The sequence below is a fragment of the Elephas maximus genome, chromosome 10 (genome assembly GCF_024166365.1).
Source record: "Elephas maximus indicus isolate mEleMax1 chromosome 10, mEleMax1 primary haplotype, whole genome shotgun sequence".
Classification (NCBI taxonomy): domain Eukaryota; kingdom Metazoa; phylum Chordata; class Mammalia; order Proboscidea; family Elephantidae; genus Elephas; species Elephas maximus.
Window position 1 is genome coordinate 28,861,633 of NC_064828.1, and position 144,179 is coordinate 29,005,811.

The following is a 144,179-nucleotide window of genomic DNA, read 5'->3' on the forward strand; positions in this document are numbered from 1 at the left end:
ACAAGATCTTCTCAATTGATGCAGGAAAGGCATTTGACAAAGTCCAACACCCATTTATGATAAAAACTCTCACCAAAATAGGAATTGAAGGAAAATTCCTCAACATAATAAAGGGCATCTATGCAAAGCCAACAGCCAACATCACTCTAAATGGAGAGAACCTGAAAGGATTTCCCTTGAGAACGGGAACCAGACAAGGATGCCCTTTATCACCGCTCTGATTCAACATCGTGCTAGAAGTGCTAGCCAGGGCAATTAGGCTAGACAAAGAAATAAAGGGCATCCGGTTTGGCAAAGAGGAAGTAAAATTCTCTCTATTTGCAGATGACATGATCTTATATGCACAAAACCCTAAGGAATCCTCCAGAAAACTATTGAAACTAAAAGAAGGGTTTGGCAGAGTCTCAGGTTGTAAGATAAACATACAAAAATCACTTGGATTCTTCTACATCAAGAAAAAGAACATCAAAGAGGAGATAACCAAATCAATACCATTCACAGTAGCCCCCAAGAAGATAAAATACTTAGGAATAAATCTTACCAAGGATGTAAAAGACCTACACAAAGAAAACTGCAAAGCTCTACTACAAGAAATTAAAAAGGATATACTTAAGTGGAAAACGTACCTTGCTCATGGATAGGAAGACTTAACATAGTAAAAATGTCTATTCTAACAAAAGCCATCTATACATACAATGCACTTCCGATCCAAATTCCAATGTCATTTTTTAAGGTGATAGAGAAACAAATCACCAACTTCATGTGGAAGGGAAAGAAGCCTCGGATAAGCAAAGCGTTACTGAAAAAGAAGAAGAAAGTGGGAGGCCTCACTCTACCTGATTTCAGAACCTATTATACAGCCACAGTAGTCAAAACAACCTGGTACTGGTACAACAACAGGCACATAGACCAGTGGAACAGAATTGAGAACCCAGATATAAATCCATCCACATATGAGCAGCTGATATTTGACAAAGGCCCAGTGTCAGTTAATTGGGGAAAAGATAGTCTTTTTAACAAATGGTGCTGGCATAACTGGATATCCATTTGCAAAAAAATGAAACAGGACCCATAGCTCACACCAAGCACAAAAACTAACTTGAAGTGGATCAAAGACCTAAACATAAAGACCAAAACGATAAAGATCATGGAAGAAAAAATAGGGACAACCCTAGAAGCCCTAATACAAGGCATAAACAGAATATAAAACATTACCAAAAATGGTGAAGAGAAACCAGATAACTGGGAGCTCCTAAAAATCAAACACCTATGCTCATCTAAAGACTTCACCAAAAGAGTAAAAAGACCACCTACAGACTGGGAAAGAATTTTCAGCTATGACATCTCCGACCAGCGCCTGATCTCTAAAATCTACATGATTGTGTCAAAACTCAGCCACAAAAAGACAAACAACCCCATCAAGAAGTGGGCAAAGGATATGAACACACACTTCACTAAAGAAGATTTTCAGTCAGCTAACAGATACATGAGAAAATGCTCTCGATCATTAGCCATTAGAGAAATGCAAATTAAAACTACGATGAGATTCCATCTCACTCCAACAAGGCTGGCATTAAACGAAAAAACACAAAATAATAAATGTTGGAGAGGCTGCGGAGAGATTGGAACTCTTATACACTCCTGGTGGGAATGTAAAATGGTACAACCACTTTGGAAATCTATCTGGCGTTATCTTAAACAGTTAGAAATAGAACTACCATACAACCCAGAAATCCCACTCCTCGGAATATACCCTAGAGATACAAGAGCCTTCACACAAACAGATATATGCACACCCATGTTTATTGCAGCTCTGTTTACAATAGCAAAAAGCTGGAAGCAACCAAGGTGTCCATCAATGGATGAATGGGTAAATAAATTGTGGTGTATTCACACAATGGAATACTATGCATCGATAAAGAACAGTGACGAATCTGAAACATTTCATAACATGGAGGAACCTGGAAGTCATTATGCTGAGCGAAATGAGTCAGAGGCAAAAGGACAAATATTGGATAAGGCCACTATTATAAGATCTTGAGAAATAGTATAAAGTGAGAAGAGCACATACTTTTGTGGTTACAAAGGGGGGAGGGAGGGAGGGTGGGAGAGGGTTTTTTACTGATTAATTAGTAGATAAGAACTGCTTTAGGTGAAGGGAAAGACAACACTCAATACATGGAAGGTCAGCTCAATTGGACTGGACCAAAAGCAAAGAAGTTTCCGGGATAAAATGAATGCTTCAAAGGTCAGCGAAGCAAGGGCGGGGGTTTGGGAACCATGGTTTAAGGGGACTTCTAAGTCAATTGGCAAAATAATTCTATTATGAAAACATTCCGCATCCCACTTTGAAATGTGGCGTCTGGGGTCTTAAATGCTAACAAGCGGCCATCTAAGATGCAGCAATTGGTCTCAACCCACCTGGAGCAAAGGAAAATGAAGAACACCAAGGCCACACGACAACTAAGAGCCCAAGAGACAGAAAGGGCCACATGAACCAGAGACCTACATCATCCTGAGACCAGAAGAACTAGTTGATGCTCAGCCACAATGATGACTGCCCTGACAGGGAGCACAACAGAGAACCCCTGAGGGAGCAGGAGATCAGTGGGATGCAGACCCCAAATTCTCATAAAAAGACCATAATTAATGGTCTGACTGTGACTAGAGGAATCCCAGCAGTCATGGTCCCCAAACCTTCTGTTGGCACAGGACAGGAACCATCCCCGAAGACAACTCATCAGACATGAAAGGGACTGGACAGTGGGTAGGAGAGAGATGCTGATGAAGAGTGAGCCAATTATATCAGGTGGACACTTGAGACTGTGTTGACAAGTCCTGTCTGGAGAGGGGATGGGAGGATAGAGAGAGTTGGAAGCTGGCAAAATTGTCACGAAAGGAGAGACTGGAAGGGCTGACTAATTAGGGGGAGAGCAAGTGGGAGTGTGGAGTAAGATGTATATAAACTTATATGTGACAGACTGACTTGATTTGTAAATGTTCATTTGAAGCCCAATAAAAGTTAATAAAATGAAATAAAGCCAACAGTAAAAACAAAACAAAGGAAAACAAAACAAAACACACTCATTGTCATCAAGTCGATTTTGACTCATAGTGACCCAATGGGAGAGACTAGAACCACTGAAATTTCAGTTAGCAGCTGAGCCTTTAATCACTCTGTCATGAGGGCTCAGTACATAGACTTCAATGCTTGTTCCATGCAATATTTGAACTTAGTCCCAAGGAAAACAAAGGGAGATGCTGACAATGATGTTGTATTTATAATTTAATGTCTAGCTAAGGGAAACTACTCAAGGCAAAGAGCATTGTAACTTTAATTAGATGTGAGACATTAAGTACAGTAGAGACACATTTTATGTTTTTATTTTAGAAAAAAATCACTATTTTTATTTCTGCAATAAACTTAGTTCCATACACATTTCAAAGTAATATAATGATATCAAATTTTTTTTCTGTTCATTTTCTATCTCTTTGCAGACCATCCATCTCTTTAAAGTCTTTCCGTTTCTGTTCATTACTCCTAGGATAAAGAAAAGAGAAAACCTTTTTTTTTTAAGACTCTGCATGATAAGGCCACCTACTTCTATCTGTACCCTAATCTCATATATTTCTCCCTGACTAAACTGTACACTGCATGAGAACAGGGACTTTGTCTGTGGAAGATGAGCATATTCCTAAAGTGTTCTTGATAACTTGAATATTCTAAAAAGTAAGAAGAGATGGTACCAAAAGCCAGGGCAGACTTGTTTTCTCAGCTCTCAGACTCTGAGTTAACTCTGCAATGTTTATGAGCTAAGTGAATGAGCAGCACCTTCAGACAAGGAACAGAAACTTAATGCATATCTAAGAGGTTATTTAAAGAAGTTGATGTGGGATGAAAGCAAAAGCTAAGAAGTTTCCTGAACACATCCAAACAGTTTGAGGGGCAGAGTAGCTGGGGTTGGGGCCTGGGGATCACAGTTTCAGGGGACATCTAGGTCAAATGGCATAACAAATTTCATTAAGAAAATGTTTTGCATCCCACTCTGATGAGTGACGTCTGGGGCCTTAAAGAAAAAAAAAAAAAAGAAGTTGATGTGATGTATCAGAATCAAGACAAAGAGAGTGACATGACTAGTGAAGACTGTACCTCAAAATGCTGGATTAGGACAAAAGATGAAGAAGCTTTAGATCTACTGAGTAAGTCTAAAGAACTAGCAATAACATGATTCAAGTTAGCCAGATGGCAAAGAGAGAAGTATTAGGGATATAATTTCCCAGAACGCCAAGTAACAGCATACTCCAAAGAAATGAGATGGGTGATTGCAAAGATACTTCAGAATGTTTCTTTAGAAACAGAAAGGAAAAAAAAAAAAAGGACAGCAAAGTGAAGGTCCCATAATTCACTATGGTGTTCTACTTTTTTGAAATGTATGGATCCAATGGTGGTATATGAATTATGAAGTTGAATGGCTTTTTTAAGTGCAGTAGAAGTTCAGAAAAAAGAGAAGGACAAGCTCATAGCAACCACCTCTCAATTCAGCACGTAGTATGAAAACCAGAAGACTTCCATAGTGTTTTAAAAGAATTTCTCATCTTCTGTAGCTGGATGGCTGACTGTGAAGGCAGTAAAGCCTATACATTATTCCTAAGAGTGGCCAAGAGGCAACAGGGAAAAAAAAAAGCTCCAACCTGGCAGTTGTCCTTTGCCAAGGTCAGGAACCTAATAGAGAAGAGTGGGGCCTTGAGATTTAAGATGGAGACATTAAGTGGACACATCGAGGAACCCATATACCAGGGGCTCCTCTGAACTCTCAAAACTAGCAGAAATTGCTTTTCCTTCTGGCTGGAAGAGAGCAGCTCCTCTTGCTTGAAGATCTTAAAGACCTTCCCCGAAGCATAAGAGCTCAAAGACCTTTCCTGAGGCATATGCCTCACAAAATGATGCTGTACTCCTCCCTTCTGCTGCTCCTTCTCCCTTCATTCCCTTTGACTGATAACTGAATTGAGAACTCTGCCTTGCCCAGACTGCAGAATAACATTCCTGCCCTTGAAGAAATAGCTTACTCATTGAAAGAGTTACAAAACTAACTTAAATGTCTTGTCAGGAACTGGGGGATGAAAAATAGTACAAATTACAATTTTGTCTATTTTTATGTTTATTCTGCTCTTCATTGTCTTGACAATCTATAGGATTTTTCAGGGATCTGCCAAATCACCCAGATTTTAAGAGGTTGAATACTCTGGGACATGCTAGGTTATCCCCTATAACTAAAATACATGTTATTTTACCCTGTGTCCCTCATTGAATTTTGGAGGCTGTATAAATCTGTCCTGTGAATACCACTTTGACCTAATTTTAAGGTGACTCAGATAGTAGCTGTTTTGAGTAGGTTCTTGGACTAAGTCCAGTCTTGAGTGCAAACTGCCTTGCCACTCAGGCTGTATGAACCAGGAAATCCAATGAAAAGTAGCTATCCATTATAAGAAAGGGCATTGCATTGATTCTTTGGCAAGAGCTTAGAGTGGCAATGCTAGGTCTTAAGATTCTGGAGGAAAGCCCTGCATTCTGCATCATACAACTACTCTTTGTCTGAAAAGCAACACCTAGCATGCTCCTGGCCCTCAGTAGGAACTCGGCTCCTGGCCTTGTGTTATTATCAAATGACTTTGTCTCAGTTACAAGCCATCCTAAGTTAGAAGTGGTACACCTGGGATCATGCTGAAGCAGTCCAAAGGCACAAATAATCAACTTGAAAAAGTAATACAGGCCTCTATGTCACCTACTTGTTTTGTATCCTCACCTTCACTTTTCCTCAATTTTGTGGCATCATGGGAAGGTTGCTATGGGTTGCGTAAGTCTACAGACAGGTATGAGTCAAAAAAATGGACTACTGCTGCATTACAACCCACTCTGATGACCCTAATGGGCTCTGGTGAGAGAAAATTATCTAACTGGGCAGAAACACAAACATTCACTCAGCTCTCAAATTTCAATGGAGAAATGGTTAGAATTCCTCAACAGTGGCAAATTGATTTTGGTTGTTTGTTAGGGAACTTGGAGGAACAAAATTGGAAAATCAGAGAAATGTGATCTGGGGAAGAATGAGAACGACCATTTAAATCTTGCATCAGAATTTCTAGGGACAGTAAGATATGTGGCACTGAGAAAAGTTATTGCATAAAGTATAGGAGATGAAGCTGTTGATGTGTCTGAGGAGAAGTAGAACATTTCAAGTGGAAGAGAATAAGAACACCTTCAAATATTTAAAGAATCATTGTGTTTATAAGAAAATAGATTTGTTCCATGAAATTACAGTTGGTAGAACAACTTGAAAAAGCTAACAATTGATTAAATTGTCCTATGAAGTGGTGGGCTCTTGTGATTGGAGGAAACTACTCTTGAGCATAGAAATTCACTTGCAAGATTGTGTGATTGTTATATTAACAGTTACAAAATTATAGAGTCAAGTTTGCTAACCAGGAGTCTACACATATCAAATAATTTTTTACTTTCAGACGTATCAAAGAGTTGGTAAAAGTTTTTCTCCCCCCCCCACCTTTTCTGTCTCTGGGAAAATATTTCGTAAACCATAATTACTCCCACTGCAGGATGACTTCAGCTGATCTCTAAAGACTGATTTCTCACTTCTCCAATGAGATAAGTTCCTTGGCATCAGGATAGAAGGCTTTATATTGTCTCACCTTAGGATATTGCAATTGTGTGGTTGAGGACAAGAGTAGAGCCTTTGCTACCTTAGGGCAGGACCTGGGGATACTACTTTAGCACAGTTTAGTGCCTGGAACCAGGTTAAAGTGCATCAAGTCAGGAGTATATTGCAAATATCGTCAGTATGAAGACTTATAACTGAAAGGAGTTAAGAAACAATCTGAAGGACACCAAATTTAGCAAAAATAAGGAGAGTGGAAGGACTAGGCTAAGTTATTAAAAGTACAAGTAATACATGCACTTTTACCATACATATTTTTAGGACTAGACAAATAAGTAAACTGTCTTCTATATGCAAAATAAGCAACAAGAATTAGCAAAAGGGAGGTGATTGTTGCCTCAGTCAAATTGGAAATGCTGCCTGGAAGTTGTACAATCCTGTCCTCTTCCCTGTCTACATGACTCCCTGATGCCCAGGTTTAAGGGCTGCCCTGCTAAGAATAAAATCATAGTCCGAAGAGCACAGGGAAGGTATGTTACAACTAATATGTCACTTCTCTGTCTCCTTTTTGCTTTCTATTTAGAGATTATTTAGCCTTTCTTTAAATAAATATTTATTCCCTATTAAAATTTCCCTGGTATGAGGAAAGGCGTTGCTACCTGAAGCAGAGTGACGATCTGCGTTGTCTTGTTAGTTGCCACTGAGTCGGCTCCTACTCGTGGCTCCCTTACATGTAACAGACCAAATTGTTGCCAAGTGCTGCACCGTCCTCATGATGGCTGGTATGTTTGAGTCCATTGAGGAATAATAGAAACCCACAATGATCAATAGGGTGTCCTTTCCTACTTTTTGTTTCTAGTCTTATAGCAAAGTCTTATATATTTTTAAATGATAAACTAAGGACAAGAAAAATTAAGCTTATGGTTTCAGAGTTTTATGGATACATTTCAGAGGTGGATATTAATGTAAGATTAATTTCCTATGTATCAAATGTGGTCTTAAATCAGGAGGGAGAAATTCTCTCGCAGTGTACTTTGAGATCTGAAAATACTTTTATCTCTGAGGTACACTGGCAATAAGGGGATGAGTGTTTTGTTAATGAAGACATTGGATGCCCTGAGCACAGTTTAAGGAATCCTGAGTGATTTTTCCAAACTCCTCATGTTCCCATTACACATCTGCCTCTACACCTAGAATTTTAGGGACAGTGTTGGGGATAATCTAGTTCCATCTTCTAAGGTTGGTCACACAGCTAGTCAGTGGAAATATAGCATTGAGTCTGATCTGTTTTACTTGCAGTAAGAAATTGTGAAAAGTTAGTGTGAAGGGATAGTCTAGTTATTTTATTTTCAGAAGTGAGGACTGACAAACCTTACTAGTTGTTAGATATTGGAATGATGGAATCTGTAGAAAGTTTGGGTATCTTCAGAAAAATCTTTTTTTTCAAAGATAGTCTGACCACGCCCAGTCCACTGTTGAAGACATTACTAGAAGTATACAATTTACTAGTTGTGTAAACTCTAGCAATTTACTTTGTCTTAGCTTTGGAGGCGGGGTGGCTAAGAGTTATGCTGCTAACCAAAAGGTCAGCAGTTCAAATCTACCAGCTGCTCCTGGGAAACGTATTGGGGCAGTTCTACACTGTTCTCTAGGCTGGCTGGGAGTCAGAATCGACTCGATGGCAATGAAGTTTCTCTGCTTTATCTGTACAGAGGACATGTGAATGGCAGCTACCTTGCACGCTCTTTGTGAGGATTAAATGAGTTAATTTATGTAATGTTCTTAGGAGAGTGCTTATAACATGGTGGTATAACAGTTATTGTTATTACTATTAGTATTATGTAAAGCATATATATATTTTTTTAGTACAAGATGCATGATTCATTTAAGTGGCAAATCCTATTACAAAATAACAGTAAAACTTCTGTTTTGGAGTCTTTCTTACTGTGATTATAATCGATTAATATTAAAGCAAAAAAAAAACCAAACCCATTGCCATCGAGTCGATTCTGACTCATAGTGACCCTATAGGACAGAGTGGAACTGCCCCATAGAGTTTCCAAGGAGTGCCTGGTGGATTTGAGCTGCCAACCTCTTGGTTAGCAGCCATAGCACTTAACCACTACGCCACCAGGGTTTTCTGGATTAATATTAGTGTAGTTGTATTCCAAAAGTATCTATATACTCTGTATGAAGAATATTTTGCTCACTAGCCCCAGATGAGGTGAGTTTTCTTCCTCAAAATATCAGTTCATGAAATTACCATAATGTTTAGCAGACTTTACACAATGGATTGGATTCTAGAGGTTCCTTGTGATGTCAGCTTTTATTGTTTTTAAATTCATAACTGTAGCTCTTCAGGACCTTTTTCTTAGTCTTATAGGTGGGAATCTACTTCTCTCCTAAAGTTTGTTTGCCTCCTTATCTCTCAGGCCCATGTAAACACATGATCAGACATGCCAGCATTTCCTCAGTACTTCCACATTGAGATGAAAATTCCACAGTGGTATCTTGTACTTAGGTCAGTTCTGGCTTCACTGAACTAAGTTTCTGAATTTTTTCTTAAAATTAGATATTATAACTCAAATGTAAAGATGCAAGCACTTAAACGTTAGAATTTACACTTCAACAATCAAGGTAAAATTATATAATGAAATTAAGGTTACCTAATGTTTTAATGTTTTTTTTTTTACACCAGTTGCTCCTTAGAAACCCCTATGAAGCAGCTCTACTCTGTGCTATAGGGTCACTTAAGAGTCGGAATCGACTTGACGGCAACAGGTCAAGGTCAAGATCAGTTTTTACTTTTAAAAGTTTTAATTTTGATTGTTTTAGTTATATATAGATAACTTGGTCTTAACAAACCACTGAAGAATATGGGGTACAGAACTTCAATATAAGGACAAATATCTATTGTGTATTGGTGGGTACATGGCTAAAGCCAAACATGTTTCTTCAAAAACTGGAGATGGTGCATAATTTTCTTTTTGCGCTAAGTGCTCACATTGTGCCCAGTGTGTTAAGCAAAATGTCAAAAAAAAAAAAAAAATCCAATGGCAATTTACATACTACTTAAATACTTCCTTTTGAGAATCTATTGTGTGTTCAAAATTTACCACGTATATTTAAGTTACATGCGGCATTTCCAAAAGGACCATTCCTGAAAGAAGTTTTAGATTTTGATAAACCCAAGTGTGCCAAGGAGTGTCTAAGAAGAGATAAAAGGCAAGGTAAGAACTAAGAGACTGAGAAAGCAAAAATGGTTCACTCATGATTGATTGATCTTTATGTGACAGAAGGTGAATTTGATTAAAATTGGATAAAAAGAAACATTCTTGACCTTCACAGAAACTTTCAGAGTATCACCATTGTCTCTAGAATTTTTCTCTTTTTTTCAATAACATGGTAAATTGCTTCTTTAAACTTCTTAAAACACTTCAAATATAGTATTCTCAATTTCAAGGCTATTAATCAAAACTACTTAGCCTTGCTTTCAAGATAAATTACAACTACGAATTACATCCTGATCTACCATTCCCAACTTACTGTTTCTTAGCACGCACAATGCCCTCCAGGTAGGACTCTCCATTCATGCGTCTTTGAAAATGTCTTCTGCGTTTTTACTTTTGTATCTTTCTTCCTATTATTTCCTCTGCCTAAAATAGCTTTCTCTTTCATTTTTGTCTAGTAAATTCCAAACTTTTAAAAAGTTTTAACTCAAATAATTCCTACCCCATAATACCTTATCTTTTACTTTGGAATAATCTCTTTCATCTTGCTAATATGTATGGTATTAATGTATCACTCATATTCGCCTATTCCTGATTTCATATTATTTATTTCTAAAATGTATCTTATCTTTTTAATTATGATAGGAGCCTTACCTGTTCCTTTTTTCCCCACACTTCTCCCATTTTCCATCATCTTCATAGGTGTTTAAATAGCAGGCAATTGATAATCCATATTTCATTAAGTTGTTTGACTTAATTGAAAGCCCATATTTATTTTATATATAAACTAATTATATTCTATTGTGAATCATTGTGATATGCTGATTTTCTTTCACTTAGGTGACTGTGCTTTGGATATATGGCTCACACAAATGAATCAGTGGTCTCTGAGTTTGTGTTGCTCGGACTCTCTGGTTCTTGGGAACTTCAGCTTTTCTTTTTTGCAGTATTCTCAATTGTGTATGTGGCATCTGTGCTAGGCAACATCATGATTATTGTTATCATTTCTTCTGACTCCCATCTGAACTCTCCTATGTACTTCCTGCTTAGTAATCTTTTTTTCATTGATACCTGCCAGTCTAATTTTGCCACCCCCAAGATGCTTGCAGACTTTCTTGCTGAGCACAAGACTATCTCTTTTGAGGGTTGCATGGCCCAGATATTCTTTCTTCAGAGTTTTGTTGGGAGTGAGATGATGTTGCTTGTAGCTATGGCATATGATCGATTCATAGCCATATGTAAGCCTCTGCACTATACTACAATCATGAATTGGAGATTATGTATAATTTTTGTATCAATTTCCTGGGCTCTGGGTATTCTTCATTCTGTAAGCCACTTGGCTTTTACAGTGGATTTGCCATTCTGTGGCCCGAATGAGGTAGATAGCTTCTTTTGTGACCTTCCCCTGGTGACAGAGCTGGCTTGCATGGATACTTATAAAATGGAAATTATGACCCTAACTAACAGTGGCCTTATATCACTGAGCTGTTTTTTGGCTTTAATTATTTCCTACACCATCATTTTGATCACTGTCCAATGCCGATCCTCCAGTGGGTCTTCCAAGGCTCTTTCCACATTAACTGCCCACATCACTGTGGTGATTCTTTTCTTCGGACCTTGCATTTATTTCTACATATGGCCCTTTAGCAGACTTTCTGTGGATAAGTTCCTTTCTGTGTTCTATACTGTTTGTACACCCCTGTTGAATCCCATCATCTACTCTCTGAGGAATGAAGATGTTAAATCTGCCATACAGAAATTGAGAAACCATCATGTGGACTCCTGGAAAAACTAGGGAACTACCAAGAGGGAGGATAATCTTGAATGTGAATGAAAAAACTCCAATGGATCACAGCACTGTGTAGCCATCTCTGCTAATGAAACGGTTTATTTAGTTATGGAATTGTTATTTTGCCCTAAATGCAAGGAAATTGCATAACATTCTAAATTGTCCTGAAAATATTTAGTAATACTTTAAAATATTTTATAAAGACAATAAATTCGAATGGGAAAAAAAATGCTATTCATGTTTCTAAACTTGTAATAGGAGCCTTGGTAGTGCAATGGTTAAGTGCTTGGCTGCTAATTGAAAGGTCAACAGTTTTAACCCACATAATGGCTCTGCAGGGAAAAGACCTAGTGACCTGCTTCCATAAAGATTACAGCCTAGTAAACGGTACAGAGCAGCTTTACCTTCTCATATAAGGTCGCTGTGAGTCAGAATTCACTTGACGGCACACGACAATAAACTTATAATTCTCCTTAATTGAACATACGATACTTTCATACACTGCAGTCAATATGTAGGAGCCAATTTTGTTTCTGATATCTACACTCAAATTATTCATAGCATTACTCCACATGTTGACATAGTGGAAAAATTATTGTATTTTATGACATGAATTTCACTTCATTGATATACATATGTTAGTTTATCTTTTTCTTCAGTGTTGACTATGGTTTCTTTTGGTTACTTAAAATTTGTTTTCTACTTATTACTAGTAACATACAAATACTCCTATAAATTTTTTCTGTTTTCTTTTAGATTATATTTCTTATGTATTTCTACTCAAAGACCTAGATTTTTTCTAAATATTTGGTGCTATCAGCAACATATATATCTGTTTTCCAAGGCTACTTCTTCTGAAACATGGATAAAGTGATTACAATGATTTAGATATTATTCACAGAAAATTGCAAATACCTTTGAAATTGCTTGCAAATATGTAAGGTGTTGAATATTAGATGCAAAGCAAATGTTAATTCCATCTGTTTTTGAAACTAACAAATGCACAAAGTGACAAAAATTGGTATGACTTAGAACTGAATCTGGAATCTATTCTTTCACATTTCTTGAAAGTGTAAAAGGACAGGTACAGTTCACATATAGACCTAATATTAAAGATCAAAAGCATCTATTAAATATTGTTTCATTTGCTATTCAAAATTTTTCATATGTACTTCTTACCTGAGCTTTGCATTATGGAAAAGGCCTTGTAACAGAAAAACTAAATGTATTCTAACAATGAAAAAATAATTGCTTAACATGAAATTGAAAGTCTTCAATTGTTATCACTCTGAATTCAGTATTTTAATTGCACAATAAGACACAAATTAGTTGTTATGTGCAAATATAATAACTCTACGTGCTAAACCCTGTGCAAGCTAAATTTTAGTAATAAACATACACGCTATGTAGCTAAAGTTTCTAGGAACTTCAAATAGATAGTCAATCTCAGTTGTACAACGTTGAACATGGGTAATAATCTTTCAAACTTGACTATGTGTTGTATATTTTCTACAGTGCCAAAACCATTTTAGATATACAATAAACATTAAATCAATTGTGATATTTTTGGTGGTATTTTCTTTCTTTAACTCTGTTCTCCTAGATGGAATACACAGAATTGCTGTACCAAAAAGAATTGGCTGACATTCAGCCATTTCAGGAGGTAGCATATGATCAAGAACCAGTGGGATTAAAGGAAAAAGTTCCAGAGCCACTGAAGACATTGGCAAAAAACAAGGATCCAGGAATTGATGGAATACAAATAGAGACAAATATGCACAAATCTGGAAGAGTTCACTCATCTATGACAAGAAATTTGAAAGACAGCTACCTAATCAACTAACTGGAAAAGATCCATATTTGTGCCCATGTCAAAGGAAGGTGATCCAACAGAGTGTGGAAATTATCAAATAATATCATATGCAAGTAAAATTTGCTGAGGGCTGAAGATAATTCAAAAAACAGTTGTGGCAATTCATTCACAGGGAATTGCCAGAAATTCAAGCCTGATTCAGAAGAGGACATGGAATGAGGGATATCATTTCTGATATAAGATAAATGTTGGCTGAAAGCAGAGAATACTAGAATGATGTTTACCTGTGTTTTATTGACTATGCAAAAGCATTTGGCTGTGTAGATCATAACAAATTATAGATAACATTGCGAAGAATAAGAATGCCAGAGCACTGAATTGTGTTCATGTCGAAACAACATAGACCAAGAGGCAGTTGTTCATACAGAACAAGGGGATACTGCATGGTTTAAAATCAGGAAAGGTGTGCGTCAGTGTTATATTCTTTCATCATACTTATTCAATCAGTGGGCTGACCAAATAATCCGAGAAGCTGGACTATACGAAGAAGAATATGACATAAGGATTGGAGGAAGACTCATTAAGAACCTGTGATATTCAGATGACGACTTTGCTTGCTGAAAGTGAAGAGGACTGATGAAGATCAAAGACTATAGCCCCCAGTATGGATTACACCTCAATATAAAAAAAAACAAATATCCTCACGACTGGACCAATAAGGAACATCATGCTAAACTGATAAAATATTGGAATTGTAAAGGATTTCATTTTATTTGGATTCAAAATCAAGGCCCATGGAAGCAACAGTCAAGAAATCAAATGATGTATTGCAGAGGCCAAAACCTGCTGAAAAGATATCTTTAAAGTGTTAAAAAGCAAAGATGTCACCTTGAAGACTAAGGTGTACCTTACTGAGCTCATGGTATTTTCAGTCACATCATATTCATTAGAAAGCTGGGCAATAAATAAGAGGGAAGAAGAATTGATGCATTTGAATTATGGTGTTGGTGAAGAATATTGAATATATCATGGACTGCCAGAAAAATGAACAAATCCGGTCCCTCTTGAAGGAATCATGCTTGGTAAAGTAGAGGGTTAGTGAAAACTAAGAAGATCCTTAAAGAGATGGACCGACACAGTGACTAAAATAATAGACTCAAGCTTGACAATGGTTGTGAGGATGGCACAGGACTAGGCAGTATTTTCTTCTGTTGTACATTGAGTCTCTATGAGTTGGAACCAACTCAACAGCACCTAACAACAACGAGTGGTGAAAATTTAGAGATTTTGATCATATCCTTGAAAAACCAAGTCACTGGACTACTCTGATTCTCAGTATTCTCATATGTAAAATGAGGTTGTTAATACTAACTATGTCACAGGAATCCTGTGAGACAAGAGGATGTAATGGAAACAAAAGCACTATGAATAGTAAAACATTGTATAAGCAAATAGTTTTTTTGGAACAGGTAATTCTGTCAACTTATGGATAGGTATGGATCCTGTGAAGGCTTTTTCTACTCCTGCCTCTGCAAGTAGGCTAAATTGATGATGTACATGCACACACTCACTCTTCCCTTTCTCTTTTTTTGTCTTAGTGAAATGCACATCTCTAAATTTGGAACTAGGCAGTGCTCATTTATTAGCAAAACTTAGAAGTCAAATAAAATTTATCCAATATCAAGTAAAACTATAATGTGAACAACGTACTCTCTCCAAGTTATACAAAGATAAATCAATCTTTTTGTCAAAGATGTAGAATCATGTATGGCAGAAATAACATAAACACAAAGAATTAAAATATAAGATGGACTTTGATGAAGGTCATAGTGGAGCAACATACTACAGAAATAAGAAAGAAAACTGTACCTCTTCTGGATTTTGATGTTTGCGTGATATTTCCATGGATTCAGATGGTGGAAAGAACACATTGGAAGAGAAAACAGCCCATCTTCATTTTTTCAAACAAAACCACATTGCTAGTTCTTCTCCTGTTTGTTCTCACATCTATTCCTTATCCTTCTCCTGCTCTGCATCATATTAGGCTGATCCTGAAGTCTGCATTCTCCAGGCTGCAATTTTAGCTTGCTTCCAGCTGCATTTGGTCATTTAGAGACACAATGAATACTGGACAGCAAGAAGAGAATAGAAGCCAAGGAATTTACTCTTTGCTCTGTTCATTGGATGCTTCTCTGTTCATTGGATGATTCATTATAGTGACTATGATTTCTGGGGTTGTTTTAGCTCCTGGAAGACAGGCCATCACATTTTCTGCTTATGCTAGGTGACCCGAGGCATCCAAAAGCACTTTCTCTATTTTTCCACCTTGAGTTGGGGAAGAAGTATGGCTGGCATCTCCTAGATGGCTTATTAGCTCATCGATCACATGTGTAAATGATTAACTGTACTGTACTGGCTCTGTAATGTAGAAGGGTTTCTGTTTCCCAGTTTGTACCTTGACTAACACAGGCACAGATTTGGGAGAGTAGAGTTCAGGAATGACTAATAATAGATTTTATCTCATAAACTGAGCTCATGAAAATTAGTAGCAGAGCACAAAGCTCAAGAAGAAAATGAGGACAAAACAGATTATTAGTGGCTTTTAAGAAAGACAAACACAAAATAAAATTTATTTGACACCTACTCTGTGCTAGTGATTGTACTTTTCATTTTTACCAACTACATAGCAACCCTTCAAGTTGAATACTATTTTCATTAAATAAAAGAAGAAATGAAAGAGAAAGAGAAGAAGAGGAGACAAAGAAGAATGAGGAAGATGAGGAAAAGGAAAGGGTGGAAAAGATGAGGATGGTGAGGAGCAGAAGAATGAGGAGGAAGAAGAGAAGAGGGATTTTAATTTCTGAGTGGCTATTTGATTTGGTCAATTCTCTGTACTGCCAGAGATACATTCTTCCACTTTCTAATTCTTACTTCACCATTGAGTCTATTTGGGTTTTCGGTGATCAGTAAGGGCCATAAACTATCGCATTAAATGTGACAAAAAATTCAAAAGTCATAAAATAAAAAAAAAAGATTGATAAAATTGACTATATAATTTTCCATGGAGGTAAAAAAAAAATCCATCACAAAAAAGTCAAAAGAAAAACTAGATGAAAAACAGCAATAACTAGTAGACAAAGAACTAAGATCTTTAATAGGTAAATAACTCTTACAAGTATTAAGTAAAATCCTCATGAACCAAAGGAAAACTTGACAAAGTATATGAATAAACAAAAAAAATCCAAACCCTTTGCCGTCGAGTGGATTTCGACTCATAGTGACCCTATAGGACAGACTAGAACTGCTCCATAGGGTTTCCAAGGGCTACCTGGTGGATTTGAACTGCTGAGCTTTTGGTTAGCATCCATAGCACTTAACTACTATGCCACCATGGTTTCCAAATATATGAATAGGTTGTTATTAATATAATGAAAATGATTCTTGGACATATCAAAATAAATGTATAAATTATCATGTATATATATTTGTTTATATATATGCAAATTATCTTGGGAAATGTTAAAGAGTCTGGTGACAGATGCTGCCTTTAAGAAAAGGGATAGGGTTCTTTGGATGAGAGGTAAAAGTTGGAAGGATATTTATTTTTTAATTTTATTTAAAAATCACCATTAAAAATCTTAATTGACTCTGCTTTTGGCCACCATGGATTAACAGAGATCATATTTACCCTCCTAACTTAAATAAACTGTAAACTGAACAAAATATATTAAAGAATGGTTTTCAGACATTGGACAACAGACAGTGAAGGACAGTAATACCCAAGAAGACGAACAATCAAGGTGTGCTCTATTAATTCAATACCTTATAGTCTGGTGAGAGTTTCCAGGCTACCATAGAGGGAATGCAAACCTAAATAGAAGCTGCTAGTTTCTCTGAATTAAGAAGACAAAATTTGAAGTCTGAGGAGGTCAATATGACTAGAATTTTCAGGGAAAAATACTGGAGAAGAAGGAGCTGAGCAGAGAAATAGTCCTAGATAGTTTCAGGTGGCTCTCCTCAAGTATTTGTTTAAATACTACTCTGTGCATATGTGTGAAAAAGTTATCTGAAACCTTGGAAAGAACCATTGGACAATAGGTGGGCAGAACAATTCTGAAGCTCACACATGGTAGAAATATGTCATGTTACTTGCAACCAGATCAGTGTAGATTTCTAGGAAGATATTCCCTCAGTGAATCCCTGGGTGGGTGGCTAACCTAAAGGTTGGTGGTTCAAATCCACTGAGTGGCAACATGGAAGAAAGGCATGATAATCTTCCATTAAGATTATAGCCAAGAGAGCCTTATGGAACTGTTCTATTCTGTAATACATGGAATCACCATAAATTGGAATTGACTCAATGGCAATGACATTGTTTCATTGGTATTGCTTCAGTACTGCTGAAAAATTAGCCCTAAAGAGTGATCTACACTTGCACTAACAAAGCTTAAAAAGAAGTCCCAAAGGGGGCAAAATAATTCCAAGAATCTTAATTGTGTCATCAAGCCAAATAGAACAATATTTAAAGGAATAAGAAAAAGAAAGAAAATAAATATTTCAAAATTCAAAATGGCTAGATTATAATTAAAAATTTCCAGACATGCAACAAAGCAGGAAAATATGAATTATAAGCAGGAGGAAAAAACAGCCAACAGAAAGAGACTGAGAAATGACATAAATGATAAAATAATCAGGCAAGACTCTTGCAACAGTCATTAAAGATATACTCCATATGCTCAACCAGGTAGAGGAAAACATGAACATGATGTGGAGAGAAATGGACAAGATAAGAAAAAATAAAATAAATCAAATTTCAAGAGATAAAAATTAAAATATCTGAGATGCAAAATACATAAGATAAGATTAAGAGCAATTTGGAGTTTTATTTTCCTTCCCTTGTCTGCTTTTATCATTATTTCAGTTCGCTGGTTTTCAGGAATTTGATTGTGATGTGCCTTGGTGAGGTTCTCTTAACTATTTTCTGGAAGAGTTAGCTGAGTTTCTTAAATCTCTGAGTTTATAATTTCATCATACCTGGAAAAAAATCTGACCATTTTTTCTTCCAGTACTTTTCTTCCTCCTTCTTTCTGTGATTCTAATTATACATATATTACACCACTTGATAGTTTTCCACAGCTCAATTTTTCAAACTTTTTCTCTGAGTGTTTCATATTATGAGGTTTATAACATATACAGAAGTAAATGTATGAAAACAAATATACAAAAAACAGGAGAGGAAAGTAAAGAAATACAAACAAATGAAAACTGTGATGTGTTATGAAGAGAACAAATACAGTCTTGAGATTAAAAAAAAAATTACAAATCAGGTGACCCTCTGTATAATAGTATTTCAGCTAATATCTGAAAGATGAAAAAGATATAGCATTTGAAGAACCAGGGGGAAAAAATACTCAGGTAGAGGAAATAGAATGTGAAATTTCCTAAAGTGGAAAGGTACGGTGCATACCAGGAGATGAAGCAGAGTTTAGCGAGAGAAAAGAGTGACCAGAAATGAGGTTGAAGGGTAATATATAAAATCTAAAATGGAAAGGAATCACTAAGGAGATTGAGTTTTATTCCAACATCGATGAGAAGATATTTATCATTTTAAAGTTAGGTAACTTACTACGATTTAATTTTTAAAAAGATTACTCTCAGAAGAATTGATTGGAAAGAGTCAATGGTAGAAAATGAGAAATCATTCGAAGGCCTTTGAAAATTTTAAGGAGAAGGATAATGAAGGTTTGGATAGGGCTGATTGAGGCAGAAATGGAAACAAGTTGATATGTTGGGACTATTTTGAAGGAAGGCACAGCAGGTCTTGTTAATGGATTGGATATATGGAGGGAAGGAACGGAAGGAATCAAGTTTCTATCTGAAACCAAGGGGCCTGTGGAAATGCTGGAGCAGACTAAGGAAGGAATAGGTTTGTAAACAGAATTGAAATGTCCATGAAACTTTAAAAAGAAAATGTCAAGAAAGATCTTGGCGTATCAGTCTGGAGCTCAGAGAAGCTGAGCTCCCAGATTATGTTCACTACATTTTCTTGGTGCTTACTCTGTCTCAACATTAAACATTTTCTCGTTGTCATCTGCTTTTCTCTGGAGACGTTCTTAGTTCTTCTACACCTCTCAAGAGATTTCTTTAACAACAGCCAAAAGCAAGCTGTATGTATATTTGAGCAGCTCCACCCATATATTCCCAACTAACCTTTCTTTCTGATTTTATTGTATGGTCAAGTACTGAGCAGACACAATTAAAATATCGAATTTGGTTAACAGAATATTATGTAGTATGGTGTTTGAAGCACTTTATCATAAATACTGCCATGAAAAGGAAGACACAAAAGATTAAAGAAAAATATTTCTAAATTTCTTAGGTCCCTGCCAGATGCACATTTCTTCTGATCTGATTTTCTTCAGGCTCTGAACATGCAGGCTAGTGCTTACTGGAACGGTCACCCTGGGTAAGGGAAAAGAGGCACATGGAGGGAGACAAATTATTAAGTGAGGTTAAATGTAACTCTTTCAAGCTTCTGGGTCACTATATTTTCCTTGAAGATAAATGCCCTCACTTGCAATTACAGGCCAATAATTTAAAAGTTATCATCATCATGGCTTTGGGAAAGGCAACAAAAATGATGCTAATAACTCCCACAGCAAGATGACTTCGCTTCACAAAGCAAGTTCTTTAATTGGTTATTGTAATGGGATTGGTTATCTGAGATTTTGGGGTGTGTGGTATGGTATTTAAATATTTGTTTTATGCCCTTATGGTTCACTTTTTAAAAAAACAATAGGTTTTGGAAGCTTTTCTTCCTCAAGCTGTTGCTACTCCCTTGGGGTTACTATCAGAACTGGTATGTGGAATTTAATCACATCAAGCAAAAGATTAAACATAGATATTACCATTCAGAGAGTTAAAGGTATTCTAACTTAAATTTATTGATAGGGTTAAGATGACCTGAGTTCTTAAGAAGAACTTAAAATATCAAATTACAACTCTCTGTAAGCTGGAAAGAAAATGGCTCTGCCACTCATAATTACAATAGTGTTAGTCTATTTTCAAGTTTTTTCTCATTGAGGGACTTTTTTTTATTGTACTTCATTAACTTGAAGTTTGCGTGTGAGATTTTAAAATCTGAAACAAAACGTCAAAGCATGTCTGATTATTGTCACTGCCAACACTGGTGATTAATAGAGGGATTCAGGTAAATGTGAGCATGTTGGTATTTAAACCAGAAAAAAAGAACAGAAATGATGTCAGAGCATAGAATGGGACATAAAAGTGTCATTTTAATGACCAGGAGGACTTCTTCAGATATAGGCTCCCAGTGATCAGGTCCTTCTTAATTAGGAACAATATATGATTAAGTATGTGTTCTTGGACTATGCAAACCTTTGTTTACTAGCAGTGTGCTCTTGTGACACTGACTTTCCTGCTTAGCTAAGCTTCTTCTACTGTAATGTTAGGATTGTGATAGTATATACATCATAGCTCTGTTGTAAGAATTAATGAGATAATGCATGAAGTGTTTAGCACAATGCTTTGTAAAAGTTGACTTGAAAATAGACTAACACTATTGTAATTATGAGTGGCAGAGCCATTTTCTTCCCAGCTTTACAGAGAGTTGTAATTTGATATTTTGATGTTTTTTCTCATTGAGGGACTTTTTTTTATTGTACTTCATTAAACAGTTAGTACACATATTGTTTTTTTATTGTACTTCATTAAACAGTTAGTACACATATTGTTTTGTGACATTGGTTAACAACCTCATCACATGTCAACACTCTCCCCTTCTAGACCTTGGGTTTCCTATTACCAACTTTTCTTTCCCCTTCTGCCTTCTAGTCCTTGACCCTGGGCTGGTGTGCCCCTTTAGTCTCATTTTATGAGACTGTCTATCTTTGGCTGAAGGGTGACCCTCAGGAGTGACCTCATTACTGAGCTAAATGGGTGTCTGGGGTTCATATTCTTGGAGTTTCTCCAGCCTTTGTCAGGCCAGTAAATCTGGTTGTTTCGTGAGTTAGAATTTTGTTCAACATTTTTCCATAGCTTTGCCCGGGATGCTTTATTGTGATCCTTGTCAGAACAGTCAGTGGTGATAGTCGGGCACCATCTAGTTGTGCTGGACTCAATCTGATGATGTCCGTGGTAGATGTGATCCATTAGTCCTTCGGACTAATCTTTCCCTAGTGTCTTTGGTTTTCTTCATTCTCCCTTGCTCCAGATGGGGTGAGACCAGTGAAGCATCTTAGATGGTCACTCACAAGCTTTTAAGGCTCCAGAGGCTAATGTTGAAGGACTTTTCTAAGTTCTATTATTTTGCACTTTCTTACATCAGAATTATATATCTCTTTATGCGGTGATTAGTCACATCTCAATGAAATGCAACTAAAGCAAGTCCTTTGTAACAAAATCCTTTACTTAATTTGATTATCTGCACAAAGAAGCCAATTTCCTCATGTAAAGATGGTTATCTTCATTGCCAAACTATTTGCCTTCACTTTGATGTCTTTGATTGACTCTTTTGTCTCACATTGCTATCATTAACACCAAATGGTTTTGTTTGTTAATCTGAGCTGAGAAACCTAGAGTTTAACCAAAGAAAAAGCTGTTACAATTTGCCTTATGAATTTTGCTTCCCTCTTTATGCTTGACTAGAATGCTTTTAGTTGAACTTTTTGGCTAAATCATATCAATTCCCATGTCCAGGAAGTACCACCTACGAATTCCACATTTCTTCTTTAAATGAAAGGCTAGTTTCACATTCACTTTAGCTTAGACAGAGGCCTGTAGCAGCTTTCCAAAGTCATGGTATTATCCTAAGGATGCTCTCATGTCCAAGTCAGGGATGTATTTAACTCTGTATTTGAATTCTAAAGTAGATTTCCTGATAAAACATCAAAGAAGGCTTCCCTTTCTTTCACAATGGTAACTATTTGGAATATAACTGTACCTCTGATTTATCCCACTCTTTCTTTTACAGGTTAGACTTTGAGAACTCTGAAGATTGAAAGTGACTACAGGTGAATACAGGGAACACTCTGAGGAACCCTACCTGGCTCCTCTTTGCAGATTTTCATCTTATTGTTTCAACAATTGTATGCTTATTACAGAAAAATGTTTTCATTCTAATATTGGTTCATTAATCTTATTTTTTGCTTTTAAAAAAACCTCATAGCTTGTGAATCTGCTCAGAGGCAGATATTTTTCCATTCTGATTGTATGGTGCTAAAACGTAATGTGATTTTCAATTATAATAGCATGGTAACACAACTAATATTTATATGTCACTTTATAGTTTTCATACCTCTTTCAAATGTATGCTATCACAGATAAGGGATCAAAACTTCAGAGAGTTGTGGTCAATTGCATGAGAACATGAATCTTATATATTTTGTTCACTGTTATATTCCCATGCCTACAGAGTGCTTGTCATATAATCATAGAAGGTGTTTAATAAGTTGAATAAATAAATGAACGAACAATATCACAAAATAAGTAGTAAAGCCAGGAATTAAACCCACATCTGTTCTCAAATTGTATGCTATTTATATAATGGTTTCCTACAGAAATTTCAGTCTTTTCCTTTCCCTGAAGGCTGGCTTATCCACAACGTTGTAAATAAGGATTCTGCTTGGCCCTTAATACAGAAAAAAATGCTTCTAGAATTTTAGAAAAATTCTGCCTACACTTGTAAAACTAAGCTAAGTCAATTCAATTAAAATTGGATACAAAATAAAATGGTTTTAGGTAAGAAAACTTTTGGTTTAATGCATTTACCACTATTTGAATCCTTTACCAGACCTTGTATACACAGAGCTATAGTTCAGGAAGACACATCAGAAGGATCAAGATACTGTGAGGCGTTACCGTAAAAAGCAATGACCAATTTTTATGTTTTTGTTGATGGCCTCGATATTTGAAAGTCATGCCATGAATAAATAATATATCTGAACTCATTGTCATTGAGTGTCACTACAGACACAGAGGAAGTGCCTCCCAGCTTGTGAGATTTGGCCCTGAGTCTTTCATTTCAAAGGGCCCTTCCTGGAAGCCTTAGATAGTTCTCACTTTATTTTGAATGATAAAAATTACACCATGTATTTACATGGAAATACAGAATTTGCAAAACAATTTTATATGCATATTTTATTGCAGAAAATTCAAAGGCAAGTTACTTGCGTGTCTTCATTCTTAAGGCTGAATTTATAGTTTCCTAAGTTGGAAATATTTTTAAACTTTCCCCCCCGGCTGACAAGATTTTTTGTTGGGTCTTGATCTTTGCCTGCATATAGGGTTTATCTGCTGTGTTTGTCTATATTGCTGGTGTAGTCTGTGCCTCCAATTACAACAATGCTGTCTGTTCTTAAATGCAGAGATGTAACACCTCCTCTCCCAGCCCTCAGGGACCTTGCCGATGAGGAGGAACATGCCAGATTGTAAGAGCCAACATCAAGGAGTGCCCTGAAGAGAAACATGCTTTACAAGGCCAAACAAGACCGCCCTCATGCTTTCCACTAGTTTGCTGCCATTTGCTAAATTATTCTTATGTGATTCTTATCAAGGCAGCCTTAGGTAAGCCTAAGGCATCCGTGGTATGTAGGCACTATATTCACCACCACTATAAAACCTCTGCCCTCCCACTGTGGGGCAAAGAGATATGCTTGGTCCTGCTGTAAGTTGTCCTAATAAACTCCTTTGCTGCCACCCTGGCGTTGCCCTCCTCTTTCTTTGGTCTCTTGGTGCCCTCCAATTTTAGAGGCAGGTTTCATATTACAAGTCCATGCAGGGACAGTTACAGTAATCGCAACCACACATGGGAGTTTTCATTGACATCTCTCTCCACCTGAGCAGTACTTCTCAATCAATTGATTCAGAATTGGTGGTGGGACCTAGGCACAGCTTTTTTTTAAAAGTTCCTCAGGAGATTCTAATACACAGAGAGAATTGGAAATCACTGCATTCACATTTAGGAATTTCCAACCTCTACATTAACACACGATGAGACCACACCCACATTCCTTTTCTTTTCAAAAGCCACCTGGGTAGAAATTAACTAAAATTGATTAGATATTATATTGCAACAGGACATATTATATTCCATTTATGCCATAGTATTCTGTGGATTTAATGAGATAATAAACACAAAGCACATACTAAGTGTTAAATAAATTGTTGGTGTTTCATCACCACTAATCTGAACTCAAAGAAATTACAACAATGGCATTTTGGACATCATGCCTATTGGACATACGGCAGGTATTTGGGGGATTTGAACTTTCCAAGAGTCTCTGGATTCAGTCATGGAAGAAAAAATACTTTTATCACTAAAAAGTCATACTCTGTTTAAAGAGAAGTTTGTTTTTTTGCATTTTTATTCCAGGTAGCTTAGAATTAACCTAACAGGATTTGCTCCACTGATAGAAGTAATCACAGGAAACATGCTGTCGGCTCCACAATATCACTGCCAAAGCAGAATAGCTACTAAGCAGCAGTGACAAGAGGATTATGAATTAGCACATTTTCTTGAGGGAGCCATGTAATTTGCAACACGATTATAATTGTTCCCATCCTATCCCCATTTCCCTTACAGTTTAAATCATGACATTGCTGAGGACAGAGCTATCCTTTCTCTTTACTCCTGCTTCAGTTCTGTTGCCTAGTACTTACTATCAGTATCATACTAGAAGCGCAGAGCTGACCTGGAAGAGAAAGCCTTTCACCAAAGTCAAGGAAGTAGCCCTCCCCAAGCTGTTGAGTGAGTCAATAGGAAAGAAAATTATAACTAATGTCAACTCTGATATTAAGAAATAAGAGAATCCAAAACTTACAAACTCAAAAAATGAATAAAATTGAATGTGAGGGAATAGGAAGAACAACATAAGCCTAGTGTTCTAAATAAGCTAGTGTGGCTGGTGTTTGCACCATCAAAACAGCAATTTTTCAACAGAACCAAAATAAACATCTGCTCTAAAATAACATGATTGATGTGATCGTCAATGGAAAAACTGAGTCCCAAGAGCCAATTAATGGGCTCCAGAGGGAAGAAAACCTTTGGGGTATGACTGACAATCTTCTCGCATAGTCCCACTTTTAGAATTCATAGGAGACTATATCCCTTACGATGCATAAGACACGGCTTTCAGACCAACATTGGTAAGTCCCTGTTGTATAGCAAATATGTCACTTTTCCCACAAACAAATACTGAGTGTCCAGCAATCTAAGTCTCCTCTCTTGCTGCTGGCTTTCAAGGATGCTATGTCTCCCATCCTGCCTGCCATTCGTTGCAGTAAAAACAGAAGATTACAAGTCAGACCTGCCAGTTCTATGTGGAGATGGGTTCAGAAGAGATACAAGTATACAACAGCTCTTAGGCTTGCTGTTTAGCTATGTCTTCTAATGTGCAGCTGTAAAAAAAACAGCACATCAAGTTGCATGAATGAATGTAAGGCGACTCATGCTTAAAACTAAGAGGGCAGGGGAAACTCAGGAGAGGTGAAGGTGAGGAAGAAACCTCAGTAGTATGTAAATGCTGCTTTTATTAACCAATCAGAACCAATTCTTTAAGGGAACAGAGACGTTGGCAAAGTGTCATCTGGAAAGGTTTGGGAAAGGGTTGATGAGGAGCAGGGCTGAAATAAACTTCAGTTCTCCTCGTCTGCGTGTATGGCTCTGCCTAAGATCAGATGATAGCCACTGAAAGATGGGAGAGCAATGAGCTGACTGAGCATTCCAAATTGGTAAAATACATTTCCACTTGGTTTGTGAAGCCATCGAAATTCTTACACACATTAGTTACCAAATATCTCTTCTTGCTTTTCTTATTCTTTCCTCATGGTTTTTTTAGTGTCCTGGGTACTTCAGTTTCCTGCTACAGAGGACACACTCACAGCTTTGCCACGTCAGAAACAATCTAACAATAGACTGAAGGGGAGCCTTACAGTGAAGTTTGACCTGAAAAGTTCTGAACCTCTCCCATCCCATTGTGTCTCCAATTGTGAGAATCAAGATCATCCTTAAAGGTATGGCATTATGTGATGTGGAAAGTAACACATTTATAACTAATACATTAATAAATATTCTTAGCTAGAATATAAAAAACAAGTAAAAGTGTAGCTGTATTTTGGGCTTATATTTTCCTAAATAAATATCATCACTCAATCATGTCACTTAGGAATCATTTAGGCCCACTTAAAGACTGTCCGTCATTAACTGAGGGGATCCAGAAAGTAAATTAAGACCAAATTATTGGCTACAGACTCTCAGGGAATTTTATTGACCTTGTTTTGCCTCTCTCACAACGAAAGTCAGACAATGTTCTAGATAAAGTCTAAGTCTGAGAAGGAAGCTTTTGTGAAGTTTTTTTATACTCCAAAATTACAATGACTTCCCAGCTTTCCCTCCACTTCTCAAAACCAGTCCACCTTCCCACACCCATACTGCGATGAGAGCAACAGAGGGAATCCTTATCTGGAGAGAGATTTTACGGCCCTGCCATTTGTCCCAGGGGTCTCTGTTTGTGTATGCTTGAGACTTGTAATCTTTTGCATCCATCTGAAAACGAGACGAGTAGGAGCCATAGAGAAATTTTGATACCTTAGGCAAAAATTTTAAAATTAGATACCACAGCCATTCCTCATTTTTTATTTTTGTACCTGTAAGGAGAATTGTAACTTACATCAAGGTTTAACAGTAGTATTTTAATTTAGCTGGTGAAATATGAAATCAATCAGAAAGCCATCATGTAGATGCCCAGATGTTCAAGAAGTGTCCCTGGGTGGTGCAAATTGTTAAGCTCTCACCTACTAATTGAAAGGTGGCTGTCTTGGAAGAAAGTCCTGGTGATCTGCTTCCAAAAGATCACAGCTGTGAAAACCCTGTGGAGCTGTACTACTCTGCAACACATGGGACTGCCAGCTGTCAGAACCAACTCAACTGGTTTTTGGATGTTCAGAGATTTCCTGCATTAACAGGCTTGATGAACACTAAAGAAAGGACAGCACATTTGACATTGTTTTGAAAGGGATGTAAGATTGCCTTAAAACTAATAATAGTATAACTCTAACTCTGATGCAGAATGAAAATGAATATCATAAAGACTTTGTTCATTACCATTCTCCCTCTTCTCCTTCTCTGATGCATAGTGTTTATGTTTCTGATTCCAAACATCCAAGTAATTGAAATTATGTGTCCAATATTAAAGGTGTTTCATATCTTATTCTATACATGATTTTCATATTTCCTTCCATATGTTTATAAGTAGTGTTATTAATCTCCTCCAAGATGTTTACTGCACAGGGTCCTGTCCCCTACTTTGAGAAAATTCTGAAAGGGGAACAAGAGTTTAAGGACTCAAAGTGTCAAATTATATCAAGCACTCTCAAAGTTCAACAGTCTTCAGCAGGAGGTTAAGATTATTATCTATGTCATAACATAACATGTCATAACATAACATTCATAACTTACAAATTTCTAAAAAAAAAGACAGAAGGAAATACCCCTGAGAATTAAGTAGTAAGGTTGTCTGAGTCATCGTTACTCTTTTCTTCTTTACCCCTTAGGAAGCCATGAATATGTCAGGAGTGAACACAGTGACTGAATTCATACTCCTGAATTTCCCCTGCTCCAGAAAGATGCAGGTCCTCCTCTTCATGCTGTTCTCCGTGACCTACATCCTGACACTGATGGGCAATGGGGCCATCATCTGTGCAGTGATGCTGGATCGAAGGCTCCACACCCCCATGTACATTCTGCTGGCCAACTTCTCCTTCCTGGAGATCTGTTACATCAATACTACTGTTCCCAATATGTTAGGTAACTTCCTATCTGAAGCTAAAACCCTCTCTTTCACTGCCTGCTTCCTCCAGTTCTACTTCTTCTTCTCCATGGGCATCACTGAAACCCTCTTACTGCCCCTCATGGCTTTTGATCGGTACTTAGCCATCTGCAGGCCTCTCCACTATCAGACTATCATGACCAATCATCTCTGCATGAACTTGGTGGCCATCTGCTGGGTGACAGCCTTCCTCTGCTACCCAGTCCCTATCTATTTTATCACACAACTCCCTTTTTGTGGCCCCAATACCATTGACCACTTTGTTTGTGACCCAGGTCCCCTTCTGGCCCTGTCCTGCATCCCTGCCCCTGGAATTGAGCTTTCTTGTTCTGTATTGAATTCTCTTATTATCTTTATCACTTTCTTCTTCATCATTGGGTCATACACCCTGGTTCTGAGAGCAGTGTTACGGGTCCCTTCAGCAGCTGGCAGGCTTAAGGCTTTTTCTACCTGTGGCTCCCACGTAGTGGTGGTGTCTCTGTTCTACGGGACCGTAATGATGATGTACGTGAGCCCAAACTCTGGAAATAAAGCTGGGGTACAGAAGATTGTAACCTTGATCTACTCATCAGTGACCCCACTGGTAAACCCTCTGATCTACAGTCTCCGGAACAAGGACATGAAGGCTGGCTTGAGAAAAATTCAAATGTTTGTGAAAATTGGTCAAAGTGAATGGAACAAATGAGTTTACCAGGGTCAGGCTATTTTTCCTCCATTTCTATTCCCAAGTAAAAGGTAAGCTTCTGTTCATTTGCACCTATACACCCAGACCCACACTCATTAATTTCTGCCTAGTCAAGGAATGAATAAGAGCATCTCAATTAAACCAGATCTTGCCTGCAAATTAGGACTTGGTAGCTGGTAATTTGAATTAAATGACCTGGATATCTGGATGTTAGACCTTTCTCCAATAATTTCTTCCCCTTTTTTGTTGTTACGTGCCATCAAGTCAGTTCCAACTCATAGCAACCCTATAGGACAGAATAGAACTGCCCCATAGGGTTCCCAAGGAGCAGCTGGGGGATTTGAGCTGCTAACTTTTTGATTAGCAGCCTAGCTCATAAAGACTGTGCCACCAGGGCTCCCCTTCTCTGTGTGATTATTTACCTAGTCCCTGACCTCATGTTTTTGTTCTGTTTTGTTTTAACTCTGATAAGTGTATATTCCATTCTTAGGCTTGTTTTTTTCCAGCCTAGTGTCTCTACTGTACTCCTAGCAGGGGAATAAAGCATTCACATCATTTTGGCTAAGATAAAAGGAAATTAGTGCAGCTCAATAAATCATAACTGAGCTAAAATATTTATTTAATTGGCATCCAAGTTATTAAGAATGATCTAAAGCACTGCCTCCCAAGCCTGTTTCATAATTACTTGGGAAACTTTTTAAAAGAACAGATATCCAGGCCTTTCTTCAAATCTCCTAAAGCAGAATCTTTAGGGGAACCCTGAAAATCTTCATTTTAATTCAATCAGGTGATTCCAATGCATCTGGACCAGCACCAATCCACAGATTGGTCTTTTAGAGACATTAAGTAAGTATGTGATACAGGCAGAGATATAAAAATCTTACATTAGTTCTGCTTTTAGCAGGGAAAAGGAAAGAAGGTACAGTGAATAAAAAAAAAAATTGTTTTTTATACAGTGAATACTATGGTTAAAATACTTCTGACAGTAGAAGCTCTTTTTTTTCCTCCCAATTCAACTTTCAAGAACTCCCCTAAAATAAGCACTAAATTATGCTTCCTTTACCTTCCCCTACCTGTGAAAGACAGTTAAAATATCTGGAATAGGATTATCTTTTTAAAGATTAGCTTGCAGTGGTATTACACTTTGGGGGTAGTTTCAAAAGAAGGAAGCTTAAATTGAACACACAGCCCAGAATTGGTAAAAACGGGGGAAAAAACCCAGAGTGATTCTAAGATATGGAGGGAGGAAAAGAGCAGATGCAGAAGAATTTGATAGCAGTTCCAGGTGATATGGTCTGTTTGGTCAAAAACAATTTGGTCTGTTAGCATCTGGGATTGATGCATTTCATTAATTCAATAAACATTTATTGACATGACCAAGTCCCTGCCTTTGTGAAGCTTACATTCTAGTAAAGAAGATATGCAAAAAAGCAGTTAAACACATAATCTATAATTTAGTAGTCTTAAGTGTTATGAAAAAAAAAGAGAGTAGGAATTTAAAAATATTGAGGTAGGATGAGGGGTAATTTAGATAGCATGGTCAGGGAATGGCTTTCTGAGAAGGTGCTATTTCAAAGAGACGGATCAAGTAAGGCAAAGATCTAGAGGAAGCTCGTTCCAAGTAAGTGTAGGTATATGTTTGGGGTTTTTAAAGAACAGGAAAAGTTAATATTGGCTACACAGGAGGAAAATTGTATATGAGGCTGGAGAAGTAGGCAGGGTCAGATCACCTAGAACCCCTTGGTGACAGTAAAGAGTTAGAATTTCATCTGAACTTTTGAGGGAGCCTGTTCACCACCAACCAAAAAAAAAAAAAATTTTTTTTTTCTTATTGGTGGGTTCAATACTATATATAAAAGCAAAGTCTTAATAAAAATATCACCACCTTCATAAACTATTCTTCACTTGAAACTACTTATTTACTTATATGTTTATTTATATATACCTTTGTTTATTTTTTTGTTTATTTTACTATATTCCACTTTGTTTTATAAAAGACTAGATATAACCGACAAAAAATGCAAAGAGAGAGAAGGAAAAATATGAATCTAGAAGGAAAAAATAGAATGAAGGTTTCTGAACTGTAAGATTTTGTATTGTTATTAAAGTCTAGTCCTTAAATTTACTCTGAACTCCCTTTTAAGCAAAATGAGGAAAGGGGGGAGCATTATGCATATATGATTTTCATTATCTGTGAGAAGAAAACAAATGGATTCCTCAGAGAAAGTAAAATTCTTATGGCTCCTTGTTATTGTTGTTAGCTGCCATTGAGTCAACCCCCCTACTCACAGTGATCCCATGCACAAAGGAAGCAAATGCTGCCCGGTCCCACACCATTCCCATGATTGGCTGCAGATTGGACTGTTAAGATCCATAGTGTTTTCATTGGCTGATTTTTGGAAGTAGATCACTAGGCCTTTCTTCTAACCTTTCTTAGTCTGGAAGCTTAGATGGAACCTATTCAACATCACAATAAGCCTGCATTGAAGACGGGTAGTGGCTATAATTGAGGAACATCGGTCAGAGTCAATCCTGGGCCTCTTGCATGGTAAATGGTCAAAATATTAGAATAGACGTTTCACCTGAAAATAAACAGATGAAAAATTATCAAACTAAAACATATTCACTATGCATTGGTAAAGAACAATGATGAATCCATGACACATCTCACAATATGGCTGGATCTGAAGGGGTTGAGTGAAATAAGTCTATCATAAAATGACAAATATTGTATGAGATCACTATTATCAGAATTCAAGAAAATGTTTACACAGAGAAAAAATACATTATTTGATGGTTATGAGGGTGAGGAAGGATGGCGAGCAGAAATCACTAATTAGTAGACAAGTGTCAACTTTGGTGAAGGGAAAGACAACATACAGTATAGGGGAAATCAGCATAACTTGACCAAGGCAAAGCCATAGAGGGTTCCTAGGCACATCCAAACACTCTGAGGGACTGAGTTAATGGGGCTGAGAGCTGGGGGCAATGGCAAATGGCGTAACACAGTTCACAAAGAAAATGTTCTACATGCCACTTTGGTGAGTAGCGTCTGGGGTCTTAAAAGCTTGTGAGTGGCCATCTAAGATACATTCCGTGGTCCCATTTCATCCAAAGTAAAGGAGAATGAAGAAAACCAAAGGTGAAAGGAAAAAGTCCAAAGAACTAACGGACCACTTGAACTAGGGCCTCTACCAGCCTGAGCCCAGAAGGACTAGATGGTGCCTGGCTACCACCACCAACTGCTCTAACAGGATCACAATAGAGAGTTCCAGACGGAGAGGGAGAACAATGTTGAAAAAAATTCAAATTCACAAAAAACGGTTAGACTTACTGGTCTGACTATGGCCCAAAGACATTATGCTGACTAGGAACTGAAGCTCTCTGCAAGCACACTTTTAAGACAAAGATTAGATGGGCCTATAAAACAAATAATACCACACATGAGGAACAAGCTTCTTATTTCAATCAAATATATGAGATCAAATGGGCAACTCTTGCCCAAAAGCAAGGAGAGATGGCAGGAAGGGATATGAAAATTGGACAAACTGACATGGGGAACCCGGGGTGGAAAGGGGAAGAATGCTGTCACATTGTGGGAATTTCAACCAATGTTGCAAACAATATGTGTTTAAATTTTTGAATGAGAAACTAACTAGAGCTGTAAACTTTCACCTAAAGCACAATAAAAAGAAAATATTCAACATTGTTAACCAATAATCAAAGACTGGAAACAACTTAAATATCCAATAACAAGTGGTATATCCATACAGTTGAATATTAAGACTCAATACTCATAAAATATTCACAAAAGGAATAAATTATTGATATATGCAACAACATGTATGAATCTCTAAATAACTATGCTAAGTGAAAGAAGCCAGACAAAGACAAGTATATACTGTATGATTTCATTTATATAACACTCCGAAAATGAGATCAGTGGTTTCCTGGGGAGCGGAACAAAGAGGGGGAGGAAGAGGGAGGCATAAACATGGAGCACAAGGAAACTTTTGGGTGTCATGGTTATGTTCACTATCTTGATCATGGTGATGATCTCACAGGTACGTACGTATGTGAAAATTTACCAAAATGCACACTTGAAGTGCATACAGCTTATTGTATGTCAATTATACCTCCTTGAATGTGTTTTAAAAATAAAGTGCATTCTTGGGTTACTCTCAGAGATGGAGAAGGGGTACAAATGGACGGAAAAAAAGGCAAAGAGTAGCACAGATACTCCAGAACACTGTTAACCTATTTCAACCCTCGATACCTGCTTTTGCAGGTAACTTTCTCCACGTGGATTGACTTTCTCATTGCACACCACTCACACTGGGTGCTCTTTTACTTTTCCAAAGAATTAAATTACTCCTTCAACATATATTTTTTGAGTTCCAACTGTGTACCCAAGTGGTTCGGTGTTACTAAGACATGGAGAAATCTGCAAAAAACTCTTGACAAGTGGGGCAGTAAAGAGACTGAGTCTGCACTGCACAGTGCCTCATTTGTCAGTCCTAGGACTTTGAATTTTATGCCATAGACAGAAATATTAACAGTGCCTGTCTTAGTTATCTAGTGCTGCTATAACAGAAACACCACAAGCTGATGGCTTTAACAAAGAGAAATTTATTCTCACAGTTTAGGAGGCTAGCTAGAAGCCCAAATTCAGGGTGGCAGCTCCAGGGGAATGTTTTCTCTCCGTGTTGGCTCTGGGAGGAAGTCCTTGTTATCAATCTTTCCCTGGTCTAGGAGCTTTTCATCGGAGGGACCCCAGGCCCTGAGGACCCGCTATCCTCCTGGCTCTACTTGCTTGGTGGTAATGAGGTCCCCATGTCTCTCTGCTTGCTTGTCTCTTTTATATCTCAAAAGTGATTGACTTAAAATACAACCTAATCCTATAGATTTGAGCCCTGCCTAATTAACATAATTATCTCTAATTCTGCCTCATTAGCATCATAGAGGTAGGATTTACAACACATAGGAAAATTGCATCAGATGACAAAATGACGGACAATCACACAATACTAGGAATCATGGCCTAGCCAAATTGATACACATTTTTGGGGGACACAATTCAATCCATAATAGTGCCCAAACAGGGAAGTGAACTGAACTAACTAGCATTTTAGATGAAAATATCTCCCACAGCAGGGAGGGTAGAGGGATAGGAAATCAGATGTGTCAAAAGACCTGTCCTTCTGCTGAGGATGGGTAAACCTTGGAGCCCAACTCCCAATTGAAACTGGCCAGAGAGCAGCAGCAGAATGACCCTGCTCTGACTGACCTTGTTGCCGAACCTGGGAAGGTGAGTTCTGTCTGGCGTGCTCAGACTTGCCAATAATCTGGACACTGGTCTTTGAAAAAGTAACCTTATTGCAATGCGCAGAGCAAGGAACTGGGAGGAAGCTGCTCAGATCTGGCTCCCTGAGCTACGGTGAAGCAGGACTTATATGTGATTTGGGCAGCAACATGGTGGCTACTTGGGAGGGAAAATTCTAGAAAGTGGCAAGGAAACGGGAGGTGACATAGTTCTTGTTGGACTTCTTGCTTCTGAATAGGGTCCGGTGATGATTTTCCTTCTGGTTCGTTCCACCTGTTGCTTCATCCTCACTTGAGGTCAGTTAATTGTCACAGCTGACCCTTCTGTGCATGTGGAGTGGGACAAACCAGGCTCAAGGACTAATGGAAATTTACTGGCATTCCTGGGGTCAGGTTATAACCTTAACGAGGAACATCTTTGGGCCTGGAACGTGTTCCCCAGAGGCCACTATTTTCTTGGAGATGGATAAGTGAAGTCTTATTGAAAAACTGCAGAGGTCCCAGCCACCATAGTCTGCGTTAGGTTTGTTAATGCCCTTTAGCCAAAGACCACACAAATGCCTATAGAGAAGCAAGTTGGGTTTATTACTCATTGTAATGAGGAAGAGCACATACCAGGGGGGGAGCTATGGAAAGAACCTATTATAGGATTTGAGCTTTGGTTAAGTGATTTGGGGAGGGATCTAAGGAAGCACTGGGTCTCTGGGTGGCACGAATGGTTAACTACTCAACTACTAGCTGAAAGGTTGGCAGTTCGAACTCACCCAGAGGTGCCTGAGAAGACAGGTCTAGCAATCTGCTTCTAAAAGGTCTCAACCTTGAAAACCCTTGGAATCTGATAGATGGCAACTAACAACTAAGGAAGCAGAGGTTTGCTCCTGATTGGGTATTGTCAGAAAAGGGGGCAATTCTATGATTGGGTATCTCGACAAATCTTGTCTATATACTAGAATGAGAACAAAGCTGTAATTTGTTTAAAAAAAAAGGTCACTCATTTTAGCCATGAGAAAATGGTGTTTGGTTTTTTATGGGTAGCGAAGTGAAATTGTTTTTTTCTGTGTTTAGCCAAAATTATGAAGCGCCTTGTTTTGTTTGATTTTATCATGGTCTCAGAGTAATGTTGACTGAGGTGGATACTCTGTGAGATTGTTTATATCCAGTAGGAGAATAACATGGCCCAGCTGTGAGCACACCAGCTTGTGATAACATTAAGGTCTAGCTGTGAATGTCAGATCAGTTCTGGATGCCAGTGGCTGCTCTTGTTTTTTTTTCCTCTTTCAGGCCTGTAAGATTTTTCGTTGGCCATGTGGTAGGCACTATGAGGGAATTTAGAGATTTAATCACTAGTTGATAAATTAATCAAATAATTAATAAATTGATTTTTAATATTTCATGCCACCTATAAGATGTTTAAAGCCAAGAAAATATGTTGTTTCAACTTGAAAAAAAAAAAAAAATGAAGGCAGACCCCAAGGGAAGTGGATAGTAAGCACAGAGCTGTCTTTTGATACTGTTCTCCTTTTAGAAGCAGTAAATGGATCCTCAAGGATCAGAAAAAACAAGGCTTACTGCCTAGTAGCCTTTGCTTATAACTCCTCCATGGTCCAGCAAACACAATCAAGGATCTTTATCACAACTGTTTCTACCTCTTTGTTCCTCTGTGTTTATTGCCAAGAAGATGAAAAGGAAAATTATCTGAGAAACTTCAGTTTGGGATTCCATTTCCTGATTCAGGTAATAAGGTGGTGTAGTGTTTAGAAGATAAATTATTAACAGATTTTTGCAAATAGGGTACTTGTGGCCTACTAAGGGGATTGGTCAGTTTTCCCTTCCCAATGGGCTTGAAATGAGCCATCACAGAGATGGGAAGGACAAGATCTCACCACCACCAAGGAAGAAGGGCCAGAGTGTAGCATGTCCTTTGGACCCAGAATTCCTGCACTTAGAAGCTCCTGGAACCAGGAGACAGGGAGAGAGAGACAGATACAGCGAGACAGAGACAGAGAGAAAGAGAGCTGTAACACTGAAGATGGCACGAAGTGGTGGCAGAGAAATGGCAACAGGAGAGACTGGCAGGAGATTGTGCTGTAGACTTTCTGGCTCTCGGAGCTAGCTGAGTGCCTTCGGGTAGGAGGCTTGTTTGAGGAGTAGGGTGCCTCCAGGCACTTGGTGGAGCTACGTTTGCCTACCCACAGAGCTGGAGCTGAGCACCTTAGAGCCAAGGCTTACTGGCTGAGTAGGTGCCTCTGAGCATTTATCAGTAGAGCTAAAAGAGCTTTGTAACACTTGCCCGAGTCAGGGGCAGAGGCCGAGGGCCAGAGAGAGGCATGCCTGTGAGCACGGCTGAGAAGAGGCTGTCCCGATAGAAGAACTGTATCCTGAGGGTTCCTCAACCTGAATTGTAATTTTTGCTTCCCTAATAAACCCCATAATTGTGAGTACTGTCTCTGAGTTCTGTGTGGCCATTGCAATGAATTATTGAATTCAGCAGAAAAGTAGAGAATGCCATGGGAGGGATGGTTGGTGTCAGAATTGGTAAAGACGGCAGAGAGAGGAGGCATGCCTGAACTCTGCCTCATAGGAACCAGTCTTTAGCTGTTGATCTTGATTCTCCTTCCCCCTTGTGAAGTTAGAGGAGGCTAACAACGTCCCCATGCCATTTTTACACATACTTAGGTTGTTAAATTATAACTAAAAGCAAGGAAGTGACTACTATAACGGAAAGGAGAGGGTTATGATTGGAGGGTCAGAAAGCCAGAAGATAGTTATTGGGATGGACAGTGAAGGAAGCTTCTAGGTGCAAATGATATTCTATTTCTTGACCATGAAGTAATTGCAATGGAATTTTCTGTGTAATGATTTATTAAATTGTATATATAATATATAATATGTATGCTTTCATACATTTCACAATAAGAAAATTCTCTTTCTACCACTAATATTCAGTAATTCCTGGTGTTTTCAGACCAATAATTAACCCAGGACAGTATAGTCATGTATTGTTTAACATCCACAATGCATTCTGTGATATACGACATTATGTGATTTGGACATTGTGTAAACACAAGATTGGATACTGCTCCCTACGAGTCAAAGCTTCCACTATTGTGTGGCAAATTTTTTATTTGTAATTAGGGAAAGTTCACATTAAAATAAAGATAGAAAGTACAGTATATAGATAAGCCAGCAACATAGGCATTATACACAATGGCAGAGCAATTGTTTTGTATACAAGAGGCATGAGGTACACTTGTTGCATGTGGGGAGCTGTTGCATTCACTACATCCTGTTACCTCCACTACATCCTGTTCTCCAGTGGGGATTTCTGAATTCTATTATAACTTTATGAGACCATGGACGTGTATGCAGTTTGACGTTTCCCGAACCGATGTTATGTGGCAAGTGATTGTATTTCAAGGAGACATAGGTAATTATTGAATGCAAACATTTATTACATTCCCCAGGATGGCTTAAATACGTATTTGAGCCTCCATTTAGCTACACTGTTATTCAGTATATGCTAATCTTTTTACAGCTGGCTCACACACATGAGGATATTCAACATCCCCAATAACTCCATCACTGGCTTCATCCTCTTAGGCTTCCCTTGCCCCAGGGAGGGTCAGATCCTCCTCTTTGTGCTCTTCTCTATTGCCTACCTCCTAACCCTCATGGGGAATGGTTCCATCATCTGTGTGGTTTGTTGGGATCAGACACTCCGCACCCCATGTACATCCTACTTACCAACTTCTCCTTCTTAGAGATCTGGTATGTCACCTCTACTGTCCCCAAAATGTTGGCCAGCTTCCTCTTTGAGAGCAAAGTCATCTCCTTCTCCGAATGCTTTCTCCAGTTCTACTTTTTCTTCTCCCTGGGTTCTACAGAATGCTTTTTCTTGGCAGTTATGGCATTTGATCTATACACTATCTTAACATTTTGACTGGACACATCTGCACCAATCTTGTGGTCAGCTGCTGGGTACTTGGTTTCCTCTGGTTCCTGATACCTATCATCATCATCTCCCAGGTGTTCTTCTGTGGATCTAGGATCATTGACCATTTCCTGTGTGACCCAGGTCCTCTGCTAGCCCTTGCTTGTACCAGAGTCCCAGCAATAGAGTTGACTAGCTCTACCTTAAGTTCTCTAGTTTTATTTATTCCCTTTCTCTTCATCATGGGATCCCACACACTGGTCCTGAGAGCTGTGTTGAGAGTCCCTTCAGCAGTTGGACAAAGGAAAGCCTTTTCCACATGTGGATCCCATCTGGCTGTGGTTTCACTTTTCTATGGCTCAGTGATGGTCATGTACGTGAGCCCAACATCAGAACATGAAGCTGGAGTCCAGAAGATTCTGACCCTGTTTTACTCTGTTTTGACTCCACTCGTTAACCCTGTGATATACAGTCTAAGGAACAAAGATATGAAGCATGCAATGAAGAAATTCTTGGGAACATAAAAATGAGAGTCTTAATTAACAGGATTTTGGGGCAGAGAATTTGTTGTTGGCTTTTCTTGGTTAAAAAGAAAATTTACTGGTATCACTTAAAAACTTAGAAAATTAATAATATTGTTTTTGAATGTAACACACCATGGTGTTTTTTATATTTCCTAGAATTTATAGGGCTACAAGGGATCTTGAAGATATACTCCAACTCCCTGATTTTGCAAATGATAGAGATATAGGGTGAAAAATTTAGTAAGTTATACAAGGGCAAAACCAAAGTTTTCTATTACAAAATTTTTTGTCTTTGCTCAACTACAAATTGTCTTTACTTTTCTGATTAAGCTTATATTTCTGTCACCCAGAACATCTCTCATGTTTTCATCAATTTGCATAAACAAAAGGTTAATATATTTGATACACAGAACTATCTTGAGATCAATAAATACCACCAACACTATAGAAAATACCAAATATGTGAAAAAAGTAAATAGCAAAGGTTTTTAACCATATGAAAAGATATTCTATTGGGAAATACAAATAATACTGTAAAAAATATACCTCTCTTTTTCCTCTCTAATTGAAAAAGCTAAAAACATGATGTTGGGACAAAATGGTACTCTTACCCATTGCTAGTAGAAAATCAATTGGTAAAACGTCTATGAAGGACATTTTTTCAGCCAAGTATAAAAATGTAAAGGGCATTTTCTTAGCCCTAGCAGTTCCACTCCTAGGTATTTATTTTACTGATAAATTCAAAAATGAGAAAAATGGCATATGTACAATAATAATCACTATGGTCTGTTTCTAATATCAAAAGATTAGAACAATATAAATTCCCATTAGTTAAAGACTGATTAAATAATCACATTCCATTGAATAGAATACTATACAGCTTTTAAAAATGGGGGGGTGCGGGGGTTATACATCCTTATTGGGGCCCTGGTGATGCAGTGTTTAAGCATTTGGCTGCTAACAAAGAGGTCGATAGTTCAGGTCCACCAGTTGTTCCTTGGAAACCGTATGGGGCAGTTCTACTCTGTTTTTATAGGGTCAGTATGGGTCAGAACAGACTCAACAGCACTGGGTTTGGGTTTTGTTGTTTTTTGGCATACAAGCTTATCATTACGAAACTATCCTCAACATGTATTGTTATATGAAAAGCAAGATGGAGGAAAGTTGTATCTTCGGCTATCTTTCATGTGAAGAAAACTCATATAGATATGTATATATTTATGTTTATAAATACATGGTATATTTCTTGTAGGAAGGAGAAATGGGTACTGTTGATTTTTCTAGAAAAGAGAATTGAGTTTCTGGGAACACAGAGAGAAGGATACTTAATTTCATTTATTAAGCCTTTGTATTATTTAAATATCTTTCCATGTGCGTGTATTGCTTAACTTCCAAGAAAATTTTAGAAATAAACTTGAAGACTATTTCAATATGAGTTTAGAATCAGGGAAACATTTCTTCATAATTCCTTGATTCTTTGGGAAACTAGAAAGAGGGTTGATTGTTGATAGAAAATGAAGAAGGAACCTGACAGCTCCTTGGTATCATCTTATCAAACTCTGTTTCTGTCGGCATATGTACAAGAATATTCACTATGGCCTGTTCCTCATATCAAAAGATTAAAAAAAAATAGAACAACATAAATTCCCGTTAGTTAAAGACTGATTAAATTATTGCATTCCACTGTGGAAAATGTCTTGCTCTTCTGGGGGCCTGTGAAAGTAAATTATGAAAAATTGAAACTGGCTATTTTTGATAATGGTTTTATCATCTTCCTCCATTAGCACTTATTCATTAAAAAACCTTCATTATTCTAGGCATTGAGCTAAAAACAGAATCATATGCTAATTGAATAAGACATATTTCCTTCCTTGTGGGGCTCACAAACTAGCGGAAAATGGAGTGAGATGTGGTATAAACATGTTTTATGTGGAATGATAATTATAATTTCTATGGGAGCTAGTGAGAGAACAGCTGTGTCAAAAGACCTGTCCTTCTGTTGAGGATGGGTAAACCTTGGAGCCCAACTCCCAATTGAAACTGGCCAGAGAGCAGCAGCAGAATGACCCTGCTCTGACTGACCTTGTTGCCGAACATCTAATATTTATATGCCAGATATTGACAAGGTGTTTCCACATGCTGCTCATTCGGCGGTCTTCATCACAACCCTTTGAGAAAGGCATTATCATTTCCACTTTACATTTGAGGAACTAAGAGGCAAGAAATAATTGGCTTAAAAAGAAAAGAAATAATTGGCTTGTAGAATTTCCCAAATATAGCAGTGTTAGTGCTGGAACTCAAACCCTGTTTCCAACTTCAAATAAAGTGCTTCTTCCAGTATACCACAGCTACGGCTTATCAGCAATGAATGAGTATACATATTTCCAAGGATTTTCAAAAAAAGAGTTTATATTACTGCATAAAAGGCTACACATCACTTACTGGTGGGCAGGCACTTTACAAATATTACTCATTTAACCCTCCAAACACCCAGTGTGGTCAGTACTTTTATTCTCTGCATTTTATAGAAGAGGAAGGCAAAGCATAGAGAGGTCAATAACATATCTAATATCCCACATCTAGAAAGTGGTGGAGGATTTGAACTCAGATGATCCAGCTCTGGAAGCAGTGTTCCTTCACAGAGGAGCCAATGAGGCATAGGGTTATGCTGACAGGGAAATTGTCTGAACTGGCTCCTGAGAGAAGCTTACTAGTGAGGGTGCCAAGACTTTCACTTCCCTGTGGCTTCTGGACCTAGCTTCAGTGAAAAAGAAATTTCAGGGAAATGTTCTCTCTTATCTTGGATATAACACAGATAGCATATATAGCATCCCGACTTCTGGGTGCTAATTTAACAAGTTAAAAAGTGAAGTTTGTCTTGTGAGTTTTATTCATTTCCTCAGTTCAAGCAGTCTATGTTCATAGACGTGGCCTTGAGGCCCCTGTACACATGTTCCCACTCCCTGGACAGCAGCTCCTTCTGCTGCCAAGTTGGAGGAAACCACCAACTTTGACAGACCAGTTAACACAATGGCTGCTTTCTCTGCGCAGGAGCTAACTAAGGAGGGTCGAGTAACTCTTTCCTTAGCGTTAGTTAACGACATACCAGCCACTTTTTATGCCCTGGACCTCAGAGTTAAGGCGTTATTTCAGTTCTAAATGCATTTAACATCAAGATGGGTCCCTTTTGGAATTTGTGGAGAGCAGCAGACCAGAGCTGGAGTCTCATTGTCAGGTAGGTTGAACATTCTATTAGGTGATGCTTCCTGGATGTGTTAGTTTTGTAAAGTTTTGTCCTTTTTTCCCTTATTTCTGAGATAAACCTTGCAAGGATAATTATGGCTTCCCTTTTTGATAGTTAATGAGCCCTGATGGGTCTGTTTTAATTTTTCCGTGTCATATTTGGAAAACCAGAGGTTCCCCATGTAACCTAATGGAAATCTCCCCACAAAAAATCATTTATATAGTTCTCGTTGGTATATTGTCATACCACGGATTGGTGGCATCACAGTGCTACTCACCTCATTGGTGGCTTGTATTACCAGATTATGTTTCTCCACGTTACCAACCAAAAATTTAAAGGCACTCAATTACTAATCATGCATTCCAATACTGAAAACACATGCCATCAAAAGAAAAAGGGGGTGGGGGGAAAGTAGTAATGAAAGGGGTAACCAAACAGCCTAGTAGAAACATCTTTACTTTTACCCATACTTTATTAAATTTAGTATAACCTATTTTTACACTTTTCCCATTTTCCAGGACAGGCAGGCTTGAAAGTGGAGAACAATCGTAAAAGGGAGCTGTCCTGAATCCTGAACCTTGATATATAACTACTGCAATATACAGCAAAGGTTTTCATTCCAGGATTATATGATCCAAATCGATCACATCTGGATTTGCAAGTCTAGCTGTCATGTGTATCTTGGGCAATCCTGGAAGAGCAATAAACATCTCAGAAGTGACAGGATTAAGAATGATGTACTCCAACTTCAATTTTACATGTAAGAAAAAAAACTCAGGACCTCAGGAGCCCTGGTGGTACAGTGGTTAAGCACTCGGCTGTTAACTGAAAGGTCAGCAGTTGAAAGCCACCAGCCACTCCACATGAGAAAAGACCTGGTGATCTGCTCCCATGAAGACTGCAGCCTAAGAAGCCCTGTGGGGCAGTTCTACTCTATCATACAGGGTCGCTATGAATCAGAATAGACTCAGCAGCCCACAGCAACAACAAACCATAGAACATGTTAGTTAAAACAAAAACAAAAAGCACCAGAATTTAGGCCCTGATTTTCCCACTCTCCCAGCCTGCCTCCCACCTCTTTCTAGTGTTATGGATGGGACTGTAATTAACTTTATCAGCGGGAGGGGTAATCGGCTAAAAAAGAGTAGATTTTATTGCCAAGAACATTCAGTCTCGCATAACCCCCTTTCAAATGAATTCTCTGAAACCTGTATCAACACCCTGGTATCTTCAGGTAAACAGAGCATTTCTTAGATGTTTCATTCCCACAAGCTTTACTCATGTGTTTTTTAAGATTCATGTGGTGTAAAATCACTTTTATATAAATACTATTGCTTTAAGGTTTGGAACATGTTTATTTCAAAATATGTCCTTTTTATCGATGGAAACTGGCTTTTATTTTCTTCACTATAATTCATGCGTTTTCCGAAGTTCCTACAATGAACATATTTTACAATTAGAAATTTTTTTTCTTTTATTTTTTTTTATTGAATTTTAGATGAAGGTTTACAGAACAAACTAGTTTCTCATCAATTACTATACACATTGTTGTATGATATTGGTTAACAACCCCACGGCATGTCAACACTCTCCCTTCTCAACCATGGGTTCCCTGTTACCTCCTTTCCTGTTCCCTCCTGCCTTCCAGTCCCTGCCCCAGACCTGTGTGCCCCTTTAGCCTTGTTTTGTCCCATGGGCCTGTTCAATCTTTGGCTGAAGGGTAAACCTCAGGAGTTGCCTCATTACTGAGCTGAAAGGGTGTCCCGGGACCATACTCTCAGTGTTTCTCCAGTTTGGCCTTCAAGTTTGGTCTTTCTTTTTGAGTTAGAATTTTGCTCTACATTTTTCTCCAGCTCTGTCAGAGGCCCTTTACTGTGATCCCTGTCAGAGCAGTCAGTGGTGGTAGCCAGGAATCACCTTGTTGTACTGAGCTCAGTCTGGTGCAAGCCATGGTAGATGTGGTCCATTAGTTCTTTGGGCTAATCTTTCCTTTCTGTCTTTAATTTTCTTCATTCTTCCTTGATCCCCAAGGTGTGAGACCAGTGGAGTATCCTAGATGGTCACTCACAGGCTTTTTTTAAAATAATTTTTATGGTCCTTTAAGTGAAAGTTTACAAATCAAGTCAGTCTGTCGCGTATAAACTTATATACACCTAACTACATACTCCCATTTACTCTCCCCCTAGTGAGTCAGCCCACTCCCTCCTTCCAGTCTCTCCTTTCATGACCGTTTTACCAGTTTCTAACCTTCTCTACCATCCCATCTCCCCTCCAGACAGGAGATGCCAACACAGTCACAAGTGTCCACCTGATACAAGTAGCTCACTCTTCATCAGCATCTCTCTCCAACCCATAGTCCAGTCCCTTCCATGTCAGATGAGTTTTCTTCGGGAATGGTTCCTGTCCTGGGCCAACAGAAGGTTTGGGGGACCATGACCACCAGGATTCTTCTAGTCTCAGTCAGACCATTAAGTCTGGTCTTTTTATGAGAATTTGGGGTCTGCATCCCACTGATCTCCTGCTCCCTCAGGGGTTCTCTGTTGTGCTCCCTGTCAGGGGAGTCATCGGTTGTGGCCGGGCACCATCTAGTTCTTCTGGTCTCAGGATGATGTAAGTCTCTAGTTCACATGGCCCTTTCTGTCTTTTGGGCTCATAGTTATCGTGTGACCTTGATGTTCTTCATTCTCCTTTGATCCAGGTGGGTTGAGACCAATTGATGCATCTTAGATGGCCGCTTGTTAGCATTTAAGACCCCAGATGCCACTCTTCAAAGTGGGATGCAGAATGTTTTCTTAATAGAATTTATTTTGCCAATTGACTTAGAAGTCCCCTTAAGCCATAGTCCCCAAACCCCCGCCCTTGCTCCACCCTTGCTCCACTGACCTTCGAAGCATTCAGTTTATCCTGGAAACTTCTATGCTTTTGGTCTGGTCCAGTTGAGCTGACCTTCCCTGTATTGAGTATTGCCTTTCCCTTCACCTAAACTAGTTCTTATCTACTAACTAATCAGTAAATAACCCTCCCCCACCCTCCCACCCTCCCTGCCCCTCCTCGTAACCACAAAAGAATGTGTTCTTCTCAGTTTATACTATTTCTCAAGATCTTATAATAGTGGTCTTATACAATATTTGTCCTTTTGCCTCTGACTAATTTCACTCAGCATAATGCCTTCCAGGTTCCTCCATGTTATGAAATGTTTCACAGATTCATCACTGTTCCTTATCGATGCGTAGTATTCCATTGTGTGAGTAGACCATAATTTATTTAACCATTCATCTGTTGATGGACACCTTGGTTGCTTCCAGCTTTTTGCTATTGTGAACAGTGCTGCAATAAACATGGGTGTGCATATATCTGTTAGTGTAAAGGCTCTTATTTCTCTAGGGTATATTCCGAGGAATGGGATTTCTGGGTTGTATGGTAGTTCTATTTCTAACTTTTTAAGAAAACGCCAGATAGATTTCCAAAGTGGTTGTATCATTTTACATTCCCACCAGCAGTGTATAAGAGTTCCAATCTCTCCGCAGCCTCTCCAACATTTATTATTTTGTGTTTTTTGGATTAATGTCAGCCTTGTTGGAGTGAGATGGAATCTCATCATAGTTTTAATTTGCATTTCTCTAATTTTTAATGGCTAATGATCGAGAGCATTTTCTCATGTATCTGTTAGCTGCCTGAATATCTTCTTTAGTGAAGTGCGTGTTCATATCCTTTGCCCAATTTTTGATTGGGTTGTTTGTCTTTTTGCACTCACCGGCTTTTAAGACCCCAGATGTTACTCATCAATGTAGAATGTAGAACATTTTCTTTATAAACTCTTATGCCAATTGAGCTAGACGTTCCCTGAGACCATGGTCCCCACAGCCCTCAGCCCAGCAATTTGTTCCCTCAGTGAGTCTGGATGTGTCTACGGAGCTGCCATGGCCCTTCCTTGTACAGGTTGTTCTGGCTTCCCAGTATTGTGTACTGTCTTACCCTTTACCATAGTTACGGCTGATCTTTTGTCTGTTAAGTGTTTTTCCATTCCCACCCCTCGCTTCCCTCGTAACCATCAAATATTGTTTCTTTTTGTCTGTAAACATTTTCTTGAGTTTTTATAGTAGTGGTCTCATACAATATTTGTCCTTTTGTGATTGACTTATTTCACTCAGTATAATGTCCTGTGCTGAGTTCCTTTTGTTTGTGGATTTCTTTTGTTTTTGTAGATTTTGTTTTTATTGAGACTTTATGTTTTTCTTCTTTATTTTGATGAGTAGGTCTGTTAACTTTCTTTGTGGTTACCTTGAAATTTACCCTTATCTTCCTAGGTTTGACCCAGTGTATTGTTACTTGATATCACCTTGCCTTCCTCTCCATTAGAGAGTTCTATACCTATACCATTTATTCCCTCTTTTATTGTTATGACATTCTTGTAACAATTAACTTCTCTGGTTCCCCGTTGCAATTATTTTGGTTTTGTATAATCCTTGAGAGTTCATTTCCTAGATTGGTATCTGGCTGGTAGAACCTTGCATCCTAGATTCAGGCTGTGGTCTCATGTTGTTTGTTCTCAGACTGAAGGACTCCCTTTAATAATTATTTTAAGTTTGGTTTGGTTTTTACATATTCCCTTAATTTCTGTTTATCTGAAAATGTCCTGATTTCACCATCATATTTGAATGAAAGTTTTGCAGGATATATTATTCTTGGTTGGCAATTAATTTCTTTCAATGTTTTATATATGTCATCCCATTGCCCTCTTGCCTGCATGGTTTCTGCCAAATAAAGTTTGGTCTTATTGTTTCTCCTCTGTGTGTGACTTTTTGTTTTTCTTGAGCTGCTTGCAGGATTTTTTCTTTGTGTTTGATTTTCATGAGTGTGATTATGATATGTCTTGGTGTTTTTCTTTTGGGGTCTGTCCTGCGTAAGGTTCGTTGACCTTCCTGGATGGCCAGCTTTTCATCATTCATATTAGGGACGTTTTCTGTCGGCAATTCTTCAATGATCCTGTCTATGTTTTCTGTTTTCTCTCCTGGCTCTTGAACTCCGATCACTCACATATTTTTGCTTTTGATTGTATCCCACATAATTCTCAGGGTTTCTTCATTTTTCTGTGTTCTTCTTTCAGATTTTTCCTCAAAGCTGTATCCAGTTTTGCTGATTCTGTCTTCCATCATTTCAAATCTGCTCTTCAGCCCTTCTATTACACTGTGCATTTCTGAAACCTTGTTGTTTATCGTTTGGATTTCTAATTGTTGTTTTTGTGTGATTTCTAGTTGTGAATTTATTTTGGCATTCTGTTCCTGTACTACTTTACTGAATTGTTCCAATTTTTTTTTGTCTGTATATCCCATGAATTTGTCTGCCTTTCCCAAAAACATGTCTATTTTTTCCTCATTTTTTTCTGATTTCTGCTTCAACTCTTGGATTTATCTGAATTTTAGAGAATTCAATTCTCTGACAGGTAGTTCTAGTGCCTTTTCTTCTACTTGAAAGTTATCTGGTGTTTAATTTTGGATGCCTACTGGACCCATCCTGTCCTGTTTTTTACATATGTTTTGATATTGTCTTCTGCCTTTGGGACATTCAGTAGTTATTGTCTTCATATCTTGATTGTAGATTTGCTTGTTTTGTCCCTTTTTTGTTTGTTTTATTTGTTTATGTCTGAGCAGGCGGGCTGTGCGTTCTTTGTTGTTTGCTTGTCTGTAGTCATGATACTTTTCACCTCCTTGTCTAATGGGCAGGGCCAATCATTCAGCTATGGTGCAACAGGGTAGGCCCAGCTGAAAGGAAGGGGCTGGGATGGGTTGTTTGTGGCACATACTAGGGCCAACAGGGTGGGCCAGGAATCAGTGCTGGGCAGGTTCCAGTAGGCTCTGTCTGTGTTGCTCGAGGGTGTGGTGTTCAGTGCATGGTGCAGGTAGGCAGGAAAGATAGGGGAGGTTGTGATGTGTGGAGCTAATAGGGGTGTGAAAAAGAGGAGAGAGGAAAGAAAAACAGGAGCTGAAAACAAACAAGCAAATAAAGAAAGAGAGAAAAAAAAAGAGTGCTAAAGGAGCTTCGCATTGGAGTGGAAAGATGAGAAACCGAGACTGGAGAAAAGCAAAAATAAAAATGGAAAAAGAAAGAAAAAAATAACGATAAAAATTTGGAAAAGAAGAAAAGAAAAGCCCTAGGGGTCCCGGAGTCCCACTGGTGGGGCTGCTAAGACTGCAGAAGTGGCTCCCAGGCTGCGCAGTATAATCTGGCTACAGGGGGTATATATGTCACACAGCACCAGGTATTCAGGAGACAGGAAAAGAAGATAAGTGTAGAGAGATGAGAACTGAGAAATGAAGGGAGACAGAAAGGGAAAAAGAGGGAGGAAAAAAAGAAGGAAAAAAAGAAATGCCCCCAGGGATCCCACCTATGCAGATGCTCAGACTGGGGGAGTGGCTCCTATGGCATGCAGTGCAGCCTGGCTAGATGGGGCTCCCAAGCTGCAAAAAAGAAAACAACAAACAAAACAGAACAAAGCAAAACAAGGAGGAAAAAAGCCCCAGGATCCCACCAGCATGGTGTCACAGGCCAAGGGAGTGGTTTCCCAGTTGAGCTTGTGGCTTCACAGCTTTTCAAGGAGAAGCAAAGATGGCACACGGAGCCAGGTGCTCCAGAGAAAGGAGGAAAAGGTGGTAGGAGGCACAGAAGAAACCAAAAGAGAGGGATAGAACCAACATCAGCTCAGGGGCTACGGGAGCGTGGACAGGGCGAGTCCAAGCCGTCTGAGGCCAAAGCAGTGTCTCCTGGCTAAGAGACTCCTGCTGGCTGGAAGCAGAGGAGGCCGAAGAGGGGAGGAAGAAGGGGAGAACTAGGAAAGCGTATATATAGCTCGCTCTACCAGGTGATCTGTCTCCTGCTGGGAATATCCTGAAGCTGCTTTTCCATACTCTTTTTCACTGGATCTCCAACGTGGGTGGGGCGAATCAAAGCAGCACAGGTGCTGCACTTCCCTGAGGGCCAAGCCACTGCAGCCAGCCAGGAAGCTCAGAGGTAGAACACTGGGGAGAGAATGGGGGGTAGGAAAGCTTGTATAGCCGGTTACTGGATGCTCTGTCTCCTCCTGGGAGTTCTGCGAAGCTGCTTCCCCATGTTCCCTGTCTGCTGATCCCATACAGGAGTCCAAGATGCCGGATCCGTGCTACATTAGCTGTAGGGCCCTCCAAAGGTATCTCTCCTCGCTCTCCGTCCGCTGTCAGCTTCTTATTCCTTTGTGTGCTTGGCTGAGTTCCCTTTTCATTTGGCACTTAAGGTTCCAGGAATGACGTTTATCTCTGTTTTACTTAGTTTTTTGGATCTTTACTGTGGAGGGATGGCATGGTGCTTTTGTCTATGGTGCCATGTGGCTGGAAGTCCATAGAATTTTTTTTTTTTTTAAAGAGCATAACTAGCCAGTTTTACAACAATATTTACTAAACACCTACTTTGTGTTACATTCTATAATAAAACAGTGAAACAATAGAGAAGGCCATTCCCCTCATTCAAGTGGCAGAGAGACAATAAGCAGAGAAACAAAATAATTTCAGGTATTGACGAGTACTAGGAAGAAAATAAGGAGCCCTGGTGGTGGAATGACTAAGGGCTCAGCTGGTAACCAAAATGTTGGCAGTTCAAACCCGGTGGCTCCACAGGAGAAAGACCTAGCAATCTGCTCCCATACAGATTAGTCTAGAAAACCCTTTGGGGAAGTTCTACTTTGTCACAGGGGGTCACCATGAGTCATAATTGACTCAATGGCACCTAACAACCACAACAACATCAGGAAGAAAATAAATAAAAAGCTATGGATAGGGAATGGCAGGAAAGATTACACATGGCCTGCGAGGAAGGCATCCCTGAGAATATAATGCTTAGCCTGAAAACTGAAGAATAAAAACTCCAAAAGGGAGTAGCAGACAAAGAGAACACCTAGAGCAAAGAACCTGGTCAAAGAAGGACTTGGCTTATTCTAAAAGAAAAGTCAGTTGTCATGGAGCCAACTCCAACTTACGGCAACCTCATGTGTGTCAGAGTAGCCCTGTACTCCACAAGGGTTTTCAATGGCTGATTTTTCAGATCACCGGGACTTTCTACCCTGGTGTCTCTGGGTGAACTTCAACCTCCAACCTTTTGATTTTCAGCCAACCACGTTAACCACTTGCACCACCCAGGGACTCAGGACTGAAAGAAGGCCCCTATAACTGAAGAAGTGGGAAGGGGTGGGGTAGGTGGTGAAATAAGCAGAGGCCAGATCCTTCAAGGGCCCATTAACCATAAAATTGAGCTTTTGTTTTATGTTATTCTAGGTTTAAAGAGAAGTTACTGAGAACTTTTTTCCCCTAAGTTTTATTTATTTTATTGTTATTGTTGAGAATGTTACTGAATATTTTTATGAGAAGCAATGACATGATCTCATGTACATGATTCAAAGGCTTGGCTGCTGCATAGAGAATGGATTGTAGAGCAAGTCCTTCAGGAGGCCTTTGTAGTGATCCAGAGAAACAATAAAGAACTAGGGGGTGGTAGGGAAGAGAGAGAAACAAAGGCATCAAGACGTATTTTAGAAATAAAGATGATAGGAGCTGCAGCTGAATTGAGTATGAAGGATAACAGAAAGGGAGGAGATGGGACGTTAAAACGAACAAAAGGAAAAAAAGAAAGACCTCAATAATCCACTCCTGCAGTAATGGAATGGCCAAATAGGTGATTGCCCATAAATTAGCATTTGAGGAAAATCTACAGAACTATCTGGAGGTTAAAACAAAAAAAGCCACTATTAGCAACAGATTCCTTGAATTGATCATTAATTTTTTTTTTTTTTTTTTTTACTGAGTTATGTTGTTGCTTTTATTAGGTTCCATCCAGTCAGTACTGACTCATTGCAATCCTATGTAAAACAAAATGAAACACTGCCTGGTCCTGCACTCTAAGATAATATTAACACTCAAGATTAATATTATAAACTTAGAGTCTTGATAAAATTTTTGTTTTGTTGTAACTTCTGAGACTAGATACCTGGAGTTCCTCAGTTATGTCAAGTTTTACTTTGTGTCACTTCCGTCACTTTTGAGTCAGTGTGCCATGTAAACTAATGACCACAACGTTAGTTTAAAAACATTCTACAAAAAGACAAGGACCAAGAAAATAAAGGCTTATATATCAATTGCTATGTATGGGGGTGTTCCTGATCCTAAATGAAGACACAACAGAGTCATTTTGAAAATAAAAGATTTTTTCGTGAAATCTGCTTTCAGCTGTCCTTCATGAATATACACTTGTTTGAGACTTAATATGATCCCCTAGACAGAAGTTTTTAAAGACCGAGTGAAAACATATAGAAGAGGTAGTTCATAGAGCAGCCGTCTTCTTCTCCTCTCCTGCTTACCCCAGGGGAGGTCAGAAAAGCCCTGGGGTAATATAAACTAAGGTGAGGTGGTTAGAACCTTGGGAGACTTTTTTATTGGCTGTGTGAGTCCCCCTTGCTGTGGAAATCAAATAATGTACTAAACAAATATGACCCAAAGAAAGGAACTTTTTGTGAATTATTTGAGCTTCAAAATTATACCCTCCCCAGTCCCTCTCACTAAATTTTTCCCTCTCCTAACACAACTCTCTAATCACCCATATTCCTACCTGGCAGGGGGATATCTGGAGAGAGCCTTATATAAGTGGTTACCTATAAGAGTAACTACCTGCTCCTGCACCTTTATGGCCTTTGTCCTGAGGAGTCTTTTAAGAGAGTTACCCCTAATAGAGACTCTTTAGTGTCTTAAGTCACACTTCAAAAATCTTACATTTGAGATTGTATATACCAGGTAAGGGCAACAGATAACCTTTGTGTTCCTGTTAATATCCTTTTTTTTTTTTTTTATATTCAGAGGCACCTGGGAAGAAAGGGCAGGCAACCTACTTCCAAAAAATCAACCGTTGAAAACCCTATGGAGCACAGTTCAACAGTGAAATGAATGGAGTTGCCATGAGTCAGAGTTGACTCTGATATAGATATTGATATGAATATATATAGACATATCACAACGTAGATGTATATATTTTTTTTTATTTATATACGTATATATCATACTTAGGAGAGTACACACACACCTATGCAAGTTGAAAATCAACTGGATGGCACACAACAAAGACAACATATCTCTCTATATACATATGTATTTTATTTAGGAGAATACACACACACACTTATCTATATCTATGTATATATGCATATATAGATAAAAAAATAGATAATATATATTCTACTAAGTATACAGTCTAATATAATTTTAAGATTTCTCTAAAACACTCTCCTTCAAGAATTTATCAATTCTGAACAAAATTTAATTGAGCAGCAATGAAAATATGAATAAGAGCAAAAAAGCAAGCCAGGACAATATTTTTGAGTTAAAGGAAGAGTAGCAATTGATACATAAGTCTTTATTTTCTTTCCCAAGAATCTTTAAATATAAACCTGGATCCCCATCTGTCTTTGCACTGTTATTCCATATTTTCTGGTCTTTTACATCTCACAGACACATGAAAATCTTCAACACCCCCAACAACTTTGGCACCATCACTGGCTTCACCCTCCTGGGCTTCCCCTGGCCCAGGGAGGGTCAGGTCCTCCTCTTTGCGCTCTTCTCTGTCATCTACCTCTTGATCCTCATGGGAATTGGTTCCATCATCTGTGCTGTGGGCTGGGATTAGAGACTCCATACACCCATGTACATCCTACTCGCCAGCTTCTCCTTCCTGAAGATCTGCTATGTCACCTCTACTGTCCCCAATATGTTGGCCAGCTTCCTCTCTGAGACCAAGGTCAACTCCTTCTCTGGGTGCTTTCTGCAGTTCTATTTCTTTTCCTCCCGGGGGTCTACAGAATGCTTTTTCTTAGCAGTTATGGCATTTGATCGTTACCTTGCCATCTGCCAGCCATTGCATTACCCCACTGTTATGACTGGCCGTCTTTGCACCAATCTCGTGGTTAGCTGCTGGATACTTGATTTCCTCTGGTTCCCAGTCCCTATCATTGTCATCTCCCAGACGTCCTTCTGTGGATCTAGGATTATAGATCACTTCCTGTGTGACCCAGGTCCTCTGTTGGCATTCACCTGTCCCAGAGCCCCGGTGATAGAGTTCCTCTGGATGATTTTAAGTTCTCTACTCTCATTTATTCCTTTCCTCTGTATCATGGGGTCCTACGCTTTGATCCTGAGAGCTGTATTGAGGGTCCCTTCAGCATCTGGATGAAGAAAGGCCTTCTCCACCTGTGGATCCCATTTGGCTGTGTTTTCACTCTTCTATGGTTCTGTGATGGTCATGTATCTGAGCCCAACATCCAAGCATGAATCTGGAATGCAGAAGATCATGACCCTGTTTTATTCTGTGGGAACCCCACTCATTAATTCTGTGATCTACAGTCTGAGGAACAAAGATATGAAACATGCCCTGCAGAAATTTCTTGGAACTTAAAAATTAAAACCTTGGTACCACCTCCAATATATATTGCTAAGTGAATAAATGAACATCAGTATGTAAACTGCTATTTATGTATAAAAAATATAAACTAGTGTGTGTGCACATTTAAAAAAAAGAATCTGTCAAATGACTGAGGCGAACCTAGCAATGGCTGCATCTGGGAAGAGAGGATGTCTTGGATATAATGAAAGGAAAAAGATTTATTTTCACCCTGTACCCTTTCGTATCTTTTGAATTTTGTACCACATACAATATTCTTTAAGGAAGAAGAAGGACGAGGAGGGAAAGAAGAAAGATGATGTGTCTACTAGTAAATTTTCTGAGAATTGAGACAATTCCTGGTTTGTTGGGGAATCTAGAAAGTACGTAATGGAAAAACAAAGATGCCAGGACCTGAGAACCCACAGACATTTCGCCAGACTTGGTTTTGGAGAAGGTGGGAATGACTTTGTCCTCTGAGGATGTGTGGAAGGAAATTAATTATGATAAACTTATAAGTGGTCTCTTTTCAGAATTGTTATTTTTTATCTTCTTTATTCATTAAAAAAAACTTAATGAACACCTTCAATATGTCAGGTGCTGAGCTAGAAAATGAATCCAATAAACTGGATAAGTCACAGTCTAGGCTGAGAAAAAATTAAAATTGTGTTATGTACTTTGACCAAAGGAGCTACATTGCTGCAGGAGAGTGCTGGGGAATAGTGTGCGCAGAGTATGGAAAGGTGAGGTGTCAGAGAACAGGAAAGTGAAATATTTCAGCACAGCTCATTACATCTCATATTCACCTCAAGACAAAGATCAAGAATGTCCCTAGAAGGGGTCTGTGAGGCACTTCAAGAAAGCCTGCCTGATGTTTTACAATTTACTGCTTCAATTGGCAAAAGCCTGGCAGTTTGAATCCACCCAGAGGTACCTCAGAAATAAGTTCTGGCAATCTTCTTCTGAAAGATCACAACCGTCGAAAAGCATATATATGGAGCCCAGGCGGCAGTGGTTAAGAGCTGGCTGGTAACCACAAGGCTGGCAGTTCAAATCCATGAGCTGCTCCTTGGAAACCCTATGAGGCAGTTCTGCTGTGTCCTACAGGCTCACTATGAGTCGGAATTGATGGCAATGGGTTTGGTTTACACAAACACACACATATTTATACATATCCTATAAAAATAAAAATTGCAAGTACATACTTGCAATTTTTATTTTTATAGGATAGACTCTCAGTGTATTTCTGGATCAAAGGCCAATGCATATAACAGGTATTGTCAGATTACTTTCACTCAAGGGTGGACACATTCACGTTTCCACAAACAATATGCATATCATCACTAAATTCTGCCAGTCTGGTGGGCCAGAGGAAACAGCCTATTGGTAATGTCATTGATACCTGTTTTATTAGTGATAAGATTGAGAAATTTTTTCCTATGCCACAGGCCTTTGGAATTGCCACTGTTATAATTTGTCTGTAAATATCCTTATTCATTTTTTAATTATTTATATTTTTCCTAAGAAATCTTTTTTTTTTTTTAATTGTGTCTTAGGTGAAAGTTTACAGTTCAAGTTAATTTCCCCACACAAAAATTTATGCACATGTTTTTATATGAACTGGTTGTGATCCCTATAATGTGGCAGCACATCCCCCCTTTCCACTCCGGGTTTCCCGTGTCCATCCAACCACCTCCTGTCCCTTCCTGCCTTCTCATCTTGCCGCTGGACAGGAGCTGCCCATTTGGTCTCATGTATCTGCTTGAACTAAGAATCACACTCTTCATGAGCATTATTTGATGTTTTATAATCCAGTCTGTTGTCTGAAGAGCGGGTTTTGGGAATGGTTTTAGCTCTGGGGTAACAAGCGTCCGGGGGCCATGGCTTCAGGGGCTCCTCAGACTCAGTCAGACCCCATTAGGTCTGGCATTTTTATGGAAATTTGACTTCTGCTCCACACTTTTTTCTGGCTCCTTCAGGGACTCTTTGTTGTGTTCCCTGTCAGGGTGGTCATTGGTGGAAGCCCGGCACCATCTAGTCCTTCTGGTCTTAGGCTGATGAAGTCTGTGGTTTATGTGGCCCTTTTGTCTCTTGGGCTAATATTTAACTTGTGTCTGTAGTGTTCTTCATTCTCCTTTGCTGCAAGTGGATTGGAACCAATCGATGCAACTTAGATGGCCGCTCGTAAGCTTTTAAGATCCCAGATGCCACTCACCAAAGTGGGAGAGAGAACATTTTCTTAATAGACTTCGTTATGCCAATTGACCCAGTAGTCCTCAGAAACCATGGTCCCCAGACCCTAGCTCTAGCTCCTCTGTCCCTTGAAGTGTTTGGTTGTGTTCAGGAAACTTCTTAGCTTTTGGTTTAGTTCAGTTGTGCTGACTTCCCCTGTATTGTGTGTTGTCCTTCCCTTTACCTGAGATGATTTCTTGTCTACTATCTAGTCAGTGAATTTCCCTCTCTCTCCCTCCCCACCCTCGTAATGCATCAAAGAATGTTTTAAGAAATCTTTTATATTTCAGAGATAAACTCTTTATCAGTCATATGTATTAAACATTTTTCCCTAATCCATTATTTGCCTTTTGGTTTTGTTTATGGTATCTTTACAAAAATTTGATTACACATACAGAATTTTTTTTTTTTTTTTTACTAAAAGCCAGAGATTTATAAAGTCTAAAGACGGGTCAATTTGGAATGGCAGAAGAGGATAAGGCTTCCATGTACCTCTTCGCCAAAACAGGAAGAGTTGGAACCATTGGGGTATAAAAAGGCAATTCATGAGCTTTGGTTAATTCTCATTCCACAAAAGACATGACTGAGGGCAAAATTCAGATCCTTGTCAAGTAGGCCATAGACAAGAGGATTTGAGATTGACATTACTACAGAGAGATGATGTGGTGATAATGTAGTGAATGCCAGACATAATGCAGTGAATGTCTGACTTTTAACTGCACTCTCAGATGTGGGACTAAGGGGATGGAATAGATATTCTAAGATGGGTATGGTAACTCAAGAAAGTTCCAGTGTGTCCATGCCACACAGAGTGATCAGTAATATTAGAAAAAGATGAAAATGACAATTAAGTGTATAAGGACAACAATGAGGAATCACAGGGACACCAATATGCTCAGAGCCACTCTGTCATAACAGAAGGGTAATGCGGAAGGTCTGGTAATATTCTAAGTAAAATTTTAGTACAAATTCAGCCTTAAATGACTAATGATGAAAATGCTCAACAAGTTTCTTAAGTGAATTTTTTTCCCAGAAGCACAAGAAAATCCTCTAAGAAGGCTAAAAAGCCAAAAGACAGCCAGGAGGGAAAGGGGAAAGGAAGGAGAAAGAGAGGGAGGATGCAAAGGAGGAAAAGAAAGAAGAAAGATACCAGAAGGAAGGGAAGAAAGAAAAGAAAGGAGGGGGGGAGGGAGGGAAACAGAAAGAGGGAGAGAGAAAGCCACACACACACCCAAAAAGAGGGAAGAAGGAAGGGAGGAATATTTATCCAAAGCAACAATGGAATTTAAAAACAGAAAAAAATGAGGATGGCAAACCCAATTCCAGAAGAGAAAACTAAAAAAAAAAAAAAAAAAAATAGATGGTATCATTCTGTAGTTGTTGATAGTCCTGAGTTAACCATTGATATAGACAATCTAGGAAGAGGATCTATATAACCACCCAGCTGGGGAGCTCACCTGAAATCACTTGGCTGCAGAAATTGATAGCCAGAATGAGGTGATGTCTCCTGCACATTCTCTGCAAGAAAATGGTTTTCTATCTGAGACGTGGCTCCCACTGTGTAGCAGAAAATGTAAGCATTAGAGCAACCTTGGCTTTTCTGCTTCTAAGAGAAGTGGTAGCATTCTGCTCACCAGTGGGGAGTGTCAATCAGTCTGTGTCCTCAGAAGGCAACGTCATCTTCTGACACTTCTCTACCTGCAAGAAAGCTTATTGTTGATATCCAACTAAGGGAAAGAATCAGTGAGGTGTCTGATGAATCCATTATTCCTGCAAAACTCCAGATGTGAATCTTTATTTATCCTGTGTGTTATGGTACTGCATAAACTTCTGTTTTCGAGGAAGGGGAAAAGGAATGGAGAAATAAAGGAATGAATGAAGGTACGAAGGAGGGAACAGAGGTAAGATCTTGTAATTTTTTGGAAAGAGATTGCTGCTGTAAGTAACATATACTTCTTATTTCCAAGTAAGAGTATTCCTAAAATTTTGACTGTGAAGCAAATTTCTTCAAATTATATTTCTTAAAATTGATTTATCTTACTAAGCGAAAACAGACTCTGGTATGGATTGAATTGTGTCCCCCAGATGTGTGTCAACTTGCCTAGGCCATGATTCCCATATTGTGAGATTGTCCACCATTTTGTCATCTGATGCGATTTTCTATATTGTAAATCCTACCTCTATGACATTAATGAGGCAAGATTAGAGACACTTACGTTGATGAGGCAGAATTCAATCTATAATATTAGGCTGTATCTTGCTTGAGTCAATCTCTTTTGAGATATAAAAGAGAGAAGCAAGTAGAGAGACAGGGGGACCTCATACCACCAAGCAAAAGGAGCCAGGAGTACGCGCGTCATTTGCACCCAGGATTCCTGCGCTGAGAAGCTCCTAGACTGGGGAAGATTGATGACAAGGACCTTCCCTCAGAACCAACAGAGAGAGAGAGAAAGCCTTCCCCTGGAGCTGGCACCCTAAATTCCAACTTCTAGCCTCCTAGACTGTGAGAGAATAAATCTCTGATTATTAAAGCCATCCACCTGCGGTATTTCTGTTATAGCAGCATTAGATAACTACGTCTCCTAGAATAGAAAATACGATCTTAATAAATAATTCAGAAAAAGCTCATTTAATGAAATAGTAAAATTCCCTTCTAAAATATCAATGCTAATTTCAGTTCTGTAGAATCCTGCAGCTTGGAAATATGCTTGTTCTACCCACACACATTTATTCAAAATGTATGACAGTGGAAGATATGTAGTAGATGTTGAGTAAGAAGTTGTTTCATTTCTAGGAGAGTTATGCACATGGCTGGGAAATCCGGAGCGCAGAGGTCTCCTGCTTCCATGCTATTATGGCTAAACTGATTCCCTGAAAGTTTTGTCTTTTTTCTTTCTTTTCCCCTTTTTGTTTATTTTGTTGTTTTGTTTTGTTTTTATGTGTACATTAGAAAGAAAAGTGGGATAATTGGCAATAGCCAAAAAAAGCCTCTAGATTAGTTAATAGCATGCTGTCAATGTTAGTTTCCTTATTTTCATAATTATATTGTGGCTATTGAAGATGTTCACATTTGAGGAGTCTCAGTGGAAAACATATCCGAATTCTTTGTACTGCCTTTTCCATGTTTTTGTAAGTTTGAAATTATTTCAGAATGAAAGCTTAAAAATCACTCTTCCAGGTCATCTCATCTTTCTAGAAAATCAGAGGAGGTCCTGTTCCCAAAACCACTCACTAGAGTTCCAGTGAATAGCTTCCTGTATCTCAGCCATCTCAGCCTGTGTCACTTTGACAGTCTTTTCCCTTAGATATCTGGTAGACACTCTGAGTGGGCTTGAAGGTTGACTGATTATGTTACATGCCAACCCTGAAAACTTGGAGCTGGAAAAGGTAATTTCTACTGGAAAGGAAAACAAACACAGAAGGCATCAGGGTCTCCAGAGATGGCAGACACCAGAGGAAGGGAAGAATTGGTAAGAAACCATCTCCTGACACTGCTCTTCTAGAGGTGGTAAATTGATCCTTGTGGAGCAGGGAAATAGGACTCACTCCCTGGAGGCTTGGCTTATAATCCTTCCACCCTCCAACAAATCCAGAGAGCTTCACCCCAAACCTATTGCTACTCCTTCACTCTTTCATGTTTATTGTAGAGGAGAACACGTCTCCATTCCAGGAAGATCAGAAGCTGTCGGAGAAACTTCAGGTTTGGATTCACTTCCCTCTTGCCCATAAAAGGAGATTGTGTAATACTTAGAGGACAAGATAACTGTAATAGAGCTGGAAAAACTACTGCTCTCTAAAAAGGCACCTCCTTACCCTGCTTCAGCTATACATTATACCATAATAAGTCCTAAGCACTAGTATTTGTCAGACCCTAGAGAAGGGACTTCCATATATGTTACCTCATTCAGAGTCCCTGGCCCTTTAATGAAAGGATTACTGGTCTGCTTTACAGTGGGAGAAATTGGGTAATAGTTAATATAATTGACTTGTAAAAGTTCTCACAGTTGAAGTATGAGTTGTAATTCAAACCCTAGGCTCCTTACTCCAAATCTGTTGCTTCTCTACTATATCTTAGCTGCCTACCACTTATCACAAATGAGAAAATTGTTGTTAGTTTCAAGGACTTTGAAAAAATGGGATGGATGTGACCAAACGTCCAGATCAAATTAAACAGATGGTTATGCTGCTGTGAGAGAGGGCACGGTAATAGTGGTTCCAGTTATTGTACCTTCTTGGACCAGCCTTAGGGAAAAAGGGAAAAACCAGAGAAATGTCTTTATCTCATGCATAGCACAGGATCTGCCTCACCCTGGTCTGATCTAGCCCAACCTCCCTGAGATACAATGCGGGGGGAGGGATGGAGTTTGTTTTGTTTTGCTTTGCTCATAAACTTGTTCAGAGCAGCCTATGTACATAAACACAGCTTTAACACCACTGTACCCATATTCTCACTCCCTCTGCACAGCATCTTCTGCGCTGGTTCAGGGAACTTTGGCTACCCAGTATGAAAGCTCCAGCGCAGGCTTATTCTGTGTAAACACCACGGCTACTCTCTATACAGAGGAGCTAAGTAATAAAAGCTGAGTAACAAAAGCCTTTTTAGAAATAGCTACTTGACCCACTGTTAATTTAGTTAGGTGAAATGTAAAGGGGTGTGTGTATACAGAGAACCATTTTTCACACCTTCTTGTTTTCTAGGGCAGCTTTGTGAGACTCTCAGAGTTGGAAGATTGCCCCAACAGGGAGCTGACCTGGATATTTTGGGTTAAATTATAAGTGACATACACTCCAATGTTTTTGTCTGAGAGATAAATGTAACTAAAACATCTAGATCTATAAAGCCTTGACACCATGTGTGCTTGTGGTATAAATGGAATAAGTATAAGCATTTTGTATTGAAAAAGGGTTAAGAATCATAGAACCTAACTCTCTTATATTTCATAAAGTTTAAAAGATTCTACTGGAGTGACTAAGCAATTTTGTTGCAATGCTAAACCTAGAATCTCCATCTCACCCTCTCTCCTACTTCTACATCCAGGACTGTGGGGTCCTAATCAGCAGTAGCTGCAGGAGAGGAAACCATCTAGGGTGGAACACGTTCTACCAGGCAGAACATTCAGTCTCCCATTACTTCCTTTAAATGGAATTCCCCTGAAGTCTGGGTGAGTTCTCTAGTAGCCTCAAGTCATTTGGAGCCTTTCTTGTATATGCCAGCTCCTCAAATCTCATCTTACAGGCTTTTTAAAGTTCAAATGAAGTAATTGATAAGTATCTATCTATTTATCTATCCATATCTCTCTCTCTTCTCTCTCTGTTGTGTGTGCGTATATATGTTATATGTATATATGTATAGATAGATATGTATATGTAGAGAGTATATATATATATATTCTCTGTGTTTGTGACATTGTAATCATCTTTTTTTTTAATTTTTCTTGTGCCTTAAGTGAAAGTTTACAAATCAAGTCAGTCTCTCATACAAAAATTTACATACACCTTGCTGTATACTCCTAATTGCTCTCCCCCTAACGAGACAGCCCGTTCCTTCTTTCCACTCTCCCTTTTTGTGTCCATTCCATTAGCTTCTAACCACCTCTGCCCTCTCATCTCTCCTCCAGATAGGAGATGGCAATGTAGTCTCAAGTTAGACAATCCTTTTTAACAAATATTTACATAATACCTACTTTCTTCCTCAGACTCTGCTGGGCGTGGACATAAACAGTGAACACGAAGGTCAATAAGAGCAAAGACCCTGAGTCAGGAAAGAACCTAGCTGTTTTTAGAAACAGAAAGAAAAGCCAAAGTTGTATTACCGAAGTGTTGTGTCGGGAAAACTATGAACGTATAAGTTTGTCATTGTGTGCGTGTGTGTGTAGAGACATAGCCCGACGACTTTGGAAACTCATTTCAGTAACTTCGCTGAAATCTGGCCCAGCAGGTCTGAGTTAGCTCAGTAGAAGAACAGGCTGATTCCACCTGCTGGCCTGTAGAGGTGCCTGCTTTCTAACAAGGCCACTTGCTCAACCAAGAAACTTCCATTGTATTGTAGTCAAACTGATGGTCTTTGCTTTCCTGTCCCTATAAATCCGTAGAACAGGAGTCAGCACACCATGGTTCATGGCTCAAATCTGGCCTGCTGCCTGCTTTTATATTACCAGCAAGCTAAGAACATTTTTTACGTTTTTAAATGGTTGGAAAAGTCAATAAAAGAGTAACATTTCATAAAACATTTGACATATGTGATGTTAATTTTATGAAATTCACATTTCAGTGGAAATAAATAAAGTTTTATTAGAATACAGCTATGTTCATTCATTTAGGTATTATGTATGGCTACTTTGGCACTACAAAAACAAAGATGAGTTGTTACGACAGAGGCTATATGGCTCACAAGCCTAAAATATATAAGAAAAAAATTTACCACACCTAGTTTAGTGGATTACAGGGGTGGAGGCCTCTACTGAAAGGCAGACCTTGGTGAATACAGTCCAAATATGCACACATCTCAGTGGGATCATGGGAGTTCAGGGGAAGGTGGACTTTCTGTTACTGTCCATCTTGTCCATTTTTTCTCCAGTGATCCCTATTTTGATATACGGAGAGGTTATGTTAGTGGGCTATGTGTGCACACAGTGTGTGTGTGAGGGAGAGAAAATGAGAGAGTATGACTGACAGAACTATGAAATGAACTTGGAGATGTTTGTCGTTGTTGTTAGGCACAATCAAGTTGATTCTGCCCATAAGACACCCATGCACAGCAGATGAAAATACTGTCCTGTCCTGTACCATCCTCACAATAATTTCTATGTTTGATCCCATTTTTGCAGCCACTGTGTCAATCCATTTTGTAGAGGGACTTCCTCTTTTTCACTGACTCCCTACTTTACCAAGCATGATGTCTTTCTTCAGAGACTGGTTTCTCCTGATAACATGTCCAAAGTAAATGAGATGAAGTCTTGCCATCCTCACTTCTAAAGTACATTCTGACTGTACATCTTCCCAGATGGATTTGTACATTTTTCTGGCAGTCCATGGTATACTCAGTGCTCTTAGCCAACACCTTAATTCAAAGGCATGAATTCTTCTGTCTTCCTTATTCATTGACCAGTTTTCACACGCATATGAAGCGATGGAAAATTCCATGGCTTGGTGTTAGGCATACCTTAGTGCTTTTTTTTTTTTAACACTTTAAAGGTTTTTTTGCAGCAAATTTGCCCAATGCAGTATGTCGTTTGATTTCTTGACTGCTGCTTCCATGGGTGTTGATTGTGGATCTAAGTAAAATGAAATCCTTGACAACTTCAATCTATTCTCTGTTTATCATGATGTTGCTTATTGGTCCAGTTGTGAGGATTTTTGTTTTCTTTATGTTGAGATGCAATCAATACTGAATGCCGTAGTTTTTGATCTTCATCAGTAAGTGCTTCAAGTCATCTTCACTTTCAGCAATCAAGGTTGTATCATCTGTGTATTGCAGGTTGTTAATCAGTCTCCCTCCAGTCCTGAAGCCATCTTCTTCTTCATATAGCCTAGTTTCTCAAATTATCTGCTTAGCATAAGATTGAATAAGTATTGTGAAAAGATACAACCCTGACACACACCTTTCCTGATTTTAAACCATGAAATATCCCCTTGTTCTGTTCAAAACAACTGCCTCTTTGTCTATGTACAGGTTCTACAGAAGCACAGTTAGGTGTTCTGGAATTCCCATTCTTTGCAATGCTATCCACAATTTGTTATGGAGGTGTTTATTATGGACTTACTGTGGAGATGTTTAGAGGGGCCAAATCAAAGACCACAGTTTAGAGATTTTATTTTATTGTGAGTGAACTGGAATGCTAACTAAGGTCTACATACAAGAGAAGGGAATTATTTGATTTTCTTTGTCAAAGAGTCACTCTGGTTGTGGCATGGAGAGCAGTGTTTTGTGAAGCACCAATGGAAGCAGGAAGCCAGTTAAGACACCATCACAGTGGTCCATGGGAAAAAAGATGGCTTGAACTAGGGTGGAGGCAGTAGAGATGGGAAAAGTTTAACTAAAGTTTTGTTAACAAGCATTTCATTTCTGATTGATCAATGGGAATTAGCAGTTCATAAAAAAAAAAAAAAAAGCTTGGTTTAGTACTTATGAAGCAAAGATGTGGATTTGGGGGAACTGTGTCTGACCTTGTCATAGGTACAGAAGGGAGCACCCTTGAGTCTTATCTAAGTCATAGAGAGAAGGATTATTATTTGCAGTGAGCCATTTTTTTGAACACAAAAAGCAAAGGGATTTCTTCAATTATGGCTGTTTTTCCAGGATCATGGTGTTCAGGTAAAACTGAGCATCATCAGGTGATATATATATGTATCCTACTAAGTGTAGTCTAATATAAATACTTCTACAATACTCTGCTTCAAGAGCTTATCCATTCTGGCCGATAGTATACTTGGGCCCACAGGGAAAATGTGAATGAGAGCAAAAAAGCAAGCCAGGCCAATATTTCAGGATTATAGAAAAGGAGTAGCAATTGGTACTTAAATCTTTATTTTCTTTCTCAAGATGCTTCCAATATAGCTCTGGGTCCCCATCTGTCTTTACACTGTTATTCAGTATTTGGTGGTCTTTTACAGCTCACAGACACATGACAATCTTCAACACCCCCAATAACTCCAACACCATCACTGGCTTCATCCTTCTGGGCTTTCCTTGCTCCAGGGAGGGTCAAATCCTCCTGTTTGTGCTCTTATCTGCTGTCTACCTCCTGACCCTCATTGGGAATGGTTCTATCATCTGTGCTGTGCGCTGGGATCAGAGACTCCACACCCCCATGTACATTCTACTTGCCAACTTCTCCTTACTGGAGATCTGGTATGTCACCTCCACTGTCCCCAACATGTTAGACAACTTCCTCTCTGAGACCAAAGTCATCTCCTCCTATAGATGCTTTCTGCAGTTTTATTTCTTTTTCTCCCTGGGTTCTACAGAATGCTTTTTCTTGGTGGTTATGGCATTTGATCACTATCTTGCAATATGCTGGCCTCTGCTGTACCCAACCATTATGACTGGATGTCTCTGCACCAATCTTGTGGTCAATTGCTGGGTATTTGGTTTCCTCTCATTCTTGGTTCCCATTATTATCATCTCCCAGATGTCCTTCTGTGGATCCAGGGTAATTGACCACTTCCTATGTGACCCAGGTCCTCTTCTAGCACTTACTTGCAAAAAATCTCTTGTAATGGAGCTTGTCTTCTCCATCTTAAGTCCCCTGGCCCTCATTCTCTTTCTCTTTATCATGGGGTCCTATAGTCTGGCCCTAAGAGCTATACTAAGGGTCCCCTCAGCAGCTGGATGAAGAAAAGCCTTCTCCACCTGTGGGTCTCATCTGGCTGTGGTTTCACTATTCTATGGCTCAGTACTGCTCATGTATGCAAGTCCAACATCTGAGCATGAAGCTGGAATGCAGAAAATTGTGACCCTGTTTTATTCTATTGTGACCCCTCTCCTTAACCCTGTGATATACAGTCTTTGGAACAAAGATATGAAGAGAGCCCTGCAGAAATGTCTGAGAATGTAAAAAAGAATGTAAGTTAAAAAGACCCCTGAGAAGAACAACACACAATACAGGGGAAGTCAACACAACTGGATTAAACCAAAAAACGAGGACATTTCCTGAATACAATGAAACACTTGGAGGGACAGAGTAGTAGGGGTGGGTATCTTGGGACCATGGTTTCAGGGGACATCTAGGTCAATTGGCACAACAAAGTTTATGAAGAAAATGTTCTGCATCCCACTTTGGTGCGTGGAATCTGGTGTCTGAAAAGCTAGCAAGCGGCCATCAAAGATGCATCAATTGGTCCCAACCAACCTGGAGCAAAGGAGAATGAAGACCACAAAAGACACAAGGAAAATATGAGCCCAAGAGACATAAAGGGCCACATAAACCAGAGACTCCATCAGCCTGAGACCAGAAGAAGTAGACGGTGCCTGGCTACCACCAGTGAGTGCCCTGAGGGTGAACACAAGAGAGAGTCCCTGATGGAGCAGGAGAAAAGTGGGGTACAGAACTCAAATTCTAGTAAAAAGACCAGATGTAATGGTCTGACTGACACTGGAGTGACCCTAGAGGACATGGCCCCTGGACATTCTGTTAGCCCCAAACTACAATAATTCCTGAAGCCAACTCCTAAGACAAAGACTGAACTATAAAATGATACTGGTGAAGAGTGTGCTTTCTAGATCAAGTAGACACATGAGAGTAAGTGGGCAGCTCCTGTCCAGAGATGAGATGAGAAGGCAGAGTGGGACTGGAGCTGGTTGAATGAACACGAGAAATACAGGGTGGAGAGGAGAAGTGTGCTTTCTCATTATATGGCGAGTAACTAGGGTCATATAACAATGTGTGTGTAAGTTTTTGAATAAGAAACTGACTTGAATTGTAAACTTTCACTGAAAGCACAATTAAAAAAAGACCCTGATCAATATTAAACTCATATTTAACCTGTTTTTCAGATTAAAACAAAAGTGTCATTTATATAATTTTTCATCCTAGTGTTGATCTAAAATATTAAACCCCTCTGAGCCTGTTTCTATTATTTCTTCTCTTGATTTTTGATCATTTAGTCCCATTTCTAAGCGTGCCTCAATTTTTTTTTTTGGAAAGGAGGACATTGCTTTTAAAAAATTCTAAAGACACTGTGTGTAGTAACCAAATCAAGATAAGGTTTTCTTTTCTTTGAGCAGGCAGGTAGAGTAGAGGTAGATAGTTTTAAACCCATTTAAAAGTTATTTTTATGTGTTTTAAGGATGGTCTATGTTACTTTTGATCTTACTCCCGGTATATGGCACTTACTCAGGAATATAGTCTTCATGAGATCTCAACTGAAGCCTAAACTGTTTACCAGGCCCCTCTTACTTAGTGTGCCCTGACTCCTATTTCTGTACTCCTGGCACCCTGTGACTCCTGAAATCTCTGCACACCTCTTTAGGTTTTCATTTTCTGTATTCTGCTAGATTTCCTGAAGTCTCATCTTGGGTATGAATAGATTAAGGAATCCACAAATCCCTTGAGGGAAGATTTCATCAAGTTTTGGGTGTCACTTCTCTGAGTTCCATCTCTCTCAAGAGTTTGTTCCCCCAACTCCTGCTACTTTGGCAGCTGAAAACTCCATATTTTCTATCTCCTTGGTGTAATAAACTCAGACTTTATTCCCCCACCTCCATCCCCAGTTTCTTCTCAATGCCTCCACATCCCCATATTCCCCTACCTGCTTACTGCTGATATCCAGTTAAGGGAACGAATCAGTGATGTGTCTGATGAATCCATTATTCCTGTACAGTCTTCACACATACTCCAGATATGAATCTTTATTTATCCTTGCATGTTATGGTACTGCATAAACTTCTGTCTTTGAGAAAGAAAAAAGGGAAGGAACAAAAGTCAGATCCAGTGATTTTTCAGAAGGAGATTGCTGCTATCAGTAATATTTACTTCATATTTCTGAGGAAGTGTATTCCTAAAAATTTAACTATAAAGGAAATTTCTTTAAATTATATTTCTTTAAATTGATTTAGCTCACTAAGTGAAAATGGACTCTGTTATGGATTGAATCGTGTCCCCAAAAATATGTGTCAGCTTGCCTAGGCGGCTATGATTCCCAGTATTTTGAGATTGTCTACCATTTTGTCATCTGATGTGATTTTCCTATGTGTTGTAAATCCTACCTCTATGATGTTAATGAGGCAGAATTAGAGGCAATTATGTTAATTAGGCAGGACTCAAATCTACAGGATTAGGTTGTATTTTAAGTCAATCACTTTTGCGATATAAAAGAGAGAAGGGAGCAGAAAGACTGGGAGGTATCATGCCACCAAGCAAGAAGAGCCAGGAGTGTGTGCATCTTTTGGACCCAGGGTCCCTGCACTGAGAAGTTCCTAGACTAGGGGAAGATTGATGACAAGGACCTTCCCCCAGAACTGACAGAAAAAGCCTTCCCCTGGAGCTGGCACCCTGAATTCGGACTTCTAGGCTTCTAGAATTTGAGAGAATAAACCTCTGTTTGTTAAAGCCATCCACTGTTATAGTAGTGCTAGATAACTAGACAGACTTCTAAAATAACAAATATGATCTTAACGAATAATTCAGAAAAAGACCATTTTTTGAAATAATAATAATAAAATTCTCTTCTAAAATATTAATGCTAATTTTAGCTCTGAAAATACCCGTGGGTTTGGAATATACTTGTTTGTATTGTTCTGTTTTACCCACAAACATTTATTCAAAATGTATGACAATGGAAGATATATAGTAGATGTTGAGTAAGAAGTTGTTTCATTTCTAGGAGAGTTATGCACATGGCCGGGAGATCTGGAGTCTAGAGGACGTCTCTTACTTCCATGTTGTTTGGCTAAATTGATTCCCTGAAAGGTTTTCCTTTTTTTTTTTATTATGTTTTGTTTTATGTGTATATTAGAAAGAAAAGTGGAACAATTGGCAACAGTTGAAAAAGACTCTAGATGAGTTAATAGCATGCTGTCAATGTTAGTTTCCTGATTTTGATAATTATATTGTGGCTACTGAAGATGTTCATATCTGGGGAGTCTCAATGGAAAACGTATGTGAATTCTTTTTCTTGCTTTTTCCATATTTTTGTAAGTTCAAAATTATTTCAAAATGAAAGGTTAAAAATCACACCTGTAGCCTGTCTCTTCTTTCCAGAAAATCAGAGGAGTTCCTTAACCCAAAACCACTCACTGGAGTTCCATGGAATGAAAAGCTTCCTGTGTCTCAGCCATCTCAACCTATGTCTCTTTGGCAGACTTTTCCTTGACTCTTCTGGTAGGCACTCTGAGTGGGCTTGAAGGTTGATTGATTATATTTAATGCCAACCCTGAAAAGTTTGGGACTGGAAAAAGTAATTTCTTCTTGGTAGGTAAACAAAGGCAGAAGGCATCAGGGTCTCCAGGGAAGGCAGGCCCCAGAGGAAGGGAAGAACTAACAAGAAACAGTCTCCTGACATTGTTCTCTTTCTAGAGGTGGTAAATTGATGTTCATGGAGAAGGGAAATTGGACTCACACCCTTCGGGCTTGGCTTATAATCCTTCCATCCTCCAACAAACAACAGAGAGCTTCACCCCAAACCTATCTTTACTCCTTCACTCTTTGATAGTTATTGTAGAGGAGACCACATCTTCATTCCAGGAAAATCAAAACTGTTGAAGAAACTTCAGGTTTGGATTCATTTCCCTCTTGCCCATAAGAGATATAGACCTGGAAAAACTACTGCTCTCTAGAAAGGTACCTGCTTACTTTGCTTCAGCTATACATTATACAGCTAACAATTTCTAAGCATTACTATCTGTCAGAGGGTAGTTACTTCCACATATGTTATCTCATTCAGAGTCTTCAGCCCTTTGATGAAAGGATTACTAGAACACTTTAGAGTGGGAGAAATTAGGTAATAATTAATATAATTGACTTGACAAAGTTCCCCCAGTTGGTAAAATATGAGTTGTAATTCAAACCTTAGGCTCCTACTCCAAATCCGTTGCTTCTCTGCTATATCTTTTCTGCCTACCACTTATCACAAATGCGAAAAATGTTTTTAATTTCAAGGGCTTTTTAAAAATGGGATGGATGTAACCAAATTTCCAGATCCAAGGAAACAGATGGTTATGGTGCTGTGAGAGAGGGCACAGCAATAATGCTTCCAGTTATTGTGCCTTCTTGGACGAGCCTTAGGGAAAAAGGGAAAACCAGAGAAATATCTTTCGTGTATGGCACAGGATCTGCCTCACTCTGGTCTGATCTATCCCACCCTTCCTCCGATACAATGCGGGGGAGGGATGGAGTTTGTTTTGTTTTGCTTTGCTCATAAACTCGTTCTGAGCAGCCTATATACATAAACACAGCTTTAACACCACTGTACCCATCGTCTCACTCCCTCTGCACAGCATCTTCTGTGCTGGTTCAGGGAACTCTGGCTACCCCATATAACAGCTCCAGCTCAGACTTGTTCTGGGTAAACATCACGGCTGCTCTCTGTACAGAGGAGCTAAACAATAAAAAAGGTAAGTAAAAATACTCTTGTTAAAAATAGCTTTTGACCCACTGTTAATTCAGCTAGGTCAAACGTAAAATGGTGTGTGTACACAGAGAATCATTTTTTACACCTTCTTGTTTTCTAGGGCAACTTTATGAAAATCTCAGAGTTGGAAAATTGCACTGAGAGGGAGCTGGCCTGGATTTTTGGCTTCAGTTTTACATGACAAACTCTCCAACCATTATTTGTGTCAGAGATAAATGTAAATGAAATATCTATATCTTTTTTTATTAATTTTCATTGTGCTTTAAGTGAAAGTTTACAAATCAGGTCAGTCTCTCATACAAAAATTTACATACAGCTTGCTATATACTCTTAATTTCTCTCCCTGCAATGAGACAGCAGAGTTCTTCCCTCCACTCCCTCTCCTCATGTCTTTTCGGGTAGCTTCTGGCCCCCTCTGCCCTCTCATCCCCCTCCAGACAGAAGATGCCAACAGAGTCTCATGTGTCCACTTGATCCAAGAAGCTCGTTCTTCACCAGTATCTTTATTCCAGTCCAATCCCTGTCTGAAGAGTTAGGTTTGGGAATGGTTCCTGTCGTGGGCTAACAGAAGGTCTGGGGACCGTGGCTTCTGGGATCCTTCCAGTCCCATTCTCACCATCAAGTTTGGTCTTTTTACAAGAATTCAGGGTCTGCATCCCACTGCTCTCCCACTCCCTCAGGGTTTCTCTGTTGAGTTCCCTGTCAGGGCAGTCATCGGTTATGGCTGGGCACCACCTAGTTCTTCTGGTCTCAGGATGATGTAGTCTTTGGTTTATGTGGCCCTTTCTGTCTCTTAGGCTCATAATTACCTTGTGTCTTTGGTGTTCTTCATTCTTCTTTGCTCCAGGTGGTTTGAGACCAAGTGATGTATCTTAGATGGCCACTTGCTAGCGTTTAAGACCCCAGACGCCACTCTCCAAAGTGGGATGCAGAATGTTTTCTTAATAGATTTTATTATGCCAATTGGCTTAGATGTCCCCTGAAACCATGGTCCTCAAACTGCTGCTCCTGCTTTGCTGGCCTTTGAAGTGTTCAGTTTATTCAGGAAACTTCTTTCCTTTTGGTTTAGTCCATTCATGTTGACCTCTCTTGTATTGTGTATTGTCTTTCCCTTCACCTTAAATAAAACTTATCTACTATCTAATTAGTGAATACCCCTGTCCCTCCCTCCCTCCCGCCTCCCTCTCTCCCCCATCTCTATCTTCCTCCCTCTTTCCCCCCCTTCACATGACCATCAAAGAATATTTTCTTCTCTGTTTAAACTGTTTCTCCATTTCTTATAATAGCGGTCTTAAACAATATTTGTCCTTTTGCAATTGACTAATTTCACTCAGCATAATTTCTTCCAGGCTTATCCATGTTATGAAATGTTTCACGAATTTGACATTGTTCTTTATCTATGCTTAGTATTCCATTGTGTGAATATACCATAGTTCATTTATCTCTTCATCTGTTGATGGGCACCTTGGTTGCTTCCAACTTCTTGCTATTGTAAACAGTGCCGCAATGAACATGGGTGTTCATATATCTGTTTGTGTAAAGGCTCTTATTTCTCTAGGATATATTTGAAGGAGTGGGATTGCTGGATCATATGGTAGTTCTATTTCTAGCTTTTTAAGGAAGTGCCAAATCGATTTCCAAAGTAGTTGTACCATTTTACATTCCCATCAGCAGTGTATAAGTGTCCCAGTCTCTGCACAACGTCTCCAGCATTTACTATTATGTGTGTTTTGGGTTAATGCCAGCCTTGTTGGAGTGAGATGGAATCTCATTGTAGTTTTGATTTGCATTTCTCTAATGGCTAATGATCGTGAGCGCTTCCTCATGTGTCTGTTAGTGGCTTGAATGTCTTCTTTAGTGACATGCCTATTCTTATCCTTTGCCCATTTTTTAATTGGGTTATTTGTCTTTTTGTAGTTGAGTTTCAGCACAATAATGTAGATTTTAGAGATCAGGCGCTGATCAGAAATGTCATAGGTAAAAACTTTTTCCCAGTCTGTAGGTAGTCTTTTTACTCTTTTAGCGAAGTCTTTGGATGAGCATAGGTGTTTGATTTTTAGGAACTCCCAGTTATCTGGTTTCTGTTCAGCATTTTTCATGATGTTTTGTATTCTGTTTATGCCATGTATTAGGACTCCTAATGTTGTCTCTATTTTGCCTTCCATGATCTTTTTCATTTTAGTCTTTATGTTTAGGTATTTGATCCATTTTGAGTTCATTTTTGTGCATAGTGTGAGGTATGGGTCTTGTTTCACTTTTTTGCAGCTAGATATCCAGTTATGTCTACCATTTGTTAAAAAGACTCTTTTCCCCAATTAACTGATTTGGGCCTTTGTCTAGTATCAGCCGTTCATATTTGGTTGGATTTTTGTCTCGATCTCAATTCTGTTCCTTTGGTCTATGTGTCTGTTGTTGTACCAGTACCAGGCCGTTTTGACTTCTCTGGTGGTATAATAAGGTCTAAAATCAGGTAGTGTAAGGCCTCCCACTTTGTTCTTCTTTTTCAGTAATGCTTTACTTATCTGGGGCCTCTTTCCCTTCTATATAAAGTTGGCAATTTGTTTCTCTATCTCATTAAAAACTGTCATTGCAAATTGGATCAGAATTGCATTGTAGGTATAGATTGCTTTTGGTAGAATAGATATTTTTACAATGTTAAGTCTTCCTATCCATGAGCAAGGTATATTTTTCCACTTATGTAGTTCTCTTTTGGTTTCTTGCAGTAGCGTCTTGTAGTTTTCTTTGTATAGTTCTTTTACATCTCTGGTAATAGTTAATCTTAAGTATTTTATCTTCTTGAGGACTACTGTAAATGGTATTTATTTGATGATTTCCTCCTCAATGTTCTTTTTGTTGATGTAGAGGAATCCAACTGATTTTTTTATGTTTGTCTTGTAACCTGATTCTCTGCTGAACTCTTCAATTAGTTTCAGTAGTTCTTTTTTAGGATGCTTTAGGTTTTTCTGTGTATAAGATCATGTCATCTGCAAATAGAGTTACATTTACTTCTTTCTTACCAATCTGGATGCCCTTCATTTCTTTATCTAGCCTAATTGCTCTGGCTAGGACCTCCAGCACAATGTTGAATAAGACTGGTGATAAGGGGCATCCTTGTCTGGTTCCCATTCTCAAGGGGAATGCTTTCAGACTCTCTCCATTTAGGATGATGTGGGCTCTTGGCTTTGTATAAATGCCCTTTATTATGTTGAGGAATTTTCCTTCAATTCCTATTTTGCTGAGAGTTTTTATCACGAATGTATGTTGAACTTTGTCAAATGCCTTTTCAGCATCAATTGATAAAATCATGTGGTTCTTGTCTTTTGTTTTATTTATGTGATGGATTACACTAGTTGTTTTTCTAATGTTGAACCAACCCTGCATACATGGTATAAAGCTCACTTGGTCGTGGTGAGTCATTTTTTTTGATATGTTGTTGAATTCTATTGGCTAGAATTTGGTTGAGGATTTTTGCACCTTTATTCACGAAGGGTATAGGTCTGTAATTTTCTTTTTTTGTGGTGTCTTTCCCTGGTTTTGGTATCAGGGATATGCTGGCTTCCTAGAATGAGTTAGGGAGTATTCCGTCCTTTGCTTTGCTTTGAAATACCTTTAGTAGTAGTGGTGTTAACTCTTCTCTGAAAGTTTGGTAGAACTCTGCAGTGAAGCCGTTAGGGCCAGGGCTTTTTTTTTTTTGTTTGGAGTTTTTTGATTATCTTTTCAATCTCTTTTTTCATTATGGGTCTATTTAATTGTTCTTCTTCTGTTTGTGTTAGTTTAGGTAGGTAGTGTGTTTCTAGGAATTCATCCATTTCTTCTAGGTTTTCAAGTTTTTTAGAGTAAAATTTTTCTAGTAATCTGATATAATTCTTTTAATTTTGTTTGGGTCTGTTGTAGTATCCCCCATCTCATTTCTTATTCTAGTTATTTGTTTACTTTCCCCTTTTTCTTTAATCAGTCTGGCCAATGGTTTATCAATTTTGTTAATTTTTTCAAAGAACCAGTTTTTGGTCTTGTTAACTCTTTCAATTGTTTTTCTGTTCTCTATTTCATTTAATTCTGCTCTAATTTTTATTATTTGTTTTCTTCTGGTGCCTAATGGTTTGTTTTGCTGCTTTCTTTCAGTTTATTTAAGTTGTGGGGATGGTTCTTTGATTTGGGCCCTTCTTTTTGTATGTGTTCATTTATTGATATAAATTGACCTCTGAGGACTGCTTTCGCTGTGTCCCAAAGGTTCTGATGGGAACTGTTTTCATTCTCATTGGATTCTATGAAGTTCTTTATTCCATCCTTAATGTCTTCTATAATGCAGTCTTTTTTGAACAGGGTATTGTTCAGTTTCCAAGTATTTGATTTCTTTTCCCTGGTCTTTCTGTTACTGATTTCTACTTTTATGGTCTTAAGGCCTGGGAAGATACTTTGTAATATTTCGGTGTTTTGGATTCTGCTAAGGCTTGCTTTATGACCTAATATATGGTCTGTTCTAGAGAATGTTCCATGTGCACTAGAAAAGAAAGTATACTTTGCAGTTGTTGAGGGTTCTGTATATGTCTATGAAGTCAGGTTGGTGGATTATGGCATTTAGATCTTCCGTGTCTTCATTGAGCTTCTTGCTGGATATCATGTCCTTCACCAAAAGTGGTGCATTGAATTCTCCTACTACAATTATGGAGGTGTCTATCTCACGTTTCAATGTTGTTAGAGTTTCTTTTATGAATTTTGCAGCCCTGTCATTTTGTGCATAAATATTTAATATGGTTATATCTTCCTGGTAAATTGTCCCTTTAATCATTATATAGTGTCCTTCTTTATCCTTTGTGGATAAAGGCTTTAAAGCCTATTTTGTCAGAAATTAATATTGCCACTCCTGCTCTTTTTTGATTGTTGTTTGCTTGATATATTTTTTTCCAACCTTTAAGTTTTAGTTTGTGTCTCTAAGCCTAAGGTGTGTCTCTTGTAGGCAGCATTTAGCTGGATTATGTTTTTTTTATCCAATCTGCAACTCTGTCTCTTTATTGGTGCATTTAGTCCATTTACATTCAGTGTAATTATAGATAGGTATGAGTTTATGAGTTTAGTGCTGTCATTTTGATGCCTTTTTTGTGTGTGTTGTTGACAATTTCATTTTTCCACTTACTTTTTTGTGCTGAGAAGTTTTTCTTTGTAAAATGTGCATTCCTCTTTTTTATAGTAGTTGAATTTATTTTGGCTGAGTCCTTATGTCTATCTTCGTTTTCTGTTTTGAAGTTTAGGGTTGTTAGTCCTCTTGGTGGTTACCTTAATATTTACCCCTTATGTTTCTAAATGTAAACCTAACTCGTATCTCCCTATATCGCCTTGATTTCCTCTCCATATGGAAGATCTATGCCTCCTGTATTTAGTCCTTCTTTATTAATGATTGTCACCTTTTACATAATGACATCATTGTTTCCCTGTTTTGACCATTTTTTTAAAATTACTCTTATTTTATTTTGGGGATTTCCCGATCTGAGTTATATCAGGATGTTCTGTTCTGTGTCTTTGTGTTGATATCTAATATTAATTTTCTTACCAAAGAATTTCCTTTAGGAATTCTTGTAGCTTCAGTATGCTTTTTGCAAATTCTCTAAGCTTGTTTCTATCTGTAAATGATGCAATTTCACCTTCATAGTTTTGCTGGATATGATTCTTGGCTGGCAATTTTTCTCCTTCAATGCTCTATATATGTCATTCCATTGCCTTCTTGCCTGCATGGTTTCTGCCGAGTAGTCTGAACTTATTCTTATTGATGCTCCTTTTTAGGTGACTTTTTCTTTATCCCTGGCTGCTTTTAAAATTTTCTTTTTAACTTTGGTTTTGGCAAGTTTGATGATAATATATCTTCGTGATTTTCTTTTGGAATCTACCTTGTATAGGGTTTGATGGACATCTTGGATAGAAATGCTTTCATCTTTCACCATGCCAGGAAGTTTTCTGCCAGCAGATCTTCATCAATTCTCTCTGTATTTTCTGTTAATCCTCCCTGCTCTGGAATTCCACTCACATGCAATTTATTCTTGATAGAGTCCAAAATGATTCTTAGGGTTTCTTCATTTTTTAAAAATTCTTTTATCTGATTTTTCTTCAAATATATTGGTGCCAATTGCCTTATCCACCATCTCCCCAATTCTGCATTCCAATTCCTCAATTCTGCTCCTCTGACTTCCTATCATGTTGTCTAAAAAATAGTTCTGTAATTTTATTGTTAATCTTTTGAATTTCTGAATGCTATCTCTCTATGGATTCTTGCAGCTTATTAAATTTTTCATTATGTTCTTGAAATCTTTTTAATTTCTCCAACTGTTTTATCTGTGTGTTCCTTAGCTTTTTCTATAAAAAAAAAAAAATTGCCTTATTTCGTTTCTGATGTCATCCCTGATGTCTTGAAGCATCCTATATACTAGTGTTTTGTATTCTACCTCTGGCAATTCCAGGAGTATGTCTTCATCTGGGAGAGATCTTAATTCTCTGTTTTGGGGAGTTGTAGAAGCAATCATGGTCTGCTTCTTTATGTGATTTGATATAGACTGCTGTCTCCAAGCCATCTATAATTTATTGTAAAAATTTATTTTATATTCACTCACTTGGTCTTATCTTCTTGTTTTGTTTTGTTTCAATATACCCAGATGGGCTACCAGAGTGTGCTAACTTGAGTGTTGGAGCCATTGAAGTATTTATGCCATGTTAACAAATGGTTAGAGCTGTTATCAGGTATATAAGCCTATGAGTCCATTCACTATTCTTGAATAGAATCAGCTCAGGTGTCCTGATAGTCGGTCACCTAGTGTGTGGTGTAGACTCTCACCTACTAACTTAGAGGAGCAGTGGTGATGGTTGTATGCACCAGTTTCTAGTAGCAGCAGGGGTCACACTCTGAGAGGGTAGTGTGTTGACATCCTTCCCTGAAGTGTCAGTGAGGAAGGAGTGTCTCTGTTCTCCAGGGTAATCTGGTGGGTGAACTCTGCAGCTGTACCTTTTGCACCCAATGCATGTACTTGTAAAGACTGGTAGACACCACTATCCTCATACCCCTTTTGTGGGTGGCTTGGTGGTGTGGATAGAGCCTCAGCCCTCAGTACCCTGCTGTGGGTAGGTGAGGGGTCTGTTGAATAGGTAGAGTAGTATCAGACCTCCAAAACCTGCCTCTCCACTGCTCAGCTGAAACAATTACAGTCAGGTCTCTAACAGAATTCCCTTTGCATTATAATAGCCACCTGGTTCCATGTAGGGGTGAAAGCCAAAGACTGGATCTCTTATGCCTGGACTGGAGCTGCTTCTGTTCTGATCTCCCAATTTATGGAAGTCAGGAAAGGATTTTTCCCCTGATTGTTAATTGCTGCTTTTTCCAGGCCAGGAGAATGGGTTAGAAAAGAGCATGGCACTTCTATCTCTTGCCCATGGAATTCAAATGTTAATGAAGCCAGCAGGGGCAGGGAGGGGAGGGATCAGATAGATAGGAGACAGTAGCAGAGTAAAATAGACAAAAATCACTTATCTTGTGTGGGAAGGATGTTTTATCTGAGATTGCAGAGGGGTGTGTAGCCTGTGTGCACTGGCTAGGTCCCTACTGAGATTTGTGCTGAGATTGCCCCAGGGGGTTAGAGCTGTGTCCCATGGTTGCCTTGTCTCGGGAAGCCACCATCAGCCCAAGTGTACTCATGTCAAAGCACAGCACCAAGGGATCAGTACTGAGGTGCTGCTCGTAGGCTCTGCAACTGGTCATTGCTTCTGTGTGGTCTTTCACTCCCCTGTCACTCAGGTTGGTGTGTAGCTTGTGTGCACTGGCTGGGTTCATGCCGTGATTGCCCCAGGGGGTTAGGGCTGCTTTCTCTGCTTGCCTTGGCTCAGGATGCCACCATCAGCCCCACCGCACTTGTGCCAAATCACAGCACCAAGGGATCAGGGCTAGGGTACTGTGCGCTGGGATCCACAACTAGTCGCTGCTTCTGGGCAGTTTCTCACTCCCCTGTCACTCGGGTCAATACCTTAGTTATGTGTTTGATGGTCAGGGTTCATAGATTGTCATGTACATAATTGATTCACTTGATTTTTGGGTCTTTGTTGCAAGAGGGTTCAGCACCACTGCACTTGTGCCAAATCACAGCAATAAGGGATCAGGGATGAGGTTCTGCACTGGCTCTGGAACTGGTCGCTGCTTCTGCATGGTCTCTCGCTCGCCGTCAGTCAGGTCAGTGTGTAGCCTGTGTGCGCTGGCTGGGTCCCCACAGAGATTGCCCCAGAGGGTTAGGGCTGCGTACCCTGCTTGCCTTGTCTCAGGACACCACCATCAGCCCCACCGCACTTGTGCCAAATCACAGCACCAAGGGATCAGGGCTAGGGCATTGTGTGCTGGGATCCACAAATAGTCGCTGCTTCTGCATGGTTTCTCACTCCCCTGTCACTCAGGTCAATACCTTAGTTATGTGTTTGATGGTCAGGGTTCATAGATTGTCAAGTACATAATCGATTCATTTGTTTTTGGGGGTCTTTGTTGAAAGAGGGTTCAGTGGAAGCTTCTGCCTAGTCAGCCATCTTGGCCCTGCCCAAAATATCTATATGTTAAAGCCTTGATCTCATGTGTAGTTGTTGTATATTTGGAATAAGAATAAGCATTTTGTATTAAAAAACAGTTAAGAATCATATAATCAAACTCTCTTATACTTCGTAAAGGTTAAAAGATTTCACTGGAGTGCCTAATCAAATCTGTTGCAATGCTAAACCTAGAATCTGCATCCCACACTCTCTTCTACTTCTACATCCAGGACTGTGGGGACCTAATTAGCTTTAGGTGCAGGAGAGAAAACCATCTAGATTGGAATACATCCTACCACCCAGAACATTCAATCTCCCATTACTTCCTTTAAATGGAATTCCCCTGAAGTCTAAGTGAATTCTCTAGTAGCCTCAAGTCATTTGGAACCTTTCTTCTATATGCCAGCTTCTCAAATTTCATCTTAAATGTTTTGTAAAGTTCAAAAGAAGTAACTGGTCAAAATCTATTTATCTATCCACATCTCTGTCTTTCTCTCCTTCTCTCTCCCTCTCTTGTGTATGTACGTATATAAATACTTTATGTAGAGTGAAAGTATATATCAATATTTTTTGTGTTTGTGACAGTGTAGACAATCATCTTTAACAAATATTTGCATAATACCTACTCTCTTCCTTAGACTCTGCTGGACTTGGGCATAAACAGTGAGCATGAAGGACAATAAGAGTCAGGAAAGGTCTTGGCTGTTTTTAGAAACAGAAAGGCCAAAGTTATATTACTGAGGTATTATGTTGGGGAAGGCTGTGAGTGTATGAGTGTGTCATTGTGTGTGTGGTGTGTGTGTGTGTGTGTGTAGATACATATTTTGATGGCTTTGGAAACTCATTTCAGTACCTTAGCTAAAAGCTGGCCAGCAGGTCTGAGTTAGCTCAGTAGAAGACCAGGCTGATTCCAGCTGCTGGCCTGTAGAGGCCCCAGCTTTCTAACCAGGTCACTTGCTCAACCAAGGAACTTCCATTGTTCTATAGTCAAATTGATGGTCCTTGTTTTCCTGTCCCTATAAATATGTAGAACAAGAGTGAGCAAACCGTGGTTCATGGGTCATCTCTGGCCAGCTGCCTGTTTTTATATACCAGCAAGCTAAGAATGTTTTTCACATTTTTAAATGGTTGGAAAAATCAATTGGAGAGTAACAGTTCATAAAACATTTGACATAATGTGAAGTTAATTATGTAAAATTCAAATTTCAGTGGACAGAAATAAAATTTTATTAGAATGCAGCTATGTTCATTCATTTAGGTGTTATGTGTGGCTATTTTGCACCATGAAAATGGAGTTCAGTTGTTATGACAGAGACTATATGGCCCACAGTCCTAAAATATTTAAGAAAAATTTGCCCACCCCTGGTATAGGGCATTATAGGGGTGGTTGAGTCCTTCACTACTGAAAGGCAGGCCTTGGTGAGTACAATCCAAATATGCACAATTCTCAGTGGGATCATGAGAGCTCAGGGGATGATGGGCCCCCAGTTACTTTTCATCTTGACAATTTTTCTCCAGTGAACCCTGTTTTATATGTGCAGAGCTTATATTAGTAGAGCATGTATGCACACCCATGTGCACAACACTGTGTGTGACAGAGAATGACTGAGAGTTTGATTGATAGAACCATGAGATGAGGTTGGAGATGTTTGTTTTTGTTGTTGTTAGGCACCATCAAGTCGACTCTGCTTACACTAACACCATGCTCAACAGAATAAAACACTGCCTGGTCCTGAGCCTGGCTCGAAATCCTTGCTTTGTTTGAGCCCATTGTTGCAGCCACTGTGTCGATCCACCTTGTTGAGGGTCTTCTTTTTATTCACTGACCATCTACTGCACGAAGTATGATGTTTTTCTCCAGAGATTTGTCCCTCCTGATAACAAGGGCAAAGAACATGTTATGAAGTATAGTCACCCTCACTTCTAAGGCACATTCTGGCTGTACAGATTTTTTCGTTCTACTGGCAGTCCATGGTATATTCGATATTCTACACAAACAAGTTTACTTGATCCCAGAGTTAAAATCTGAATGAGAGCAAAAAACCAAGCCAGGACAATATTTCAGGAGCAAAGAAAAAGAGTAGCAATTGATACTTAAATCTTCATTTTCTTTCTCAAGATGCTTCCAATATAGCTCTGGGTCCCCATCTGTCTTCATGCTGTTATTCAGTATTTGTTGGTCTTTTACAGCTCACAGACACGTGAAAACCTTCAACACCCCCAACAATTCCAACACCATCACTGGCTTCATCCTCTTGGGCTTCCCTTGCTCCAGGGAGGGTCAGATCCTCCTGTTAGTGCTCTTTTCTGTTGTCTACCTCCTGACTCTTATTGGGAACGGCTCTATCATCTGTGCTGTGCACTGGGATCAGAGACTCCACACTCCCATGTACATCCTACTCGCCAACTTCTCCTTCCTGGAGATCTGGTATGTCACCTCCACTGTCCCCAACATGTTGGCCAACGTCCTCTCTGAGACCAAAATTTTCTGCTTCTCTGGGTGCTTTCTCCAATTCTACTTTTTCTTCTCCCTAGGTTCTACAGAATTCTTTTTCTTGGCGATTATGGTGTTTGATCGATACCTTGCAATCTGCCAGCCTCTACACCATCCAACCATTATGACTGGTTGTCTCTGCACCAATCTTGTGGTCAGTTGCTGGATATTTGGTTTCCTCTGGTTCTTGATTCCCATTATCATCATTTCCCAGATGTCCTTCTGTGGATCCAGGATAATTGACCACTTCCTATGTGACCCAGGTTCTCTTCTAGCACCAACTTGCAAAAGAGCTCCTGTGATGGAGCTTGTCTTCTCCACCTTAAGCCCTCTGCCCATCATTATTCTCTTTCTCTTCATCATGGGGTTCTACACTCTGGTCCTAAGAGCTGCACTAAGGGTCCCCTCAGCAGCTGGATGAAGAAAAGGCTTTTCTGGCTGTGGGTCTCATCTGGCTGTGGTTTCACTTTTCTGCGGCTCAGTACTGGTTATGTATGGGACTCCAACATCTGGCATGAAGACAGAATGCAGAAAATTGTGACCCGTTTTTATTCTGTTGTGACACCTCTCCTTAACCCTGTGATATACAGTCTTAGGAACAAAGATATGAAAAGATCCCTGCATAAATTTATGAGAATATAAAGAAGAGTACCAGTCAAAAAGACTCTTAAGCAATGTTAAACTCATATGTAACCTCTTTTTTGGATTTAGAAAAAGAAAAACAGGTGTCATTCATATTATTGTTCCCACCCATGAGTCTGTTTATATTTTCTATTTCTTCTCTTGGTTTTTGATCATTTAGTCCTGTTTCTTAGCATGCCTCAATTTTTTTTTTTTTTTTTTTTTGAATACAGCACATTGTGCTTAAAAAATTCTGTAGACATTGGGTGTAGTAACCAAACCAAGATAAGGTTTTCTTTTAGCAGGTAGATAGAGTAGGCGCAGATAGTTTTAATCCCATTTAAGAGTTATTTTTATGTGTTTTAAAGACGGTCTATGTCAGTTTTGATCTTATTCCTGGGATAAATTCCTTAGGAGCATGGCTTTCATGAGATCTCAGCTGAAGCCTGGACTGTGTACAAGGGCCACTTCTAGTGTGCCCTGACTCCTATTTCTGTACTTCTTGCACCATGTGACTCCGGAAATCTCTGCTTATATCTTTAGACTCTCAGTTTCTGCTTTCTACTAGATTACTTGAAGTCTCATCTTGCATATGAGCATCTCCAAAAAGCCCCAAACCCAAACCCATTGAGTTGGTTCTGACTCATAGGAATACTATAGGACAGCGTAGAACTGCCCCATAGGATTTCCAGGGAGTGGCTGGGGGACTTGACCTGTCAGCCTTGTGGTTAGCAGCCAAGCGCTTATCTACTAGACACCAGGGCTCCACAAACGGTTGAAAAACCAAAAACCAAACTCTTTGCCATTGAATCTATTCCAAGGCATAGGCACCCCATTAAAAATGAACAACAAACAAAAAAAAACCCAACCCATTGCCTTTGAGTCAATTCCAAGTCATAGCAACTGTATAGGACAGTGTAGAACTGCCCCATAGTGTTCCAAGGAGCGGGTGTTGGATTTGAATTGCTGAACTTTTGCTTAGCAGCCGAGCTCATAACCAGGGCTCCTAGAAATCCCAAAATGCTTTGAGGGAAGGTTTCACCAAATTCTGGGTGTTGCTTCTCTGTGGTCAGCCTCTCTCAAGAATATGTTTCTCAAATACTTGCTGCTTAGGCAGTTGCAAAGTCCAGATGTTCTATCTCCTCGGTTCAGTAAAACCAATGCTTTCTACTCAGACTTTATTCCTCCATCTCCCAAGCCCTAGTCTCTTCCCCATACCTCCACGTCTCCATATTCCCCCCATGTAGTGAATTGTTGGAGCCCTGGTAGCATAGTTAAAAGCTCTGCTTTTTAACCAAAAGCTTGGCAGTTTGAATCCACCAGCTGCTCCTTGGAAACCCTATGGGACAATTCTACTCTGTCCTATAGTGTCACGGTGAGTTGGAATCCACTCCATGGCAATGGGTTTGTTTTTTTTTTTTTTCTTTTTTAGTTAATTGTCAAACATCCTGGGATGGGGGTGTGGGAGGTGAATGGAACACACTTCCTTGCTTTTGCCTTCTTCCTGGAATTGTAGTCCCTGAAGTTTTACCTGTATAGATTGTTCTCCAGTCCATTCTTGTATTTTGCTTGTATTTTGTCCAGATTTTATAGTTACATTTGTCAGAAGGGTTAATTGCTAAGCTGCTAAATCATGATCATAACCAGGAAAAATATGTTAAAAAAAATCAAGACCAAATTGAAATTATACCTGAAAACTTCATGTTTGCTTTTACATTAGAAAATTGATCTATGTAATTCATCACTTTAACAAAAGAGTATAAACATTATATCTTATCAAAACATACAGCAAAACACGTATTAAAATTCAATATCACCCATTTTTAAATATCTTAGTAAAACAGGGATAAAAGAATTACTTCTTAACTGATAATGAGGTTTTATTTAAAAAAAAAAAAGCTACATTAAATACACTTAATATTTTAATTTGAAAGTTTTTCTCTTTGAGATTGAAAAGGAGACAAGAATGCTCATTGTAAACACTTGCGTTTAAAATTGTACTTGAGGTTCTAGCCAGTGCAATTAGGCAGGAAGAATAAAGCTACAAGGAGTAGAAAGTTAGGATATACAATTGGAAAATTGTATACATTTATGTGTAATATCTAAAAGAAATTAAAATGGTATAATTCTATATGTATAATACCCAAAATAATCTCCCATGAAAATGTCACATTTAATAGGTGAATTTTTAAAAATCATTGAATATGACCCAATATACAAATCTTAATTTTATTTCTATATATCAGCAACAAAAGCTATTAAATATTTTAATGGTATTACTTATAATGGCATCAAAAAATTATCGAATGCCAAAAAATAAATCTAACAAAAGATGTACAAGGCCTCATGACAGGAAAAAAAAAAATTGAAGATTTATATAAATGGTGGTTATATTATTTCATGAATTGAAACTCAGTATTGTGAAAGTATCAATTCTCTCCAAATTGCTCTATGGGTTTAATGATATACCAACCAAAATTCTGGCAGTTATTGTTAGGAAAATTAACAAGCTAGTCCTAATTTTTTTTTTCTGGGTTAGTCCTAATTTTAGTTGAAATAATCATGAATAGAGAATGGGCAAATAAATTCCAGTATATTCAGACAATGTAATACTATATAGCTATAAAAAAAAAGTGAAGAAAAAGGAAGAGGAGAAGGGAAAGAGATACGAAAGAGAGGAAGAAAAAATATATAGGTGGATGACGTATATTTCCAGATATCAAGACTTATTACAAAGGTAATGACATTGTGATATCAGGGCAAAGGCAAGCAAATAGGCCAATGGAACCAATTAGCAAGTCCAATAAAAGACCCACAGTATAAAGTCACTTGGTGTATGACAAAAGTGACATTACAGTGAAGTTACAAAGGAATGGTCTGGAAGTGAAAAAAGGAATGAACTCTAGGGAGGTTAAATATGTGAATAAATAAAAAACAACTGACTGTTTATACAATAATTATAATATCTAGTGGGATTTATAACATAAGTAGAAATGAAATGTATGAATAACTGGGTTTAAACCATTGTTACCATCTTAAATTGTTCAGGAGGTGGTAAAAGTGTTAATTTAAGGTGTACCAAAACCAAACCCAAACCCATTGCCCTCCAGTCAATTGCAACTAATAGTGACCCAATAGGACAGAGTAGACCTGCCCCATAGGGTTTCCAAGAAGCACCTGGTGAATGTGAACTGCCGACCTTTTGATTAGCAGCCTTAACGCTTAACTGCTGCACCATCAGGGCTCCAATTTAATGTGTGTATAATGTATAGACTGTAATAAATTAAGGATGCATATTATAATTACTAGAATAATTATCTGAGACTGTATAACTAAAAAGCTAACAAAGGAAAACAAAATAATAAAATTGCTGGGATAATCCAAACAAGAAAGAAGGAGTAAAGGAACGAAGAACAAATAAGACAAATAGAAAAGGAATAGCCTATCAGTAATTAAAGCCTGGAAGTAAAAATTTACAGACGTCAGTTGTGTGAGGAAAACACACCTCCAGAGAATATAAACAATGTACATTTTTAGCATTTTATAAACTCAGTGAAAAAGACTTCTCCTGTAAACAAAAAGCAGCTCCCTGTAAATCCATACAGACATCCCACCATTGACTTTTTAACACACTCTTTCTGCCTTCATTCTAGAGGTCAATTTACTCTAAACTTTATGAAGACTATGGATGGAAGAAAGGTTGCTACTCCAAGGACTCTGGAGCACAAACCATCCCAGGGAGGGACTGAAGACTTCACAGAAATCTCTAAGATACAACTTTAATTGCACCCCTTGAGAATCTCAACAACACTCTCTTCTGCAGCCTTCACCTGCCCCTCCTTTTTGAAATTGCCTCGTGAGTTCATACCTCAGTGTTTCCATCAACTCTGAAGCAAAAGTAACTAATCTATAAAAATCATCTGATGAACTTTCTCTGCTGGGCCAGACAGTAGAAAGATATGGGTGCCAGTGGTTGACTGAGGTCTTGAGGAAAATACCAAACTGGCAATTAAGGCCCACACCTCAAGGACTGATTATAGGGCTATGCTTCTTTCTATTGGCTATCACTATTGCCCAACAGAAGTACCCTGTTGCTATAACTTTCTCTTTTGAGCCCCTCAGGAAGGGAGGAAAGAGAGATTCATTGGTTAGCATTGTTATTTCCTTGGATTTTGAATAACATCCAAGTGTGCACTAGTGATCAGGAGAAGTTTCAAGGCTGAGACCTCTGGGTTTTGATTCCCTGTAAGCGATTGAAAACCATCAACGAGGGTATTCAGACACTGTTGAGAGCTATGTCCACACTTAGTCCTGTCAGGAGGGGTGAGTAACTTTTCTCCCTATCTATCCTTGGCTGGATTTTTCCTGAGACATCCTCTTGGGCACTAGCTCCAGTGGAATCACCTTTCACTGTTAATATAGTTTTGCAAAGTTTTGTGGGTTTTATATTTCTGGATACATGATTTCATCCACAATAATCGGGTATATTATAATAAGCTGATGACTGAGGACCCAATTACTCAGACATTCCTCAGCTTAACGCTCCCTTAAACTTTCTTGCCTCATGAGTTACAAAAGAATGCCTCATTTTGCAGAAAATTGATAAATTTTATAATTTGGTATTAGAAGACTGTTCAGTGTGGTACATAACTCACCTTCTACAGTGTCAATACCCCAGTTAATGCAATGCCCTTCCTTTAATCATTTATTTTCTGTGTATTGAATTGTGAACATTAATGTATTTTCATGTCTTCTTACTTATGTCATATCCAGCTGTGTGTTTCTGAGGCCAGAATATATAAGAAGACTAGTAAAATAAATCTGAGCAACGGAGAGAGCTGACTGTAGCTTTGTTACATGATACATTGGAACGGGGTAGCTTCTTAACCCAGTCTGTTAAATTCACTTAAATTTATTGTTTGTTATTTAGGTTTGTAAGTGATTTTTTTAACTAAGTGATTATGCTAAACATTTTTATCCCAGTTACATTGTAATCACGTTTGTTTGTAGCATTATTATTTATATTCTAACAGCTACTTTTTTTTTTTAGGTCCTCATATATTGCAAGCACTGTGCTAGGCATGTGTTCAATTCCGTTTTCACAAGAGTTCTGCAAGATAGGTGTTAACTTGCCCAGGATCACACAGTAGGTCATACAGTACTTGAACTCAAATCAATGTGATTTTTTTAATTTTCCTTTAAGTATGTGACATACCAGAACTGCTGAGTTCAGCTGGATTGAATCAGATAAGGAGACCTGGTGGTGCAATGGCTAAGCACTCAGCTGCTAACCAAAAAGTTGGCATTTTGAATCTACCAGCTGCTCCTTGGAAACTCTATGGGGCAGTTCTACTCTGTCCTATAGGGTCTCTATGAGTTGGAACCGACTTGACAGCACCTAACAACAACAACATGGAAATACACAGGGAATTTGTCTTATATGTAGTAGGGTTTTGTCTGACTGGTTTCAGCATATGGTAGGTATCAAAAGTGTATCTACAATATTCATCATCAAAAACTAGGGCACTCTTCATTGGCTAATCTAATCATTAATATTCTAATAATCTTAAATTTATTTTATAGGTCAAGCATAAATCTATCACTAGGGGTTGATTCAATTTATACAATAGAAGACAATACAGTGGTTGAATTAATGATGTAGAGCCATGCATTTTTTTTTTTAAGTGAAAGTTTACGAATCAAGTCAGTCTCTCACACAAAAACTTATATACACCCGGCTACATACTCCAATTACTCTCCCGCTAATGAGACAGCCTGCTCTCTCCTTCCACTCTCTCTTTTCCTGTCCATTTCATCAGTTTCTAACCCCCTCTACCCTCTCATCTCCCCTCCAGGCAGGAGTTGCCAACATAGTCTCAAGTGTCCACCTGATCCAAGAAGCTCACTCCTCACCAGCATCCCTCTCCAACCCATTGTCCAGTCCAATCCATGTCTGAAGAGTTGGCTTCAGGAATGGTTCCTGTCCTTGGCCAACAGAAGGTCTGGGGGACATGACCACCGGGGTTCTTCCAATCTCAGACCATTAAGTCTGGCCTTTTTATGAGAATTTGGGGTCTGCATCCCACTGCTCTTCTGCTCCCTCAGGGGCTCTCTGTTGTGGTCCCTGTCAGGGCAGTCATCAGTTGTAGCTGGGCACCATCTAGTTCTTCTGGTCTCAGAATGATGAAGTCTCTGGTTCATGTGGCCCTTTCTGTCTCTTGGGCTCGTAATTACCTTGTGTCCTTGGTGTTCTTCATTCTCCTTTGCTCCTGGTGGGTTGAGACTAATTAATGCATCTTGGATGGCTGCTTAGTAGAGTTTAAGACCCCAGATGCCACTCTTCAAAGTGGGATGCAGAACGTTTTCTTAATAGATTTTATTTTGCCAATTGACTTAGATGTCCCCTGAAATCATGGTCCCCAAACCTCTGCCCCTGCTACACTGGCCTTTGAAGCATTCAATTTATTCAGGAAGGAAACTTCTTTGCTTTTGGTTTAGTCCAGTTGTGATGACCTCCTCTGCATTGCGTGTTGTCTTTCTGTTCACCTAAAGTAGTTCTTATCTACCAACTAATTAGTGAATACCCCTCTCCCACCCTCCCACCCTCCCTTGTCTAGTAACCACAAAAGAATGTTTTCTTCTCAGTTTAAACTATTTCTCAAGTTCTTATTATAGTGGTCTCATACAATATTTGTCCTTTTACAACCGACTAATTTCACTCAGCATAATGCCTTCCAGGTTCCTCTATGTTATGAAATGTTTCACAGATTCCTCACTGTTCTTTATCTATGCGTAGTATTCCATTGTGTGAATATACCATAATTTATTTATCCATTCATCCATTGATGGGCACCTTGGTTGCTTCCATCTTTTTGATATTGTAAACAGTGCTGCAATAAACATGGATGCACATATATCTGTTCATGTAAAGGCTCTTATTTCTCTAGGATATATTCTGAGGAATGGGATTGCTGGATCGTATGGTAGTTCTATGTCTAGCGTTTTAAGGAAGTGCCAAATCAATTTCCAAAGTGGTTGTACCATTTGACATTCCCACCAGCCATGTATAAGTGTTCCAAACTTTCCACAGCCTCCCCAACATTTGTTATTTTGTGTTTTTTGGATTAATGCCAGCCTTGTTGGAGTGAGATGAAACCTCATTGTAATTTGAACATTTCCTCATGTGTCTGTTAGCTACCTGAATGTCTTCTTTAGTGAAGTGACTATTCATACCTTTTACCCATTTTTTAGTAGGGTTATTTGTCTTTTTGTAGTTGAGTTTTTGCAGTATCATGTAGATTTTAGAGATCAGAAGCTGATCAGAAATGTCATAGCTAAAAACTTTTTCCCAGCCTGTTGGTAATCTTTTTACTCTTTTGGTGAAGTCTTTCAATGAGCACAGGTGTTTGATTTTTAGGAGCTCCCGGTTACCTAGTTTTTCTTCTGCATTCCTAATAATGTTTTGTATACTGCTTATGCCATGTATTAGGGCTCCTAACGTTGTCCCTATTTTTCGTTCCATGATCTTTATCATTTTAGATTTTATACTTAGGTCTTTGATCCATTTTGAGCTCGTTTTTGTGCATGGAGTGAGATATGGGTCTTGTTTTATTTTTTTGCAGATGGATATCCAGTAATGGCAGCACCATTTGTTTAAAAGGCTGTCTTTTCCCCCATTTAACTGTTTTGGGGCCTTTGTCAAATATCAACTGTTCATATGTGGATGGATTTATATCTGGATTTTCAATTCTGTTTCACTTGTCTATGTATCTGTTTTTGTACCAGTACCAGGCTGTTTGGACTACTGCGGTGGTATAATAGGTTGTAAAATCAGGTAGAGTAAGGCCTCCCCCTTTGTTCTTCTTTTTCAGTAATGCTTTACTTATCCGAGGCCTCTTTCCCTTCCATCTGAAGTTGGTGATTTGTTTCCACTTCTCATTAAAAAATGTCGTTGGAATTTGGATTGGAATTGCTTTAAATCTATATGTCGCTTTTGGTAGAATAGACATTTTTATAATGTTAAGCCTTCCTATCCATGAGCAAGATATGTTTTTCCGCTTATGTAGGCCTCTTTTGGTTTCTGGCAGAAGTGTATTGTAGTTTTCTTTGTATAAATCTTTTATATCTCTGGTAAGTTTTATTTCTAAGTATTTTATCTTCTTGGGGGCTACTGTAAATGGGATTGCTTTGGTGATTTCTTCTTTGATGTTGTTTTTCTTGATGTAGAGGAATCCAGCTGTTTTTTGTATGTTTACCTTGTATCCCAACACTCTGCTGAACTCTTCTATTAGTTTCAGTAGTTTTCTTGAGGATTCCTTAGGATTTTCTGTTTATAAAAAAAAAAAAAAAAATTTTTTTTTTTTAATAAGATCATGTCAAATAGGGATAATTTTACTTCTTCCTTGCCAATCTGGATGTGCTTTATCTCTTTATCTAGCCTTATTGCTCTGACTAGGACCTCCAGTTCAATGTTGAATAAAAGTGGTGATAAAGGACATCCTTGTGTGGTTCCTGATGTCAAGGGGAATGATTTCAGACTGTCTCCATTTAGGATGATGTTGGCAACTGGCTTTGTATAAATGCACTTTATGAGGAATTTTCCTTCAATTCCTATTTTGTTGAGAGTTTTTATCATGAATGGGTGTTGAACTTTGTCAAATGCCTTTTCTGCATCAATTGATAAAATCATGTGATTCTTGTCTTTTGTTTCTTTCATATAATGGATTACATTAATTGTTTTTCTAATGTTGAAGCATCCCTGCATACCTGGTATGAATCCCACTTGGTTATGGTGAATTATTTTTTTGATATATTGGTGAATTCTATTGGTTAGAATTTTGTCAAGGATTTTTGCATCTAAGTTCTTGAGGGGTATAGGTCTGTAATTTTCTTCTTTGTGGCATCTTTACCTGGTTTTGGTATCAGGGGTATGTTGGCTTCATAGAATGAGTTTGGGAATATTCTGTCCTTTTCTCTGCTCTGAAATACCTTTAGTAGTAGTGATGTTAACTCGTCTCTGAAAGTTTGGTAGAAGTCTGCAGTGAAGTCCTCTGGACCAGGGCTTTTTTTGAGGGAGTTTTATTATTACCTTTTCAATCTCTTCTTCCGTTATGGGTCTATTTAGTTGTGCTACCTCTGTTTGTGTTAGTTTAGGTAGGTAGTGTGTTTCTAGGAATTCATCCATTTCTTCTTGGTTTTCAAATTTGTTAGAGTACAATTTTTCATAGTAATCTGATATGATTCTTTTAATTTCAGTTGGGTCTCTTGTAATATTGCCCATCTCGTTTTTATTTGGTTTATTTGCTTCCTCTCTTGTTTTTCTTTTGTAAGTTTGGCCAGTGGATTATCAATTTTGTTGATTTTTTTCAAAAAACCAGTTTTTGGTCTTGTTAATTCTTTCGATTGTTTTTCTGTTTTCCATTTCATTTTGTTCAGCTCTAATTTCTATTATTTGTTTTCTTCTGATGTCTGTTGGGTTTCTTTTGTTGCTCTCTTTCTTTTTGTTCAAGCTGTAGGGATAATTCTTTGCTTTTGGCCCTTTCTTCTTTTTGCATGTGTGCATTTATTGATATAAATTGGCCTCTGAGCACTGCTTTTGCTGTGTCCCAAAGGTTCTGATAGTAAGTATTTTCATTCTCATTGGCTTCTCTGAATTTCTTTATTCCATCCTTAATGTCTTCTATAATCCAGTCTTTTTTGAGCAGGGTATTGTTCAGTTTCCAAATGTTTGATTTCTTTTCCTTCCTTTTTCTGTTATTGATTTCCACTTTTATGCCCTTATGGTCAGAGAAGATGCTTTGTAATATTTCAATGTTTTGGAATCTGCTAAGGGTTGCCTTATGATCTAATATGTGGCCGATTCTACAGAATGTTCCATGTGCACTAGTAAAGAAAGTATACTTGGTTGCTGTTGGGAGGAGTGTTCTGTATATGTCTCTGAGGTCAAGTTGGTTGATTGTGGCATTTAGATCTTCCGTGTCTTTATTGAGCTTCTTTCTTGATGTCCTGTCCTTCACCGAAAGGGGTGTGTTGAAGCCTCCTACTATTATTGTGGAGCTGTCTTTCTCACTTTTCAATGCTGATAGAGTTTGTTTTATGTACCTTGCAGCCCTGTCATTGGGTGCATAAATATTTAATCAGGTTATATCTTCTTGGTATATTGTCCCTTTAATCATTATATAGTGTCCTTCCTTATCCTTTGTGGTGAATTTAACTTTAAAGTCTATTTTGTCAGAAATTAATATTGCCACTCCTGCTCTTTTTGGATTGTTGTTTGCTTGAAATATGTTTTTCCATCCTTTGAGTTTTAGTTTGTTTGTGTCTCTGAGGTGTATCCCTTGTAGGCAGCATATAGACGTATCTTGTTTTTTAATCCATTCTGCCACTCCCTGTCTCTTTATTGGTGCATTTATTCCATTTACATTCAGAGTAATTATAGATAGATATGAATTTAGTGCTATCTTTTTTATTTTTTTTTGTGTGTGTTGTTGACAGTTTCTTTTTCCCACTTAATTTTATGTGCTGAGTCAGTTATCTTTATATATTGTCCTTTCCTCATATTTGTTTTTGTTCATTTTGTTTCTGCTGAGTCTCTATTTTTTTCTTGTATTTTATTTTGATAAGTAGGATCGTTCGTCTCCTTTGTGGTTACCTTATTGTTTATCCCTATTTTTCTAAATTTAAAACTAAGTTTTATTTCTTTGTATCGCCTGTTATCTTCCTCTCCATATGGAAGGTGTACGATTACATTTCTTAGTCCCTCTTTATTATTCTAATGTTGTCTTCTTTTATATAATAACATCAGTGTTACCCTGTTTTGAGCTTTTTTTAAATAATCTTCCTTTGTTTTTTTTTGGATTTCCCTGTCTGGGTTGACTTCTGGTTGCTCTGCCCAGTGTTCTAGTCTTGCGTTGATACCTGATATTATTGATTTTCTAAGCAAAGAACTCCTTTTAGCATCTCTTGTAGTTTTGGTTTGGTTTCTACGAATTCCCTAAACTTGTGTTTATCTTGAAATGTCTTACTTTCACCTTCATATTTAAGAGACAGTTTTGCTGGATATATGATTCTTGGCAGGCAATTTTTTTCTGGCAATTTTTTAAACATGTCATCCCATTGCCTTCTTGCCTGCATGCTTTCTGCCCAGTAGTCCAAGCTTATTCTTATTGGCTCTCCTTTGTAGTTGGCTTTTCATTTATCCCTCACTGCTCATATAGTTCTCACTTTACCTTTGGTTTTGCAAAGTTTGTTTATGATATGTCTTGGTGACTTTCTTTTAACATCTACCTTATGTGGAGTTCATTGAGCATCTTGGATAGATATCTTCTCATCTTTCACGAAATCAGGGAAGTTTTCTGCCAACAAATCTTCAACAATTCTCTCTGCATTTTCTGTTATCCCTCCCTGTTCTGGTACTCCAATCACTCATATGTTATTTCTCTTGATAGAGTCCCTCATGATTCTTAAGGTTTCTTTATTTTTTTAATTCTTTTATCTGATTTTTCTTCAAATATATTAGTGCCAAGTGATTTATCTTCAAGTTCATTAATTCTAGCTTCTACTTGCTCAGTTCTGCTCCTCTGACTTTCTATTGTCTATTTCTTTAATTTTATTGTTAATCTTCTGAATTTCTGATTGGTGCCTGTTTATTGATTTTTCCAGCTTATTAAACTTTTCATTATTTTCCTGAATTATCTTTCTAATTTCTTCAGTTGCTTTATCTGTGTGTTCCTTGGCTTGTTCTGAGTATTGTCTCATTTCCTTCCTGATGTCTTAAAGGGTTCTGTATATTAAATTTTTGTATTCTGCATCTGGTGGTTCCAGGAATGCACTTTCATCTAGAAGATCCCTGGATTCTTTGTTTTGAGAGTCTGTGGAGGCGATCATAGTCTGTTTCTTTATGTGACTTGATATTGACTGTTGTCCGAGCCATCTATAAGCTATTGCATTAGTTTCTGCTTGCTTAGTGTGTTGTAGCTGCTTGCTTCGTGTTGTTTTGGTATACCCTATGGGTTGCTTGAGTGAGCTAGCTTGATTGTTTTCTCCTTTGAAGCTCTGGTGTCCTGTCCCCAGCTGGCTGGAGCTGTTATCAGGTATATCCGTCTAGGAGTCCATTCAGTTTTCTTGTATGAATTCAGCTCAGGTTTCCAGGTATCTGATCATCAAGTGTGTGGTACAGGTTCTGTCCTACAGTCTTAGAGAGGCACGGGTGTTTGGCATATATACCGGTATCTGATTGCAGCAGGGGCTCACGCTCTGAACCAGGCAGGGGGCTGAGAGCCGACCCCTGAGTGTCTCTGAGGAGTGCACGTCCCTGTTCCCTAGAGAGTGCAGGTGGATGGGTTCTGCAGATGGACCATGGGCAACCATAGTTTTTGGTTGTAGGGACTGGGAGGTACCAGTTATCTTTGGACCCCTGTCGTGGGTGGCTGGGTGACCTGAGTGAGCCATGCATTTTTACATGGAAAGAAGACTAAAAAGTTTTAAGTTAAAATAAAAGGTTATAAAACAACGTATTTTGGAAATCTCATTTTAGTGTTTTTTTTAAAAATAGAGGAACACAATACTCCAAAGACATAAAATTGCTTTCTCCAGGAACAGGGGTGATTTCTCATTTTTCTTTGTCTGTGTCCATATTTTTTTTATGTTCTTAATATTAAAAAGACATATTCTATTTTAGAAAAGTAAATTTTAAAAACTGTGGTGTTAATAAATTAAAATCTCAAGGCATAACCGCTTTAGACTATTTTAAATTTTGTACCAAATAATATATATATATTTTAATGCAGTAGATTTTATTTTTTAGAGCAGTTTTAGGTTGACAGAAAAACTGTGCTAAAAGTACAGAGAATTCCCATACATATATCCTCCAACCATTTCCTGTATTAGTAACATCTTTTTTTAAATTTACACAAAATAATATTAATAAACATCCTTGCATTTGGAAGAGGCTTGTTGAATATTTTTTACATATATGTTTTGTGTATCACCAACCAGAAAGAAAAAAAAAATCATGTGTGCTCAGCAAGAAGAAACGATCTTTAGCAACATTTAGAGATATGTCATGTTTACTTATTTGTTTGTTTGATTTTGATAAATGGTCTTTCCAAGCTTATTAAGATTCTGAGTTTCCTGCAGATGGGATTACAGTCAGAAACACAGAAACCTATCGTGTGCAATATCTGGATAGCACAAGGATGATTACTTCTAAGCACCCAAACCATGTATTTTGAAAGGAATTATTTCAAATGAGATTTATGATAAAATTATTTACAACACTGTATTTGTTTAGGGTAGCACAGATGCATTTGATAAATTACAGGGGTGTAAAATAAAAGCTTGAAGTAAAGCAAATTTCAAGGAATATCCTGAGATAACCATTAGCTCTCTACTCTCCAGGAAAATATTGCTATGACCTTTCCTCTTGGCTTCTAGTGTTAAGACTTGTAATTCACTAATATGTTACAAGAGAAAAGTATTCTGATGTGAGCAACACAGAGAAGCAAGAGATTAATGGACATTCACTCCTCCAGGTTATCTGAGAAGTGTGTCAAGTACTTTCCTTTGGGTAAGAGATGTCAAAAAACAGTCATTCCACTCCTAATAAGAAGTAACTTAGACTTAGAGTGGTGCTATCAAAATAAATAAATATGGGTGTGAAAAAGAAACACAAATTGATAGTCACTTTGCTGCCTTTCACAGAGGTGAGAGGGTGATGTTTCTGAGTTTTCAAAATTTAAAAGGGGAGAGAGAATTTTTTAAAAATCTAACTCATTGATGAAGAAAACCCATAAAATATAAAGCTTCTATTGTTATGAGCTCAAGTTTATTGAAATTTAGAATCTGTAGGATCATTGATGGGTGGTTTTTAAGGAAGAGTCAGAGGGTGGATTATTCCAAACTAATTCCCAAATGGCCAAAATATGTGCCATGCATAGGCTTCCTACACATTTCTCAGGAAGCAAAACAACTTGTATAATGGTGTTCTCTGTCTTCTCTGCAGCCCCGGGATTCATGAACAATTCAGTGAAAAGCACCATGACTGAGTTTGTCCTTCTAGGCTTCCCTGGTGGCCAGGAGATGCAAATTTTCCTCTTTTCACTATTCTTTGGGGTCTATATATTTACCATGATGGGAAATGGCACCATTATCTGTGCTGTGAGGTGGGATCAACGACTCCATACCCCAATGTATATTCTCCTGGGGAACTTTGCTTTCCTTGAAATCTGGTACATTACCTCCACTGTGCCTAGTATGTTGGCCAATTTCCTCTCAGAGACAAAAACCATCTCTTTTGTTGGCTGTTTCCTGCAGTTCTACTTTTTTACTTCCCTCGCTACAACTGAAGCATATCTCCTCTGTGTCATGGCATATGACCGGTAGCTCGCCATCTGCCACCCATTGTACTACCCAACCATCATGACCCTACGACTCTGCTATCTCTTGATTTCTCTTTGCTGGGCGTTTGGGTTCCTTAGTTACTCAGTCTCCACAGTGCAATTCTCTCAATTGTCTTTCTGTGGGCCCAACGTCATTGATCACTTTGTGTGTGACATGGACCCACTGATGTCTCTGTCCTGTGCTCCAGCTCCTATCACTGAGATTGTCTCCTATATCCTGAGCTCCCTCATTATCTTCCTCACTCTTCTATACATCCTTGGGTCTTATATCCTTTTACTGATAACTGTGTTAAAAGTCCCTTCAGCAGCTGGTCGGCAAAGGGTTTTTCCACCTGTGGATCTCATCTGACAGTGGTGTGTCTATTCTTTGGGGCCCTCTTGGCAATGTATGTGAGCCCCACATCTGAAAACCCAGCTGAACTTCAGAAGATTATTACTTTGTTCTAGTCTGTGGTCACTCCCTTCTTAAATCCTCTGATTTACAGCTTACGTAACAAGGAGATCAAGTCTGCTTTGAAGAAAGTCTTGAGGATAAAATAAGCATAATCTATGTGAGACCAAGCAGGCCACTGTCCGCACATAAAGGATCACTTAAGAAAGACTTGATTTCAGCTGCCAATGCACACTTTAAAGAAAATATTTTCTCAGTGGGGCCCTTCATTGATTTATGCTTCAGCTAACCAGGAAGAGCTATAATTATAACTGACTTAAATCTAACAACTCTATTTTCAACATGGGCAATCCCAGTAGATACAAGGCCATTACATCTGTGGTATTTCCCAATGTTTTAGCTTTGATTACTGGAGGGATGGGATGTAGAAGTTCAGAGAGCTGTTATCCCAGGTGGATCATCATTGGTGTACTCAAGGCTTTTCTTAACACAGTCTAATATTTTAAAAAGTGAATATGAAACAAATTTTAATGCCTAATGACTACAGAACTAAAGGATTTAGTAACAGAACACCCTTCTAATTTCCTTGGTTCTTGATGGTCAAGAGTCTTCCAGACTAGGGACAAACTGAAAGTTTCATGCTTACGTAAGTAGTAAATGTTTAAACATTAGAAAAAGTAGTAGTCATTCTTTCATTGGGCAACAAATACTATTGGGCAACTACTATGTTTCAGGCGCTCTTCTAGGCACTAGAGAGACGCTATAACCAAAGCAGTCAAAAAGCACCTCCCACGTGGAGTTTACATTCTAGTTAGGGAGAGAGGAACAATAAATAACTAAAATACATAGCATGTCAGACATAGATAAGTGCTATGGAGAAAGGGGAAAGAGGGTAGGGAGCATAGGCAAGAGGGCTGAAATTTTAAATAGGGTGGCCAGGGAAGGTCACTCTCAGAAGTCAAGATTTAAGCAAAAACTTGAAGGAGGTAAGGGAGTGAGCCATGTAGACAGCTGAGGGAAGAGTATTTCATGCCGAAGCAAGTTCTCTACAAAATTTTGAGGCAGGAGTGTGTTGAAGTAACACCACGGAGGTTGGTTTGGCAGTAGAGAGAATAAGACAAAGACTATTGGAGATCAAGTCAGAAAGTGACCAAGGAGGCAAATTGTTCAGGACGTTATAAATCATTTTAAGAACTTTTATTTCTGCATGAGATGAGAAGCCTTTGGAAGGTTTTGAGCAAGTGAGTAACATAATTGTATTTACATTACAAATGTTCAACTCCTTGGATGTTTTGTTGGTATTAGACTGCAGGTTGGAGGTTATGTGAGATTGCATCTGAGATGAAACCCACATAGGATCTTAAGGATCCCATTTTACTATTATTTCTACTGTAAAAATGACTAAGTCCTAATGCCCAGCTAGTAAGATTAGATAAAATAGCAACTTTCATTGAAGATGGACATAATGTAATAATTTTACAATTCAAATCATTCTTGTTTGAGTCCCCTAAAATTGCTCCATGAAATGGTACTATTATGAAGGGCTACAAAGGGAAAATTTGTATGAACAAAACTTTCATGTATATATGACTCATTCTACTCCTTAATACCTAAGCAATATGTTTGATTAAAGAAACTCTCCTTCATGATTTTTATCTTTTTTTACATCGTGCAATCTACATACATAGACGTCTCTGATTATGCTGAATCATACTGTTGAAGTAGCCTGGATAACTTTAACCAGTAACTTGTTGCTGTTAAGTTAATCCAACTCATGGCAACTACATGCGCTACACAGTAGAAATGCCCCATAGGGTTTTCTTAGCTATATTGTATAAGTAAGCAGATCATGAGACCTTTGCTCCATGGTTCTGGTAGTGGATGTGAACCACCAAACTTTAGATTAGTATAAAAAACACAAACAAAAACCCAAACCCATTGCTGTTGAGTTGATTCCAACTCATAGTGACCCTATAGGACAGAATAGAACTGCCCCATAATATTTCCAAGAAGCAGCTGGTGGATTGCAACTGCCAACTTTTTGGTTAGCAGCCAAGTTCATAACCACTGCTCCCTAGTAGCCAATCAGAAACTGCTTGCACCACCCAGGGATCCAGGACTCCGACCTAGAAGTTGAGTAATTTTTCCTAAACACTATGCCTGCTGTTCAAGAAACTGTCATCTAATGGAGGGTAAATCCAGGCAGAGTAGCTTAGGCTAAAGTGTTACCTTAAACGTAAAAGTGAGATATAATTGTATAGTGTGGTTGATTTTGCTTTTATAAAAAAAAATAATAATCAACTCCCTGTTAGAATAGTAGTTTGAATAGCATTTATCAGCAATGCAGCATTGTGAAGAAGTTCTACTCTGTGATTCTACATGTCCTGCATACATAATGACAAAAGAGGGGGAGAGGGCACACTCAGCAAAATTGTGATGGTTTGGAAATTTTCCTTTAGTATATTCAGCATTTTCACCTCATTCTATTTTTTTTTAATATTTGTACTTAGTTATAGTTAATAAGTGGAAAATTCAAATTATTTTACTCTAAATCATTTTTACCCCCACCCCTACCCCCCCCAATAGAACCATGTAAGGAATCCCTTTGTTGTACAAATGGTTAACACACTTTTTTGGAGATCAGCTACTGTGGAAAATGATATGATACTTCCTTAAAAGACTAGAAATAGAAATACCACACAATCCAGCAATCCCATTCCTAGGAATATATCCTAAGGAAAACAAAAGCTGCCACTTAAATATAGATACCCACACCCATATTTGCTGCATCATGATTTACAATAGCTAAATGATGGAAACAACTTAATGTCCATCAACAGATGAATGTATAAACAAATTATAGTACATACACACAATGCAACACTATACAATGATAAACAACAATGAATCCATGAAATATCTCACAACATGGACCAATCTGGAAAGCGTTATGATCAGTGAAATAAGTCAATCACAAAAGGACAAATACTGTATGAGACCACTTTTACAGGGATGCTGGTGAGACGTGAGCTTCTTGGATCAGGTGGACACTTGAGACTATGTTGGCATCTCCTGCCTGCAGGGGAGATGAGAGGGTGGAGGGGGTTAGAAGCTGATGAAATGGACACGAAAAGAGAGAGTGGAGGGAGAGAGCGGCCTGTCTCATAGGGTGAGAGTAATTGGGAGTGTGTAGCAAGGTGTATACGGGTTTTTGTGTGAGAGACTGACTTTTTTGTAAACTTTCACTTAAAGCACAGTAAAAATTATTAAAAAAAAACAAACTCAAGAAAGTTTTACACACAGAAAAAAACAATCTTTGATGGTTAAGAGGGAGGGAAAATAACTAACTAGACAGTTGTTGTTAGGTGCCTTTGCGTCGGTTCTGACTCATAATGACCCTATGTACCACAGAATGAAACACTGGCTGGTCCTGCGCCATGCTCACAATAGTTGTTATGCTTGAGCCCATTGTTTCAGTCACTGTGTCAATCCATCTTGTTGGGGGTCTTCCTCTTTTCCCCTGACCCTCTACCAAGCATGATGTCCTTCTCCAGGGACTGATCTCTTCTGACAACATGTCCAAAGTATGTATGACACTGTCTCGCCATCCTTGCTTCCAAGGAGCATTCTGGTTGTACTTCTTCCATAACAGATTTGTTTGTTCTTTTGGCAGTCCGTGGTATATTCAATATGCTTTGTCAACACCACAACTCAAAGGCATCAATTCTTCTTTGGTCTTCCTTATTCATTGTCCAGCTTTCACATGCATATGATACTACTGAAAATACCATGGCTTGGGTCAGTCACACCTTAGTCTTCAAGGTGTCCTCTTTGCTTTTCAACACTTTAAAAAGGTCCTTTGCAGCAGATTTGCTCAATGCAATGCCTCTTTTGATTTCTTGACCGCTGCTTCCATGGGTGTTCATTGTGGATCCAAGCAAAATGAAATCCTTGACAACTTCAAATTTTTCTCCATTTATCTTGATGTTATTTATTGGTCCATTTGTGAGGATTTTTGTTTCCTTTATGTTGAGGTGTAAACCATATTGAAGGCTATGGTCTTTAGTCTTCATCAGCAAGTGCTTCAAGTCCTCTTTACTTTCAACAAGCAAGGTTGTGTCATCTGCACAATGCAGGTTGTTAACAAGTCTTCCTCCAGTCCTGATGCCATGTTCTTCTTCATAAAGTCCAGTTTCTCGGATTATTTGCTCAGCGTACAGATTGAATAGGTGTGGTGAAAGGATATAACCCTGACACACAACTTTCCTGAGTATGAATCACGCAGTATTCCCTTGTCCTGTCTGAACGGCTGTGTCTTGATCTGTAAATAGATTCCTAATGAGCACTATTAAGTGTTCTGGAATTTCCATTCTCCACAATTTGTTATGATCCACACAGTGAAATGCCTTTGTGTAATCAATAAAACACAGGTAAACATCCTTCTGGTATTCTCTGCTTTCAGCCAGAATCCATCTGACACCAGCAATGATAGCCCTGGTTCCACATCCTCTTCTGAATTCAGCCTGAATTTCTGGCAGTTCCCTGTTGATATACTGTTGCAGCTGCTTTTGAATAATCTTCAGCAAGATTTTGCTTGTGTGTGATATGAATGATATTGTTTGATAATTTCCACATTTGGCTGGATACCTTTCTTGGGAATATGCATAAATATGGATCTCTTCCAGTTGGTTGGCCAGGTAACTGTCTTCCAAATTTGTTGGCATAGATGAATGAGCACTTCCAACGCTGCTTTCGTTTGTTGAAACATCTCAATTGGTACTCCATCAATTCTTGGAGCCTTGTTTTTTTGCCAATGCCTTCAGTGCAACTTGGACTCTTCCTTCAGTACTCTCGGTTCCTGATCATATGCTACCTCCTGAAATGCTGGAACATCGACCAGGAACTAGATAGTAGACAAGCGTAAACCTTGATGAAGGAAAAGACAGTATACAATATATGGGAAATCAACAAAACTTGACCAATGTGAAGCCATAGAAGCTTCCTAGGCACATGCAAACACCTTGAGAAACTGAGTTACTGGGGCTGAGGGCTGGGACCATGGTCTTGGGGAATACCTAGCTCAGTAGGCATAATATAGTTCATAAAGAAAATTTTCTACATTCAACTGATGAATAGAGTCTGTGGTCTTAAAAGCTTATGAGCAGCCATGTAAGGCACATCTCTTGGTCCCATCCCATCCAGAGAAAGGGAGCATGAAGAAAACCAAAGACATAAAGGAAATATTAGTCCAAAAGACTAATGGGCCACATGAACCACAGCCTCCACCAGCCTGACCCCAGAACAACTAGACAGTGTAAAGCTACTACCATTGACTGCTCTATAAGACTCACAATACAGGGTGAAGAAAAATGCAGAACAATATTCAAATTCACATACACACATACAAGAAAAAAACAGACACTGGTTTGACAGAGACTTGAGGAACTCCTAAGATAATAGCCCCCCAAACACCCTTTTACCTCAGAACTGAAGCCACTCCTGAAGTTCACCTTTCAGCCGTATATGACACAGTTTTATAAAGTAAACAACAACACACATAAGGAAAGTGCTTTTAAGTTTAATTGTGTATACAAGACCAAATGGGCAATGCTTGCCCAAAAGCAAAGATGTGAAGGCAGGAAGGACAGGAAAAATGGATGGATGGGAACCAGGAAAGATGGGGAGGAATTGCAATCAACATCACAAAACAATTTGTGTAAGAACTGTTGAATGAGAAACTAATTTGCTCTGCAAGCTTTCACCTAAAGCATAACCCACCCCCCCCCCAAAAAAAAAGGAGTTTCAAGTCCACCCAAAGTCATCTTGGAAGTCACACCTACTTCCCCAAAAAGTCAGCCATTGAAAACCCTGTGGAGCAGAACACAGTTCTAAACTGAGACACATGGGGTCGCCATTAGTCAGAATTAACTCCATGGCAACTAGTTTGGATTTGGTTTATATGATGTAGACTTGTTTTTCTCTTTCATGGATTTTTCTAAAGTAATTTTTTAAAACTTTTTAAAAAATTTATTGTACTTTAGGTGAAAGCTTACAGCACAAATTAGTTCCTCATTCAAAAATTTAGGCACAAATTGTTTTGTGACATTGGTTGTAATCCCCACAATGTGTCAGCACTCTCCCTCTTTCCCTTTCCACGCCGTTCATCAGGTTTTCCTATCCCTTACTGGCTTCGCATCTTCTTTTGGGCAGGTGTTGCCCATTTAGTCTCCTGTACTTTATTGAACCAAGAAGCAAGTTCTTCATCTTTGTTACTGTTTTATAGGCCTGTCCAGTGTTTGGCTGAACGGTGGACTTTGGGAGCGGCTTCAGTTCTGAGTTACCAGAGTGTCTGAGGGCCACATTCTTGGGGGTTCCTCCAGTCTCTGCCAGACCAGTAAATCTGTTTGTTTTTTTTTTTTGTGTGTGTGTGAATTTGAATCTTGTTCTACATTTTTCTCCTGTGCTGTCTTGAACCCTCCATTGTGATCTCTGTCATAGGGGTTGGTGGTGGTAGCCAGGCACCATCTAGTTCCTCTGGGCTTAGGCTGACGGAGGTTGTGGTTCATGTGTTCCATGAGTCCTTTGGACTGGTATTTCCCTTGTGCCTTTGGTTTTCTTCATTTTCCTTTGCTCTCAACATGGTAGGACCAATAGATGTACTTTAGACAGCCACTGACAAGCTCTCAAGACCCCAGTTGCTACTCACCAAAGTTGGATGTAGAACGTTTTCTTTATGGACTCTATTATATCAATTGAGTATGATCCCAGACCTCAGCCCCAGTAACTAGGTACTTCAAGTTGTTTGGATGTGTCTAGGAAGCTTCTATGGCTTTGCTTTGGTCAAGTGGTGCTGACTTCGCCTATAATGTGTACTGTCTTACCCTTCGCCAGCGTTAACTCTTTTGTTTTATCTAGTTAGTGGTTTCTCCTCTCTACTCTTTTCCTCCCTGGAAACCATCAAAGATTATTTTTTTCTATGTGTAAAATCTTCTGTTGGATTTTTATAATAGTGGTCTCATGCAATATTTGTCCTTTCATGGTTCACTATTTCACTCAGCATAAAACCCTCAGATTCATCCATGTTTTAGACGTTTTGAAGATTCATCATTGTTGTTTATTTATGTGCAGTATTCCACTGTGTGTATGTACCATAATTTGTTGATCCATTCACCTATTGATGGGCACTTCAGTTGTTTTCATTTTTTTGCTATTGTGAATAATGCTGCAATGGATATAAATGTGCATATGTGTATTCATTTGATGACTCTTATTTCTCTAGGATATATTCCTAGGAGTTGGATTGCTAGATTGTATGGTATTTCTATTTCCAGCTTTTAAGGAGGTGCCATATCATTTTCCATAGTGGCAGTGCCTTTTACATTCCTACCGTTAGTGCATAAGAGCTCCAGTCTCCATGAAACTCCTCCAACATTTGTTATTTTCTGTTTTTTTTTTTAGGGCCAGTTATGTCAGGGTGAGACAGTATCTGATTGTAGTTTTGACTTGCATTTCTGTAATAGTTAATGGAAACCCTGGTGGTGTAGCGGTTAAGAGCTACATCTGCTAACTAAAATGTGGGCAGTTCAAGCCCACCAGGCACTCTTTGGAAACTCTATGGGGCAGTTATAGTCTGTCCTATAGGGTCGCTATGAGTCAGAATCGAAGGCAATGCTTTTTTTTTTTTTTTTTTTTTAATGGCTAAAGGTCGTGAACATTTCCTCATGTGTCTGTTAGCCTCCTGAATGCCTTCTTTGGTGAAGTGTCTGTTCATATCCTTTGCCCATTTTTTAGTTGGATTATTTGAGTTTTGTTATTGAGGTGTTGAAGTATTCTACAGAATTTAAGATTAGACACTTGTTGAATATGTTGCAGCCAAATTTTTCTTTTCCCAGTCTGTAGGTTCTTTTTTTTTTTTTTTTTTAACTCTTTTGGTGAAGTCTTGTGATGAGGATAAGTGTTTAATTTTTAGGAGCTCCCAGTTATCTAGTTTTTCTTCTGGTGTTTGTGCATTGTTTCTTATGGTTTGTATTGTATTTATGCCATGTATTAGGGCCCCTAGCATTTCTCCTATTTTTTCTCCCATGATCTTTATCATTTTAGGTTTTATATTTAGGTCTTTGATCCATTTTGAGTTAGTTTTTGTGCCTCATTCTATTCTTGTTTCCCCATCCTACCCTCTAGCTTCCAGTTGCTTCTCTATTACAAATTCAGAAAGAACTTCCTATCATCATTTATAAGTTTTCTGAAAAGTCCTTCACGCCAGTGTGCCTACTCTCTTGGGTATTTGTATTCTAAAATTCTTATTTCTAGTTGTCAAATAAAAAAAAAAGTTGTTTCTTCTATGTTTCACCTGCCCTTGAGAATATATTTTTGGGAAGGGGGAAAAGCTAGGGAGCTTGGTTGCCCCAGAGGAATGGCAATTTCTCCAAGCCCTCTCCAAGCCCCAGGGGAGGAAATTCTAATTTAGGAATGATGTTTCCATGACAATCTTGAGAGAGAAAATGGGAAGTTGGAAATCAACACTTGAGGCTCTTGAACTACTTGTAATCATAATTATTTTACTTAATAATTGACAAAACAGTTATAGTCATTATTTTATATCATCCTCATTATCCCATATCCGCCCTATAGGGCATACAGGAAAAGTGAGTATGTATTTAATACTTGAAGAAACTGGAGCTCACCAAGCTGTTACATCTAATAAGTGAAAATACTCAGATTAGAACTCAAATTACCTGTGTCCCAGTTTTCTTTCCGTTACCCCTACCTTCTCTTTAGATTCAACCCTGCTCTCACCCAGTGTCCCTCTTTATCCCAGGGCACCCACACTCATAAAATGTCTGAATAATCTTTTCCACCATCTTCTTGCCTATCCTAGGACTCTTTCAAAGGTCTCTCCAGTTGCTTAAATCCAATCCTGCTTTTCCAGATACTAGATCTTAGTCCCACGCTCAACGTTACACACACCTCAGCTCAAAATGCCTATTATGCTTACAAATGTCATTCTTATTCCTCTGTCCAAGCTATACTCATTTGATTCCTGACCCTACTAACTCTAATGCTCTATTTTCTACCACAGTGGTTATCAAACTTTGGTGTGCACCACAAACACTGGAAAGCTTGTTAACACAGATTGCTGGGCCCCACACTCAGAGCTTCTGATCAGTAGGTCAGGGTGGGGCCTGAAAATGTGCATTTCTAACAAGTTGTCAAGTGATGCTAATACTGCTGGTGCAGAGAATACATTTTCAGAAAACTTACACTTCTTCATCCTCACTTTTAAACTCAGCCATGGTCCCTACTTGAGCTCTTATAGCTCAGATTGAATTCATCTTTCTCTCAGGTCCTCAGGTTCTCTGCCTCATGTTGTTTGCCCTCCTTCCACTGACATCACTGAAAGAATTCATACTTCCCACCTCTGAACCATTTACAGTGCCAAACTTTCATTTTCAGTAATATTACATCATGTCAACCAACAGCTTTACAAATTTTCTTTTACAGAAGACTAACTTTTTCAACCAAATGCTTTCAAATCGCATTTAAAATTGAAAAAGATTATTTTATATTAAATGTTTCAAAATTAAATTATGTATAGACAAAGTTTTTTAATGTAATTGCTTATTGGTTAGTTACCAACAATGAAGTAAGTCTATTTTCGAGAGAAGATCAAACACACAGTCACACTGTGATCTCACCTCCCCCATCAGCCACCACTCCCCACCCCCCACGCCCACCCTCTCCACTGCCCACTCTCTTCACCTTCCCCCCTTTCAGGAGATTCGCTCCTTAGAGGATGACGTCTTCACTAAAAAGAAAGTTTCTCTGGCCTCTCTGGATAATTACCCTGATCTCTGTGTCTCACTAGTCCAGTCTCTGGGGGAAATATACACAAATATAGATCAGATTAGATCTAAGCACGGGGATGCCTCCCAAGGAGCACACTGGGGAGCTATGGGTCCTTTCAGGTGAGACTTGTAAACACTGAATTATCACTGACCTGAAAAATAAATTTCATTTTGTTCAGAGCACTAAAGGCTCTTTACACTGTAAGGAAGCAAGTCTCTGAAGCCACAAATAATGTTCTCCGTCCCTGACTTAGTTTTTAGGTCATGTTAATAAGGAGAGCCTTGTGGCTGGAGCTTCTCTCACAACTTTCTTTTGGAGCCAGAAATGCCACCAGGTACATAAGGAATGTGCACGCATCAGTGTATCACCGCCAGTAGCACCACTGCTGTCAGAGCTTAAGAGCATGCTGGCCCTTCTGTAAATCCGCTGAGTCTTCATTCCTTTGTTCTTTATAGGACTCTGCAGTTCTCTTCTCCCAAGACATCCCTGAGAAGTGCTCAGGGTGATATAGTCACATTCAAACTCACAAGGTACCACAGTGTGCCCACCATGCAGCTCACTTAAGGAAAATGATGCTCAGATGTCTTGGGTATTATTTTTTGGCCACTACATTTCCTTCCATTAGAATGTAGTCTGAATCTGGTAATCAGAACAATTGTTGTGGAGTCAGTCCAAATCATGGCGACCCCATGTGTGTCAGAGTAGAACTGTACTCCATCGGGTTTTCAATGGCTGATTTTTCAGAAATAGATAACCAGGTGTTTCATTCAAGGTACCTCTGGGTGGACTCAATCCTCCAGCCTTGCAACTAACATCCAAGTCCATTAACTCTCTGTATTACCCCGGGAATCTGGTAGGGCTTTGTTTTTAATATTGGTGCAATGTAGTTTTCATTGATGGATTATCCTTCATCAAGAGAAATTAAAGCAGGTCATTCTTACATTTTTCAAGTTGTTGTCACGTGGCAAGGGGAAACTGAGAAAGAATTAGCCCAGTAGACTCTCTGGTCCTTTAGATTTACTGTAATACACAAATATGAAAGGAAGAAGAACCTTTTCACTTATAACTTAAGAAGTGAATGCTCTTTGCTGGTCAAATGTCTTAAATTCTCAGCAAATGTTTGGTTATCAGGGAGGGTTTGGCTCCCTTTCTAGTTCATACAGGATGGATTGCCTGAGCTCTCTCTTCCTCCTCTTCTCTGCAGCTACCCATTTGTATGAACACTTATGGTGAATAGAAAGATAAATGAGGTAAATTTACTTTTCCCTTTGAGCTACCAATAGATGTACTTTGGAGTTAGTGGCAGTAGAAACAGATCCAGTCAGATTTCAGATTATCTGTGAAGTTCATTTATCCACCTTACCCATCTTTCTCTAACCCTGTATTCCATAGATAACAAGATTTCACTGCAGCATAAATCATGTTGACAAAGTCTCAGACATTATGAAGTCAAGTGACCAGCTGGCAGTCAAGACTTACAAGATCTGGTTCCAGTCAGGGCCCATAATTTGGGATAATATTTCTGTTCTTGATGCCAAAAACTGCCTGGGCTGTGACTAAGGTAAGTTAATTTGTGTCTCATATTTCTGCCTATTGTCTCAAAAAGTCCAAAATATCTATTTTTGGATGCACAGGTGTACTATATTATAATTGCCCCCTCACCATCTCCCTATCTGCTAATGGACATAATAGCTACTAATGAACATTTCAGTAAGCATAAAGCCAAGTACGTGCTTTAGGGGGAGATTATTGCCCTCTGGAAAAACCTAGAACTCTGTAAACCTCTCTTAGTGGGGCAAAGGAGGAAGGACTATTCTCTAGCACCAGTAAACATAGCAATAAATGATGCCCATTACCCACAGGGGACCTTCCACTTTTTTCCCCACTTTTTATTACTGTCCTTTCCCTACCTGTTCTCTCTCCATGCTATTTGGTGCATAGGCATGGCTGTCTGATTAGTATTTAATCCTGAGCGAGAGGAACTTAGATGTTTTCCTCCCAAGACATGAACTGGGCATGCTTTGTTACAATCTAACCCTGTGTATGGGTGTCTAACTTTAGAGACCCAAGGCTAGTGACGATGCATGCTGTTCTACTCATCCCTGCTCTGTTTATTCTGTGAGTAATAAACACCTGTTGATAATACCATTAGAAGTGTCTGGTCTGTGCTCTGATCCAAACGGTTCTCCACTGAGAAATTGTGAATATAGTGACATTGCATCCATGTTATGCCAAGTTTGTTATCATCCCACCCCCCCACATATGTTTATCTAAATTGCTTCTAATTGGAATAAATATTGTTTTCCCAGTAAACAACATACAGTGGGGTATGCATGAAACAAACTGCTCCAGGAAGCCTCACTCACGCAGACACACATCTGTATAGATGTAGGTGACAGCACTGATTATTTCTACAAATCATAAGTTCCAAGGGGGAAGAAATTTTTCAAGAACTTAGGACATTGCTAGGAATATAATAGTCGAGAAAATATTTGTTAAATGTCTGAATTAATAAGTAAATGGAGGAAATTCTGCAATCTATATTCAGCATTCAATTTTTTTTTTTTTTTATTACAAGCCCAGTAACTATTTTCCAAACAAAAGTGACAACATGTGGTCTGCCAAAGATAAGTATAGTTGTAGGAAGTATATTGGAAATTATCTCTCTCCCAGGAATTTTGGTGCACGGGTCATCACAATTGCAGTCCAGCGAACCAAATCTCTTGGATGAAATTTACATTTTCATGAAAATCATGTTTGTTAAAGACAGTATTTTTCATCATTCTAAAAAAAAAGTTAATGCAAATATCCAAAGTAACCTTGGCAATAAGACATTTATCCTTCTGGGTTTGTTCCAGGTTTGAGCAAGTACTAAGAAGCAGGCCTCTTGCTCTCTGAAGGTGATTTAAATGGCATAAGGATGGAATTCGGTGAGTATCTTAACAGTGACCTAAATAAATAATATGGTAATTTATTCTATTTTTAAAGTCAATATATTACTGAACTTAAAATATTGATGGTGGCTTGCCCAGCCAAACATTCTGAGTTTTAGCTGGCAAAGTTTAGGGCATAGAGGTCAAATGGGACCAATAGTTTGAAGAACGTTGTTAGGAAAATAACCAGGTTTATAGATTTGTCTCAACTCCTGATTCATCCATCAGAAAGATCTTTTTGGTTTTTGCAGATTGTAAGGAAATCCTTCTATTCATCATTGAATTTAGGTAAAAGCAAGATTATGAAAAGACATAAATTTTTTGTTTAGAGCTTAATTCCTGGCCAAAATGAAGGCACATGACTGTATATACTAGAGAAATCGACTTACCAGCAGCAAAACACCAAGGTGCCTCAGGTGCCCAGCTGTGACTGTGAGGCTGTGGAATAGTACAGCTGCTGGGGAAAGCAAGGCAGGGGAAATGGTGGCAAAAGAAGTGATGTATAGGGCATATAATGGCTGTCTTCTGTAATTTAAACCCCCTTTCCCCATGGATGAGGAATTAGACTTATTTTGTGTAGCTGCAAAGAGCAGACCCAACATCAGTGTGTAGAAGTAATAAGGGAGACAGTTTGTGCAACGAAAGGACGTGCTTGAGAGAACCAGGGCTCCTTAAGCAGGAAATGGGCTGAAGTGTTCAGCAAATCCAGATGACACCTAAGAGATATGGTCTAGAGGGAGCCAGACTGGTGGCTTGTGAACGGTTTTATAGAATCATAAGGGTTCTGCAGCACCTCCTTGGGAGCAGTGAAGGCAAGGAAGCTCAAGGTTACCACCTAGCTCCATTCTCATGTGCTTATATTAGATGTCTACATATGACACTCTGAGTAAGAAGGCAAATTAGCAGCTGTTTTTGTTTCAGATTTATACTCGGTTTTGGTTCAAAGTAAAAGAGTGGATCCAAAATTTATACTTGTATGTAGGCTCTCCAAGAGGCCTTGATTCTATCATTAAAGTTGAAATTGAGACTTAGGGTTACAGGAACATTTGAAATGAAGTGGTGTTTATTCCAAACCAACCTCCAAATGGGCCAGTGTATCTAGGAATTGTTAACTTTGCACATTCAAGTAAACTCCTTAAATCTCTCTGAGCTTCAGTTTTCTTATCTGTTAAAAAAAAAAAAAAAAAAAGACGATAAAGCATACTTCCCTATAGCTCAAGGGGCCATGAGGAAGACCAAATGAGATAAAGTATGTGAAAACACTTAGTACATATTCAAGTAATTATTAGCTTATCCTACTAATGTTCTTTATTACTCACTCCTTGGTCTCTTCTGTTTCTTGGACAGCTTTGAGAGCCCAGAACAGAACGATGCATGTTGTAACTGAGTTTGTCCTCCTGGGTTTGCCTGGTCAAAGGGAGACACAGAACTTCCTGTTTGCATTAATCCTGGTGGTCTATCTCCTGACCCTGCTTGGTAATGGGGCTATTGCCTGTGCAGTGAAATGGGACAGGAGGCTCCACACACCCATGTACATCCTCTTGGGGAACTTTGCCTTCCTAGAGATCTGGTATGTTTCCTCCACTGTCCCAAACATGCTGGTCAACTTCCTCTCTGAGACTAAGACCGTCACTTTCTCTGGCTGCTTCCTCCAATTCTACTTCTTTTTTTCACTGGGTACAACTGAGTGTTTCTTCTTATCAGTTATGGCCTATGATCGGTACCTGGCCATCTGCCGCCCACTGTACTACCCCTCTATTATGACTGGAAAGTTCTGTGTGATCCTGGTCTGTGTTTGCTGGGTGAGTGGATTCCTCTGCTTTCCAGTCCCCGTTGTCCTTATCTCCCAACTTCCCTTCTGTGGACCCAATATCATTGACCACATCGTGTGTGATCCAGGCCCATTGTTGGCACTGGCCTGTGTCCCTGCACCTTCTACTGAGCTTATCTATTACACCTTCAACTCAGTGATTATCTTCGGGCCCTTCCTCTTCATTTCGGGATCTTACACCCTAGTTCTCAGAGCTGTTCTTCGTGTTCCCTCTGGAGCTGGTCGAACTAAAGCTTTCTCCACATGCGGGTCCCACCTGATGGTGGTGTCTCTATTCTATGGAACTATTATGGTAATGCATGTGAGCCCAACATCAGAGAACCCAGCAGGGATGCAGAAGATCATGACTTTGGTGTACTCAGCAGTGACTCCACTCCTAAATCCCCTTATCTATAGTCTCAGAAACATGGACATGAAAGATGCCCTAAAGAAAGCCCTGGGATTATGAATTAGCCAAAGCTGAGACATCTTGAAAGAGGAGCTGAATTTGTCACTCCTGGCCTGTGTTATTTATAATAACAATAGAGAATGGCATCAGTACATCAGGTTCTGGCTCACACTTAGGAAGACAGAGAATTATTTTTCCCTGTTCTTTAACCCTGGTAGCCCAGTGGTTAAAGCATTTGGCTGCTAACTGAAAGGTCGGCAGTTCAAACCCACCAGCTGCTCTGTTGGAGAAAAATGTAGCAGTCTGGTTCCCTAAAAGTTTACAGCCTTGGGACCCCTGTGGAGCAGTTCTGTTCTGTCCTACAGGGTTTCTATGAGTCGGAATCAACTCTAAGGCAGTGGGTTTCATTCGGTTTTTAACAGTTCAAGTTCAGTTCATTGTGATAAATTCAATAAAATATTTTATATATGCATAGCTCACTGAGTATTTGTATGGGGTTGTTACAGATTATATCTGTACTTTTTTCTGTGCTATGTCTTTGCTGGTTTTAATCTTAAAAAAATTTTTTTATTTATGTAACTCTTTTTTTCTTGTACTTTAGATGAAGGTTTACAGAGCAAATTAGTTTCCCATTAAACAATTAACACACATATTGTTTTGTGACATTGGTTGCCAATCCCACGACATGTCAATACTCTTCCATTTTTTACCTCGGGTTCCCCATTACCAGCTTTCCTGTCCCCTCCTGCCTTCTCACCCTTGTCCCTAGGCTTTTAGTGTGCCCATCTAGTCTCCATTTTTTATTTTTATGGGCCTGTCTAATCTTTGGCTGAACGGTAAACCACAGGAGTGACTTTAGTACTGGGTTAAAAGGTATCTGTCAACCATACTCTCAGGGTGTCTCTAGTCCTAGTCCTAGTCAGACCAGTAAGTCTGGTCCTTTTTTGTGAATTTGAATTTTGTTCTACACATTTTTCTCCAGCTCTGTCTGGGACCCTCTATTGTGATCCCTGTCAGAGCAGTTGGTGGTGGTAACTGGGTACCATCTAGTTGTGTTGTTTTCAGTCTGATGGAGGCACTAGTTTAATCTTGACTGGCAGAAGAAATTAATTGTATGAGTTCCTGAAGCCTTTCAAGAGAGGGAGGAATCTTAAATTTAGAAAATAAATATTCTTAAAGTCAAGGAGCCTTAAAAACAAACACACAAAAAAGAAAAACAAAAAATCAAACATGCACATCTTTCTTTGAGGTTGTCTTTCACACAAAAAACAGTATGCTTCATATCTCTATCAGTTATGAAGTACAAACTCTCCATTTGTCATTCAAAGTCCATTTGTCATTCAAAGTCCATTCAATAGGCTGCTAGACCGGTCTTTTTTCCTACTGATCCACTGTATAAACCTACACTTCATGAGGATCAGCCTTTTACTTCTCTTAAACACTCTTATTCGCAACTGAATCTTGGTGTGTAGTGGTTAAGAGCTCAGCTGCAGTTTGAATCTACCAGCTGCTCCTTGGAAATCCTATGGGGTAGTTTTACTCCATTCTATAGGATTTCTATGACTTGGAATTGGCTTGAGGGCAGTGGATTTGGTTTTGGGTTTGGGTGTTTTAATCATAGTGCTTCCCCTGACCATGAGCACTTGCCCCTGTCTATCTACTGAAGCAAATCTTAATCAACCCTTTCTTTTCCTTGAGGTAATAGATAATGCCTGATGTCTCCTTGAACTCTCTTTTCCCTGAAATTTACCTTTATCTGTAATTTGGCCATTTAATGGCATACTATTTTATAGGGATGCTTAGCTGTACCTTTATGAGCAAGACTAAAACCTGAATATCTTTTGCCTCCCCCTCAATGCCCAAATCAGGGCAATGAACACAATAGACACAAAACAAATTCCTATAGATAAATTAATAAATACCTAGGGTACTAATTCTATCATCAAGACTAGCCAAATGTATATCTAAATTCCTCGATTTGATTTCTAATCCTGCAAGTTATTCATACAGAGTACAGTCATATAAATAAACATTAATTTATTCTTCACATATACTTAATTTGAGTCCCAACTATATTGGAATATTTTAACATGGCCTTATCATCTCCAGGAGAAAACTTGATAAGTCATACTAGAATGTGTCAGTGGGGAAGAGGACTCTAAAGCAGGATTTGAGGGCAGACTGTTCAGCAGTGAGAAGAATACCAGAAAATCTAGCAGTCAGCTCTACTAGATTTGATCTTACATTGCCTCCTAATTGTTTTATGTCTGTACAGCTTGGATTGTGAACTGCACAAGGAAATAATCCTTACCTTCTATCTCTGTAATAGCCTCCTAGTTGCTCGGCTCATACTAGTTCTTCAAAAGGAGTTTAATTATTAATGTGATACATGTAGCAGAGCGCTGCCTAGACTATTGGATTAATATAACAATTGGAGCAGCAGTCACTTTGAAACTTCCTTTGATGATAACCTGTGATAACTGTGGTGTCAATCCACATCATTCATACAGACTGAAGGCACCTGAACTCTTAACCACAGCACCGCCAGGGCTCCATAAATACGTAACCCACATATGTATATTTATTGTTGTTAGGTGCCATTGAGTAGGTTCTGACTCATAGCGACCCTATGCACAACAGAACAAAACACTGCCCAGTCCTGAGCCATCCTTACAATCGTTGTTATGCTTGAGCTCATTGTTGTAGCTACTGTGTCAATCCACCTCTTTGAGGGTCTTCCTCTTTTCTGCTGACCCTGTACTCTGCCAAGCATGATGTCTTTCTCCAGGGACTGGTCCCTCCTGACAACATGTCCAGGGTACGTAAGACGCAGTCTCGCCATACTTGCTTCTAAGGAGCATTCTGGTTGTACTTCTTCTAAGACAGATTTGTTCGTTTTTTTAGCAGTCCATGGTATATTCAATATTCTTCACCAACACCACAATTCCAAGGTGTCAATTCTTCTTCAGTCTTCCTTATTCACTGTCCAGCTTTCACATGCATATGATGCGATTGAAAATACCATGGCTTGCGTAAGGCGCACCTTAGTCTTCAAGGTGACATCTTTGCTCCTCAACACTTTAAAGAGTTTTCCTTTGCAGCAGATTTACGCAATGCAATGCATCTTTTGATTTCTTGACTGCTGCTTCCATGGGTGTTGATTGTGGATCCAAGTAGGATGAAATCCTTGACAACTTCAATCTTTTCTCCATTTATCATGATGTTGCTCATTGGCCCAGTTTTGAGGATTTTTGTTTTCTTTATGTTGAGGTGCAATCCAAACTGAAGGCTGTGGTCTTTGATCTTCATTAGTAAGTGCTTCAAGTCCTCTTCACTTTCAGCAAGCAAGGTTGTGTCATCTACATAATGCAGGTTGTTAATGAGTCTTCCTCCAATCCTGATGCCCCGTTCTTCATCATATAGTCCAGCTTCTCATATTATTTGCTCAGCATACAGATTGAACAGGTATGGTGAAAGAGTACAACCCTGATGCACACCTTTCCTGACGTTAAACCAATCAGTATCCTCTTGTTCTATACGAACAACCACCTCTTGATCTATGTAAAGGTTCCTCAAGAGCACAATTACGTGTTCTGGAATTCCCATTCTTCGCAATGTTATTCATAGTTTGTTATGATCCACATAGTCGAATGCCTTTGCATAGTCGATAAAACACAGGTAAACATCCTTCTGGTATTCTCTGCTTTCAGCCAGGATCCATCTGACATCAGCAATGATATCCCTGGTTCCACATCCTCTTCTGAACCCAGCCTGAATTTCTGGCAGTTCCCTGTCGATATATTGCGGCAGCCATTTCTGAATGATCTTCAGCAAAATTTTGCTTGTGTGTGATATTAATGATTTTGTTCTATAATTTCCACATTCGGTTGGGTCACCTTTCTTGGGAATAGGCATAAATACTGATCTCTTCCAGTCAGTTGGCCAGGAAGCTGTCTACCATATTTCTTGGCCTAGACAAGTGAGCACCTTCAGTGCTGCAACTGTTTGTTGGAACATCTCAATTGATATTCCATCAATTCCTGGAGCCTTGTTTTTCTCCAATGCCTTCAGAGCCGCTTGGACTTCTTCCTTCAGTACCATCGGTTCCTGATCATATGCTACCTCTTGAAATGTTTGAATATCGACTAACTCTTTTTGGTATAATGACTGTTTGTATTCCTTCCATCTTCTTTTGATGCTCCCTGCGTCGTTTAATATTTTCCCCATGGAATCCTTCACTAATGCAACTCGAGGCTTGAATTTTTTCTTCAGTTCTTTAAGCTTGAAAAATGCCGAGGGTGTTCTTCCCTTTTGGTTTTCCATCTCCAGCTCTTTGCACATGTCATTATAATACTTTACTTCGACTTCTCAAGCTGCCTTTTGAAATCTTCTGTTGAGTTCTTTTACTTCATCAATTCTTCCTTTTGCTTTAGCTGCTCGATGCTCAAGAGCAAGTTTTAGAGCCTCCTCTGACATACATCTTGGTCTTCTCTTTCTTTCCTGTCTTTTCAATGACCTCTTGCTTTCTTCATGGATGATATCCTTGATGTCATTCCACAACTCCCCTGGTCTTTGGTCACTAGTGTTCAATGTGTCAAATCTATTCTTGAGATGGTCTCTAAATTCAGGTGGGATATAATCAAGGTCATATTTTGGCTCTCGTGAACTTGCTCTGATTTTCTTCAGTTTTAGCTTGAACTTGCATATGAGCAATTGATGGTCTGTTCCACAGTTTGCCCCTGGCCTTGTTCTGACTGATGATATTGAGCTTTTCATCATCTCTTTCCACAAATGTAGTCAGTTTGGTTTCTGTGCATTCCATCTGGTGAGGTCTATGTGTATAGTCACCGTTTACATTGGTGAAAGAAGGTATTTGCAATGAAGGCGTCAGTCTTGCAAAATTCTATCATTCGATCTCTGGCATCGTTTCTATCACCAAGGCCATATTTTCCAACTACCAATCCTTCTTCTTTGTTTCCAGGTTTCTCATTCCAATCGCCAGTTATTATCAATGCATCTCGATTGCGTGTTTGATCAATTTCAGACTGCGGCAGCAGATGAAAATCTTCTGTTTCTTCATCTTTGGCCCTAGTGGTTGGTGAGTAAATTTGTATAATAGTCATATTAACTTGTCTTCCTTGTTGGGGTATGGATATTATACTATCATTGACAGCATTGTACTCAGGATAGATATTGAAATGTTCTTTTTGATGATGAATGCAACACTACTCCTCTTTCAGTTGTCATTCTCAGCATAGTAGACTGTATGATTGTCTGATTCAAAATGGCCAATACCAGTCCACTTCAGCTCACTAATGCCTAGGATATTGATGTTTATGCATTCCATTTCATTTTTGACATTTTCCAATTTTCCTAGATTCATACTTCATACATTCCAGGTTCCGATTATTAATGGATGTTTGCAGCTGTTTCTTCTCATTTTGAGTCATGCCACATGAGCAGATGAAGGTCCCAAAAGCTTTACTCCATCCACATCATTAAGGTCGACTCTACTTTGAGGAAGCAGCTCTCCCCCAGTCATCTTTTGAGTGCCTTCCAACCTGGGGGGCTCATCTTCCAGCAGTATATCAGTCAATGTTCCACTGCTATTCATAACATTTTCACTGGCTAATGCTTTTCAGAAGTAGACTGCCAGGTCCTTCCTCCTAGTCTGTCTTAGTCTAGAAGCTCAGCTGAAACCTGTCCTCCATGGGTAACCCTGCTGGTATCTGAATACCGGTGGCATAGCATCCAGCTTCAAAGCAACACACAAGCCCTCACAACATGAGAAACTGGCAGACACGTGGGGGATATATATATACACACACACACACATATATATATCTATGTATACACACACATATATATATATACACACACGTGTGTGTGTGTGTGTTTTGTGTGAAACAAGAGAAGGTTGGTACTCCCCTCGACAAAGATAGAAGAGGCCCTCAGGCTTTACAACACACATAGGGTTAAGGCATTGCCACTGACTTTGTGGCTTCTAAGCACAGTTTTTTGGAGCCCTGATGGCACAGTGGTTAAACAGCTTGGCTGCTAACCAGAAGTTTGGCAGTTCAAACCCACCAGACACTCCTTGGAAACCGCATGGGGCAGTTCTACTCTGTGCTTTAGGGGTCCTATGAGTCAAACTGACTTGACAGCAATGGGTTATACATACATACACAACACACACACACATATATACATACAGGGATACACACACACACATATGTATGCACATATATATGGAACCCTAGTGGTACAGTGGTTAAGAGTTCAGCTAGTAAACAAAAGGTTGGCAGTTTGAATCCACCAGCTGCTCTTTGGAAACCCTATGGAACATTTCTACTCTGGGGTCGCTATGATTTGGAATTGACCCTATGGCAGTGGGTTTGGTTTGGTTTCTCCTCCCCACTTTGTTCCCTGTCTCCAGGAAACCATTAATCTTACCTTCACTGTATTTTCTACAGTTTTATGCAGATGAAATCATACAGTGTGCACTTTTTTTTGGTCTGGCTTTTTTCATTTAGCATAATTATTTAGAAGTTCATGCATGTTCTTGCATGTATCAATAACTTATTCTTTTTATGAATATTTTTGTTAATTGAATTTTGATATTCAATTGTATGGATATATCAAAGTGTATTTATGCATTCACTTGTTAAGGGATATTTGGGTTGTTTCCAGTCTTTTATTATTATAAATAAACCTGCCGTGAATATTTGTGTATAAGTTTTTGTATGGTGTATACTTTTTTTTACCCCGGGTTAATACCTAGGAGCCAAATGGCTGTATCATATGGCAGGTGTATTATTAACTTTTTAAGAAACTGCCAAATTGTTTTGCAGAGTGCTTGTATCATTTCAGAGCCCTGGTGACACAGTGGTTAAGAGCTCAGCTGCTAACCAGAAGGTGGGCAGTTCAAATCTACCAGTTGCTTCTTGGAACCTCTTTGGGGCATTTCTACTCTGTCCTGTAGGGTTGCTATGAGTTGGAGTCGACTGGACAGCAACGAGTTTTTGTACCATTTCACATTCCCATTAGCAGTGTATGAGAGCATCAGTTCCTTTATATCTTCTCCAACACTTGGTATGGTCAATCTTTCAAATTTTAGTCATTCTAGTATGTGTGTATCTTGTGTTTTAAATTTATACTTCCCTAATGGCTAATGAGGTTGAACTTTTTTTTTTTTTTAATTGTGCTGTAGGTGAAAGTTTACAGCTCAAGTTAGTTTCTCATTCAAAAATTTATAAATATCGTTTTGTGACATTGGTTGCAATCTTCCCCTGTCCACCCAGGGTTCTCCATGTCCATTTGTCCAGTTTTCCTGCCTTCTCTTCTTGCTTTTGAGCAGGAGTTGCCCATTTGATCTCTTATATTTGATTGAACTAAGAAGCATATTCCTCACATGTTTTATTGTTTGTTTTATGTTGTTGTCGTTGTTGTTAGGTACTGTTGAGTCAGTTCCAACTCATAGTGAACCATTGCACAACAGAACAAAATACTGCCCAGTCCTGTGCTATCCTCACAATTGTTGCCATGCTTGAGCCCATTGTTGCAGCCACTGTGTCAATCCATATCGTTGAGGGTCTTCCTCTTTTTTGCTGACTCTCTACTTTATCAAGCATCATGTCCCTGTCCAGTGACTGATCCCTCGTGATAGCATGTCCACACTATGTGAGACAAAGTCTCACCATGCTTGCTTCTAAGCAGCATTCTGGTTGTAATTCTTCCAAAACAGATTTGTTCGTTCTTTCAGCAGTCCAAGATATAGGCAATATGCTTTGTGAACACCACAATTCAAGTGTCAATTTTTCTTCAGTCTTCCTTTTCATTGTTCAGTTTGGCATGCATATGAGGCAATTGAAAACACCATGGCTTGAGTCAGGTGCACTTTAGTCCTCAAGGTGATGTGTTTTCTTTTTAACACTTTAAGGAGATCTCTTGCAGCCGATTTGCTCAACGCAATGTATCTTTTGATTTCTTGACTGCTGCTTCTATGGGTGTTGATTGTGGATCCAAGTAAAATGAAATCCTTGACAACCTCAATCTTTTCTCCGTTTATCATGATGTTGCTTATTGGTCTACTTGTGAGGATTTTTGTTTTCTTTATGTAGAGGCATAATGCACACTGAAGGTTGTGGTCTTTAATCTTCATCAGTAAGTGCTTCCAGTCCTCTTCACTTTCAGAAAGCAAGGTTATTAATGAGTTCTCCAATTCTGATGCCATGTTCTTCTTCATATAGTCCATCTTCTTGGATTATTTACTCAGCATACAGATTGAATAGGTATGGTGAAGGGATACAATCCTGATGCACACGTTTCCTGATCTTAAACCATGCAATATTCCCTTGTTTTGTTGGAATGTTGGAATGGCTGCCTCTTGATCCATGTACAGATTCCTCATGAACACAATTAAGTGTTCTGAATTCCCATTCTTTGTAACGCTATCCGTAAGTTATTATGATCCACACAATTGAATGCCTTAGCATAGTCAATAAAACACAGGTAAACATTAAACATCCTTGTATTCTCTGCTTTCAGCCAGCATCCATCTGACATCAGCAATCATATACCTAGTTCCACGTCCTCTTTTAAATCGGCCTTGAATTTCTGGCAGTTCCCTGTCTATATACTGCTGCAACCACTTTTGAATGATCTTCAGCAAAATTTTGCCTGCATGGGGTATTAATGACTTTGTTCAATAATTTCTGCATTCGGTTGCATCACCTTTCTTAGGAATAGGCATAAATATGGATCTCTTCCAGTCAGTTTGCCAGGCAGTTGTCTTCAAATATCTTGGCATAGATAAGTAGCACTTCCAGTGCTGCATTCGTTTGTTGAAACATCTAAATTGGTATTTCATCAGTTCCAGGAGCCTTGTTTTTCTCCAATGCCTTTAGTGCAGCTTTAACTTCTTCCTTCAGTACCGTTGGTTCCTGATCAGATGTTGCCTCCTGAAATGATTGAATGTCGACCAATTCTTTTTGGTATAGTGACTCTGTGTAATCCTTTCATCTTTTTTTGATGCTTCCTGCCTCATTTAATATTTTTTATGTAGAATCCTTCAGTATTGCAACTTGAGGCTTCAATTTTTTCCTCAGTTCTTTTAGCTTGAGAAATGCTGAGTGTGTTCTTCCCTTTTTGTTTTCTTTCTCCAGGTCTTTGCACATGTCATCATAATACTTTACTTTGTCTTCTTGAGCCACCCTTTGAAATCTTCTGTTCAGCTCTTTTACTTCAACATTTTTTCCTTTTGCTTTAGCTACTTGGTGTTCAAGAGCAAGTTTCAGAATCTCTTCTGATATCCATTTAGGTTTTTTCTTTCTCTCTTGTCTTTTTAATGACCACTTACTTTCTTTGTTTTATAGGCCTGTCTAACCTTTGTCTGAAAAGCGTGCTTTGGGAATGGTTTCATTTCTGAGTTAGCAGAGTGTCCAGGGGCCATGGTCTCAGGGGTTCCTTCGGTCTGTGTTGGATCAGTAAGTTTAGTCTTTTATTGTGAATTTGAATTGTGTTCCACATTTTTTCTCCCTGTCTGTCTGGAACTCTCTGTTGTGATCCCTGGTAGAGTGGTTGGTAGCTGGGCATGCTCTAATTCTTTGGACTCAGGCTAGTGGAGGATCTGGTTCATGTGCTCTGTTAGTCCTTAGAGTTAATATTTAACTTGTGTCTTCGGTTTTCTTCATTTTTCTTTTCTCCAAACAGGATGGGACCAATAGATGTACCTTAGATGGCTGCTCGCAAGCTTTTAAGACCCCAGATGCTATTCACCAAGTAGGATGTAGAACAATTTCTCTATGAACTTTTATGTCAATTGACCTAAATGTCCCCCGAGAGTATTTTCCCCAGCCCTCAGCCCCACTAACTTGGTCCCTCAAGTTGTTTGGTTGTATCTAGGAAACTTTCATGGCTTTGCCTTGTCCAGGTTGTGCTGACTTCCCCTATATTGTGTGTTCTGCTTCCCTTCACCAAAGTTGACATTTGTCTACTATCTAGCTAATAATTTCCACTTGCCATCTCTCCCCACCCTCATAACCATCAAAGAGTTTTGTTTTTTTTTTCTGCGTAAACCTTTTCTTGAATTCTTATAATACTGGTCTCATACGATATTTGTCCTTCTGTGACTTACTTTTTTCACTGAGCATAATACCCCCTAGATTCATCCATATCATGGGATGTTTTGCAGATTCATCATTGCTCTCTATTGTTGTGTAGTAAACATGTTTTCATTTACTTATTTTCCATTTGTATATTTTCAGATGAAATGTCTGTTTATATATTTTGCCTCTTTACCATGTGGGAGACCTTGTTTTGATCCTGGCCAATGAATCTCAAGTGCAGCCACTACCCGCTTTCAGTGGATGCTTGTGTCTTAGTCATCTAGTGTTGCCATAACAGAGATAACACAAGTGCATGGCTTTAACAAAGAGAAATTTATCTTCTCACAATCTAGTTGGTTACAAGTCCAAATTCAGAACGTTGGCTCCAGGGAATGGCTTTCTCTCTCTGTTGTATCTGGAGGAATGTCCTTTTCCTCAATCTTCCCCTGGTCGAGATGCGTCTCAGGTGTAGGGACCATGTGTCCAAGTACACGCTCTGCTCCTGGTGCTGCTTTCTTGGTGGTATAAGGTCCCCAACTCTGCTTGCTTCTCTTTCCTTTTTTGTCTTCAGACATAAAAGGTGGTGCAGGCCACACCCCAGGGAAATTCCCTTTACCTTGGATTAGGGAGGTGACCTGAGTAAGGGTGATGTTATAATCCCACACTAATCCTCTCAACATAAAATTACAATCACAAAATGGAGGACAACCACACAATACTGGGAATCATGGCCTAACCAATTTGACACATATTTTTGGGGGAACACAATTCAATCCATGACCACTTGTGTGTTGCTGTAATGCTGAATAGGTTTCAGCTAGGCTTTCAGACTAAGAAGGGTTAGGAAGAAAGCCCTGGAGATCTACTTCCAAAAATCAGCCAGTGAAAACCCTATGGATCATAAGGGTCCAATCTGCAGCCAATCATGGAAATGGTGAAGGACCAGGCAGCATATGGCTCTGTTGCGCATGAGTAGGGGGCTAGTTCAATGGCAGCTAACAACAAGAACAACAAGGAGCATAAGAATTTACTGCCTCTGAGAAACTCATTTGTTTCACAGATAACGAAAATCATATACACATAATATTTTCCCCTTTCCTCATTTTGCTTAAAAGGGAGTTCAGTACAAATTTAGGGACTTGACTTTAATAACAACACAAAATCTTATAGTCCAGAAATTTTCATTCTTAAGGATAGTTTATGAACTTGGTCAAATTTTCATTAAGACTTTCCTTTTATAAATAGTATTGAACAAACCAAAAAAAAAAAAACAAGATTCCGACTCATAGTGACCCTATAGGACAGAATAGAACTGCCCCATGGGTTTTCCAAGGAGCACCTGGTGGATCTGAACCACCGACCTTTTGTTAGCAGCCTTAGCTCTTAACCACTATGCCACCAGGTTCTCCGTAGTATTGAACATTCTCCCTCAAAAGTTCAGATCAAATCCTAACTCTTTACTGTTGCCCAGAGGTTCTAGATGATCTGATCCTGCCTACTTCTCCAGCCTCACATACCATTTTCCTCCTGTGTAGCCCAAAGTAACGTTTTCCGTTCTTTGAAAGGAGCGCCAGTGGGACAGTGGTTAAGAGCTTGGCTATTAACCAAATGGTTGGCAGTTTGAATCCACCAGCCGTTCCTTGGAAACCCTACGGGGCAGTTGTACTTTGTCTATTAGGGTCCCTGTAAGTCAGAATCAACTTGACCACAATTTTTTTTTTTATTTATTTTTTGAAAACCCCAAACATATTCCTACACTTACTTGGAACTTGCTTCCTCTAGATCTTTGCATTGCTTACTCCCTCTCTTTGAAATAGCACCTCCTCAGAAAGCAATTCTGTGACTATGCTATCTAAATTATCCCTCATCTACCCCAATATTTTTAATATTCCTGCTCCCTTTTATTCTTTTTACAGCACTCATGACTACTGGAATTATAGATCTATATGTTTAACTGCTTATTATTTGTTTTTCTTACTAGAATGTGACTTCATGAAGGCAAGGACTTGGTCTTGTCAAAAAATGTTTATTGAATTAAGGAATGTAATACATCGATCCCAGATGTCAACAGACCAATTTGCTTTTGACTAAATAGACCAAATCACCTTGAGTGCCATCAAATGCTTCTGAATCTGCCTTTTCTCCCCTTCAATATCTTAGAATCACTCTATCTTTTCCCTTTCTGCTTTCACCTATTCTGGGCTGTGTGTTCAACTTAAGCTTCCTTCTTTTGAAACTAACCCCAAGGTTTAATGCCACTGCAAGATAATCTTTAAAAAGGTAACCCTATTCCAGGTATTTTAACTATCTTTCACAGTCAGGGAAATGTAAGAAGAATGTAATCTAATGCTTATTTTGTAAATGGAGGTCTTGAAATTTGAATCGGAGTTGGGGGGGGAAGAGCTCCTGGTGTCGTAAGTGTTTTTAGTCACAGTATTCACTGTAGCTTCTTTCCTTTTCCCTGCTAAGAGCAAAACTAATGGAAAATTTTTATAACTCTGTCTTTATCACATGCTTATTTAAGGTAGTGTCCCTAAAAGACCAGCCCGGCTACTGGTGCTGGTCCAGGTGCACCAGAATCACCTGATTGCATTAAAATGAAGATTTTTCAGTGTGCACCTAAAGATTCTGTTTTCAGAGATTTGAAGAAAGGCCTGGGAATCTGACCTTTTAAAATGTTTTCCAAGTAATTATGAAATTGACAGGCTCAGGAGGCAGTGATTTACATCACTATTAATAACTTTGATGCCAATTAAATAAAAAATTTTGGCTCAGTTATGATTTATTGAGGGGCACTAATTTCCTTTTACCTGAGCCTCAAAGATGTGAATGCTCTATTCCTTTCCTAGGAGTACAGTAGACACACTAGGCTGGGAAAAAAAAAAAAAAAAAACAGGCGTAAGAATGGAATATGCACTGATCAGAGGTAAATACAAAACAAAAATATGAGGTCAGGGACTAGATAAATAGTCACACATAAAAGGGGAAGAAATTATTGGAGAAAGGTCTAAAGTCCAGATATCCAGGTCATTTAATTCATTTTACCAGCTACCAAGTCCTGATTTGCAGGCAAGATCTGGTTTAAATGCAATACTGCCATTCATTCCTTAACTAGGTAGAAATTGATGAATTTGGGTCTGGGTCTGTAGGTTCACATGAACAGAAGCTTACCTTTTATGTGGCAATAGAAATGGGGGAAAAATAGTCTGATCCTGTCCACTCATTTTCTCTCATACACTTTGATGAATTTTCACGCACAACCGAATTTTTCTCAAGCCAGCCTTCATGTCCTTGTTCCGGAGACTGTAGATCAGAGGGTTTACCAGTGGGGTCACTGATGAGTAGAACAAGGTTACAATCTTCTGTATTCCAGCTGGACTTCCAGAGGTTGGGCTGATGTACATCACCATGAGAGTCCCGTAGAACAAAGACACCACAACTAGGTGGGAACCACAGGTGGAGAAAGCCTTATGCCTGCCAGCTGCTGAAGGGACCCGTAACACTGCTCTCAGAACCAGGGTATATGACCCAATGATGAAGAAGAAGGTGATGAAGATAATAAAAGAACTCAATATAGAACAAGAAAGCTCAATTACTGGGGCAGGGACACAGGACAGGGCCAGAAGGGGACCTGGGTCACAGACAAAGTGGTCAATGGTATTGGGGCCACAAAAAGGGAGTTGTGTGATAAAATAGATAGGGACTGGGTAGCAGAGGAAGGCTGTCACCCAGCAGATGGCCACCAAGTTCATACAGAGATGATTGGTCATGATAGTCGGATAGTGGAGAGGCCTACAGATGGCCAGGTACCGATCAAAAGCCATGAGAGGCAGTAAGAAGGTCTCAGTAGTGCCCATGGAGAAAAAGAAGTAGAACTGGAGGAAGCAGGCAGTGAAAGAGAGGGTTTTAGTTTCAGATAGGAAGTTACCTAACATATTGGGAACAGTAGTATTGATGTAACAGATCTCCAGGAAGGAGAAGTTGGCCAGCAGAATGTACATGGGGGTGTGGAGCCTATGATCCAGCTTCACAGCGCAGACAATGGCCCCATTGCCCATTAGTGTTAGGATGTAGGTCACGGAGAACAGCATGAAGAGGAGGACCTGAACCTGTCTGGAGCAAGGGAAACTCAGGAGTATGAATTCAGTTACCGTGTTGAATCCTGACATATTCATGATTTCCTAAGGGGTAGAGAGGAAAAGAGTGACAATGACTGAAATGGCCGTATTACTTAGTTCACAGGGGATATTTCTTTCTTTCTTTTTAAATTTCTAAGTTCCTCAGGTTATATCATTTTATTAAACAAATAATAATCTTATCTGCTGAACACCATTGAGTGTTGAAAGTGCTTGATATGATGTGACACTGCAAATCGTTGAACTCTTTCTCATTCCTCTTTCAGAGTTTTCTCAGAGTAAAGGACAGGATGCTATGCAATAAGCATCTTGGAGAAGGTTAATAACAGTACTTACAAACATGTATAAGAAAGTATGAAAATCATCCATAGAATAAGATATGAAAGACTTTTAATATGAGACACATATAGTGACCCTATATGACAGAGTAAAATTGCCCCATAGAGTTTCCAAGGAGCACCTGGTGGATTCAAACTGCCAACATTTTCATTAGCAGACATAGCTTTTAACCACTACACCACCAGGGTTTCCTTCAAGTACTTAGATCTTTGGAATCAGAGCCACAACTGCTATGCATCAGAGAAGGAGAAAATGGAGAAAGGTAATGCACAAAGTCTTTATGCAATTCGCTTTCATTCTAGATTAGTGTTGGAGTTATACTGTTATTACTCTAAAGTTGATCTGATATCCTAGACCAAAAAAAGACCAAAAATGCTACCCTTTCTTTAACGTTCATCAAACCTGTTAATGCAGGAAATCTTTGAACATCCAAAAACTGGTTGCCATTGAGTTGATTCTGAGTCATAGTGATCTTATGTGTTGCCGAGCAGAACTGTTCCATAGGGTTTTCAAGGCTGTGACCTTTGGAAGCAGATCCCCAGGCCTTTCTTCCAAGGTGCCAACCTTTCAGTTAGTAGGTAGAGCTTAACCATTTGCACCAAACAGGGACGCTTTTGAACACCTAGGCATCCACAAAATGGCTTTATACCTGATTCCATCTTTTACCAGCTAAATTTAAACACCACTGTTAAACCTCGGTCTAAGTTACAACTCTCCTCACAGGAAGAAAAAGTGAACAATAGATTTGGTATCTTATTTTAAGAATTTTGCTTGAAGTGACAGGATTTATGGAAAGGTTCCTGCTTGTCCGGTTTATGCATGGACACAAAAGACTACAAATGCCAGGCACCCCCAATTAGAGACCTCTTAGACAAATGGCAGAGCAGTAAACTGTCTCTCCAGATAAGGATTTCCTCTCCTACTTCCCAGCTCTCTCTGTTGCTCTCATCCTACTAAAGGTGTGGGAGGTTGGAGTTGTTTTGGGAAGTGGAAGGAGAGCTGAGGAGTCATCAGAATTAGACTTCATCTGGAACATTGTCTGACTTCCATTGTGAGAGGGGCAAAACGAGGCCAAAGAAATTTCCTAAGATTTGGTAGCCAGTAGTTTGGTCTTTTTGGACCCCCTCAGTTAGTGAAGGATAGTCTTTAATTGAGCCTAAATGACCGCAAGTGGTGATATTTATTTAGGAAAACAAGTCCAGAATGCAGCCCCAGACACTTTGATTTTTTTTTTAATATTTTAACTAAAAATATATATTAAGGTATTAGTTATAAATGTGTTACTTTCCACATCACAAAATGCCATACCTGTAAGGATGATCTTGATTATTGCAATTGGAGACACAATGGGATGGGAGAGATTCAGAATTTTTCACATCACATTTTGCTGTAATGCTCCTCTTCGCTCTATGAGTAGATTGTCTGTGGTGTGGCAAAGCTGTGAGTATGTTTTATGTAACAGGAATTCAGAGTACCCAAGAAGCCAAAGAAACCACAAGGAAAGAGTAAGAAAATCAAGAAGAAATATTTGGTGGGTAATGTGTATGAGAATTCCAATGGCTTGCAAACCAAACGGAAATGAATTCATCGATGTGGCATGCTCAATCATCTGGTTGGTTTCTCATCTTTCAGTGGCTGTCATCTGATCTGAGGCAGAGCCAAACACAACTATAAGACAGAGAGAGCTGATATTTCTTTCAGCCCTGCTCTTCATCATCCATCTCCAGTCTTTTCCAGAAAACACTTTGCCAATGTCTCTGTTCCCTAAAAAGCTGGTTCTGGTTGGTTAATAAGGACAGCATTTACATACTACTGAGGTTTCTTCCTTGCCCTCATCTCTTAATTTCCTGAGTTTCCCCAGCCCTCCTTAGTTGTAAGGATGAGTTTCCCTACATTCATCCATACAAGTTGAGATGCTGTTGTTTTTACAGTCACACACTAGAAGATATAACTGAACAGCGAGCTTAAGAGCTGTCCTATACTTGTATCTCTTCTGAAACCATCTCCACATAGAACTGTCAGGTCTGCCTTGTAATCTTCTGTTTTTACTGCAACAAATGGTAGGCAGGATGGGAAGCATAGCATCCTTGGCAACCAGCAGCCAGAGAGGGGACTTACATTGCTGGACACACAGTATTGGTTTGTGGGGAAGGTGGCATATTTGCTCTACCACAGGGACTTATCTATGTTACTCTGAAATCTATGTCACTCTGAAATCTATGTCTTATGTATCCTAAGGTATATAGTCTCCTATGAATTCTAAACGTAGAACTTTATGCAGGAAGGTTGTCAGCCATGTCCCCAAGTTCTCTTCCCTCAGGAGCCCTTGGGCTCTTGGGACTCAGTGTTTCGATGATGATCATATCATCTCATATTATTTTAGAGCAGATGTTTATTTTGGTCCTATTGAAAGGTTACTTTTATGATGGTACAAACACCAGCACCACCAGCTGTAATGGATTGAATTGTGTCCCCCAAAAACATGTGTGTCCATTTGGCTAGGTCATGATTTCCAGTATTGCATGACTGTCGACCATTTTGTCATCTGATGTGATTTCCCTATGTGTTGTAAATCCTATCACTATGATGTAATGAGATGGATTGGTGGCAATTGTATTGATGAGATCTACAAGATTAGATAGTGTCTTATGGCAATCCGTTTTGAGATACCAAAGACAGAAGTGAGCAGAGAGACATGGGAACCTCATACCACCAAGAAAGCAGTGCCAGGAAGAGAGTGTGTCCTTTGGAACTGAGGTTCCTGCTCTGAGATGCTCCCAGACCAAAGGAATACTGATATCTCACAAGGACCTTCCTCCAGAGCTGATAGGAAGAGAATACCTTCCACTGGAGGTGGCACCTTGAATTCGGACTTCTAGTCTACTGGACTGTGAGAGAATAAACTTCTCTTTGTTAAAGCCACATGCTTGTGGTATTTCTGTTATAGCAGCACTAGATCACCAGACACCAGCTTAGTTGGAACACTACATTTACGTTGTTCTTCCTATTCTCTCACTTTCAATTTTATTCATTTTTTTGCATCTGTCTGTAAGTTTTAGACTTTCTTATTTGTTAATATCAGAGTTGACACTAGAGTTATAATTTTTTTTCCTATTGACTCTCTTAACAGTTTGGGAAGGGCTACTTCCTTTTTTTGGTCAAAGACTTTCTCTTCAAGATCAGCTCTGTACTTCTAGTATGACACTGATAGTAAGTGCTAAGCAAGAAAACTGAGGCAAGAGTGAAAAGAAAGCATAACTCTGTTCTCAGCAATTTCATGATATAAACTGTAAAGGAAATGGGGGAAGGAAGGAGACAATTATAATCTTGTTCCAAATTATAAGGGTCCATATAAGGAATTTGTAAATTCATAATCCTCTTGTCACTGCTGCTTAGTAGATATTCTGCTTTGGCAGTGATATTATGACACTGAAGCTTACAACATGTTTCCTGTGAGTAGTTCTATCAGTGGAACAGATAGGTTAGGTTTATTCTGAGCTACCAGAAATGAAAATACAAAAGGCCTAATTTCTCTTTAAATAGAGTGTAATTTTTTAGTGGTAAAAGTATTTTTCCTTCTATGACTGAATTAAGAGTCTCTTGGAAAGTATGAATCCCCCAGATACCTGCCTTATACCCAATAGTCATGATGTTCAAAATGCCACTGTTGAATTTTTTGAGTCAAGATTAACGATGATGAAACACCTACAATTTATTGAATTCTTACTACGTGCTCTGTGTGGATTATCTCATTAAATCCACAAAATACTATTGTATAAACCAAAACCAAACCCTTTGCCTACAAGTTGATTCCGACTCATAGTGACCCTCTAGGACAGAGTAGAACTACCCCTTAGGGTTTTCAAGGAGCCACTGATGGATTTGAACTGCCCGTCTTTTGGTTAGGAGCCAAATTTAACCACTGGGCCACCACGGCTCCATATTATAAGATACCTGGAATATAATATGTCTTTTTGGTATATGATATTTAATTTTGGTTAATTTCTACCAAGGTGACTTTTGAAAAGAAATGTGGTGGTGTCTCACTCTGTGTAATTGCAGTAGAGACTGAAAATTTCTAAATGTGAATGCAGCGATTCCCAATTCTCTTTGCTTATCAGAATCTCCTGGGAAGCTTTTAAAAATAAGTGTGCCTAGGCCCACCCCCAGTTGTGAGATAATTGGTTGAGAAACACTGCTCAGGTGGAGGGAACTGTTAATAGAAAGTTGCACATGTGGTTGTGATCACTATAACTGTCCCAGCATGGACTTGTAAAGTCAAACTTGCTTCCAAAAATGGAGGAAGCTGAAGGATCAAGGAATGAGGAAGGCAACTCCAGGATGGCAGCAAAGAAGTTTATTTATTAGAGAGACTTATGAGCTAGATCTTGGGCGTCAGCAGGACCAAGCTGATCTCTGCTTCTCACAGTGACAGGGCAGAGGCTTTATAGTGCTGGTGAACAGTAGTGGCTACAAACCAGGGATGGTCCTAGGCTTACATAAGACTTCCTTAGCAAGAATTTCATAAAAATAACAGCAAATGGCAGTGAATTAGTGGAAAGCATGAGGGCAGTGATGCATGGCCTTGAAAAGCCATTTTCTCCTTCAGTCCACCCCCCAAGGCTGGCTCCTACAATCTGGCACGTTTCCCCTCTTCCACAAAATCCCTGAGGGCTCCAAGAGGAGGTGTTATACCTTTACAGGTAGGAAAAGAGAGTGTTGATGTAGTTGGAGGCACAGACCACACCAGCAATAGAGACAAACACAGCAGAGAAACCCTATAACTAGGAAGAGACCAAGGCCCAACCAAAAACCTCACCACCCGAGGGGAAAGAGGAAAACTAGCTGGCCACAGCAAACCACTCATCAGGTATGTCCAAGGCATCTATCTGTTATACCCCAATGAGTTAAAGAGGCTTTAATGTCCCTCCCTTGTCTCCTACAGCTGCCCAATCAGTTGCAGCCAGGGTTTCTACACTCTAAGACATGTCTTTGGTGCTTGAGAAGGACAGTTGTCCACAGACCCAGCAGCTGTTTTTGCTGTGGACTATGGCAAAGCTGTGAGCCCACTCTAGAAAGACATTGGCAGGCCTGAAGGGATGAAAGCAGAATAGACCATTACTACAGTCAGAAAGACAAGTGTTTAGTTAAGTACCAAGTAGGATAAATCTTCCCCTTCAATCATGATCATACTAGTGGCTTCCCTTGGAGTGGTGAGAACAGTGACTGATTTAGGCATTTTCCCTGGCTAAGTGTATCATATGTGCTGCCCTAGGGAGGTCACTTGAGGGGTTGTGAGTAAAGTCATCCATTTTGCTGTTTACCAGAAAGGTGACCTACTTCTGTGCCCCCTGAAATAGTCATGGTTCGTTTCCATGTAAATTGTGACTTTTGAGGCCCTCGATTCAGTAGAATGGTGGACTCCTATAGTAGGCCAATCTGTTACTCCAATTCCAGAGTTGAAGTAACCAATCCACCCTGGTAGAGTTACCCTGACAGGTGACAGTAGGCGATTCCACTTACCAATGCCAGATCCGGAGGTGTCCAGAGGACCAGGCTGTTTTGTTCTGGTAACAATCTTGGTGGGTAAACGAACAGAGCCTGTGATGCCACTTACATTGTTGCAGGGTCACTCAGGGCTCCTAGTCTGGATAAAAAGTACCAACACACAAAATATGTGAATGTATGGGAGCAAGAGGACATATCATGCCCATCTGGGTTACCTTTGGAATACCTACAAATGTTGAAGACTTAGTATAAAAGAATGTAAACATCTCATTAATAATTTTATATTAAGTATATATTGAAACAATATTTTGAATATATTGCATTAAAAAATACTAAATTAATTTCACCTCTTTTTTACCTTTATTTTTTATTGATTGATAATTATATTTTAAGTTAATTGTATTTTATTTTCTTATTGTACTTTAGATGTAGGTTTATGCAACAAACTAGTTTCTTATTAACCAGTACACATATTGTTTTATGACGTTGGTTAACAACCCCACGAGATGTCAATGCTCTCCCTTCTCGACCTTGGGTTCCCTATTACCAGCTTTCCTGTCCCCTCCTGCCTTCTAGTCCTTGCTTCTGGGCTGGTGTGCCACTTTATTCTTGTATTATGGGCCTGTCTTTGGCTGAAGGATGAACCTTGGGAGTGACGTATTACTGAGATAAAAGGGTTAAAAAAAAATTTTTTTTTACCTTTACTAACATGACTACTAAAAAGTTTAAAATAATATATGTGGCTCATATTATATTTCTATTGGACAGCACTGATTAAACTGATCTCAAAGAGCCCAATAGCTTTAAATACCATTGATATGTTGATAATTCTTAGGTTTTTGTCTTCACTCCTAGCCTCATCTCTTACCTCCAAACTTGCATACCCAATCACTTATTAAAATCTCCATTTGGATAATTATTAGTCAATTGAAATGTTAAGTATGCATTCCTATCACAGAGAGCATGAGTGGTGCCTAAAAATGGGCAAGGTATGAATACAACGGTTTTAAGCTCAGGTTGTAAAATGAAGCTTGTAATGCATTAACTGGAGACAGTGAGTCAACTAAAGTATTGGAACACATATTTAGTAAGGTAGAAATAAAGTTTGAGCACAGGTTGAGAAAAATCTTGAATTACAAACTAAGGAAATTAGTATTTATCCTACATATAGGTATGGAGACTGGTAGAAAAGGTGTTAAGAAGATGATTCTGGAATTTAATATAGGAGATGTCAGAGACAGAGAGACCATTTAACTTGTTATTACACCATCACACTTACGCAGCACTAGGACCTGGACAAAACTGATAAGAGTAGAAAAGGATTGCAGGGCAGTATTTAATGACAAGCTCAAAGCAGAGAAAGAAGATGAGGAGTTATAAATATTGAGATTTCAAACCTGGGTCATACAAATCAGTGGAGCCATTGGAGAATAAGAATGACAAGAGCTAACTTAAAAGGAGATTAACAAACTTAGGCTTAGGCATTTGGATTTGAAGTAGATATTCATGTAAAAATACATAATGGGAGTCTGCGGATGTTTGACTAGAGTTTGGAAGTAAAGCTACTGCTAGGGTTATCCTAGAACCAAACTTTAGCTCAAGACTTCCCCAGGAAAGTCAATACTGTAAATTAAATCAATGTGCTAAAAACAAGAACTAGAGAAGAGAAACTCCCTCTAAGGGAAAATTATCCAGAGCTACATGAAAATAAGTACACCTAAAGCCTGATAAACAGTGATCTCATACATTCTATAGCTCCTTGGATTAGAATATACACTGAGTATCAACCTTCATGCATCTGCATATGGAAGATTTGGACCTACTTAATAAAGTGATAAAAAGTCCCTGAGTGGTGAAGACACCTTGTGCTGAACTATTAATGTAAACATTGGCAATTCAAACCCACCCAGTGGCACCATGGAAGAAAGGCCTGACATCCACTACCATAAAGATTAAGTCAAGAAAACTCTATGGTTCAGTTCTTCTCTGTTACACATGGGGTCACCATGAGTTGGAATTGCCTTGACAGCAACAAGTTTGCTTTTTCAGTGAAGTGATGGCATTGGAAAAATGTAGAAATTTAATCAAGTCAACAGAATATTACTTGTTTGTGTCCAAAACTACTGTTGGGAGATATAGTAGTAGTGCTAAAATTTGTTCCTGATGTAGAGGTTTTTTTTCAGTCTGAAAGATTGTTAGTAAGCTGTTTGCATATTTGCAATACATTCACTAGTTGCTATGCTCTGAAAAAGAACAATTTGCTTTGATAAAGACAGAATTTTAGGATGTTGAAATACACCAAGCAGTATCTAATGAAAACCAAAGGAATAGCCAGAAGCTCAGTTATAGAGAAATACATCAAAATCTTTTTAAACTAGATTTCAATAGAGAATTCTATCTAATTCCAGACACACCTGGGACAAAATGGTAGTAATTTCCTAAAACTAAATCATGAGCCTAATGAATTCTTCAAAACCACTTTCCTAATGAATGAAAATAGATTAAAATGAAGGAAAACAGCATGGTCTCATTTGTCTCATGATCTTTCATCTTCCTAAATATCAATGATGCATTATTGAGCTCAACTCTTGAATCCTTTAGAAATTTCCCACAAAAACACATACAGGATGTTCTTTAATGCCTCCTTCATATCTTTGTTCTGAAAGTTATAGATCAGGGGATTAAAGAATGGTGTTACCAAAGCATAGAACAAGGTCACAAATTTCTACATCCCAGGATGGTCCCCAGAACCTGGGCTAACATACATCACCGTGACTGAGCCATAGAGCAAGGACACCACAGCAAGGTGGGAGGCACAAGTAGAGAAAGCCTTATGCCTCCCTGAGCCTGAGGACACCTGCAACACCACTCTGAGGACACAGAAGTAAGTGCCAAGGATGTATAGGAAGGTGAGGAAGATAATGAGAGAGCTAGTAATACCACAGGTCAGAGTAGTTCCAGGTACTGGAGCACAAGACAATGCCAGTAAGGGTGCCAGATCACAGAGAAAATGGTCAGTGGTGTTTGGACCACAGAAGGGGGCCTGAGATATTAGGGTCAAAGTAGTCAGTAACCACAGAAAGCCACCTGCCTAGCAGAAACCCACTAACTGGGCACATAAGTCATGGGTCATTAAGGTGGGAGAGTGCAAAAGTCTACAAATAGGAAGAAATCGATCAAAAGACATCGCCGACAGAAATAAACATTCAGCAGCACACATGGAGAAGAAGTAGAACTGGAGCAGGCAGCCAGCATAGGAGATGCTCTTGGTCTGGGAGATGATGGTGGCCAACAATTTGGGCACATCCGAACTGACATAGCAGATCTCCAGGAAGGAGAAGTTGGCCAGGAGGATGTACATGGGTATGTGGAGTTTCCTGCTTGACCACACAGCACAGATGATGGACAAGTTCCCCATGAGGGTCAGGAGGTAGATGAGAGAGAAGAGCACAAAGAGGAGGCTCTGGATCTCTCTGAGGCAGGGGAAGCCCAGGAGGATGAACTCACTCACAGACCCAGAGATATTACTGGTCTTCAGGATCCTCATTGGTCTCACCTGTGAAGGCAACAGGATAGTAAGAACCACAGAAATATTTACACTGTTTTTCTTCTTCCCGGTAAAGAGACGTGTTTCTTTTCCTCAGTTTGAGTTTGTGAGGTTAGAAGGGTTGGCTGCTTTTTCCTCTCTATCTTCCTTCCTCCCTCATTTATTTAATAAATATTTATTGAACATATAATATTTCCAGGCACTGTACTGGGAGATGTAGAAAGAACATTAAATAAAACAAGCTAAGTCCTTGCTCTTATGGAGCTCATATCAAATACCCTTTGTTCAAAGCTACTTTAAACAGTTACAAGGTTGCTGTAGGATTTCTATATGGAGGGATTTTAAGAGTTTAAATCTGATTGGAAGAAATGCCGGAACTTTTTCCTCGAAACCTTATTTGCATAGCAAGGAAAACATTTCATATGTTTGTGTCAACTTCATGGGGGGCTGCTAGAGATTATGGGGTGCATGTTAATATCCCTCCACCTGCATTACGTGCTTCTGCTGACATAGTAACAGCAGGATATGACAATTCAGAACAAAATTTTCAGTTGTCGTTCAGAGACACGGACATTATATTCAGTTGGACAAAATTGGGAAGGCTTTTGAGTGGGAGATGGACCTTGGCAGCAAAGGATAGAATTTTCCAGGGTAAAATATGGAGACAAGAAAAGATTTGGATATAAGAAATGATGTTCGGGGAAGAGTCGAAAAGAATGAAAGTTAAAATACTTGTAAGAGAATGGTGAATTATAAATGACAGAGATGAGGCCACATGGCAGAAAACTCCCTGCCAGTATGACTAGTTCAGCTTTAGCTTGTCAGTCAATGGAAAACATGATCTAGAAGACAAAGATAATCAGAGCTTTATCTAAGTAGCATTTTGCAAGACTATTTGGTACAGGCTAATAAAATAAGCAAGGATTCTCTAGGTGGTTCAAACAGTTAACAGGTCCAATTGCTACCAAAAAGGTTGGAGGTTTGAGTCCATCCAGAGGTGCCTTGCAAGAAAGGCTTGATAATCTACTTCCCAAAAATCATGGAAAACCTTCTGTAGCACAGTTTTATTCCTACTCACAGGAAGTGGCATTGGTTAGAATAGTTGATTCCCCAACCCTGTATTTTTTTTTGAATCATTTTAATTGAAATATTAAATATTTCATGAAAGTAAGTAGGTACAACTTACAAAGTTTTCCTTTCCTGTAAGTCACACACAATCACAGATTTGTGTGAAGGAGAACAGTAGACAATCCAGTTGGTCTTTTCAATTATTGCCAAGTCTTAAAAAGAAAAAAAATCCCTATTTTCCCATTTTCTTGGAATACAATTCTTTTGAAGGTGATCTGCACAGACAAGATGAAAATTTGACAAAAGATATTTCTTTATCCCATGCCTAATAAGCCTAGTGTAATAGAATAATTGTGAAGTTTTATATTCCTTTATTTATATCAATATATGAAACAAAATGGACCCTGAGAGATAGAAGTTACTGATCTATGTGCCCACGTATCCTAAACGCAGCCAAAGAGTCTGAGATGTTAGCTCTTTGGTAAAGCGCTATTTGGTTCCTTTCTTCACAGATGTCCCTTTGTGACTTTACTGTAGGGAATGCAACATGCCAAGCAACTCTCCATTCCCCATCATTTATCCCTTCCAGATTATGAGGTCTTATCTCTAGAGGCCAAAACCCCAGGAGCAATGGGGGCAATTAACATGCATCACACAGACCTGAGTACATTTCCTCTTCAGTGATTATCATGTTGAAGATGGAAACATATGAATGTGCATACATACATGTGTGGACTCAAACACACACACACACACACACACGCACACACACATTGTAGGCTGCTAACACCGTAGTGCTTCCTCCAGAGTTACTTCTCCTGACAGTAATAAACTACCCCTTGGCTAACAAAGCTTTTCCACATGAGATGCATCAATGTTTTCAAGCTTTGTTAAGCTTGGCATCCTATATCCAGAGTCTTGCATTACTATTGTCCAAATGACAGTTTAAAGACCTTGTCCACTACATCCAGAATGATCCTATTCCCAGACATCCACAGTGCTACCTAGCTCCATTCCTTACAAACTCCTATTTCCACATACAGATCAAACAGTAGGGTAGACGTTCGTCAACCAAGAAGTTAAGAAGTCAATTGAGTGACACAGACATGTCCAATTCCTCTTCCTCAAGTCTAGGCTACATTTCTAAGCCTCCCTTACAGTTAGGTGTGGTCATGGTACTGAGTTCTAGTCAGTAGAATGCAATGAAAATGGATGTGCAATGCTTCTGATCTTATCCATACACAGTCCTTGATAATCTCTGATGCAACTGAGCATGGTGACAGTGAAAGTCACAATTAAACGTGGTAAAGCCAAAGATGGAGAGAACCTGAGTTCCAGAATCACAATCTGAAGCATGATTACCTGCTGATCAGGAGTACCCATTTGGATTTTCAACGAGCATTAAATTCACTTATTTTATGTGTGATCTACTAAAAACCATTTTACCCGGAGAAGAATAACATGACCAATTCGAACGAACATTTACATTTTGAAAAATGTATAAAGAAAACAATCTCTGGGTGACTAAATAAAAATTTATATATTTGGGGGCTTTTTCTCTTGAAACATCTAATTTTAAAACAGCAAGAAGAAATTAAAGAAATCATTTTTATGAAGACCAAGTATCTACTAGCAGGGAATAGAAAGTGAATGCCAGCGAACAAATTTACCAATAATTCACCATTAGGCTTTATTCAGAGATGATTTACTTAAAAATTGTGATATTTGCCAACCTGCATTCACAGCAAGCATAATCATTCTTTCTTTAGCTTGAGCCAAAACCTGTGGAGCAGAAATAAGAAAAACCTTAAACATCATGAAGGACTCCTGAGGTTTGTTTTTTGTTTTATGATTTGTTTTGTTTTTTGCACAAAGGTTTACAAACACCCCCGGACATTGAATTAAATGGACATAACTACAGAGGAAAAAACCTTTAGCAAGAGCAATCTATATTAGTAACATTCAATTAACAGTCATTGGAAAAGAAAGCTGTAAAACCAATTGCTTGTAAGTTCAGTCCAGGCCAAATTCAGAGGTTCTTAAATCCTGAGAGCTTCAGTAGTGTAAAATTTTTCCTTAAAGCCAGCCAGGGAAAATAAAGTCATAATTAAAAGTTTACTTCTAAATGCATTGAATTTTTCCACAAGTGTTTAAGACTTTTTTTGAGTGGCATATCAATTTCTCAGATGTTACAGAATTAAATTAGACGTTAATAGAAAACTCATTCTTGAAAACCTAAGAAATTGAATTATTTATTTTAATGTTCTGTTTTAGTTATCACTGTATCTAAAAGATCAATTTCTATATCTGTGCCTTTGCTTCTGCTTGTTTTTCTGCCCATAATGCCCCGCTTCCTGTCTTTGCTTAGGCAATTTTACCATTTCTTAGGCAAATAACATACTGACTCTTAAAACTTCCATTTGGAAATTACACACATCACATCCACCCACATGTGATTTGGTAGAGTAAGTCTTTTGATCCTACCAACCTTCAAGGTGTCCAAAAAGCAAAACAAAACAAAAACCCCATAGCCATGGAGTTGATTCCGACTCATAGCAACCCTATAGGACAAAGTAGTACTGCCCCAAAGGATTTGAAGAAGCAGCTGGTAGATTTAAACTGCTGACCTTTCAGTTAGCAGCCAAGGTTTTAAACACTGTGCCACCAGGGCTCAAGAAGATACAATTCCACCATTAGCTGAGGAGAATATTGGTGAACAGATTAATGACTACCACAATCTTCAGCCTTCCTTGAAACCCCCTTGTTCTTTGTTTAAGCATTTAAATCTTTCTTAAAAGAATGTGGAATAATTCTATGTGTATATAGAGACTATAATACTTTAAGCTCTTGTATGCAATGGTCTTTTCGTTTTATCTTTTTACTTTAGAAAGACTTCGGGACCATGGGTTCTCGCTTTGCATCTAATGAATGAAAAATGAATACATTTCCTGTCATCAGAAATACATTGAAGGAAGATGAGTACCATATACAATCTCCTCCAGAATTCTTCCTGGAGATAGGTCATATATCATAAAGGCCATTGCCAAAGTTTTGACAACTTGCTCTCAGAAAAATTTATTAGCTAATTTGTCAAATTTTGATTCTACCCCCTTTTTTTTTTTTATTAATGCCTCTACCTTAGACTCATAGTATTTCACAGATGCGCTGCTGTACTGAACAGGGTTCAGTAAAGGAAAGAGAAACAGCTCCAGATATTTAATACAGGAATGAGGTGCTTGATTAACCCTTTTACCTTGTGAGCCCATGGTGTTGTTGTTAGCTGCCATTGAGTAAGCTCTGACTCATGGCCACCCCATGTGTTACAGAGTAGAACTGCTTCCTAGGGTTTCCTTGGTTGTAATCCTGACAGAAGCAGTTCTCCAGGCCTATCTTTTGTGGAGTCTCTGAATGGTTACAAACTGTTACAGGTTATCAGCCAATCTGAAACACTCACCATTGAAGAGTTAGCCTAATGTTACTATATTAGATCATCTACACTTTCTTTCAAGGTCCCATTGTATATTCTTCAAAATACCCTGTATTAGCCACTTGATAATATTCATCACAGATGGAGTCATTAATTCATTCAGGCAATAAATATTTATTAACTAGCTTTCATCAGACATTTTTCTGTTCACTGGTGATATTATAGTGAGTAACACAAAAAACTCCCTCCCAAAGTAATTTATTTACTGAGATAGGAAACCACAGAGATGAGAAAATTTGGGGTAACCAAATGAGTTCACTTGCAGATATACCGAATTATCTGTCTCTGAGTCATCCAAGTAGAAGGGACCAGTCAGCAGTTGTATATGAGTCTCAAGCTCGGCAGAGGGTTCTAGATGTATTTAGAAGTTGTTAACATAGAAAGAGTATTTGAACATAAAGTCTATTTGACTGTCTAATGAACAGATATGAGAGAAAAGAGAAACAAGTCTAATGTGAAGGCATCAGAAACGCCATAATACACATAGATAGATGTATAGGCCGTAGGAAGAGAAGCAGAAACCAAGAGAGAAAGCTGAAGAAGGAGTAAGTACAGAGTTAGGAGAAAAAAAATAGAATGAAGGCCATAAAAGCAAAGAAAATGGAGTTTTCTTTGAGCATGGTCAGCCTAGTTAAATACTGGTAAAATGTAAAAGAACATAAGTTCTCAGAAGGGCCTCTTTGATTTAGCGACATGGAATTCACTCATAACATTGGGAAAATGTCAATGAAGTTGTGCAGAAGGAAGCCAGATTCCGTAGATTGATGAGTGAAGGGGAGACTGAGAAATAGAAAACAAGTGTAGACAAGAGGTTTGACTGTGAAGGAGAGGGAAGAGAGAGTGAAAGCTGAAGGGATATGTTAGGTCAAAGAAGAGTTTTGCTTATGTTTGTCTTTTGTAAGATAAAAAAAGGAATGAGCAACATTCAGAGAAAGAGAGTTTGACAATGAAGGAAACACAGTGTGCAAAACTACATTAACTGTGGTAGAGAGAAGGGTCCAAAAATGAATGGAAAGACCGAATTTGGATAAAAGAATGAAAACCTCTTTTTGTGTTACAAGAGAAAATGAAAAGAACATTGACTGCAGATCCTTTTACCTTCTTAGTGTGTTCCACTCATTAATAACCACCTTACCTGTGGCCCTCTACCAGTGATGTCCTCCAGTCAAACACACCATACACTAACTCTGCCTCCAAAGCCTTCTGTTATTTAAGTAATCTATCCACAAAGGAAAAAACCAATAAATAAAATATTAAATAGTATTTATGACTGTACAATAAAAATAACTCTATCTTCCATCCAAGTCCATCAATTTTTCTGAGAGAGAATGACTAAAAAGATTATGTATAGATATGCATTTACAAATATATGTATATACACACACTTTTAAATGAATAGTATACTAATCACACTCCTCAGTACCTTATTTACTAAAGTACTTAGAGATGGTTCTATATGAGAATGTAAATATCTAACTTAATTCTTCTTAATGACTATATAGATTTCCATTCTGTGGTTATACCATGATTTAGTGAATCAGCCATCTACTAATAGACATTTATTTGTTTCCAGGATGTAGCTATGACATAATGCTTGAGGATTATTAACATACATAAAACATGCAAAATATAAAAAAAATACGTAAAGGGTATATTCTGAGAAGTGAAAATCCTGAATCATAGGGTATGTGTATTTTAAATTATGGTTAATGTAGCCATCTTTCTCTCCAAAGAGGTCTCTGTGTTTTCTTTTTTCTTCTTTGCTGCTATTTTTTCTCTATCCTTACCTAGACCTAGGTTTCCACACTGTGCTGCTGGTCTAATTCTTGAAAGTGGGCTTCAAAAATTATTGAAGCTTTGTTTTATTGCTTCATTATGGTGATATATGTCTGTGTCAATTGAGAGAAACTGGTACATATCTTTAAGACTCTTTTTGCACTTGAGGTGCCCAATGTCTACCCTTTGAACCTGTATACCCTCAAAAAAACTGGAAAAATAAAGACCTGGGAGCTAACTACCCACAAGCTAGCCATTATACAAGCAAGCTAGCTCTTTCTGTGTTTCCTTCTGAGGATAGATGATGGATATATGATTCTTCAGACTCTCTAGATATGTTATAAAACCAGTCTACCGTTCTAGGAACTCTCCTCACACCTCAGAAATCACACATTTCATACAGAATTTTTGTATTCGAGTTGCTCAAGATGGGCTCTATATTCTAGCACATGTTTTTTTTTTTGACCTCTTAACTACACACTCTGTAATTTTCTCTGGCTCATAAGAGCTCTTTGACACTTAAGACAGATTTTGTCATACATTCTACATGCAAAGACAGAAAAGCATCCACAGGGACATGCTGCCAACATAGACTTTCAAATTGTGCTCAAAAGCCAAATAGTCATGGAGGCCCCAGGATCTTCCACTGCTTGAGTTCTCAGGAGAGTAGAAGGCACAGAGTTTCATTTTGGGCGTATACAACTAGAAATAAAATATGGTTTTAATTTAATGCCCACCCAATGGAAATACCAGGCCATTAGTCAACCTTCAATTCTGACACTGTTACTGTAGGGTATAGATTTTGTGTCTTGACTTTGTGAGACTCCGAGATTTCAGCAGTATTTTCAAGGGAGATTGTAAAACTCTCAGAGGATTCTGACAATACAGTTAATTTCACATCATCATCTCCTTAAAGCTAATTGTATTGCTTACAATACATTTGAGAAAAGGAGAAGAAGCTAAATTGTGACATTAAACAACACAGAATCTCAACCCAAAGATGTTGAGTTTTCAAAAATTCTAACCTGATCATGTCACTTCTTTGCATTCAGTCCCTAAATATTTCCTTCTCACCTATAGGACCAAGTTCAACCTCTTTAGCCTATCTGGATCCTTTCTGCATTTCTAAGCTCATCTCCTTTCAGGAACCCCAAACTCACCCTACATTCAGTCACCTACATCCAGAACAGTTCTGGATGCTACTCCTTCTGTTACTTCATCCTCCACCACCTTCCAGCCTTCTCTGTAGAAAACTTCGCTCATCATTCAAGACTCCGCTGAAATATCAGCTAATCTGTGAATCCTTCTCTGACATTTCCCACCCACACGTGCCCAACCTATATTCTTAGTCCAACACTCCTCTGTGCTCCTATGATGCCTTAGGCATTCCTCTTCCTTAACACTCTTTTAAATTGCAATCGTTGGCAATGGTGTCCCTTCATAAGCCAAGAGACCATTGGAAACAGGGATCATATCTTATTCCCATCTATGAATCATCAATACCGAGAATGCTGCTTGGCACTTGATAGGAGTTTAAGAAGACAAATACCTCCTTTATATTGATTGAGAAGTCCTTTGACTTAGAAAGAGACATCTTTGGCTTTCTTGGGTACTCTGGTCTCTTTACCCTTTTCCTAATACCTATCAATAACCTCATACATGAAAAATAGATAATTCACTAATTATCAGATTTTTCTGTAAAGCTCTGTTTCATAGCATTTCCTATGTACAAAATTTCTGAAGTAAAATTATTATGTCAAAGGGTAAAAAATATGACTTTTTTTTTTGATACATAATACCATTGCATTCAAAATGATAGTTGAAACTTATTCTCTCACCAGCACTATATGTGGGGTGTGTGGGTGCGCATGCAAGTGTGTGGAGGAGGGTATTTTTTAATTATTTGATAAAACAAAAAGTGTTTTATTCTGGTTTTAAATTCCAGTGTTTTGATTACTTGAGAGGATATATTTAATGCTTAGCAAGTTACAGGTCTTCTCTTGTCAGCTGACCCCACAAGTCTTCTGTTAATTTTTATGTAGAAAAATTATATTTTTTAAGTTGATTAAAGTAAGTTCTTAACAGTGTGGCTGCTATTTTAAGTTGGATTCTTCAATGCCCACTCTAATTCCCTTCTCACTTCTCTATGAAAGAAACTGGAAAACTAAAATTCAACTTCCCAGGCTGTCTCATAGTTGGGGATGAACAGGTGATGCAGTTCAAGTCGGTGAGGTGTAAACTGAAGCTTCTTGGTGAAGTATCTTCTACTTCTTTCTCCCTGCATGTTTGATGCTTGGAGGTGCAACAGCTATTAATGAAGATGGCAGAGCAGGAAAGTAGACAAAGCATGGTCTCTCAATGGCATCACTGAATCACAGTACCAGAGTTAGACCACCTGGCACTTGGTGTCTTGTTGCATAAAACAAGCCCTATTTGTTCAGCGGGATTTTCTTTATCCTCAGATGAAAGAAACCCCTAACAAATAGAATAGACATTCACTCTTTGTAAGTCATATTGATGACATATATTTTCACATTTGCAAAATGTACTTTTTTATTACAAAGAAAAATTTTTTTCATTACAATGGTGATGTATATCATTGATCTTTCCCTTTGGTGATTATTAACATCATCCTTAAATTGAGAAAGTTCTTCCCTTCAAATTTCTACTTTGTCTGTGCTGTCCACATTCAATTCCTTAACATGCCTAGAATTTTTTGATAAATGATTTGCAACTCTCTATGGGTCCATGACTTAAAGGAGTTTGTGAATTCTCAAAAATGGTAAGTAAAATATTGTGTACATGGAAGCACGTGTATGGGTAGATGGTATAGTTCTCATCAGATTCTCAAAGGTGTCTACTGACAAGATGCATTAAGAATACTATATGATTGAAATTTTAATTGCTCCTTTTTATTAAAAATATTGGCATGCTCAAACCAACAAAACACAAATGTGTAC

At 38.8% G+C, this 144,179-nt stretch overlaps 4 protein-coding genes, 1 non-coding gene and 5 pseudogenes across 5 annotated transcripts; 9 read left to right on the forward strand and 1 right to left on the reverse strand.

The window, feature by feature from the left end:
- Positions 1-10,760: 10,760 nt before the first annotated feature.
- LOC126084534 (olfactory receptor 4K1-like) lies at positions 10,761-11,696 on the forward strand. The gene has a single exon (XM_049899148.1). It carries the CDS (start codon positions 10,761-10,763, stop codon positions 11,694-11,696), a length of 936 nt encoding a protein of 311 aa, XP_049755105.1.
- A 16,384-nt stretch (positions 11,697-28,080) lies between these two features.
- On the forward strand, positions 28,081-29,034 carry LOC126083578 (olfactory receptor 11H6-like). Its single transcript, XM_049897461.1, has one exon. It carries the CDS (start codon positions 28,081-28,083, stop codon positions 29,032-29,034), a length of 954 nt encoding a protein of 317 aa, XP_049753418.1.
- An 8,870-nt stretch (positions 29,035-37,904) lies between these two features.
- LOC126084548 (olfactory receptor 11G2-like) lies at positions 37,905-38,811 on the forward strand (annotated as a pseudogene).
- A 13,673-nt stretch (positions 38,812-52,484) lies between these two features.
- Positions 52,485-53,515, forward strand: LOC126084561 (olfactory receptor 11G2-like; annotated as a pseudogene).
- Positions 53,516-64,356: 10,841 nt separating this feature from the next.
- LOC126083580 (olfactory receptor 11G2-like) lies at positions 64,357-65,289 on the forward strand (annotated as a pseudogene).
- Positions 65,290-80,455: 15,166 nt separating this feature from the next.
- LOC126084562 (olfactory receptor 11G2-like) lies at positions 80,456-81,485 on the forward strand (annotated as a pseudogene).
- Positions 81,486-95,477: 13,992 nt separating this feature from the next.
- LOC126083581 (olfactory receptor 11H4-like) lies at positions 95,478-96,403 on the forward strand (annotated as a pseudogene).
- Positions 96,404-110,334: 13,931 nt separating this feature from the next.
- On the forward strand, positions 110,335-111,312 carry LOC126084504 (olfactory receptor 11H6-like). Its single transcript, XM_049899118.1, has one exon. The coding sequence runs from the start codon at positions 110,335-110,337 to the stop codon at positions 111,310-111,312; it is 978 nt and encodes a 325-aa protein (XP_049755075.1).
- Positions 111,313-117,146: 5,834 nt separating this feature from the next.
- On the forward strand, positions 117,147-117,272 carry LOC126084873 (U6atac minor spliceosomal RNA). Its single transcript, XR_007519107.1, has one exon. It is a non-coding gene; the product is annotated as a U6atac minor spliceosomal RNA (small nuclear RNA).
- Positions 117,273-124,588: 7,316 nt separating this feature from the next.
- On the reverse strand, positions 124,589-125,533 carry LOC126084511 (olfactory receptor 11H6-like). The gene has a single exon (XM_049899124.1). The coding sequence runs from the start codon at positions 125,531-125,533 to the stop codon at positions 124,589-124,591; it is 945 nt and encodes a 314-aa protein (XP_049755081.1).
- Between the last annotated feature and the right edge of the window lie 18,646 nt (positions 125,534-144,179).

Bases quoted from the DNA above. Each gene is read 5' to 3' on its own strand.
- LOC126083578 (XM_049897461.1), top strand. From the start codon at position 28,081: ATGAATATGTCAGGAGTGAACACAGTGACTGAATTCATACTCCTGAAT.
- LOC126084504 (XM_049899118.1), top strand. From the start codon at position 110,335: ATGTTCTTTATTACTCACTCCTTGGTCTCTTCTGTTTCTTGGACAGCT.
- LOC126084534 (XM_049899148.1), top strand. From the start codon at position 10,761: ATGGCTCACACAAATGAATCAGTGGTCTCTGAGTTTGTGTTGCTCGGA.
- LOC126084511 (XM_049899124.1), bottom strand. From the start codon at position 125,533: ATGAATATGTCAGGATTCAACACGGTAACTGAATTCATACTCCTGAGT.